This window comes from Phaenicophaeus curvirostris, chromosome 2, assembly GCF_032191515.1.
Source record: "Phaenicophaeus curvirostris isolate KB17595 chromosome 2, BPBGC_Pcur_1.0, whole genome shotgun sequence".
NCBI classification, from domain to species: Eukaryota; Metazoa; Chordata; class Aves; order Cuculiformes; family Cuculidae; genus Phaenicophaeus; species Phaenicophaeus curvirostris.
The window spans coordinates 5897329-6041507 of NC_091393.1; the positions used below are offsets into that span (position 1 = coordinate 5897329).

The 144179-nt window shown below is 38.2% G+C and overlaps 1 protein-coding gene across 2 annotated transcripts; it reads right to left on the reverse strand.

Annotated features, from left to right (window-relative positions):
• Positions 1-2273: 2273 nt before the first annotated feature.
• On the reverse strand, positions 2274-98300 carry FUT9 (fucosyltransferase 9). 2 transcript variants are annotated; one of them, XM_069851174.1, is made up of 3 exons: positions 98191-98300; positions 27307-27456; positions 2274-5511 (listed from the first exon to the last, which is right to left on the reverse strand). In XM_069851174.1, the coding sequence occupies exons 2-3, from the start codon at positions 27347-27349 to the stop codon at positions 4424-4426; spliced, it is 1131 nt and encodes a 376-aa protein (XP_069707275.1). In that variant the 5' UTR covers positions 27350-27456; positions 98191-98300; the 3' UTR covers positions 2274-4423. The 2 variants fall into 2 exon arrangements, with proteins under 2 accessions (XP_069707275.1, XP_069707274.1); XM_069851173.1 differs by lacking the exon at positions 98191-98300 and adding an exon at positions 33343-33582.
• Positions 98301-144179: the final 45879 nt, after the last annotated feature.

Here is a 144179-nt window from a genome sequence, read left to right on the forward strand (position 1 = left end):
AGGTATATTGGATAGACACTAAGTCATAATTAGCACAAATAGTTTTCAGTGTAGAGTAGCCAGTCTACTCGCAGGATGGACACAAACGATGCAAATGAGGCCACATTTGCAGAGGCAAATCAGGTAACTGTCATAGTTCTCAAAGGAAATGAAAATACTGTTTGAAGTCCCAGTGCATTAAAGCATTTAAGATGCTCTTCAACTTAAGCACCTGCTTGAGTCTCATGGTCATAAGCATGTGCTTATGGTATTTCTTAAATAAAGTCCGCAAAGTACTGTTGCATGAGGACAAGATTTACTTCAAAATCAAAAAAGAAAAGAAAATTATAAGGATTCTTGAAGCCAGTTAAGAAATTATCTTACTGACAGAATTCTCTCTTCCCCCCTAATATTTTTTTTATTTAATAAAACAGATAACACAAGGCCAACAGGAGTCCCATTCTTGAATAATCAGCAACAATTATTGGTTCTTTAAATGAAGTTTGCTTGATTAGAGATGGAAGAAAATTACATGCCTTTTTTTTTAAAAAAAAAGCCCAGTTTGAGAAACAAACATGACTAGCTAAAAACAGTAAGTCACTGTTTACTGCTCTCAGTAGTGCCAGTTTCTCATACCTTGTTAAGCCTGCATGAACTCTACAAAACCTCATACTCATGCTCTCTCAGTCCACCTTAATTTTATTTGATATGTTCCTTAAAGGACAAATATGTTACTGGATGTGTCTTGCACAATCTGCAAGCCTTGCTTCGGCTGCTTGTTCATTGTGAAGTACAACCATCTCAGAGGGCAAGAGGTATTCAAAGAAACTGGCAACCGTGACTCACTAAGGAATGGCGACATACTGTGCAAGAGCTGCTGCAGTCATTGAGAGTCTGTGAAATGAAAGGAAAACTCTGCTTTACAAGGATCAGAGCCAGTTTTGTCTGATGTCTGTTCACATTCGATGGGGTATCAATGCATCTGCAGTTTGTATTTTATCTGTTTTGGGTCTTATTTTCCACACTGAGAAAGGCAGCAATCTTGATAGCTCAGTGCACAACAGAGAGCCTAAAATCATCCAAAAGAAGCCATTGTAAAGAAAGAATAATGATTGTTCTCTGTCTTTAATGACTGCCAACTTAACTTGTGACAAGTGCATATGCAAGATTATTGTGGGCTAGCAAATAAAATAAACTGAATGCCTGAAATAAAATTGTTTAGAAAAATAGTAAAAATTGGTGTGATTTCTCATCTTTCATTTCTCTTTTCTTGTACAGCTTTCTTCTTTTGGCAGGGCTACTAAGTAATAAAAGAGCACGTTGTTCCCTATTTTAACTAATTCCATGTAATTTACTTTTCTGTAATTAATTGGTTTTGCCTATTCTCCTCCACATTGATTTACTACTTGAGTCTAACACTAACTGTTCATGTAGGATGGCTGACTGAAGAAGCACAGACATCACAATACTTAATATTGTATATAGACAGAAATCTGTCTTCTGTGAGTTAGGTATGTAGGTCCAGGAAGACTGCTTTTATGCATGCATGCAGTCCAGATATTTTACATCTATTGCTTCACATCATTTACCACATAGGCTCAACACTTCTGAAGATGTTTCATCGTGTGTCAGCAGACCTCTTTATATCCAGAACTGCTTAAGGCTTGATACCTGTAGATCACTTTGAAATTTTCATAAAATGGCTGGTTCACTTATGTTCCAGACCACTCTCCTCAAGAATGTCAGTGAGGCGTTAGTGTCATGTCTCTTCTTTAGGATTTGGTCATGAGCCTTGGTCATTTCAATCTGGATTAGATTTCTTTCCTGTTTTATTAATATTTGAAAAAAAAATCTAGCAATACATCCTGAATGCAAAGTATAGAAGCCTTGTGTGGAGTTTCTTTGAAGAAAAGTTCTATCAAAAGACTTTCACATTTCTTCAAGTTCAGAGCAAGATTAGCCATGCTGACTGGATTCAGTGTTCATGGAGGTAATGACATTACTTGCAGGCTTAAAATTTAGCATATATTTCAAAACTTTCCTGTGTATATCTGAGGTAACATGTCATATATCTTATTATTGTGCTTACTAATTATTAGTATAAGAAATTATTAGCTGAATCTTGATACCAAGAAACCAGTCTGATTTGATGTAAGCCCTTGTAGCGCACAGAGCAACTCACGCTATTTGAAATGAGGAATGAAATAAAGGAGTGTGCATGTTCTCCAAGGGGTGAATGCACTTCCACTGAGATCAGTGCAAAGAACTTCCAAATTGTACCATCGAAGGAATCAGATTATTTAGTCCAAATAGTGGCATAAGCAGTGACTGAGAATTTCATAGTCCTCCTGAAAAGAAAGGTACAATGTCCTACAGGACAGAACATAGGCAAAAGCCACTTCCCTTCAAAATGACTGAAATACTACTCACATTACATCCATATCAGCACTTTGTTTTTAGAAGACTGGCCTTCATTTTATAGCATTAATTTGCAAGGTAAGCTCATCTGGTTTCATACTGGAATGCTGGTGAGTTTTAGAGGTTCATAGTATACTGCAAACTAGTTTTTAAAGATAGTAATAAATAGTATAGATAAATATCTGGATCAGAAAAAAACGCTTTTGAAGCCATAAGGCTTCAAGCACAAGTGATTCTATAACCTTTCCATGGAGTTTCTTGTTTTAGAAATGTAGCATTATTCTTACAGCTTTCTGTGTTTCTATTCCAGCCAGGGGTAAAAAAAGTGTCTGACAAATCATCTTATCTTTTGCTAAGGGTTTATCTTTGTTTATCCTTTATTCCCTTACTCCAGCAATGCTGTTGTCTGTAAGTTTAATTTTAAGTACTTCGTCAACTGCTTTGCCTGATCAAGTCTCATGCACTACATAAGCTGGAGGTTGTCAAGTTATTTTTTTTTTCAAGTAGAAGATGTGATTTGTAATATTTTGACCTGAAAAAAATAAGCCTATTGGCTTTCACTTGATACCAAAACATATCCATCATTTATGTCATTAACCAACCTTGTACATATGCATATATATATAGCAATCAGGTATTTAAGCCTTAGCTGTAAAAAAAAAATAAAATCAAATCACACATATTAAAGGCAGACATTTTAAACAATCATGACAATCATCACATTTTGTACTTGATATCAGAGTAAATTTAATACTTAGGAACTTATTTATATATTCAAATTTTGATAGCAACTCCTGATCTTAAAGAGTGCATTTGTTTATATTTGTCACATAAAATATTTTCAAAACCCAAAACTCATAAGCTTAATGAGTTGAATGGTTGACTATGTCAGCCTGATAACTTAGTTACTGAATGTCAGTATATTTATTTCAGAAAATAAACCATTTGGTCATTTTTTTTGCACATTCATAAACCATAACAGCAAGCCATTCAGCTATAATTAAAATTGAAATTGGGGACAAATCCACAATTATTCAAGAAATTATATGAGAGAAATTGCTAAAATATCTCAACAATCTATTTCTAAAAATCTATAATATAGGACGAAATCACTGCATGAAGCTGATGTGATTGAATGCCTATGTTAAAATCCATTTATCTTTGTATCAGTGTAACACCACTTACAGCCCTGGTCCAGGTAAACAATACTTGAGACATAATGAGACTTAAGGACATGCTATATTTAAATACGCTCAAAAATGAGATGAATCTGGGCTTTGGTCACTAAGGTTGTTCAACTTCTCTGTATCTGACTTCTTTATTCTTCAGAAGGTAAGAAGAGATATATTCCTAAAGTAATGTAGTGGAACTATTTGTCAGGAAACATCTTTTTAGAAACAAAATCTGTCTACTAGTCTAATAGATTTTAAAACTATATTTCTAGGTTCATCACCCTTAAAAAGGGGTGCAATTCATCACACAGGAATAATGATAGGTATGGAACTTTACTGTGTTCTTAAAATGTAAGATGAACCATAAAAAACTTGACTGTCTTTTGAAATATTACACACATTTTAGATGGGAATAGCAAATTATGTTTTTAAAATTTTCTCTAGCTTTTAAAAGTTGTGTCCACGTTTTCCAGATAGGTTAAACAGCAAATGTAATGTTAAAAATAATAGTAAAAACCTGTTAAAAATTACTAATTTAAGTGTAAGACTGGGACATATTTCACAGAAAATGTGGAAAATCTTGTTTAAAAATTATAGTAAACAATCAAATACTTTTCAGTGCACATAATTAGTATGTACATTATAATTTAAAACTGAGTATTGATGAATGCTGCTTATCTTTTAAAATCTCTTACAAAATATAAATAAGATATCCAAGACAGGACAGCTGATAAACCATGACATAAAGATCTGTTTTCTTTCTTTTTTCATCTCTTTTCCTCTCCTCACCCTTGGCTGGAAGTTTCTTCTGGCTTCTTCAAAAAAGTTTGTGCATGTGCACACACGCACACAAATTAATTCCAAAACCATTTTTCTAAATTTCCAATGGACTTGTATTCCTGGTGTCTTTTCACATGATCACAAGCAAGACATGCATGTGATTCCCAGAATCTAGGAAGATGCACTGAGAAATCCTTCTTCCAGTTGAAATAACTAAGGTACATCTTGTTATTTTTGTCAAGCATCAGAAGATATTCTGCCAGCTCTCTAGGGGAGAGAAAATCTTCCACATGTATGAAAGAGTCTGCTGGAATGTAATTCTCATAGTTTTCTCTGGAAGGGCCCAGTACAACAGGGACTGATCCGGCCAGAAGAGCATTGTAAAGTTTCTCAGTAATGTAATCTTTGTGGATTGAATTTTCAAAGGAAAGGTAGAATTTGCAAGTGGAAATAGTTGGAATCAAGTTTTTATCATTCACATAGTCTCCAAAGGCTTGTCCATAGGTATGGATTTCAATGTATTTGCTAAGCTCGTTGTAATACTTGACTCGAGCGTGCTCAGGGTTCCAATTGCTTACAACCCAACAGACCAAGTTTTCCTTACTCGGCACTTCAAATGTAAAGGAACTTGTACCAACCATCAAGAAGCCATAAGGCACCTGAATATCCGAATCACGCCGATAAGTTAGGGTCAGGTTAAAGAGGTGTTCAATGCCACTCTTTTGAGGAGTATGAGTTGGAGACTCCAAGTTCATCCAAATCCACTTCTGGAATGGTGGTCTGGCTTGCTGAGGTAAATTAGTCAGATCCCAGCTAATATCCCTGTGATGAATGAGAACAGCGTGGGATTTGTTATATAGTGAGCGGTCAATAGTCAGATGGCACCCGTGGATATTGAACATGGTTTGGCAGGATGTTAGATCAAATGTCTGACCAAATGGCCAGACCCAGATCAAGATAGTAGTCTCATTAAGATTATCAGTTTTGGAAGAAAAGAAGCTCTTCATTTTCAAAACTGAACTGGCTGATTCTATAGGACCAGAGATCCAGCTATTTGTTGGTTTGATATAAATAAGTATAAATGCCATGAAACAACCAAGGACAATGAAGATAATAAAAAATGGCCGGAAAATTCCTTTAGATGTCGATGTCATAATTTGTTCTGAGAAAAGAGAAGGGAAGAGAAAGAGAAAAAACAACATCAGATATTAAATTATATACATATATCCTGTTAAAACAATTAGACATCAGACATAAAACTGGATAGAACCTCAGTATCGCTGACCTGTAACCTCAGAAATTTCCTCTAAGTGGAGAGAGTATGGGTTGTTGTATGTTATTCATTGTTATTAATGACAAAGTGACAATATTTCTCCTCTTCACATTAAAAGCTAGTTGACATCAATTAAAAGCAGGATTTAATGCATCTCATGCTTGATATAAATCAATATATATCTTTAGAAGCTTAGAACTTAGTCAAAGAATTTGAGGGACATGTAAAACAGACAAAATTATCCTTTGATTATGTCTGTGTAAGGGATAACGTGCTGCATATTTGGTATATTCATATTTGCCTGCATATGAGTATATAGGTTTTGAGGAATGAAAAAGGAAGGGACTGGAACTTTGTAATTAATAAGACTATTTGAAAACTAGTTCATGTTTGATGGCTACACGGGGATGAACATTCATGTCTTCTCCACAGGAGTCCTAAAATAGCTAGGGAAGGAAAGCAGCAAGATTCTCTGTCCCCAAATGCAGCCTTGGACACTTCACATATAAAGAAAAAGGAGTAAAACAATGTCCTTTGATTGTTTTTATGCCATAGTGCTGTGTTATAAATTAGGAATAGTAGAGATATGCTGCATCTTTGTGAGGTACCATTTTTACCATGGGGAAAAATGGGTGCAGAATCAATATAGTCTCCCTTGTACTCCTTCTGGTTGTCTCTTTCCAAAAGAAGTGATAAATACCTTTCCAGAACATCTCTTCCACGTGGTTCTTGTGAAACTTAGCAAAGTTAGGGACTGCTTGTTGCTAATCTTTGCTCCTGAATGTAGCCCTATCGGTGCTCTATACATAAAAACTGCTAACAATGTAAAGAGTGCTATGACATAAAAGGAAAAAGGATTGGAAGTTAGTTACCAAAAAGAAGCATTCTGAATGTGCTGGCATACTGTAGAAAGGTAACTTTGCAGTGCTTTTCAATGACTATAAAATTTGTCTGGCTTTCTTTTACTGCATATTTATCAATTATTTAGGTTTCTAAATTTTGTTACTTTTGCTAGCTAGCTCCACAAAGAAATTTATAAAAATCCTACCCCTAAATACATGCTTGAAATATAGAATATAAATAAATAAATAAATAATTCAAAGCCACAGAGAGTAAAAAGATAATTTCAAGACTTTTAAGGCAGTTTCATAGCTTATCTTCTCTAACCTGTAAAAAAGGGGCTGTATGAGTGTAGCACTTACGATAAAAATGGTTTCACATTCATTGTTGAGAAAATTAAAAAGAAGGGAATGCTATGCTTAGCTTTACTCTAACATTACTCTAATATTAAATCTTGAGGAAAAAGGCATTTGCCAAAATGTCTTCCGTTTTGGGAAGGCAGATGGTCTTTATAGTTTCACTTATTGTGGTGGGTTAACCTTGACTGATTGTCAGGCACTCACCCAGCCACTCTCTCACTCCCCCTCCTCAGCAGGATCAGAGGAGAAAATAAGATGAACATCTCATGGGTTGAGATAAGGACAAGAAGATCACTCACCAATTACTGTCTCAGGAAAAATAGACTCACCTTGGGAAAATGAATACAATTCATTGCCAATAAAAATCAATTTTGATAGCAGAGATAAAAGTCAAAATAATACCTCTCCCTTCCAACTTATTCCCAGACTCAGCTTCTTCACTCATTCTCAACTCCTCTACCACCTCTCTGCCCCTAATCAGTGGAGGAGGATGGGGAATGGAGGTTTGCTGTCAGTCCAAAAGGATTCCTCTCAGTCTGTCTTTCCTCCTCATAGTTTTCACTTGCTCCAAGATGAGTTCTTCCCATGGGATATAGCCCATTCAGGAAAAGAACCTCTGTTCCTGCATGGGCTCTCCATGAGCTGCAGTTCCTTTACGGCATAGCCCTCTGCTCTGTCATGGGGTCTTCCCTGGGCTCCAGTACCTGCAGCAACGCCTCCCATGCTCCTTCTTTGATCTTGGCGCTCACAGGGTTGTTTCTCACACCTTTTTTTCCTCATTCTTTACTGCTCATGCCTTCTTTTTAAATACACTTTGTCGGAGGTGCCACTATCTTGACTGTAGGGCTCAGCTGTGCCTTCCGGCAGGGTAGGTTGGAGCTGGCTGGAATCTGCTGTGTTCCCATGGGGCAGCCTCAGCCTCTCCTCACAAGGCTGCCCTGCAGTCCCCACTGCCGGCACCTGGCCATGGACACCCAATATAGTCATACAAGACGTAGTGGTACATTGAGTCTGATTCTTTCATCTCTGCCCCTTTCTTTTGGACATAGTTTAGCAGATCCTCTCTGCTTTCAGCAAAACAAACATGAAGGGAGAAAAGGGGAGGAACTGTAGTGTCCATGACTCTTCCACTTATCCTCACCAGTTTAAATTCCTCTGAAAGAAATCTGTGGATTTACAGCAACATCACACTGGCTCTTTTTTTAGCCTATGTTGATTTTTGCTTCAAAATATGTCTAAAGGTGCAGTTATGACCCACAAGAGCACAAGGCTGTTCCCTGCCTTACTATAGTGAAAGTCAGAATGAGATCTCTGAGGAGGAAGGGATTTAAGTTGAGCAGCTCTAGGAGACGAAGCTTAACGAAAAGACAAAAGCCTGAGCTGATCTTCGTGTAACTCTGTTCAATTCTCTGCTGTTGAAACCAACACAGAGAATAAGTATAGATTTTCACTGAACAGATAACATGAGCTGAGTGAACAATAGGTTGGGAAAGGTGTCTATTCACAGAGACTGTTCATTTTCTAGGGATTGAAATGGATGAGAAATCAGAAAAGGACTTTAACATTGTGCTTTGTAACTTAGCCTTCAGTTAAAGCCCTTTGACACAAGCCTCTGATAGGGATTATTTTACACTGAGCTCTTCTGCTAACTAATAGAAACCCTGCATCATCACATGGCAGTTCTTGCTACATAGGAAATGACCAGATATTATGTATTCTATTCTCTGCTTGAAATTCTAGTGTGTCCACAGTGTTGCATTTGTATAGGAATCTTTTGAATAGTAGTGCCAATATGAAGATAGTTGCTGTCTGTCTGTGCTACCCAGAGTATCAATATGAACATCTTACACCACTAAACAGGTGAATTTAGCTATTTTATCCCTTCCAGATCTGTTTTGCATTGCTCTGCTGCCCCGTGGACTCATTTGCTTCCTGCTGATCTAAGACCATTGTTCTTAGATTTTGCCTTTCACCAGAACGCTAGCTTAAAGTCACAATAGTAATTTTTAGTTTTCCACCCTTTGGAGTCAGAAAACTATTCATTTGGCAGACTCATACATCCATTAGACATATTAGGCATCATTAGCATGCATTACTTTGAAGCTACTGCTAGCTGGATAGCAGAAAAGGGTTGTAAAAGCGAGACCCATTAAAACCTGGAATGACAAGCTTGCAAAGAAGCAAAAGATTTGAGCAGACTCCTAAAAATACCACTTACCTATACCCCAAGTTGCTGGACAGGATTTTGTCATGGAATTCTACTTTTCTATTCCATTTTGTGCCATCTCCAGTAATAACTATTAAGACATGCCCTGGGAACAGGAGTAATTTTTCAGTATGAAGTGCTGACACTTCAGATGCAATAATTCTGTTTCATAAAGCAGATTGAGGAACCTATGGAATGAACCAGCAAACTCTGCCTTCATGGCTTCTGGGACTGAGCACTACACACAGACTTCACTATACTTCAGTACACTGAAGACGTCATAAGCGTCTGTTGACAAACACTACCCTCTTGAGAAGTAGCTTGACCCTACTCCTAATAAGTACAGGATGCTTTTTTTGTCAACTAAAATTAATGTGATATTTTTTTTCACAATATTCTCAAAAATGTAGAGTTTTTCCCATATTTTATTTCCTTCCTCCCCTTTGTGCCCAAGGTAACCATCGGTCTCCTGCTGTGATTTTCACTATAAAGGTGAGCTAAGGAGCCATTTGTTACCAGACATCCAGCCAAGTAACCTTAGCTCACCCTTCCTCTTTCACGGTTTTTCCTTCCACCATAGAATAACAAATTTCCCTTTTGCAGATCCCCTCCCCCATCAATCCCTGGCATGCCAAACTCTGAAAAGAAAACTTTGTCAAAGAAATGTGTTTACTAAGATTTTTGCCAACTGGAATAATTTGGTACTTTTGATAGTTTTGTTGCAAAGTACATTTCAGAGTGTTGTGGCAAAGCAAGTGTTTTCTAGATGCTTTTTTCCCAAGCTGAAAGTATAATATTTCATCAGTACAAGACTGTTTTTCTCAGTACAAAACTTCGGAAGGCTCCTTTTTAAGTGCAAAGCTTGGCATTACATCATCAAGCAACTCCATTTAGCAGCAATACAAACAGGGCGATAGAAACAGGGTGCCGGTAACGTTAACCCCAAGTACACCAGGCAAGGCTTGTAAAAATATATCTATTTTATGAATGCATCATGCCCTCTAAGAAATAAAACAGAATTTTATGGAAACTATTTTATCTTTGTGTCATTAAAACAGTGACTTCTCGATCACTCAAGAAGGGATAGACACACTTTTTTTTTCTGGTTATGCAGCACTGCAGGAGGGAGAAAATGTAACCTTTTGGGTCAATAATACCAATGTCTGTTTCCCTGGTATATTTTTACACCAGTTTCTCTGGTATGCCCTCAAGGTTTTGCCAGTAGCCCAAAATATATCATTACTTGCAGAGGTATAACTTTTCATACTACTCTGGTACTGGGGTTTTCCAAAGGCAAAAGATAATATTTTAAAATTAAGCTGGAACAAAGATTTTTTAAATAGAGGGAAAAAAAAATCACTTGTTACTTTCCTCTTTTTAGAATTCTTAAGTGTTCAGGGCTACTTCTTATCTTCATCATCAGTTGGTCTCAGGATAACTCAAGAAATACTTAACAACCTCAAGATAGCCTCTGGGGATCACTTGTGGGGTCAGATTGGACATTTCTAGCACAGAGGATTTATCAAGATTGAGGAGCAGAAGGACACAGAGGTTAGCAGACGTGTCAGAGGTAGGCCTGTTTAGAAGCAGACACCTAGCTTGGTAGATACTCCAGGATTATTAAAAGGACAGTCAATGCAGTGGGAACTGACAGGAATCACAAGCAGACAACTGTTATTGTAAGTAAGAAGGGTCATTTGAAATTGCTCACCCTGCCCTATGGCATGTTTCACCAGCACTGGCCATGGCATATCTTCATTCATACTAAAAGCTGTGTTTTCTTAGACCACACTTGCAATTAGATGGAGCCTGTTCGCCTGCAGTATTAAAAGAAAACCGATTGCCTCAGGGTAGTTTGCACTTGACTACTACTTATCTCCAAGCCACCATTGTATGGATGTGCCCCAAACTGCTTTTGCTCTAGTTCTCTGAAACTGAAGAATGCTTCTTCTTACTGAAATTTACTCTCGCAACTCCCAGTTATGCCTCCTCGGATGCAGTTGAGATGGTGATTTTTTTTCCCCCACTATCCACACATGGGCTTACTTCTATGCCTTTCCACGCCTGTCCCACAGATTTCTGAAAGCAGCCCGGTATGAAAAGGCTCAGCAGAGCTGCATGCAGTTATAAAGGCTGGAAATGAATGAATTGCTAATCTCAGACTGCGTATTTCTATTCTATTTGCAACATTCTTTTTCTTCCCCTCTCCACCTCCTTTGTTTTCAGATTATTTGTTCAGTTCCTCAGATTCCAGTTTTGTGTATTTGAACTTTCAGAACGGTATAGAATAATTTTATTCAGCAGTAGAAATTTTTATTTTGAACGGTTTTAGAAAAATCATCTATGAGGACCCCAAGGACTGGTAGCCATTAAGACTGATTGCTTAGGGGTGGTGCTGAACTTGTCACTAGAGACTGTTAAGAACAGGTTAAACAGGCATCACTCAGCAATGAGAGACCAGATTCTGCCCCCAGGTCCTGGGGCTGGGCTAGATAACCTCACCTGACTCCTTTCAGCCTTGTGCTTGGTGATAATGTTAAACACAGATTCTTGTAAAATGCGCCTAATAAAAACATAAGTTGGCAGTCTAAAACTGCAAAGAATTGCTGAAAAAATCAAGAAAGAAGTCCCCCATCTTGAACCTGTCTTGCAAACTATGAAATAGCCATATCGTATAGGGTGAAATTTCGAAGAAAATCAAAAGATTGTGTGTACAACAACAAAGTCCCTGGTTTCAAAGGCAGAACATAAAACTTCCTGTCAACTGCTAGCTGGGGTACTGCTGCTTTTTTTTCAGAATCTCTGAATATTGTCCCCTCAGGCCTTGCTGAGGAAAACCCTATTCTCAGCCTTTTCCCAATTGCTGTGCAACACACAGCGTGCTGCTATGGCTCAGCAGCCTCCAGCCTTCTCCTGTTCTTGTCATCTATCCTCCCTTACCCACAGCAGTCACACACTGTCACTTTCCAGCTGCTTAGGCAACAGCTCAGTGGTTCCTTTCTGTGATTCGGCTGTACAGCAAAAGGCATTAGCCAGGGATGCAGAATCTTTCAGAATAGGAGGGAAATGGCTATAGCATTGCTACTCAATCTGGACTGACCCAAACTCTACTCCCACTGCCACATATGAAAAAAAGAAGTAGAATTACCCCAAAATCCTGCCTGCAGGGAGCTTTTTCCATACAATCTGGCATTAGCATGTCATGGTTTAATCCCAGCCAGCAACTAAGCACCACACAGCCACTCGCTAACTCCCTCTCAATGGGGTAGAGGAGAGAATCGGAAGGGTGAAAGTGGGAAAGCTCGTGGGTTGAAATAAAGACAGTTAAATGAGTAAAGCAAAAGCTGCGCACAACAGCTAAAAAAAACAAGGAATTCATTCGCTGCTTCCCACTGGCAGGCAGCTGTTAAGTCATCTCCAGGAAAGCAGGGCTCCATTGTGCATAATGGTTACGTGGGAAAACAAAATGCCATAACTCCAAATGCCCCCCTGCCATTCCTTCTTCTTCCTCTAGCTTTCGGTTCGAGCTGGATATCAGGAAAGAGTTTTTCATGGAAAGGGTCACTGGGCACTAGAACAGGCTGCCCAGGGGGGTGGTTGGGTCACCTTCCCTGGAGGTGTTTAGAGGACGGGGGGATGAGGTGCTGAAGGACACGGTTTAGTGATTCATAGGAATGGTTGAACTCAATGATCCAGTGGGTCTTTTCCAACCTAGTGTTGCTGTGATTCTGTGATGTGTTAGTGGCAGATTGCAGTGGTTGGACTCAATGATTCAAGAGGTAATATCCATTTAGTGAGTTGGGGTCAGCTGTTCCAGCTGTGTCCCCTCCCACCTTCTTATGCATTTCCCACCCACTGTTGGAGTGAGAAACAGAAAAGGCCTTGACTCTGTGCAAGCACTGCTCAGTAGTAATGAAAACATCCCTGTATTACCACTGTTTTAAACAAAAATCCAAAACATAGCCCCATACTAGCCCAAACGAGCACAAGTGTCAGGACTTCCCACTTCAAGTGTCAGGATGCTCCACTTCACACTGCAGCTGTATCTCATTCTAAATATAAGCTTTTCGATTTGTCTCAGAGGCAACATGAATACACTCAATTCCCTCCTTGGCACAACTGGAAATTACATGCATGCAAAGCTTTTAGAAACCTCATCAACATTGCAAGCCTTGGTAACATACAGAGACAGGACCTTTTATACCCCAAGTTCCACACTGACTTATCTACATTGCAGCTAGTTTATGACTGAGAGCATTCTCTGAAATGGGTGCTGGCTTTCCATACTGTGCTGGCTACAGAAAAGATTCTTCACTACAGCAGCTTAGGAGCAAACATTATCTGCCATGCCAGGAAAGTGCTTTTTATCTTCCTGAAGATAAAGTTCATTCTAGCTATACAGCACAAGCCAGTTCACACTTCTGAAAAGGCTCTGCACCAAATGAAGCTCATCAAAGAAATGCTCCTCCAGAAGCAAGTGGTCTCTTTTTCCCTTCCTTCCATGTGTTTTGGAGATAGCAAACTGCTGTTCTCTCTGATACTGCCAGAACTGCAGAAAGGGCTCTTCAGTAACTTTGTGGCTTGCTTGTAAAACTGCAGCTGACCAGATGAAATATTAATAATATACCTGAACAAGCTATGTGTTTGTGGTGGCCATCAGTCCACCAGAAAGCCCTAGTTAACTCACAGGAGCTGTGAAAATTGTGTGACCTAAGAGGAGAGATGGGGCATAAAATATCAGAACAATAATAATGGGTTTTGCTATGCATGTGTGCTAAATTCCATGTCCCAGAATCACAGTTGGTTGTGGCTAATTCCCTAGTATACAGTACCCTAGTAGAGTGGAAAAACAACTCTTCCTGTAAAACAGAAAATCAGAATAAGTGAACACTTACTGCAGGGGATGTTAGTTCAGTGGAAAAGCAAGACTTTTGGAGCCCTAAGCACCAGCTGTATGTGTAGATATGATCAGAGGCTGTGTGCAGTAGTTACACTGCTGAATCTCGCTGCATAGGCAAGCTCAAAAATTTTAGCCGGGATTTAATGCTGCTTTTTTTGCAGATGTAAGTGTATAGATCTTGAGGATTCTGCCAGTGGCAGCATAACTCCTGAGACAGCTCTGTAGCCTAGAAAGAAAGCCTGAGAGGCCTCTAAAAATACCATAAAATCCTCATAATCTGATCTCTACTTAACATTACACTTCTCTGCCTACCTAGCACCTTTTCCTTGGGAAACTCATTATGCCTCTGTGTTTGGGATCTGTACTATGTAGCTGTTTTTTTAGGATGCAGGTCAATGTTCGTGCTTTAAGTTGCAGTCTTAACTGCTACAGATACTAGTTGCCAGAGAGACAACAACTGCCCTAGAGAGAAAAGGGAGCAACTGAAGTGTTCAAATGTGCTGTAGTCTGCTCAGTGGCAGAAAGGGAAAATGGCATTTACCAAAACAGTCAGAAGGAATGTGGAGAGGACAGGCGATGATTTAAAGGCCTTTTATTACTTTTTTTTTTTTTTTGGAAACATACTCATATTCTTTGAAGATCAGGAACATAAGACCTTTTTTTCCCCTTCTTTTTTCCTCTAACAGAATGGAAGGATGGACATTGACTTTAGAAATACAGCCAACCAAATTGCATTTCTTGACTATTCTGAATGAAGAATATGAAGTAACTAGGTATTTCTCAAGAGGTCTAATGATGGCCAAGAGTCCTCATTCAGGTTCTGCTACCTGCTCTCTACATGGCTTGAGCTGAGCTCCTTTCATAAAAGGTCACCAGTTACTCAGAACTTCAGGTCAGAGTCTGTTTATAGGGAATACAAATCCTGGATGCTACAAGATGCTGAGTACCAAAAATGATGCTTGTTTTCCATCTGGGAAAACTGCAATTCATGTAAGCTATGTAATGCAGAGCACTTGTGATTTTAAGGACATCGGCATGAAATTAATGGACAATTGGAGAAAAGGAACAGTAGCATGAATCATTTTCCCATTGCACAGAAAGAGTTACGTTTTCAAGGTGACTTGTCTTGGCAATGCTAAATGCTTCAAAGAGAGAGGCTGGTAGGCGTAAGATAGAAGGTGATTATCAAACAGGATTTTCTTTTTCTTGCTGCAGCAAACCAATTAGTATGTCACTATAATGATTATCCAAGTATGGACATTGAAAAGAGGAACACAAGACTTTTAAGAGTCCAGTCCAAGTGGCTTCTTATTCATGCACAGAAATAAAGAGCAAGATTTACACAAAGTAAATTCAGAACAATGAATAACAATGTTTTAAGAAGTTTAAACATGTGCACACATAAACAGAAACAAAAACACAATCCCCCAAACCCTAAACCATTAAATAACAAGAATGAAAGCGTATTTTAAATAGAATACATATGTTAGATGGTATATGTTAAAAAACTAGCAAAAATAACAAACTCTAAGCCTCTCAAACTGCACACATCTCTGAGAAAAAAAAAAACTGCAGTTGAGAGAAAGTAATGGTTAATTTCTTGGAGTGCCTCTTTGTGTGTAATACAAAAGGAAGAGCAGAGAGCTGGAACTACTAGTACAAGGAGCTGAGAAATACAAAGCTTAACCAAAAGTCACTGAAAAGACCTTTTCTGTAGAAAAATAAAAAAAGAAATCCTTCAGTCAAGAAATAGCAAATACATAATAGGAATGGGTTGAAGGAAAAATAACCTGAAAAAATCTTTCAGGAGTTGCAAACGTCTGCGTGTTCTAAGATGTTTTCTTGTTACTACTTACTCTCCAGCTTAACATACCCACTGGTGCCTCTGAGAGCAACTCTTAAGGTTAGAGTATGGGAATGAAAAATATTCTGCATAAGCTGTTGACAGTACAATGCACAAAGCAGATGAATAGTTGGTGCAGAGATCATACTTCATTTGAAAAGACTCAAGCTACCTGCTGTTTCTTAGCTTATTGTGTTCCTTGTACGCTTGTTTAAAAGAGAAGTTAAATATTTGCAGTGTAAGTTAAAGTAGTTCATTCTGATGCTCAGTTACTGGATTCTACTGTAATACGCTGTTGTACTCTTAATAGAGCAAAAATTCCATAATGAATTAGTAACATTTTTACCACTAAAGTAACAAGTTAATGTAAAATTCTTTGCTCTATCTTAGAAATACAATTTGCCAAGCAATCTTTTTTCCATCTTAAGGTTTGCAGCCTGTAGTCTTTCTCTAGTACAACCCTACTGTACAAAAAAAGATATATTTAAACAGGGGAAAGAAATTTTTTTTTCATTTGCTTCTACTACACGAGGAAGACGCTATGTAGCCACCTTACTCAGAAAGACACTTTCTAAAGAAAGTCAGTAGAGATAGCTAGGAGGAAGTACGAAGAGAAAGAGAGAGCAAGGGAAATAAATTGGAAAAGAGGAAAAAAAAGAGCTATGTATGAGGTCAGCAGCACTTTATTTAATCTGTATTCCTCTCCTTTAAGGACACTGGTGTAAAGAAAAATGATGGCAGGCAGTTGCCCTTGCAAACAGCTTGAGAATCTCTGCGGTTAACACAGCTCAGCAAAGCTACCTAGGACTAATTTGGTGCCAAGAACGATGAGGGACCTAAACCCCTGGTTGATTAGGCTACCCCAATTCCTAAGGAGCTCAAAACCAGAAGCAGGCACTACCAGCAATGCTCAGGGGAAATGCCTGTATCTAGCTCTGAAACTGCCACCCTAAAAATCTCTGTTCATTTTTCTCTAAATGCTAGTCATATTTAAACTCTCTCTGGCCCTTTGCCTTTCAGGATCCTCTGCAGTTACTAGCCTGGTGCCAGCACATCCCCAGAAGGAGCTCATTCTTCACCGGGAAGGGCTATTAAAAATCGATAAACTATCTATTCCCCTAACTCTCAGCCCTGAGGATGCAGATGTGCTTAGAAGAGCAGACTCCATCTTAAATGCAGTGGTAGCAGCAATTTTTCGTTTGTCTGATTTTAAAGAAACAGGCACAGGATGAAGTTCCTTTATGCAGCAATTGAAGTTAAATATTACCTATCAAATAGGAATTGTACTTCACCCTGAAGTGATTCAGACCTAGATATTTCTTTTTCCTTAAAGATTACCTAGCTCCTAGGTGGAAATGGCTGTTGCCTTTAAAATATTTGAAGAATATTTAAAATATTAGAGGCAAAGAATCATTTTCTCCTTATTGGTGCCCTAGCTGCTAATGGAGATACCAGTATTTTCCCTTGACCTCTTTCTCTCTCCTCCTTATTGAGTCCCTAATGATTTATGCAGCCTCGGCATATCTTGGGAGCCTCTTTTATGGCTTTTGCTGTGTGTCTCCATCCCTAGGTGCCTAACTAATTACCTGCATAGGGTAGGTGGTCTGGGCACCTTAACAAGGCTTTTGGGCTAATGGCTAGCAATGCTAATACTTGGTGTACAAGATGATTTTTGAGTGCAGCCTTTGCTCTATATGAGCAGCTGCAGTCAGATGTCACAAAAAACAAAGATGAAAATACCACCAAGTCTCCTTCCCAGCCAAACTAAATAGGATTTCTGCTAGAATACATATATATATCATAAGTTACCATAAAGGGAATGAAATAAAAAGCAATAATAATAATATTAGGTAAACGTGATCTTACTGACCAGCATATTGTTACGATGAAGGACAGAACAGTTTTGCCAGGGCAATTAGAGCCTGGTGGTGTGTAACAAGCCTCATATATGGGGCAGAGAACAAATTGGTAAAAGGCTTCCTGACTATTCTATCATTTTAACTTAGATTTAATTGAGTTGCATATAATCTGTATTAATTTAAATGTAAATAACTTTCTCACTATTTTTCAACACCTATAGCATGAGACATTTGCTCTCCTTTAATAAAACACTCTAAAAACTACAAATTAAAAGTATCATTAAAAGGACCATTACTAAGGCAGCAAAATAAAGTGCTGCTTTAGTAATAACAATAATTCCACTTTGAAATCTCTTCCCTTAAAGGATCTTTTAGGTTCTAATCACAACACAATCAGAAATCTATTACTGAAACTGCTTTATGAGGAGTAAAGGAGAGGTGGAAATGAAGTCCCAGAATGATAGTGTAATTTCCACAATATCATAAAGATTTTAACAGATATTTGACAATGACGATGTCAATTTACATCAAAACAGTTGAGTCTGTGGGATAGAATTATTTTCCTTCAAACACCTGCAGAAACTAGTCATACCATGTTTACTCAGATAAGATATCTCTGGCAGGTATCTGTTTCAAGTCTCTGAAAACACATCTAATCATCTTGATTGTAGTAAGTTAGTAAAGGGAAATGGAAGATTTAATCAGATTCAAGTCAATAACCCCTTGACCTGTACAAGAAGAAAAAACACAACCCTTTTTTTCAGAACTATAGTCAAAACTCTTTCAGCAAGGCTGGATTTGCTGAAAGAGAAGAAATATCAAAGACAAAATCTTGTTCTCAGGAACACTGGAAAACATTCTGTTAATTTTAGTGTAGTTAGAGTTTTGTTCTTTCAGCTGATTGCAGAAACATGTAAGTGAGAAAAAAGAGCTCAAAAGCAATTCCTTTGTGGTTAAAGTTAACTTATGATGAAAAAACTAAGGCAACTTAGGAGACAGCAAGACACATATAAGTCATTGCTCAGGGAATCTAAATGCTGGTACGAGTAACAAATAACAAAATCTCTCCCTTATACACACATATACACAGACACACACAATCTATAAATTTAGGAAAGATTTAACAACCTATTGAAAGTGCTTCTCAGCTTTCATATGTGCAACATTTTATACATAAATAAATATTCACATATATGCATATACATATACAAATACACACTATTTATGTGGTATTTATAAGCTACTGAATTTCTTAAATTTCCTAAAGTCTCTCCTACCAGTTCTGCTTTATATTTCTTTGTATCTATACCCTTACATACTTCACACGCACGATCATGAATATATAGGAAACTACTGCCCAGCCTGCTGGATGTGGGAAGGGGCTGTGGTCCTAATGAGATGCACTCTACTGCTTTGGATTCTGACAGCCAGCAGGAGCAGAAGGCAATGGAGTGACTACTACTGCCATGCTGGCAAATAGGAAGGAGAGAAACAGCACTGAATTCACTGAGGCACTGAATCAGTCAGGGGTGGATGGGAAGAGGAGGTGGAAAGTGAAGACAGGGGTTACTATTACATGAGAAATAAAATCTTTTTCTTTCTCATATACCTTAACCCTTTTATCAGAGAGGACATAAAAGAGCATTGCTCTCAAACTGTTCTTTCAGCAAGAAGCACAGCAGCAGGCTGAAAGTTGCAATCCTGAAGATTATTTACAGCTTGAGATGCATGAGATGTCTGTATATATATGTATGGAGATGGGACATCTGCCTCTGGACATCTGGAAAAACTCTGGCAAGGAAGAGAAGGCAGTTGCTTATACTAGGATGCTGATGAAATATGTCATGGGGGAATGGGGTGGATTTACTCAAGAGTCTTTCTTAATAAGCAAACAAGCATGTTTATTGACATAGTTGATATGAATACAAAGCTTTAAAGATAAAAGATTCTTAAAATCCAATTTACTTTTCATTTACATGCTGTCCCTTTTTTTTGCATTTTCTGTGTCAGCAGTGATTACCAGCTTAATTTTTATTACCAGTTTCTTTCAAGTTTTCTGTGCTTTTAGGTTTTGAGTCATGAATATGACAAATATGATAATTGTTTGCAACCAGCTCTTTCTAGAAATGGTTGGACTCGATGATCCGATGGGTCTTTTACAACCTGATTCTATGATTCTAAATTTAACTGCCAATTCAAAGATCTAGGGTTTATGTATATGTTCTTAAAAGAAAAAAATTTTTCTAATGACATTTTAGAAAAAACTCATTCAAAGTGTTTTTCTATATATCTTCTGTTTATTTTTGAGTTAATTCTGTCCAGGTTCTTATGTCATACCTTAGCATCTGGTTTTGTTATTTATTGTTCTGAAATTATACTATGCAATGCCAAAAGGGAATATTAAAATGTAAGTAAAATACATGGGTGTTTATTCTATTTAAACTCTTCTGTGCTCATAAAGTTCTTGATTTGCTCTCTTCTGCATGTGAGAATTAGAGGAGGATGACCTGAGTGTGCATATCCAATTTGTTTTCTTAATGCTGCTAAGAGTAGCTGCCTGGCTGGGAAAATGTACCTATGGCTTGTCTGTAGGAATAGGCTCTTACTGATCTGCTCCTGTTGTGGGACCTTCAGCAATAGAGAGGGTTTCTTCTGCAGAGTAGTGTTCATACTGCAGACTGATTTACCACTACAGAAAGTTTGGCCAAGTCAGAACAACGCAGGCATTCTATGAATACATATGAAGACAAGAGTCAGTCTTTGGTGTTCATTATAGGTTAGTCAGCAGGTGGCATCTAATGTGTGCTTACATAATAGAAAAATATACCATATATAATATATGTATCAACTGAATGTATTTTACCTCCTTTAAACAACTAGAACAAAAATATAATTTGTTTCAAATGGTTAGAGGCTAGAAATTCTCATTAAAAACCAGAGGCTAAAAACCTAGCTGTAAGTCATTTCTACCTTATGTCAATCTCTTCAAGCACACATTTGCACTTATTTTATTTCTTGGACAGTGAAGGAGTGGCAGAGAATATATAGTTGCTGGTGGCCACTGGCAGTGGAGAGGAAAATATAGGCAGTATGTTATGAAGTAGATGGCCCCTTATAAAGCATAAGAACCATCTCAGGCTGCTATAGACTGGCTGTTTTGGAAGCCCCGTTGCTGAACACGGGTAGGGTTCATGTTGCAGGACCCCAGAGTTTCCAGCCCTCACCTTATTTTGGAGCTGAATATCCTCATGTATATCGTGGAGCAGTTTTGAAACAAAGACTAATGACTTCTAGGAAAAGATTATTGTTTGTGCTTTTATTTTTAAGAATCTCTTTAAGAAATGAACCATCAGACAGTGAGGGGAAGCAGTCAGGGAAATAATTTCAGAAATGTAATATGGGTCCAAACTAGGTGACTAATGCAGACAATGACCACAGCAACAAAGCCACAAGTATAATTAACTATGCTTGATGATTTTTTGTAATCTCAACAGTAAAATATCCGAAGACCTGGTATGTTTGTCAAAGGAACAGAAATAGCCTGACATATTAGCTGTATGCCTAATACATTAGCATAGTTAGTGTATCTGAGAGTTCTTTCTATGCATGTGTGAAATTCCTACTGAGCTCCCAATGACATCTGTTATTAGCAATTGACATGACAGATAAGGAGAAAGACTATGTTTAAAGATCAGAGAAGGAGTACTTTCAAAAAATGAGTTATTTTGGATTTTTAGAGGTGTAACTACACGCAGAAAACTTATTCTGGACTCCAAATAATGTAGTATTAACTGGAAAATATATTTAAAAAATTTCTTACAGTTTAAAGGAAGTCTTTCTGATTTAAGCTGTTTTTTTGAATGCCAAGCAAGCATTTTTTCAATGTCCATGGTGTAAGCATTTAAATGGAAAGCAAAAGATCACTTAACAGAACTTGTGTGCAATTGACAGATATTGGAATTTGACTGCGCTTCTGTGTTATTTAAGATGATAAGAAATGAAATGTGTACATCTGGAAAAGCTGGTTTTGGATGGATGACCTTCACTTGCTGATGAAAGTAAAATGAAATAAATTACATTTCAGCCTCTCTGAAACCGGTGTATAATGCAAAACTGAATTCTAAGAATTTCAGTAGGAGACTTCTAATAGGTTCTCAAAGATTTTTACTTTTTTTTTCTCTAAGTAGAGAATAAAATATGATAACCTCCCAGTAGACTTCTGGAAAGATATTTTAAATTGTCATTTTGGGCAAGGAAGCAAGACAGAGTTTTGCAGAGCCAATTTGTTTATAGTATGATTGCTTTAGCTAGATTTATTTTTCCACTGGGATTTTTACATCACTGGTTTTTATCTGCCACATATAGGGGAAATTACATAAAAGAGATAATGATTAGGCAGATGTGGCACAGTGTTCAGGTTTGGAATACCTTGATTTACAAAACCTAAGAACAACAGAAATATTTCCACTGCTTTTGGTTGAAATTCAGAGGAAAGTTTTCATATTTATTTTAAAAATTCCTGCAGTGTATAAGCTTTTGTTCTCTGCTACGTGAGGACAAACTCAGATTTACTGGACAGTAACTACAAACTTCTCTGGAAATAACTTTTTCTTTTTCATTGGACAAGGTGAATTAAGTGCTCTTTGTTTCCTATTCTCTCTCCTTACATCGATTCTTAAATTATTTTGGATTCTCATGCATTGGGTATATAATTATGCTTTCATCTATGAAGGTTCAAGGGCACTTGATCACAAAATGTTTAATATATGGGTTTTTTGTCTGTCACCAGTTTGTCAAAGCAAAAACTTATCTGAAGAATGTCAGATTTGTTAACATTTTCTCAGGGATTTTTTTTTTTTGTCAGATTTTGAATAACTTTTCAAGGAAGCCCACAGCTGCTTTAATACCCATGGAACTCACTAGGGAGGGTTTGAAAGATTTCAGTTCTGCCCTGCCGAAAAAAAGAGAATATTTTCAACATCACAAAAATTTGCAGAGGATGAGAAATCATTCCAGCTACCAATTTATGATACCCTTAATGGCCGGAAGATTTCTCATGCTCTTTCAAGCCTAGAGGACAGGTACATGCTGTCACATGCTGACAGGATGGGGTATGACAACAGTATCACATCTTTCTCCTGAGCTGTACAACTGAATTACCTTTTAAAGGAAAATGAACAAGGGTGGAAGAAATACCTCTCACCTCAATGCAGACATAGTCTGAGTGATTAGTAGATTGCAGCAGGAGACAATCCAGCAATCGTTGCTTTAATAGCAAGCACCCAGATAAGTACCATGCTTCCTAACTGCCCCTAAACTTTTATAAAAGGGTACCTTGAAGGATCTCCCTCAAAGAGCTTACACCTGTAGTGTGCACACGTGCAATGCTTCTGAGCTACCTTATGAAAAGTTCAGTCCCATGCTGGTCCTATACTAGTCACCTCTATGAATGGATGCCACTGGTGAAAGCCTCATGGCCTCAGTCTCAGACACTGTTAGAAGCGGCTGAGAGAGCTGGTGTTGTTTAGCCTTGAGAAGAGGAGGCTGAGGGGAGACCTTATTGCTCTTTACAACTACCTGAAAGGAGGTTGTAGAGAGGAGGGAGCTGGCCTCTTCTCCCAAGTGACAGGGGACAGGACGAGGGTCAATGGCCTCAAGCTCCGCCAGGAGAGGTTCAGACTAGATACCAGAAAGAAATTTTTCACAGAAAGAGTCATTGGGCACAGGAACAGGCTGCCCAGGGAGGTGGTGGAGTCACCATCCCTGGAGGTGTTTAAAAGACGGGTAGACAAGGTGTTCAGGGACATGGTTTCTTGGTTGCCATGCATTTTTATTTCTGGTACTCTGCTCCTCTGAGAGAAGGGCAAGATTATCAGTTCTCAGACAACTAGTGCTAGATAAGGGACTGGTAGCCTTAGGACTTCAAGTGTGTTCAGGACAGACAGGACCTCCAGATTTGCCCAGTGTAAAGGCTGCAGAATAGTGGCAATTTCTTGACAGTGTTATAAAGTAAATTGTTTGTTAAAGACATTTTATATTATATACACGTTCTACTGTGTCATTTAAAATTGGTTCAGAATTGAGGAACCATGGCTTTACTGTTTTATTTGCCATGCAGAATTAATTTCCATACCTACAAGTGTATACTTGACTAAGGGTGGTACAGTTACTTTCACGGAGACGTGGTACAGCATGCATTACATCCCTCATGTTTCCTGTAGACTTCTCTCTTAATCTTATGTGCATTTCACACCAGCCTCACTCTGCTCATCATTCATTACTAAAATCATTCCTCGTTCCCCAGCAGACACTCTGAATTAAAAACATCTGCAGGATACAGATCACTGATGCTTTCAGGTGAAGCCTTCTTCCAATTAATGAGCATGAATTAAAATCCCATTAATTTGGTTATAACGCTGGTGTTTTGCATACATTTGCTGTACCTATGATTTCAGGCTTCACGTAGATTTCTGTGTTAATGCCTCATTTGAATGAAGAGGCTTTATGTTCTTCCAACTGTGTTCAGCTCTGTCTGCTTTCAACTCCAGTTCCCTCCCTGTCCTGCTTCTTGGGCCTTCTGGAAAGCTCTGGATGCAGGTGGCGATGCTGCAGCCAAATGATCCTGCTCTGAACCACTGAGACACTTTTCCCATGTTCCTTGGTATGCTGGTTCCAGAGCCCTGCCTGATATCCTGCTGACACAGGTCCTGCTCCAATGATTAGTGGGGCTCCATACTGGGCCTCACTTCTAGTATGGTTTTACGTTACTAATTGGGAATCACTGTTCTTGATGTTCCCCTCATGGTTGACCACAGTATAAATACGACCACTAAACAGTATAAATATGAGCAAGAAGCTATCAAGATGTCTATACTCCAAACAAGTCATGCTGTAATGCCATAAAAAGCAGCATAGTAAACAAAGCCACAGAATGATATAGAGAATAACTAATACCAAACTATACAGCACACTAAAATCATTCCTGCTGTAGCTGCTGAGGTGAAAAATCATATAGATATAGCAAAAAAAGGGAAGCTTGGTAAATAAATGATACATTGAAGGCAATTCCTAGCCCTCTGTCTTTTGTCTTTAATGGAAAAGCCTCCTGAGCAAAATAATTCCAATTGGAGAGTTGAGGAAGGGTAATAGAAGGACTTTCTTCAAGAGGAAAAAGGATACAGGCACGTATCTCACAAATTTGGGCTTTCCTGGTCTTCAGTCACTGGCACTTTGCCTTTTCATTTACAGCTTTGAAAACTGTTGTTACTCCTTGAATTATAAGCCCCACTTTCTCCATCATAATGGTGGCAGATGTTTGCTACCTTGAATCTTAAGTCTGAAAGTATATACTCCATTCCATAGTTATAGTCCATTGTAAATATAGAGTATGAAACCCAGCATTTGAATAGCATTCCCACAGCTCGACTAACACTCTGTCACTGTCATTTTAGCATCCTAATTACATCAACATTGTCCTTTGTGACTCATACTGCAGATTTCCAATCAAAATGTCTCTGAAGAGGGAACTAGCATTACAGCAATCAAGAAGTAGAACAACATCTCTAAATAATATCAGCTTGTTCAACATCCCAACTGCACTGTAGAAGATAGATCTGAACAGCTAAACATGGCAGGAAAGTACACATCGCTGTGAACTGCTCTGGCTTACATAGCTATTGTGGAGCAATTCATTATGGATAAGAACCTCACCCCTGGAATCGCATAACATTGAATGAAGGTAAAGAAACAGCAAAAAAAATAATTTATGCCTGTTAGTATTTTCCCTGAATGCTTGCATACATGCATATGAATTCACACCAAATAAAATTCCCACAACACAGACTTAAATTACATGTTTTCACCAGTAGGTTTTTATTCAAGTTGCATGGTAAGCCTAAACCCAGGAAGCCTTAGATTTCTGGGTAGCCCAGCACTGTGAGTCCATGGCTTCCATTTTCTCAAGGAATTACATTTCTAGGAATCACAGTTGTAGAGCAAAGTTTAAAAAAGTAACCTTGTGTACCCCAAAAACTAAGACAAAAAACCACAGTAGTAGTTACAACAAAACTTATTGTGGGACTGTGGGAAAGCAGCTCTTGAATTTCACTGTTTAGTACTTCCAATATGGTTTGCAGAACTCACTTATTGTTTTCTCAAGGCAGAGAACTTTTAATGTGCAAGGTTTGAAATAGTCTCAAAGAAATGCTCTTTTCATAATTTTTTAAATTTTTTTTTCTTTTAATGCCACATGGATCCAAAATATGACTGCAGATTACTTTGTGTCTGAAGGAAAATTATGCTGAATGCACTTGTCTGCAATACTTCTTATGAACTGCTTTAGCATCTGAGTAGGCCTACGGTATTTGTATATCAGAATTTTTTTGAGATGTGAAATGGATATGGTCTGAACTGCTCTGACTCTTTTACTTTTACAGGATGACCGCTAAAATTTAGAGAAATTTTCCATTGATTAGATGTTCCCATGCTGTTTTACTGCATGTGAGGGATATGCTTGTTAGCACGTGCTGTAAACTATTTTCTGCACAGATGTTTTTTTATTTATATTTTTGTTTATTGTTTTTGTTTTTCTACTAAAACGATCCATGAACTTTAGTATTGGAGAGTCCCTTCCTCTGTTGAGTACTCCACGACCTGGACACCTGTAAAACAAAGGCTCCTGCTTAGGCTTATCTCTTGCCTGAAAATGGTATGTCACTGCTGTCTGCACAGAGTTGCCACTTGGTAAAGAAAACAATGCCTGTGGTTTGCCTGCATCTCCTGGAAACTCCAGTCCCTGCCCTCACTTCTAAAACATGAAGAAAGATGAAGAAGGGATTTATTTCATGGCAGTGCAAAAATACATAGAATTTTTATTCTACTAGGGAAAGATATGCTGAAACAAAAAGAAACGTTTTGGAGCTACCTACACTGCAAATAGCTAAAAGCCTCTCTTTTCTTGTTTTGTTCAAAAAATAAGAAGTCAGGAAGCTTACAGAGGTCTTAGATCTGGTATCTGTTCTTGGGCTAGAACTTCATTCTCATCCATCACAGCTGCCTATTAAGGACATTGATCTGCAGCAAGTCTTTCCAAATGCACATGTACTTCCCATTCCCATTCTAGTCTCTTCCATAGATTTTCCTCTGATTCTCAGTCTTCATACTCAGTCAAGGTATTAGATTTTAACATTGCTCATAAAAGATTGCAGACTATTATAGCATAATTTTGGAAATATCAGTATCTCTAAGGCATAGTTAGACAGAGTTGTAGCCTGTAAACAAGCCTCTTTTTTTCAGAATAACTGTGGAAAGCATAGTGACTGGGCTGGTATTAAATTTTACTATGAATGAAAGATTTATCTTATATAAATAAAATCTCCCTCTAGACCAACAGGGAGAGGTTTATCTCAGTGTAAACTCATTTACAGATTTAAAATATCATTTCATCTATTTACACAGACAAGCACACTTTAGACTGCCATAAAAGAGAAGCTATGATGGCAGTTTTGACAGAGAGTGGAAATGCAAGCGACCTGTTAGGAGGATACTCAAACTTCCAGTGTGAATGACATTGTACCTGGTTTGCTTGAGTAGTGGGACAGGTGACAGTGACACTGGCAAATCAAATCTCATGCCTGATTTAATTTCCTCAAACATAAAATGGAGTTAAAGAGACTCACCTTCTTTGTACAGTATTTTGAAAGTATGTACAGAAATTATCATGTAATTAGGACTGGCTCCCTTGTACTGACTGCATCCTCTGTTAGGTGAGCAATTGGGATCTGCGATGGCTTTGGGCTTGCAAATTGGCACAGATGAGATCCAGCAGACTGGAAAAACAAAAAGTGAAAAGTGATCTATCAAATTACTTCCTAATATCAGTGTCATGTCAAGTGCACAAAGTAGGTTGTACTGATTGCAGAGGGAACTCTGATTTGTAGCACTGGCAGGTCTGTATCATCAGATTACAACCTTGGTGTGTTTACCCTCTAAATAATTCCTAACAAGGACTTCATGAGAGCTGGCTGTACCGATGCCCTCAAACACAGCCCAGAGCAGAGCTGGCTCGCTTCTTGGGTATGGACAGAACAGTAATGCAGCATAGATCTTATACTTATCTACAACATAGCCATTATGGCAGTCCGTATGAATCGTAGTTACCATTTTTATTAATTTATGTAGAAGGGCAACGAGGTCAGAACTTTGCTCACAGAAGGCATGTACAGGTAATCCTGCAATGCACAGCACTTGTGTGTAAAGACTTTGCCATCTGAAAGATTGCCATCCACTTCCTTTGACAGACACCAACCTTTTGAGGTTAGTAAAACACAACCTCTATTCTAGTATGACTTGAATGCCTGGAATAGGCTGTTCTTAGTTTTGAGATGATATAAAGAAGAGAAAGATGGAACTGATGGATGCATAGGAAGAACAGAGTAGGTAAATACAGTCTGAGATGATACCTTTACACCTATAATTTTTGCATTTCCTCTCCCTTTGTATATCATATGTTTCGAGACAATCTGTCTCTGTTCATCCAGACATTAGGAAGAATTTCTTCACCATGAGAGTGGTGAGAGACTGGAACAGGTTGCCAAGGGAAGCTGTGGATGCCCCATCCCAGAGATGTTTAAGGCCAGGTTGGATGGGGCCTTGGGTAACCTGATCTAATGGGATGTCCCTGCCCGTGGCAGGGGATTTGGAACTAGATGATCTTTAAGGTCCCTTCCAATGCAACTATTCTATGATTCTATGATCTGTTCATTACTTTCAGTGATGTTTCAACTGCTTTTTAGCTGACATGGATCTGAAAAAAAAGATGCCGAGAAAAAAAACTAGACTGTGGCACATACACATTAGTTAAAAAGCACAGAAATGTACTTATGGAGACCTGTCCCTTGTTAACTCCTGTTGCTTTTGTATTGTGCCATTGTGGGATTTTGCAATTAAGACACAATAACAAAAAAACTATTTTGGAAAAGGTTATCAAGTTTCCCACTCTGATGGGCTCTACTATCCCCAAGGCAAAAGTTACCCCTACTTCCTTCCTTAGCTCTCTTTTCTCAGCTACTTTGGATTATTTCCTCGAACTCTTCCAAATCCAAGCCATTCTTTTATGACATAAAAATTATAATCCATTTTTCTGTATCGTAACTTAGAAAATGTCCATTGCAAATCTGTAAGATTATGCTCTTTGTAAACTCACAATCACAGAATCACAGGATGGTAGGGTTTGGAAGGGAACTCTGGAGATCATCTAGTTCAACTCCCTCTGCTAAAGCAGGTTCACCTATATCAGGTTGCAGAAGAACATGTTAGGGTGGGTTTTGAGAATCCTGGAGAAAGAGATTCCACAGCCTCTCTGGGCTTAAAGCTGTTAGCCCTTATTGTATCACTACACTCCCTGATAAGGAGCCTGTCCCCTTTAAGTACTAGAAAACTACTATAAGGTTTCCCTTAAGCATCACCTTTCTCACAAGCCCTTCCTTATTTGTGAGAATCAAGGTGCAGCATAGCACCTCTCCTCATTGGCTCTTCTATGACTTTGAGAAGGAAGAGTTATCATCAATGTATTCCAGGAACCTCCTGGATTGCTTGTTGTCTGCTGTGTTGTCCCTCCAACAGCTATCAAGGTGGCTGAAGTCTCCCATGAGGACCAGGGCTTGTAAATGCAAGGCTGCAGGTCTATAGAGCACCTCATCCGCTTGCTCTGCCTGTTTGGGTGGCCTGTAGCAGACCCCCAGTATAATGGCACCTGTCCCTGCCCTCCTTTTAATCCTGACCCACAGGCTCTTGGTAGGCTCTTCATCCATTTCCAGGTGGAACTCCATGTTGGTCACTGAGATGGAGGGCAACACACCCACTCCCATCTCCCTTGCCTGTTGCCTTTATCCCTCCATCCCAACACTGCAGTCACAGGATCCACCTCACCATGTCTCTGTAATGCCAGTGAGATCATAACCCTGCAAGTGTGTGCACAGCTCTAACTCCTCTTGTTTATTTCCCAAGCTAATTGTCTTTACATAGACACTTAAATCTGGCCCCCAGTGAAGCTGACTTACTGCCTGGAAATCCTTTGTGCTGCTCTTCAGGGTCTCTCCTGCTGACCTGTGTTCTTTCTCCAGGGCCCAGGCATCTATTGCTGGCACTGGTATCAAACTGGTAGGAGTGGGATGGATTGAGGTTCCCCTCACTTGGCAACTTTAGTTTACAGCCCTTTTCACCAGCTTGGCAAGACTATGACCAGGGAAGTTCTTCCCCTTCTCTTTCAGATGAACTCCATCTGCTCCTAGTAGACCAAGTCTCTCAAAGCGAGTCCCATGGACTAAGTAGCCAAATCCCTAGCTGCGGTACAAGGACTGTAGCTATTTGTTGATTTGCCAGACTTGATCGGCCCTTTCATACTCCATCCCTTTGACCAGGAAGACTGAAAAAATCACCTTAGCTCCAGAGGCCCTTATGCTGTTTCCAGGGCTCTGTAATCCCTCTTGATACCTGTCAGACTGCTCCTGGTTATATCACCTGTGCCCATGTGAAACAATGGCAGCAGAAAGAAGTCAATGGGTTGCACTAGGTTTGGTAGCCTCTTGGAGACAATCCTGATATGAGCCCCTGGTAGGCAGCACAACTCTATGAAGAGTGGGTCAGATTGGCAAATGGGTGCCTCCATGCCTCTCAGAAAGGGTCAGCAAGTGCCTCCATTCCTTTCTGCAGACACTTATGCATAAAAATAGCTCTTTAAATCTTCTTACAGAGTATCTTATAAGTGTTTTGAATAGCATTTTGTAACTGTTTTACACAGAGTATAAGCAAATCACTCAATGTTACACTAGAAATTGAATAAACATAAGGAATTTTAAAGGAACTTCTCTACACAGAAGAATTATTATTTCTTACTATTTGCATCTCATAATGACGGTCCCATTAAAGTGTTTAATTTAATGCATACTAATGGTTTTAAGAGCAGGTATAATTTAACATATGGCTATACATCTTGGCTTTCTCATATAATCCTTTCCCGTATGATAAAAATACAGAATTTAGCTAGCAGAATATGTAGCACAATTCTGCAAAATGCTGAATTAAAAGAGTAAGCTCAGTAAAATACATTAGTGTCCTATTTGCAGAAATGCTAAGGGCTTACTTTTCAAAAGCACCTGTCATCCCTATGCTAAAGAAATCCATTGCTGTTTTCGAAGCATCGCTACTTTCAAAACTAACCTAGGCATTTTAATAGAGACATTGGTCTCCTAAAAGTTAAGTGTCTGTTCTAAGCTTGTTGCATATACTAGTTCTCATATTAAAGGAGAGAGAGAGACATCTCAGTAAGTAATTCAGCTCATCATAAAATAGCTGTCTGGGAGGGAGAGTAGATGCTTATTTCTTATTTCCCCTTGGGATGTAGAGTCATCAATCCTCTTTTGAAGTCAAGCGGATGAAGCAAGGTCAGCCCTTTCTGGGTTGGCAGGTTGGAGATATAAAGAGCAGCTGTCTGTAACACTGTTCTGGAAGACAGGAGAGTCAAATCCAAATCCCTTCTGTGTTTGATTTCTTTTCCTGTCTTCTAGGACAAATGACTAAAGACTAAGCTGAAAGGAGGCATTTGAAATACAAGTCTTTCTGCATCCCAAGTGAAACTTACATACATGAATATTGCAGCAGAACTTGAACATGACCAAAACGCTGTGGCTGTTGATGCAACACCTCCATCTGTGATGCACCCCAGAATACAGCAGCTTCATGTGAGACCCTGCAAAAAGTGTAAATCTCTGCTTTAAAACTTTATAGAAAACATATTTTAACCACTCCTTGTGACATTGTAGTTGAGGGCTTCCAGCTACATATCAAGTAAATGCTTCTCTCTCCACACTGACTCATGTGATGCTCAGGCATGCTTAAAAAATGCCAGCAGGGTGTGAGTAAGCAGGTAGCACAGGGAGAACCCGCATTGATTTGAGGTTCCTAGTAGGGTAATAGAATGCGCCACAGCTCAGTCACAGTAGAAAGCTGCATGGTTTCCTCAGAGTTTAGGAGCCAATATGTGGACTTCTATGTTGAAGACTTCATTGACTAAAAACTTAGATGCACAGGTCTCCAGACATGGGTAGCCTAAAAATTCAGCTAATGTGCCAGGGGGATTTTTAAAGTTTCTGGGTATTGTCCAATGATTAATATTCATACATTCACATTTTGCCCTCTCCATTGCTTGTATTTGCCTTTGAAAGTGAGATTCTAGAAATCATTATATAAGATGATTTTAAAAACTACTCCGCCATTTCTCTAGAAAAATGCAGGTTTTGTTGGCTCAAACAGTGCCTTAATTTTCATAAGAACAGGTTTGCTTAAAATGTCATGGAGAAGAAATAAAGAAGAAGGAGGATATAAATGCTAATCTTTTAGGGCTTTGATCTGTTTGAAAACAGAATGCAATTAAACCCCCATATTTGCTAATCTTTCTCTTAATATAGTTGCTGTGGGTGTTATCAGCTGTTTATACCACGAAAACATCAAGAAACAGTGTGATTATGTTCAGATTTGTGTTTAGATTTTTTGCCATCATAATCCTATGAAAAAAATGCTTGAATGTATTTAAAATTAAAATCAGTAAATAGTTTTCAAAAGACAGAAGGTAATTTACTTGACTACTTAAATATATTTCTGAATTATACTATACAGAAGATGTATCGTGAGTGAGATATATAGCTGAAAAATACTGTTCTGTGTCTAAAGAACCAAACTTGGAATCAGGAGACGTTGATTCCATGTTCACATCTTCAGTAGACTTACTGTGTGACCTTAACCAACGTATTTAATTATTTTCTTCCACAGTTTATCTAAAAAGGAAATAATGAGTTAACTTGCTGAGAGGTTGTGGGGATTAATTATTTAATATTCATATCTTCAGATAGAACAGAGATAGAATTGAAGAGTATGATGAATGATTAACATAATTTTGCTATTAAAAACCTCTGAGATTATAGCCTGGCTATTTTACTGTACAAAAATTTTCACCTTTATAGTACTGCATATGGCAACAATCCTGCCTGAAAAGTATTGATCAACAAATGTAAAGTCCTTTTCTTGGCTCTTAAATCTAATTAATGCTCAGAGTACTCTCAGAAATAGCAGGGAACAATGATGTGCAAGTCTACCTTCATCTCTCTCACCTGCTAGTCCTACAGAAGAATAAATAAAGGGTATCTTCCAGATAATGTCTATTACCACAGCCTCATGGTTTTAAAAATCTTAAACCAATACAGAGCACCTTGACTTAATATGCAGGTCCTGGAGACTGAAAAAAACCGAGAATGCTTTCTGCTTCTGGTCAGAGCTGAAAAGTATGTTCACAGGTAACAGACAAGATTTGTTTTGAACGCGATGGGCTCCTGAAGCACAGATCCGGCCTGCTCAGTGGCTGAACCTGGCTGTCTCAGCTAGTATATGCAGCAGACCTCTCAAGCAGTAGTTAAAAGAAAAATGCTGCATATACGCCCCAGAGGTGTGCCAAATGCTCTGTAATGGGTGCTGATAAACTGTTCAGAGAAATTACAGGGTAATATTCATGATGTACAAGTACTGCCATTTTGAATCAACAAATAATTGCTAACAAATATCTTTAAAAAAATCCTCTAGGTATTTTCAGTATCCAGAGGCAAATACTCTTCTTAAATAAAGCATTTTTTTGTTGCTATTGGCAGTACTACATGAATTATTACTTTGAATGGGGATGTGTTGACAAAGTTCTTCAACTTCTTTAAATATCTGATGCAGCTGAGTGAGTTGAACTTCCCATCTGATTTAACTGTCAACATAAACTAGAAGAAGGTGGCATGTATCCTTTCTGGTATTCAAAGGAATGAGGTGTTGAATAGATGATTTCTATCCTTGTGGCTGTATCCTAAGATGGGTCCTGCATACCAATGTTTGCTCCCGATCACAGTCAGGGTACGAAGCAAAGCTCATAGCTCATAGCTCAGTTGTGGTATCTCTCTACAAATATGCAAGGAAAAGTGATTTTAACTGTAGAGCTCAGGCACAGCTTGAAGAGCAAAGAGCAAACATTTTGGAGAAAAAAAAAGAGAAAGTAAAATTCCGTTCTTTCCTAGTAAGGCACAAGTTTAGAATAGACAACAGAGAAATGCAATGAATTTGTCTACGCTGTTCTTATATTTCAGGATGATGCCACTGAAAAGGGAGCATATCAATCTCATAGCTTAATATGAAGTTTTTACGAATACTTTTGATTCATGTCTTCGTGAACAAAGAGGTCCCCTGTGAAAGGAAGATTAATTGCATGAGCCTTGGGAGAACGTCCACTGTGATTTTTAACCCTGGGGTGATAGTAATTAATTAGCCTATGATCTTGCAATGGTGTTATAAGCAAAGATTATGGTTTCTGAAAGAAGCAATCTGAATGGGTTCCTGAGGCTTGACTAAACTGTCTAAATCACTTTACTTATTTCCTCACTTTCAGTGAACTCTGAGTGTGGCAATATTCACACACTTAATTTTAAATACCCTAACACATAAAATTGCCATATAGGAAAGATCTTCCACCTCTGGCTTGAATCTCTCCTGACAGCATTATCTTTGTTTCTGAGTAGCCCTAGATTTATAGCCCTTGCTATAAACAAACATTAATACCCCCAGCTGCCCTGGGAAGCTTATATTTTTTTGATCTTGATGAGCAAATGAAAGTCCTGCTAGTTATAAAATGTAAAAAAGGAGTAAAAGGAGGACAATATGAACTTCTTGAGAACAATATCCCAGATGTGATGATGACAATTCAAACAATTCACTCTGGGGTGAAGATCTTTTTGTCCAGTAAAGAGAAAAAAGAATATACACGTTCATGCAGAAAAGACTAATATCATTAGAAAAAGCATTTTCCTTAGCAAAAAATCTAGTGTTATCATACAAAACATGTAACAAAAAATAAAATTAGTGGATTAGGACGCTTTCCTATGTATGTTTAATCTGCATAGATGTATTGTCATGTGTGGTATGTATGAAATGCGATGACGTCAGAAATGTTCTAAAGCTTATCTACGGACTTAAATTGGACTGATTAATCTGAACTGGTGTAAAAAGGATGCAGGGGAATGTATATATGCCTTCTGCATATACAAGCGTTCTCTACCTTCTTTCACATTAAGGATTTAAATGACAGTGTCACCAGCTAGGATGTTGCAGATTACAAGGAGCTCTTTATAAATCAACTGCCAACACCAACCCAGAATCTAAATTCCATCATGAAAACAGGCTATTGCAAACATGAAGTGAAAAAAATCCCAGAAAATAAAATCTGTCCACGATAAACACAGATCCAAATACAGTTTATGAAAGTGGTGAGATAAAGAAAATGTTAGAATAAAAAATTTAGGAAAGTAGGGATCAAAGATTACTATTTACTTACTTGGTTAAAATGATAATTTCATTTTTGTCATCTAAAACGGTATTAGTAACATCCAAACCTATAAATAAGTCTTACTGTTATGAAGATAACCAATGTCTTTCAGGATAGAATCATAATCTCTTTTATCAAGCTCAAAGCGAATTAAACATTCGTCACTGTGAGCCTTCTTAAATTCACAAAAAATAACATAGCGAGGAAAAAATTATGATTGCATACTATTGAATGACAGCTTTGGACATTGCACCCACTGACCATGACAAGTGAAAATGACAGATCTGAACTGCGTAACAGACAAAGCCCAAATGTATTGAGTAAACTAAGGATGTAAAGTAAAAAAAACCCGAACCATTATTTTTGTCTTACAGGTCAAAAAATTGGGGATGCCCTTAGTAGGACAAGATGCTTGTACCTCAGACCAGTATGATTATATTTTTAACACATCAATTACATTTACAGCCCTGGATATACACTTGCAATCTATCAGATTAATCTAATTAAGTAAGTGTCAGATGTGATTTGAAGCAACAGAAGGAAAACATGCAATTAGAATACTAAAAAGGCACAACATGTTTAGCCCTTTTTTGCATGTCCTTCTGTCCAACTCTCCCATGTGTTTTTCACACCTCTTTGATCCAAACTCCAGGAAAAACAACCAAACATGAGAAATATTAGGTGTTTTATTATGTAGACTCATAACATTTTTTCCCCCTTTTCTAGCCATTTTGAACCATTATATATTTCAGTCATAGTTTAGGTCTTTTAAAATTTAAACAAAAGAGTTTCTTCTTTGGTGAAATTTGCAATGTTAAAAAAAGTTGATTTTTTAATGCTTCATACGCATTAAAATATTTCACTTGGTTGACTGCCATTGACTATCTCAGAAAATGCCACAGTATAGTTCTTGATTAGCCTCTGGTTTCCTCTGGATTATACCAAGTTCTTCTTCAACACTGAGGAGGTCAAAGCTTTTTGAATATTCACAGCTTGCTACTGTGTAGGGCAAGGATTTCAACTGAGTGTTATAGCTTGTGTTTGAACTGTTTGGTCTGCTAAGGATACAGTTAACCCTGTGCCAAATACACAGCACGTTTTGGAGGACAGATCCAGGAGATAACCGTCATGCTGCATGTTCTTATCTTTAAGCAGTTGAAAAAAACTTGGGTTAGAGCATTTATTAGATATGTACTTAAAAGGCCAAATTGTACTCTGGGAAAGTATACTAACTTAAAATGAAATTAACAGCTACTTGCTACAGTGAGATTTCCCAGTGAGTTACTCTCCTGGATACCCCAAGCAGTTTCTTACAGGAAATAATGAAAATAGATAGCAGTACAAAACCTTTCAATTCGCTAAGCTTGCTGGCTGCCCCCTCTCCTCCAAGGGACTTTTCTCACAGTGTCTCTGCATACACCCTCAGGGAAATGAAAAAGTGAGTGTGTGTCTTTTGTTCTCTATTGCTCCATCTCATATGGCATCAGGTCCCGGTCACATTCTCATGAGCTCTCAGTCTGATCTCATCTAGGAATTGTGCTTATTAACTCAGCTGAAACAACTGTTTACGAAGATATCTCTAGTACAATGTACATAGTACAGAGTCAAGGTCAGGTTGCTTAACTTACATATTTTTTCAGATGTTTTTGACTTTCTTACTGCAAATGTGAGACTGGGGACTGGACCAGCAAGCTCGATGCTCAGAGATCAAAAATGGAGTAATTAAAGATAAGTTTCTTCAGCTCCATCTGTGAAACCGGGTTTTCAGACTGGGCTTTTAAGATCTTTTGTTGCTGTTTTAAAGACTTCTTTTGTGTTTTTTTTTGCTTTTTGTGGTTGGTTTTTTTCCTGAAAATGCTAGCTAATATACAGAGAAAAAATATTAGAAGGCATTACATTATCTGATAAATACTAAAATGCATGTAAATAGTGGTTGTACTATAAAACATACGTGGAAAAGAGTGTGGTTAAGACTGCAAATGAAAGTTGACATTTACTGATAGCTCTGATCTATGCTATTATATATCACCACAAATATTGTCACCTTTTTTTTTTCTCCCTAATACTACACAGAGAAGATTTAGATCACCTGGAAACTTCAAATAATTTTTGGGTACTATATATTTTATTATAAATGCTATCAGTTCAGTGTTGTCTTCTTATGCAACAGATGATGAAGACAGCCTACTCCATAAGTGAGTTGATTTGGGTCATGAGCGTGGCTCAGACTTTGCATGAGCACAAAGCCCTCTCCTCTCCTGTATGGGTTTGGCTGGCTGACATACCACCTAGTTTCTGTTTCTAAAATATTATAGAAATAATTTATCTTTTGGTAGGTTCCTGGATAACCCCATCAGAAAAGAAATTTATTCTATTTGCATTATGAACATTCACACGCAAAAAAACTCATCACAGGGAGCATTTTGACTGAGCCAAGATGCAACAAATGATTGCTGCAAAAGATAAGAAGAAAGAATAAAGACAAAGATAGCGGAAATAAGATCATGTATTTAAGCATGCATGTCCAAATTGCTTTAGAAAGCTTAAAATAGACTTATATTAGCCATCTTGCTTGCTAGTGAATTCATATCAGAGTACTCTTTTTTTCTTTTTTTTAACTTTTAAACATTTTTTTTTAGTTTTCATTCCAAATAGTATGTCTTTAAATGTTAAAGGGAAGATCAACTTTAGGAATCTTTTGCAACATTAAGAGCTACCTAGAATGAACTTGAAAGATGTTTGCCACAGTAGCACCAAGGTGAATTAGGATGGATGTGTTCCAAGGTGATACACAATAGCAAAACCACAAAGGCTGACTTTGATGTGAAACAGGACAAGGAGATAGAGCTTCACAACAGAGGCAAGCCTGCTGTAATAACTAACATGACTATTTTGGCAGCTGTATTTTATATGAGCGGAAGTGTGCAGTGAAGAGACTGATTAAAAACCCAAAAGAGCAGATAAGGGTTTTAGCAGCAATAGCAGGAAAACACAGTGTAAACTGTTTTGGAGGAACAAGTGGTTGTAGATGGCCTTAATATGCCAACAAAGGCAATGGAAAAGGAGGAACTGAAAAATTCCTGTAGAAAGTTAATAGGTCACTGTTTTTTATACTATTTGGATTGTCTGAACACTCTGCAAGTGCTGCCTCATGGAAATCTGGTCTAATGGTGAGAAGATGTGGGCCACCTGGGTAAGAGAAATTGCTGTGGCCACACACTAAGTAAATGTTTTCGCCACTGGTCCTGACTTTATTCCTTGTATTTCCAGAGGACTTTAGTATTGTTCTATTTAGCAAATATTTCCCAGTATGGTCTTAATTCTCCAAAGATTGATTTGTCTTTCCTCAGTGGTTGCTGCATCCCCTGAATGATGCTATTTTTATAAATCTAATTGCATTATTTATTAGTCAAGTGCTTTTTGAGTAGAAAATTAACTTTGCATATAGCCTCAGGTATTAGAACTTGCGAAGATACTGTTTTGGCTGCCATGGAGGCCAGCACTGTCTTCTCTTTTCCCTTCTACTGTGTGGCCACCCCAATGAAGGTGCTCTCATCTTGACCTCACCTTTAATGAAGGGACTTTCTCTACAGGATATGTCCTCTTTGAGCATAGGTGAGGAGGAAGCTTTATCACAAGTATTTATACCCAACAAGTAGAAGTTAAAAGGAAAGTATTGCCCGTGCCAGAGATGGTGTTTGTATGAATTATGTCTCAATAATTGCACTGCTCCTGAGTTATATCATTTCCTTACCCATTTTCCCATCAGTTTTTTCATTCAGTTTTCTCCATCAAATCACAGGTGCATTATCTAAATGCAAAATCGTCCTAAAATTACCCTAGCATACTACAATCTTTCCCCAAACTGAGTTCCCATCCCAGATTACATTTCACAAATCAGCTTTCCATCCTGCAACTAGTCACTTCTCTTCACTTTAAACATTAATCTCTGAGGTGAAATCATCTTAAACACTTTTTGAAATAAATCCTGCACAGGAATTAAGCCTAATATCTTTTGCTCTGAACTCATATACATCTTCTATGCATTTCTGCAGGCAGCAGTGTGGTTAAATTTTCTGGTTCTTCTCAGTAGAACTATGCTTTTTCTTTCTGCAGTATATTAACTATAATCCAACTCTTGTGGCAATATTTTTTTCTAATGAAAGGGAAAACTGGAGAATGACAGAATATGGTGCTCAATGTCACTTGTCCTAAGAACTAGAAAAGGGTTCAGGCAACTACAATTTAATGGTGCAATGCTTAAAACTTACACACTTGGAGCCAAGTGTAACTTTGCATTGAAAATTGCACTGTGCTGCTGAGAAGTGGAGCACTTGGAGTGGGGTTTGCAATATTAATTCAGATGTCCTTGTTCCCTTGAATGAACGAGACATCCGGAAGTCTCCAACAGGAATTTGCACCCATCAGCAGGTGAAGCACTTCGAAGCTTAAACCAGCCCAGAGGAGGCCAAATCTACAACACCATTTCTGTCACAAGTAGGCGTCTACTTATAGGTAGTCACGTCTCTTAAACTAGAATACAGTCCCTGAAGTGTAGCTACTGTACTTGGCTACCAAATTGGATGTTGACTGAACTTTGTTTCCTGCAACGGAAAAGACAAACAACTGCTTGAGCACAACCCTCAGTTGTAATGAGTAGCCTCAGAAGAACGTCCAAACCAACCAACAGTAAATCATTGTAGAAAGATCATGAGATAACTTTTCTTTTTTTATGCCCTGTCATAGCTTGTCAGACAAGAATGTGAAACACACAGAATCAGTTTAAAACCTTAGACTGAAAGCCCTGCATCTTGCATACATTTGGAACTTCAGCCTCAGGTAGTTTCTCTTTCAGCATGCTTAAGCTGATTGACAGCCAACTCACATTTTCCATTAGAAAACTGAAAGCACCATTTCCACCACAAGATCTTCCCTATTACTTTTAAAAGATCAAATAAATTCCTTTACATTATTATCTGAAATGGCATTCCTTTGCATTTATTATCTGCTGCTTATCTTAATTCGACTTTTTACTGGGCAGTTTTCTTCTTCTTTGTCCAAATTTATTTTGATACTACTGTTTTTCCCTCCTTTTTTTCAGCCTAGAAATGACCTTTTTGCTGTTTCTTTTAGTCTGCAATATATTTCTTCTTATGATCTTTCATATCCTCATGGGTGAACGAGACGCTGAAGGGCATGGTTTAGTATTTGATAGGAATGGTTGGAGTTGATGATCCAGTGGGTCTCTTCCAACCTGGTGATTCTCTGATTCTCTGATTCTCTATTCAACTAGTTATGATGTAGATCTACCCAGCTCATGAAAAAACCTGATTAAACAATTATTTCTTAATTGACTTCAAAACACAGAATAATTTTAATTGTTTGCAAAGTAAGCCAAATATTGTGCATAAATGAATCACTAGAATCACTCTGTGAAACTAAGACACATGCACATCTTTCTTCAAGCCTACATATAAGTACTAAAATTTTTGGCATCTTCATATAAACAAAATGAGCACCAGCTTACACAGCTGTAATATGGACATTTTCATTGTAGCTTGTCTATATGATTTGTTAAAAAATATGTAGTTTCCTTCCAGAAGTTCTACTTGAATGAAGAATTCATGATTAGTTCCCAAATGATGGCTTATAAGAATATTGACGCCAGCACAAGTGTTTGTATCCTGCGTCCTTTGAAGAGACTGCAGCTACACGTAGGTAAATTTGACAGGTAACAGAATAGGCTTAATAAAAATCAACAGCAGATTTTTTTTTATATAAGTATTGCACGATCTGGTTATTTACTAACAGGCTGGCAACTACCCAAGGCTCCAGGACCTTAGAGAGAAAGACTACTCTACACATACACTGAAGACAGGCTGAGATTTATAGAAAACATTGTTTTAGAATTTGGAAACTCTCATCTTGGGGATATATAGCAACATAGTATTTCTGCTAAATTTCTGCAGTACTGCACACTACAAGCCTGACCTGTGTTGTCCCTAGAATTTTCATTTCTATGTATTAGGGCAAACTATATACCTCACAGCCATTCCCTGCTCACGGTTTGCAGGGACATGTGGCACGCATGAGTTGGCAGTATTAGCACAAAATAAGTGACTTTTTGCTGCACTTTTTTCTCATCCACTTAAGAAGATTAAATGATGTAGCACAGATTTTATATGCAGAAGATATTTGTTTTGCAAAGAATTATAAAATGTTTAAATCCATTTGTATGTAACTTTTCTCTCAAGTGAAATGCTCTTAATGTTGCAAATTGGGGAGTTCCAACCAGCTCACTTTGTTTTTCTGTTAAAGTATCCTTGCAATAGAAGTGATTTATGCCACCAAAAGAATGAAATAACTAATGCAGTCTTCAGCATTTATCCAAACAAAATAGTTGCATTGCAAGTAACATCTTTTTCTTTGTATATGCACAAGAATTTGACTATTCTACCACTATGAAAACTGACAAAGAATCCTTTTCCTACCTGACAATATTGCACTACCAATGAAGACAGTATTGCTCTATAGGAGAATCCAGATTCAAATACATGAATGGAATGGGTAAGTGAGATTGTCTATAACTAAAAAAAACCTAAAAAACCAAAGTGTTCCTTAATCTTTTAGGAAAAGAAGTACATTGGTATTTCACTATAACCTGGAAGTAGAGGATGGGAAAGGGAATAATGAGAAAAAAAACCCCAAAATTAACATTAAAGAAAAATTGTTTGTTTGTAAATAATATAAATTCACTTTTAAAATTACGAAAGCACAAAGGCAACAGTTACAAGAACTAGTAGTAAAGATCTCTGTGACTGTGCTTTGCAATTCTACCTATAAGCAGCACTGCTCTGTGTGTGCCAAACTTTTCAGAGACAGCATGTTTAGTTTTAAATGAAGGAATGAAATAATTTTTAAAAAATTATCTTAGTTTATATGTTTTAAATCTTCAGTATTCATGATAAACTACTAAGCTGCAAATTAATAACCTAAAGTGTTCTGTGGTTGCATGAAATACTGGTTTGGACCTTTTGTAGTCTTACCAATCCAGTCTCTATCTTCATAAACAAATATTATCATCTAATATCTTTTGCCAGAAGTTAAGAAAACAATGCCAAAACCAAAACAAACCCCAAAGTCTAATTTCACTCACACCAATGTGTATTTTCACACAGACATGAATGATAAAATTATTTGGCTTTGCTACTAAACCCATCCTATCTATTACTTTTAAGCTAATGAGAATTGATCAGATGGATTCAGGCAACTTCAGAGATGATCAGAATCATAGAATCATAGAATAGTTTGGGTTGGAAGGGACCTTAAGGATCATCCAGTTTCAACCCATCTGACATGGGCAGGGACACCTTGCACTTGTTCAGGCTGCCCAAGACCCCATCCAGCCTGGCCTTGAACACGCCCAAGGATGGGGCAGCCACAGCTTCCATGCACGACCTGGGCCAGTGCGTCACCACTCTCAGAGTGAAGAAAAATGAATGAAGACTATGACAACCATAGTTCTTTATAAGAAAACTCTCTTTTTCTGAAAGCAGAGATGTTAATTTTTCTCAGTGATCCAGATCACACAGTAGTAAACAGTTTGCCTGAATTAAAATATTTTTGCATTAATTTCTATGGAATGAAAATTTATCAAAAAGGTCAAAAGCCATGTTCTGGTGAACACGTCTTATGTGGAAGGACAGAAGGAAGGGTGATGGTCTCTTAACTACCATAATCCTTTTTTGTGATTTCAAACTTTTTTTTTCTTTATCTTTAACAAATAAAATGCGCTGAGAATTACATGGACTTCAGATTAACATGTGATTTCCACTGCTTTCTCTAAAACTTGTTAAAAAGTGACACTGTGGCCTTTCACATGAAGCTTTAATAATAGGCACATTCGGGCTGCAGTACTAGGGAGGTGTGTGCACCCGCTTGCCATTTGGCATTGCACAGAGGCCCATTGATTTTAGTATGTCAAGATAAGCCTCTGAACACACCTTTGCAGGATCAAAGCTTATCTGCTTTATATTTCAAACAATAATACTATGACATGCCTAGGTCAAAATCCTCTTCTATTTCAACAATCTGTTTCTGTAGTTGATTTTGTTAAATAGCCTGTTTTATATCCTTCTGCATATAGTCAAATTTGTAGTTCAAATTCATATTTATTTAGTGATCTATTAAAAAAGTTTTTGCTGTGTTACTAGTTTTGGCAGAAAAATCCCACAGAATAAGTAAAGCAGGTCAAAATTTTTGCAGGCAAAATAAACCCAAACCAACAAGTCAGGTAGCAATAAAGAAAACTTATTTAAAGACACAAGCATAAGAAATCTTAGAATGAAATTGGAAAGACAGAAACAAAATAGTTTTCCCCCAGATTAAGTGCCTACGAATTGCACAATGCAAAGATTGGCCAGCTATTTCAATTTAGAGCATAACATAGCTATTTTTCAAAGCCTTGAAATAGCTCCATAACCAGACATAAAAAAAGTAATGGAGTAATGCACAGTGAAAAAGTTTCCTTGTTTCCACCTAACAGCTTCCGAAAGTACAGGCAACCCAATGAGACTTTTGTGCCTTATATTTTAAAACACTTCCAGGAATCTTACATGACTGTCTCATCTCAGAAGACTTTTCTTCTTTTTATTTATGATAAAAATAATTCACTTTGTGAATTCCTTTCATACCAGTTTGCTAGGTGGAAAAGTCAATGTCTTTAAAACTGATTTTCTAATTTGGGAGCTTTGCTTTGTAGATACAAAGGAGAGTAGTCGGACTTTATGTCAGGCACCCATGAATCAATTGACCAGGCCTATCTATGGTGGAGATTAAACTGGTGAATATTTAGAAACAGAAATACAGAAATGAGCTTTGTTGGCTGGCATAGAATCTAATTACTTAGAAACTTCCAAGAAATCTCCAGTTTAGAAAACTACTATAATAATCTCAGGTGAATTAATCTTGCCTCTTTTTTTATTCCATTCAGCTTTCAACTTGTTTATTCGCTTGGAGAATATTATGTGTAAGAGAGACAGTCTTTTCTGTTAGAGGACAGAGTAACCTGTAGAATTTGGGAGAAAACCTGTAGGGAAAGTCCTTTTCTATCTGCACAGGTCTGGCATGTCACATTCTCAGGTTAAATAGGCTTTTAGAGAAGTTAGCATCTACACTGTTGAGCGCATATGAACTGAAAGACCTAACACAGAAAAATCCAGTTCAAATGACTGAAATTTTACGAAGTAACAAGGAACTGTAAAAAGCATCTTTTATCTGAATAAATGAAGTATTAGCTCTGCCAATGCCAATAACATGGCCTTAGGGTTTGGAAGTTTACTTTTAAGCACTGTTTCACCTCTTTTTCACCTTCAGAAGATATTGTCAAAATTTCTGGGTGGTGGCACTGATTGCTTTAGATTTATCCAAGATTTCTTCTGGAGCGAGTGAAGTACTTGGCATTTTTTCTTAGATCCTGCCTCCTGGTTCTGATGATCTATGGACTCTTCCAGATGGTGAATAATCTTCATAAGGTGAGACAATAAATCATAATCAGAGAAAAAACACTGCAGTCTGAGGCTGAATGGGAGCAGTGTGGTTTCTTGTGCCTAATCATCTTTCAGCTATGCTCCATATACGGGAACTACCACAACATACTTATCCTACTGTTGCCATGCATTATCTTCCCAGCACTGAAATTTGCAGCACTTCTTTTTTCCCCCAGCTGCTCTACTGTCTACCAATTAAATATAACTAAAGACAATTACTTTATAATTTGTCTGTGCAACCGGGCTGTCTTACCATTTGCTTCAAACTGTGCGTAATAATCTCTATTATCAAATACAATATGGAGTAAAATTCATGGTGGTGCAAAGGAATTTAGTTTTGCAACTACTATTGACATTAATAGAAGTCACACAGCTTGATACTTTTGAAGCTTGCTGGAATTTAAGTGTTAAAATATTCCAAAAACTCCTCAGGAAATTCAACTCTGTCAAGTCAAAACCTGTTTCTCCTGTACCAGTTTTGGCCAAAAAGCCTTCATCTGTCTTTCATGTTAATAGTAACTTTTGAATAGTAACTTTTGAACCTTTTCCTGGAGAAGAAGGACCTGGGGGTGTTGGTTGACAGCCAACTGAACCTGAGCCAGCAGTGTGCCCAGATGGCCAAGAAGGCCAATGGCATCTTGGCTTGTATCAGAAACAGTGTGACCAGCAGGTCCAGGGAGTTGATTCTCCCTCTGTACTTGGCCCTGGTGAGACCACTCCTCGAATCCTGTGTTCAGTTCTGGGCCCCTCACCACAAGAAGGATGTTGAGGCGCTGGAGCGAGTCCAGAGAAGAGTGATGAAGCTGGTGAGGGGCTGGAGAACAAGTCCTAGGAGGAGCGGCTGAGGGAGCTGGGATTGTTTAGCCTGGAGAAGAGGAGGCTGAGGGGAGACCTCATTGCTCTCTGTAACTACCTAAAAGGAAGTTGTGGAGAGGAGGGAGCTGGCCTCTTCTCCCAAGTGACAGGGGACAGGACAAGAGGGAATGGCCTCAAGCTGCACCAGAGGAGGTTCAGGCTGGACATCAGAAAAAGATTTTTCATGGAAAGGGTCACTGGGCACTGGCAGAGGCTGCCCAGGGAGGTGATTGAGTCACATTCCCTGGAAGTATTTAAAAGATGGGTGGATGAGGTGCTGAGTGGCATGGTTTAGTGTTTGATAGGAATGGTTGGACTCGATTATCCAGTGGGTTTTTTCCAACCTAGTGATTCTGTGATTCTGTGAATAACTGATCTTTGACTTTCCTCAATCACTGAGCACTTTTCAATGTTTATGCTGAGTGACTCAGAGGTCCTTTGGGAAAAATACCATGTAATAATATAATTAAAGATTTAATATGTACATTCACATGAGGGCAGACTGAAGACTGGCAAACAGCCTCGATTCTGGCATTTCCTAGCTCACAGTGCTTAGGGTTTCCAACCCAAGTAACATTCTCTAATGTATTTTTTATGGGAGAAGAACTGTTTTATGTGAGTGAACATTTGTAAGAAATGTGATTCAAATAAGGAAAGGAAAAGTCTGAACTAAACTCAAGTACTGCACAACCTCCCAAGGAAGATCATTTCCTTGTGCCTCACATAGACTAAGAGACTTTTTCTACTTTACTCTCAAAATGCATTGACTTGACATTATTGTGTTACTTTGTATCTTTTTCTTGCCTCTAAGGCAACTTGTCTACTTTTCATTGTAGCATGTAATTATTATTCCTCCCAGGTATGTTTACCTATGACTATCTAGATGTCCAGCTTGTAGATTAAAGGAGTGACTTGATTGAATTTCCAAGTTAGTCTACAGAAGATTAGCATTTGGACTTTGGTAGTTTAAAACCAGGGCAATAGCAACTTTAGAAGGACTGTTATAGGCTGTTAATCAGCTGTGCTAGTTTTCAGTAGCTGAGAGCCTGTTTGGTGCAACTGGCTGCATTTTGAAGTAAAACATATACTCCTAAGACTATCTATGGAAGCTAGATAATAAGAATCATATAATCTCCCATTTCTCTTCCAGTTCCATTATTGGATCTATCCTGCCTTGAGGGAACGGAGATCTTTTCTGATAAGGTACCCTTCCTCAGTTCTCATTGTTCATCCTAGCAGCTTGGCGGACATTGACTGAGTATGAGTTCATTAGCTGTGAACATACATAAACAGGCTGGGATTTTTTGACTGCTACCATTCTGAAATTACATTTGAGTCTTCAAATGACTTACTAAAATTACATGGCAAAATAGAAGCACACAGGCAATTGCACATACGAACCCAAGCTACTGGGTCATAAAAAGATGACATATTTACCATAATTTTAACATGATGTGAAACAAGCAGCAGATATTACTCTTAGTAAGCAAAGCTCCATTCTTTCCTTAGTATCTGAACCTGTAGATTTCTAAAGCAACCACGCCATAATAAAGACAATGGTGCCTGCCATCTGTTCTGTTTTATGAAAATTATTTGTTGCCCTTGTAATCCTGGAAAATTTCCAGCAAATGTTCCAGCATATTTGAGCATAGAAATAATCAAGCATGAGGCATATGACCATTATTTTGTTTGATGTGCTATAAAGCATGAAGCAGCAAAGAAACACAAAGGAGAAGATAAAAATTGTGCACCAAGCAGAAGGAGACAAATATTAATAGAGATAAAAGAATTTTGGCATGGTTATCTGTTTTCACTGAAAAGTAATAATTCTATGAATTGAAAAAAGCAATGTTAAAGTGACTTCAAAACCTTTAAAGCTGGAAAGTACGGTGTTGGTGAACCGCTGATCAACTGCACAGAGGTCCCTCGTGGCTTTAGGAGAAACTCTACTGCCCGAGTGGAACTCTGATGACTGAGGTGTGACAAAAATGACAAGGTACTTATATCATGTGTAAAATGGATGGCAGCAAACAGCTCTAAAAAAGGATATTGAAGGAATACATGGATGGCACTTTAATCTAGGAAGAAATTATTGTAAAATCATTGGGTTTGGAAGAAGATTGACAACAGGTTAACAAATAAAATTTCTATCTCATTTTGTGAGTCACTGTATAAATTTTAGCTTTCCTGTGTTCACTGAGTGTTTGAGATTGTCTAGTCCTCACCATGAACTAATGAGGTGCTCTCACCATCATCTGTTCAGGTGCAAGAGAAACAATTTCATACTTTCCAATTAAATATCTTCTAGGAATATAAAAAAGAAAAAAAAGAACCAGGTGCAAGTAGATCTAGATTATTCTGTCCAATAGAGTCAGGTTAAGGGGAATGGTGTTTTGAATGAAACAGACAACAACTGGTTCTGGTTTCTATTCAGAGATCAGTACAGACTTCCTCTTTGATCATGTGGAAGACCTAAATGAGCCTAGATAGTCTGACAGAAGTTGAACATCTATAGATGCCAAAGACCCTTTTAATCTTTTTTATTTGGCCTTTTATACTTTGTCTGTTTGTTTATTTGTTTGGTTTTAGTTTGATTTCCTCAAAATTTTAATTGGAACTCTGTCAAAAGACAAGAAAGAAATTTGAAAATGCCAACAAATCCTTAAAACTTGGATGGAAAGAAGTCTCAGGTTTCTTTTTAATTTTGTTTGAGTCTTGTGAGTTATCCTTAGATGTTTTGTTAGTGGTTCTAGAATCTGGAATCAAGTTAATGCAAGATACAGGTTAGATAGGTCATGCAAAGTCAATGCTGCTACCTCAGTTTTTCATGTTTACTCTTGCAGTGTTCTCCTGAATTGCTGTTAACACGTTTGACCGGACAAAATCCAAATTATTTTTTATCTTGAAAAGATAAAAACAAAGTTGTGGTCCATGGTGAAGACAATGCAAGCTGCCAGAATTTTGAGGGTTACTAGGGTACTAAGAATACATGATCCAGTTCAGGATTTCTTTAGAAGTTTTGGGGTTTTGTAGTTAAAGCCTCTTTTCATGTTAAGATATTCATAAACAAACTAAAATAGAATCATATGTAATGAAGGGGTGCTTTGGAAGATGCACCATAAAAAAGAAATAAAAGAGACAATACCTCTCTGGACTACTCAGGGGAGGACATAGTCCCAAACATGAAGGTTTCAGAGGATACTGATGAAAACAGAGCAGGACCATGAAATGGAAGCAAAGAGATAAAAAGTCCTGGAGGAATTGATTTATGAGAAAGATCAAAAGTTAAAACAAATCTATAGCTAGGCAGTGACTAAGGATAAAATAGAGCAATAGAAGTAGGCTTCTTTTATAGCCATGCAGGGAAATGTTACTGGATTAATATGGAGGCTTGGGGGAATGGCAGCCCTGTGAATTAATTTCACGATGATGAGCTGGTAGAAGAGTTGAGTAGGCTGACTAACATTAGAAAAACAATGTGAGAAAAAAAAAAGGTAGTGATTGCATACGGATGACAGAGAAAACAGGACTAGACTTTTAATTTTGAATTCAGTAGTATATTAATGTTAAAATGGAGCTGAGAGAAAGAATTACTAGTGTGGTCTCCTATGGTGGCTGGACTCAGCCTACATCACTTTCCTTTTTTCAGTGATCACATCTATCACACTGAGTGAGGAAAACAGAAGGATCATGTATGACCATGATGCTAAGTTTCTTGTAAGGCAGGAAAAATACAAAACCTTCATTCAGCCTAAATTCAGTGCATGGGGCTGTGGAAGGAATTGAACCTTGCTCACTGTTGTTAGTGCCTAATTCTCCAAATCCATCTGCTGTAATCATTTGTCATATGAGGGCAGATGAAATATTTCTCTGGTGACCATAGATACACTGCTATCCACCTAGAAAAGAAACCTTTTGTTGACATGAAATGAAATACTGTAGGGCTTTTCTGGTTGTGTGAGTTGATGGAAAGGTCTTGATACTGGGGTCCAAAAGGGCACTCCTGAGTTTATGGATTATAGAGTTTGGCAGGTACATAGAGGAAAAAAGCCAGGATAAGGTGTTCATTTTTTCTCTCTTTTGGATGACATGAAACTCTGTGGATACTCCAGTGAGTTAAAAACACAGCATGTGTATGAACGGACATGCCTGCCAATGACAAGCCTGGCTCCAAAATTTCTGGCACTGACAAACTAATAATTGGCGTTTAGCACATCATGGAAGAGAGAAGATGTATTATCTGGAGATTCAAACAGATTCAAGATATTCCCTGTCATGCCTTCAACTAGAAAATCTTTCAAAGATACCTGTCTGAAGATGACAAAAATGTTTCTTTCTGAGGGATGTTTTGGTAAGATATTTCTTTTTCCTTGAGGAAAAAGTAAGTGTTAGCTAATAGGCACGGCTGCAATCCAAAGGGGCTTAAACTGTCTGGAGGAATGGGCCAGGAGGAAGATTTCTAAACTCAACAACAAATGCCAAGTCCCGCACCTGGGAAGAAGATGCCTTGCAATGATATAGATTGATGACTGTCTGATTGAGGAACAGCTTTATGGAAAAGGACCTGGGGTCTTGGCGGACAGCAAGCTGAACATGAGCCATCAGTGTGTTTCTGCAGGAGAGAAGGTCAGCAGCATCTGTGACTGGATGGGAGAATAGAGGTGATCAAGGGAAGATATTATACCCCACTTTTTAGCACTCAGATGACATCTAGATTCTGTGGCTAGTTTTTGGGTCCTCCAGCATAAGATAAACTGATAAACTGGAGACAGTTCAGTGAAGGACCATCAAGATGATCAGAGGGCTAGAGCACTTCATCTGTGAGGAGCAGCTGAGGGATTGGTGGGTTTTGAGCGTGGAGCAGAGGTTGCTTCGGGAGCACTTAGCAACTCCCTAGATACAAGAGGAGGTCATTGAGAAGGCTAAGATATGATCCTCTCTAGTGGCACATGGTGAGAAAAAAAGAGACAATGGGCATAATATGAAAAGACAGGTTCACACTAGATGGAGTAAGGCAATGGAGTAAGGTGTTCAGAGATGCAGTATAGTCTCTGTCCTTGGAGATTTTCAAGACCCAGCTGGACACAACTCTGAGCAAGCTGGCTTGACCTCAGATCTGAGACTGCTTTGAGCAAGAGTAGACTAGAATTGTTGAGAGATCCACCCTACTTGAATTCTAGTATTCTTACCCAATAAATATCAAGGAAACATATAAAGCACATGTAGGATTAGGTGAGAATATTTGTGGTAAAACCAGAAGACAGTGTCAAGGCTGACTCCTGTAGTCTGCATTCAGGTGAAATTGTCAGCTCTGTTGGGTTATCTTGCATGGTATAGGCAAGTGGAATTTAGGGAAGGATTTAAACAAGGGTAGTACATTGAACTGAAATCAGAGAGGACTGTAGCTAATGATTTTAGTAGAGCACTAGATTAAATACCCAAATATGCTGAAATCTATAACAGCTTACTTAAATAGTTTCAGTAGGACTTCAATTCAACCTTTTTCAAATGAACAAGCTAATTTACACTTACAGTTACACTGACTTAAGTGCTTGCTTTTCCACATTTTTGCATATGCCAAAAGGAGTACGTTCACTAATATCCAATAATAGTAGCAACTAAAATACAACGGTTCAGTGTGCAATCAAGGGAAAATGAGCTGCACAAGGAACTGAAATTACTCTTTTCAGATTTACCTGCATGACTTATAAAATCTCTGAAAACCAAATCAAAAGTTCTTACTAGAAAGAAAAAAAAAGTATATTTTTTAATGGATTGCACCCCAGAACAAGAGTCACTCTATTAATTCTATGTATTATTTAATCAAGCAATACGGAACTCTTGTTATGCTATCATGTCATTTTAAAAAGCAAGTTAATCATGCTCAAGTGACTTACAATACACTTTCCCCAGGCTTCATTTTGAATCTAATTTATTTAATCCAACAAGCATAGCAATGCAGAAGGCAAGGTAGTCTTTTCTAGTTTAAGTAAAGATGTAGTGAGGAAGAAACTAAGGAATTTAATTTTTGCTTGATTTGCCATCCACAAAATTATTTTAAATAGAAGGACATAAATTTTATCCTGTAATTGCCTTTGTCAAGGTTGCCAATTTTGTGCCTAGGCTTTGTAAACAAAAAATGCTGAATTTTTTTTCCTGGTTATCTTCTCTACCACCAAAGATATTATATTTGAAATGAAAGGTACCCATGGTACATCTGGAAAATCTACATTAAAAATCTGTGCACAGCATCTATATTAGCATACATTATTGTTATAACAAAGGTACAATAAAAGCAAATTTGTTATGAACTGGATGAACTCAATGTAAAAGTGGATGTAACACATACCAGAAAGAAATACTGCCCATTCCAGGTACACTGTGTAGGACATATGGGTCTGAAGTTTCACAACAGGAATGTAATTTGGTTTTAAAAATGAATGAAATGATTTGGTGTGGGATAACATAACATAAACAGAAAGCTTTTTAAGCATGAAATTCTCAGAATAATGAGGTTACAGCTCAGAATGGAGAGTCACAGCATATCTCCACAGAAACCTTTGTGAACAATTGCCTGCAGAGTAGACTTTAATAAAATATTCTATTTGCCTTTTGTTTTTAAGGCCCGTAATGGCCACCTTTTTTTATTCCTTAATATTCTATTAATATCTCTACAGAGGAGGAAGATGAGACACCAATGTGTGCCATCATGTGCAACTTATCACAGACTCTAAACAGTTTCTTTGCATTCCAGTGCTTGTGTACAGGTTTTTATATTCTGCCAAGAGCTACAGCTTATGTCATGGTCTGAAATACCTCAGTTTCACTTCCTTTCTATGTGTTTCTTCCCTTATTAAGCATAATATAGACTTCTGTCAATACAGAGGAGGAAGGGACAGGACCTGTCCTGCTGACTAAAAAAGATTCTGAAGAGTCATCCCACTGGTAGTCCACATTAACAAAAAGCAGGCAAGGAAGAAAAGACACTTCTGTTGTGTGACTCAACACACATTTTCCTAAAAGCAAAATTACCTCTTAAAATTGTATTCCTGACACATCTTGATGCGCATGTAGGCACAGACACGTTAATTAGAATTTTCTGATTCCAAAGGGGAAATACTTCCATGAGATGAAGCAGTGCTTCAAAAGCATGTTTACATTTTGAGTTGGGTCCTTCAAGTCAGGTGCTAACATTCACAGTGTTCTCTAAAATGCTATGATAGATGTCTTAATTTGTAAGATCGTATGCCATTTCCCAGATAAAATGCTATTATATATTCAACTCTGAACAGATCTTACAATTATGTGATTTATTTTTCTTAGCTACATTTTTTCAGTTTTTAAGCTGGTGCTACATTTCATAATTCTAAATACATTTTACATTGAACCACATTTTTTAACATTTATATTGAACAAGTTTTTATGTGACCTTCCCTGTGTCCTGATGCCTGTTTTGATAATTGTCTCTGTGTAGATTTATTACACCATTAGCCAACAATGTTTGTGTTTTGCAGATAAATCCCTATTTGACCTCTAATCTATTTGCATACTATTTCATAAGTATGGTATAGCTCAAAGCCTGAGCATAAATCAGAATCATAGAATAGTTAGGGTTGGAAGAGACCTTAAAGATCATCTAGTTCCAACCCTCCTGCCAAGGGCAGGGACATCCCATTAGATCAGGTTACTCAAGGCCCCATCAAGCCTGGTCTTGAACACCTCCAGGGATGGGGCATCCACAATCTCCCTTGGCAACCTGTTCCAGTGTCCCACCACTCTCATGGTGAAGAAATTCTTCCTAATGTCTAGTCTAAATATGCCCTTCTTCAGTTTATATCCATTACCCCTAACACTATCACCACAAGCCTTTATGAATAGTCCTCCAGCTTCCTTGTAGTCTCCTTTCAGGTACTGGAAGGTTACTATAAGATCTTCTCGGAGCCTTCTCTTCTCCAAGCTGAAGAAGCCCAACTGTCTCAACCTATCTGCAGAGGGAAGGTTCTCCAGCCCTCTGATCATCTTTGTAGCCCTCCTCTGGACCCATTCCAACAGTTCCATATCCTTCTTATGCTGAGGTTTCCAGAGCTGGACACAGGACTCCAGATGAGGTCTCACAAGAGAGGAATTGAGGGGCAGAATCATCTCCCTCAACCTGGGGGCCATGCTTCTTTTGATGCAGCCCAGGATACGGGTAGCCTTCTGGGTTGCGAGTGCACACTGTGAGCTCATGTCGACCTTCTCATTGACCATCACCCCCAAGTCCTTTTCTGCAGGGCAGCTCTCAATCATGTCACTCCCCATCATGAACTGAAATTGGGGATTGCCCTGACTCAGGTGCAGGACTTTACACTTGGCCTTGTTGAACCTAATTAGGTTCAAGGACAGGATATCATTTCATTTTCAGGTTTTAGGAGAAAGTTATAGCAAGAATAATGACTGCTGGAGAAGACACAGTTGCAATTTGTTTCTAAATTCATTGTGCTCTGTAGTTAAAATGTGCTACCATATAAATACTTTACTATAGGTCTATATGGTGACTCCAGCTGTGATTTACTTAGAGACTGATTATTGAGTTTTTTCACAGAAATGGTTTACTGGGCACAGAGTAAAATGCAGTCTCCAAGAACATGTACAGGTGACTGCCTATAGGGTGGAGAAGAAACAGTGCCCAAGATAATGCTTGATTTGAGCAATGTTACTTAAAGGCAAAGCATTACAAAACCCACTAATCCTGTAATGCAATACTTCTATGCCCAAGTAACTTCAGCATTTTTTTTGGTGCAAGGCTATGGAATATTTGCAATTGCAATATTTTGTTTCAAGTAATTTAATTTCATTTTATATGTTAATTTTCCAGAGAAAATAATCTAAAAAAGTATTCAAAGAAGGGACTTCATCCAGGGCTGTGCTAATTCCTGAAAAAATAAACAGCAAAAGGACACAGTCGTATGTTCCTTCAGGTCAGGAGCTTGAATCTCTGAACATAAACATGCATCTTCATACACATCAGGATTCTTCAACGGTCTTTGCTTTGCTGCTAATGAAGTTGTTCGCTGCTCAGTGAATTCCAGATGCAGAGCCAATGCCTGGTCCCTGTCCCACCCCTTCTGAGCTGTGAGTATGAAGGTACAAAGTGTAAGTCTAACTTATGTGCCTGCCTAAAAACTTTAGTTCAAGCAAGGAGGTTCGATTAATTGAAACAACATTGTTAAAGAATTTAAGAATACATTTGCATTAGTTCAAGAGCTCCAAAATTCTATTTCCTGTTTAACTCAGGTTCTGGGCCATAACACATCACAGGGACTGAGCAATTTACTGAGCACTTAATTATTGAGTGCAAATTTTCTCAGCTGTCTAGGTAATGAGTTTAGCAAAAACAAGCAAAGGAACAACCAGAAAGAGGTTCAACATAGGCTGAGTTTTATGAAATTAATATCAGTACCTTTGCCAATTTGCATGTGGGTAATACTTTCTATATTGCTTTTACAATTCCAGCTGGAAAAGATATATTTCTTTTTCACTTCTAAATTTTGTTGCTATGCACCATTGATCCAATGCTGCATTTTAACTCCACTCTGCTCCAAGCTCAATGCTCTGATGTTTCATCTTCAGTTCATATCTATATTCTTTATTTGCTTCACATCTATATTCTTTACTTATCTGGGCTATACATTCATAAGTGCAACAGTCTGCAGAAATGACCTTCAAAGCTCTAAAGCACTTTCACATGGAACAGGAATTACTGTTCCAGAGGAATGTCTTAGGCTCATCTCTGGATTGTTCTCACTATGCTACATCCCGTGTGATCACTCACAATTTTGTTAAGTTGGTGTAAAAAAAGTACGACATCAGAACCATGTTGGTCTCTCTCTGTTCTGGAATTACTTTGCACGGGTAAACCTGTACATTGGTAGATGTGAGAGAGGGAAGAGAAGGTAGAGAATAAGAGCTCCTCAGTATGGACAGAGTTTAATTTTGGATCATAAGTGAATTTCTTTAAATGATCCAAATAGAATATGAGCCTAAGCTAAATGACTACTAAATTCTCTTTCTTGGATGAAATTTCAGAAACCAATTCCATTTTGCTTACAATACAAAATGCATGTTTCTAATTTGGTAGAAATAAGGTGCCTTTACAATGCGGATTACTGGAAATTATTTTAGACTTCTTGTCATAGAGGCTCACTTAGCAAAGTTCAAACAGCCTTGCTATTTTCATTCTGAATCAGGAGAAAGAGTCTTGAACAGTGAAAGGGGCGGGCAGAGAGGGAAGCGCATTAGTTGTACACGCCGAAGGGTAACCAACATAGAAAGAAACCACTCACCTTTTAAAATTAAATCTTACTGTGTGCTCTTTACAATATTCTGTCTCCAGGACTGCTCTCTTTGCCATTCCTAAGTTCTCTTCCAGTGCAGAGACAATAGTTATTAGTCTAACTGATCCATATTAATTTACATCATATTTCAGAGAATCAGAATAACCAGGTTGGAAGACACCCACTGGATCATCAAGTCCAACCATTCCTATCAAATAATAAACCATGCCACTCATCACCTCGCCCACTCGCGCCTTAAACACCTCCAGGGAAGGTGAATCAACCACCTCCCTGGGCAGCCTCTGCCAGTGCCCAATGACCCTTTCTGTGAAAAATTTTTTCCTAATGTCCAGCCTAAATCTCCCCTGGTGGAGCTTGAGGCCATGCCCTCTCATCCTGTCCCCTGTCACTTAGAAGAAGAGGCCAGCACCCTCCTCTCTACAACCTCCTTTCAGGTAGTTATAGAGAGCAATGAGGTCACCCCTCAGCCTCCTCTTCTCAAGGCTAAACAACCCCAGCTCTCTCAGCCGCTCCTCATAAGGCCTGTTCTCCAGCCCCCTCACCAGCTTTGTTGCTCTTCTCTGGACTCTCTCCAGAGCCTCAACATCCTTCTTGTGGTGAGGGGCCCAGAACTGAACACAGGATTCGAGGAGCGGTCTCACCAGTGCCGAGCACAGAGGGAGAATAACCTCCCTGGACCTGCTGGTCACACTGTTTCTGATACAAGCCAAGATGTCATTGGCCTTCTTGGCCACCTGGGCACACTGCTGGCTCATGCTCAGTCGGCTGTCAACCAACACCCCCAGGTCCCTCTCCTCCAGGCAGCTTTCTAGACAGACTTCTCCTAGTCTGTAACACTGCATAGGGTTGTTGTGCCCCAAGTGCAGGACCCGGCATTTGGCCTTGTTAAACCTCATGCCATTGGACTCTGCCCAGTGGTCCAGCCTGTTCAGATCCCTTTGCAGAGCCTCCCTACCCTCCAGCAGATCGACACTTCCACCCAGCTTAGTGTCGTCCGCAAACTTGCTAAGGGTGCCCTCGATGCCTTCATCCAGGTCATTGATAAAGACATTGAACAGGGCTGGACCCAGCACTGAGCCCTGGGGAACCCCACTTGTCACTGGCCTCCAGCTGGATTTCACACCATTTACCACCACTCTCTGGGCTTGGCCATCCAACCAGTTTTCCACCCAGGAGAGTGTGCGCCTGTCCAGGCCAGAGGCTGACAGTTTCCGAAGCAGAACGCTGTGATTAACTGTGTCAAAGGCTTTACTGAAGTCCAGGAAGATACATCCACAGCCTTTCCCTCATCCAGCAGCTGAGTCACTTTGTCATAGAAGGCGATCAGGCTAGTTTGGCAAGACCTGCCTTTTGTGACCCCGTGTTGACTGGACCTGATCACCCGGTTCTCTTGCATGTGCTTCATGATAGCACTCAAGATCACCTGCTCCATGACTTTCCCTGGCACTGAGGTCAGACTGACAGGCCTGTAGTTCCCTGGGTCCTCCCTGCGACCCTTCTTGTAGATGGGCACAACATCAGGCAGCCTCCAGTCCAGTGGGACTTCCCCAGTCTTCCAGGACTGTTGGAAGATGATGGAAAGGGGTTTGGCCAGCACATCCGCCAGCTCCTTCAATACCCTTGGATGAATCCCATCCGGCCCCATAGACTTGTGAGTGTCTAGTTGGGCAAGCAAGGCTCTGACCACCTCCTCTTGGATCATGGGAGCCTTATTTTGCTCCTCTAGCTCCTGGGTTTGTACACAGAGGGAACAACTTTCTTTACAATTAAAGACTGAGGCAAAGAAGGCATTAAGTACCTCAGCCTTTTCCTCATCCCCTGTCACTGTTGTTCCTTCTGCGTCCAATAGGGACTGTATGGTCTCCCTAGTCCTCCTTTTATTATTTATATATTTATAAAAGGATTTTTTGTTATCTTTCACAGACTTTGCCAATCTGATTTCTAGTTGAGCCTTAGCCATTCTGATTTTTTCTCTACACAATCTTTCTCAATTCATGACATATATTTTGACAAATAAGGTTTTTATTCAAATAATCCATATCAACATATAATTACCAATCACACCTTTCTCCTGGAATATTACTGATAGATTTCAAATAAACTGGCCACCTGAGAAATAAATATAATTTCAGCTCTAAATAAATATAATATAAGCTCTATTTCTGTAAAACTTTGAAATTGATACTTCTCAGGCAGTAGAACACTATTTGTATGAATATGATGTGAATTAAGTTACTGCCATGAGTGATGTGCTAAAATGCATTATTTATTATTTCATAAATCTCACTGAAATCTTGGTCCTGTCCTGATATGTAACTCGAATTCTCCTCATTTTCCCCCAATTACTAACTGACACAGTGTACAGAATTGCTCTCAGGAGAGTCTAAGGTAAAACTTCATTTGCTTCAGTAGTGCAGGGTAAATTCTAGCAGTAGTCTAAAAAGATAAATTTGTCTAAGAACATCAATTTATAAGTGGTCTCTTTTCTGCTGTAGAAACATTCTCTGTTAATGCATGTACTGATAAAGGACATGCATATAAAATTGAGGTACGTGTACTGGTAAGCATATTATTTGAATATAAAAGTGGGGTTTAAATGTGAAGTAGTAGGCTGTATCCATAGTTCTCTGTTTCTGGGTATTTACTTGGGTTCTTGGGTGTATTTACTTGGGTCCCTGGGTCCAACAGGCCTTGGGTCCTGTGTGACTATAAGTTTCATGATCTTTGGATGTGGAAGTATCAGAGCTAAAGCTGATGAAGTTCTATTTCTATTCTAGCTATGCTATGCCTCACTACTCCTGGCAAACTGTACCTATTTACCAGGATGCCTAAATACACTACTTTTATCTATGAAGATACTTCCAAGGGACAAAGATTTCAGGTTGGCCAAAGGAGGCAATGTATAACCTAGTACCATGTTTGGCAGTGTTGGGTAAGCTTATGACTATAATTTCACTAAAACAGGCCTTAAACTAGGGCACAGCAGAGTTGCAACAACTTTGAAAGCTGACTTCTGACTGCTTGCGTATGTATAAATGGTCAATCATAAAACAGCTTATATATGGAATACCCAATTTAAGTCATTCAAGAAAGACCGCCAGTGACAATGAATCTATTGTCAGGTGTATAAAAGAAAAACTAGGCCAGAGCCTGAGGATGGCTTATGCCTATATGGCTATGCACAAACCTATTTCTCCTGAAACGGGACAAATTTGTCAATATGGTCAGCTGAAATGATTCTGAGAATTTTGCCAGAAACTATGCTTTGGTATTTCTTAGCATCAGATGGATAAAGTCAAGCCTGGGAATGCGCTAAAAACTAAGAAGTACAAGATGATGCTAGTGTCTTGCTTATTTTACCAGTGTTGATGTAGCCCTAGTGTTATGCATTCCAGCCTTCCCTTAATTTTCAAGGCTATTTTTAGAATTTCAGCAAAATGTAAATACTCCCTCTAAACAGAAAAGGACATGAGAAGATCAGCTCAAGACAGTACAGTCACTTTCTGAATCCCTGAGTACAAAGGTACTGGTAGCAGAGCATATGAAGTGGGAGAGAAGAGGAGCAGAGGTGTACATTTTGACCAAAGTGAGGGCAATATGGAGAAAGGCCCTAGCACAGTTTTTAACGACTATTAGGGAGAAATCCGTTGCAAATCATCAAACGTCTATTTGACTCACCTTTTTCCTCTATTACGTGGTCTTAGTATGATGTTTTCTATATCTCTAGGTATTTTACTTTTCCAGTTCAGAGTGCTAATTACACGGGAATTAGCTTGGCTAAACTGTTGCCACCACTCTGATGCTTCCTGTTCTGGAGCTTGCTTGCTGGGGATGGGACCCTCTATAAGATGCAGCAGTTAGCTGCAGGCATAACCTTCCTAGTATCAGTTAAATACCACTATGACACAGAGGGCTACCCTGTAATGCTATATGCTTTATAGTTATGCATATGTTGTTTTCTTCTTTGAGTACTAGCGTCTTCATAACCAAATGCTCAGGACTGAAAGCACCGTTTTATCATTTCAGCTGAGGCTACTGCTCGTGCTTACAGTGAGACAATCTGTTCTGATTGGTCTTTTAGGTACCACATTTAGCTGTATGACCACATCAGAAGCAGTTTTTTAAAAATGAGTATCATATTATAAAATATTCAAATTATTGACCACACACGTATTTTGATTGCACAGCTTTCTGTGTGATCTATTTCTTTTCTACTATGAAATCTCATGTAGGATGACGTCCTCTTTAGATAACTTTTTCTTCTAAGATGAATTTATGATGAACTTTTCTACACATTTAACAGATTTTGCAAGGTCCAGGTTTTAAATTTCTCTTTTGATAGCAACAGCTATGAATATCTTCTTTTTCCCAAATCATTATTAAAGATGATAAGTAACGTTACAACTAACAACAGAATTTTTAGGAACTATTTGATAATTCATCAGTTGATGCACTTTTGCTTATTCCTTGAATTTAGTCCTTCAGAATTAGAACTATATGAGTTTATATTCCATCAGGACAAAGACAACATTTTTATACAGATTTTCATGCACTTGTTCTATTTTTTTTGCAATATATGTTGTGGAAATAAAAACATTTTAAAATAAAATGAAGGCAAAAACCATTCCACCCAGCTTTTCATGGAGCTCTATGAAATCTTTCGGTGTGAGACCAGACAGAGAAGCTACATCTTACTTTGCCAGTGTAATGTCATGTCACTCTATGTAGATAGTAACAGCATAGATGTAATTTGTAACCCCTATAAGATCTGCCAAAACATATGTTGAGAATCATTTAATCTACACATCATTGATACAATGCTACAGAATAAGATTGTGGCATTGTACCTGTACTTCTATAAATCATATCTGAATTGTCAGCTCATTTAAGACTGACATGATTTTGGTGTGATTGTCAAATCTGTAAATCTTTTAATTTTAAAAGAATTCACATGCATGTACAAGATCCTTTCATACAGCTGCTTGAGAATTTTTTTTTTTATGAAGTACAGGACATGATGATACCAATGCAGAGGGTAGATTTGAATTAAGATTGGGCCAGGAAGAGTCTTCCCCATCCAGCAACATGTTGTCACAGAGACAAAAGATATTTCTTCCATTCTCCTTTTTCCATTCCCTTGCAATTATATATATATATATAAAATTTTAAAAAATCCATCTTCCACTAGCATCTTGTAACAGTGCTCTGCAATCAGCAGAAGAAACTGATATGCTTCATGAAAACAAAATTAAGGATTCTACAAGCAGCATTCAGATTTTTTAAACTTGCATTTTCCTTAAACACCATGTAATACGTTGTTCTGATGAGAAGAATTGTTTTGGAGTAAATGTCTCAAAGGAAGCTCCGTCATTTCTCACTACACAGCCTACTGTATGTAGAATAGCTGAAGAAGATGAAGAAGACAGGAGAATTTATTAGTATTCTAGTGACCTTTTAGACAGACTGTATGGATGTCTTGAAGGCTAATATACAGCTAAATTAATTCAGATGGCACGTGATATACAAGGTCAGACTGTAGTCTTTCCAGATATTTTTTGTCTGAACAAAATACTAATTCTTAATTTCATTCATTAAAGAAAACAGCACTTCTCTGTGTTCCAAAACATGCAAAATATTTAGAAAAGCAAAGGATAATGATTATCAGAAGCACTTCAATTGCAACCTCAAACAAAAGTAATAAGAAAATGTTTCATTTGTTTCTTGAAGAAACTATTGGCATTGTGTGGAGTGCAAAAGAGATCATACTGAACTCATGGCTGGGAAATGTGTTGAGCTCTGTCATTCAACCACAAATCATTTTCTTCCATTATTTCATCCATCTTTTGCGTAAATCATACATAAATCCAAAGTCATTAGTGATGCATTAGTGCAATCACAAACTACAGGAAGGAAAAGTACCAATAGTTTATATATATTCAAATGCCAGCCTTTTTTGAGCACTTGTGTCTATTTCCATGAAATGAAATGATATCTTATCTGAATCCATTATATTCTATGTAGAAGAGTGAAACCAATTAAATACTGAATTTGAATCTAGAGGTAGAAGGCACAGGATCGGTAGATATATCTACATTTTGCCTTATGAGTATTGGAAGCCTCCATAGGCTGGTATTGACTGAATAGGGCTATCAGGTCATAGAGTGATCTCTTCTTTTTTACTATAGGTAATCATTATTTTTTTCCACAGCTGCGGTCCTGTAACAGTCATTGATCACTTCATAGATTTTAAGTCCAGAAGAGAACACTACAGTCACTTAGTCTGATCTGTGATGTGACACAGGCAGTAAGACCTCACCCAATAACGTGTACATGAAGTCCAATAATTTATGGTTGAATGCAGTACACCTTTTAGAAAGCAACCAATATTGATTTCAAAATGTATGATGGACAGCAAATCTACTACTTTCCTTCATAGATTGACCCATGTTTTTTTTCCTCTTTCTGACAGCAATGTATCTCACATTTCCATTCTGAATGCACCTATCTACAAAGTGTTTTTTGTTGCAGTTATAAATAACATGGCATCCATTCGTCCTCTCCCACTGCATACTCCTATTACATTATTATGTTATAGGTCAGATTTTTTACTTTCCACCAATAGATTACTTCCTCAAATGTTTCCTTGTGAGGAAGGCTTTAAGCCCATGATTCATTCTTTTGAGTAACATAGCCAAAAGTGAGGTTTTTCAGCCTACTCCTTGGAATTGTGAACTGCAGATCATAGATTTATAGAGGCAATATAAGCTTTTGAGTCCTGACTGGTACTTAGATTTATATGCACAAATAATTAAGTATTTGTTCTAATGATCTTATGAAGATAATTGTGGACTGTGCAAATGTTTGTATTAATATGGAAACAACACTTGCAAACTAGCAAAAGGGATAGAATTCATAGATAGCTGAGTATGAAGAAAACAAGCTATATTTGAGTTATATAGTCCAAAGAGCTTTCCTTACCAAATTGAACTATCCAAGAGGCTGTGGAAACAGAGATTCCCAGAAGGGAAGAAGTTAGAGACTACCAAAATATGTAATATTTTCTGGATCATAACACCTACCGCATTGGGACTACCAATATCATTCTGATTGCAGTTTTTCTTCATCTGTATGTAACTTTGTTAGAAATGCAAAATATATCTTTTATATTATATATATATAATATTTTATTTAGTATTCTCTTTTAAAATTTGGGGGGTGGTGGGGGTGGTGTATTATTAAATGCTAGAAAACAGGTCTAAGCTTGAAATGTTCTTAGCAACCACTCAGATAAATTAGTGGATACTTTTCTATCCTTATACTTTCCTGAAATGTATTGTAGAGATCTTATTTCACAACGGTGAATAAATTCTCTGCTCTAGGTTTGGAAATTGGTTTCTAGATTTTGAACAGTCTTTTTAAGAGTAAATACTTCTCTCTTCTTTCAGAACAATCTGACTCAAGCTACTGTTCTCAAGCAACTCAAAACCAAATGAGAGATGCTGGATTTCTTGATTCTTGTAATGGAATAACCTAGTTTCCACAAAAAACAATGGAGGTTTTATTAGTTGTTCTAGTAGGATAAAAAATGTCAAATTTGAAAAAAAATTCTAACCATAACTAATCAGCTTCTTTGTCTCTGCTAGATCTGCCAAGTTGAGCTGTACTGAGGAGTCAACCTAGAACTGGCAGGACACCTGGTAATGCAGTTGCCATCCAGTTTGACAAGCCTTTCTTTTCAGAAAGCAATGTCACACTTTTATCACTCAAAACCATCCTAAAATGAAAGAACAACTTTAGTATTTGTTTAATCTTATTTTAACAGTATAAAAGCATCCACTGTAAGCAGTAATCCTTGTAAAGTTCTAGAGTCGATGGAAGGAGATGGTAAATTCTGTGTGATTTAACTTGATCATAGAATGTTTTGGGTTGGAAGGGACCTTAAAGGCTATCTAGTTCTAACCCCTGCCATGGGCAGGGACACTAGATGAGGCTGCTCAAGGCCCCTTCCAGCCTGGCCTTAAACAATTCCAGGGAGCAGGCAGGCATCCACAACTGTCATCTTCTACAGTAGAGTGAATGGAATTTTAGAATCATAGAATCATAGAATAACCAGGTTGGAAAAGACCCATTGGATCATTGAGTCCAGCCATTCCTATCAAACACTAAACCATGCCCCTCAGCAACTCCTCCACACATCCCTTAAACACCTCCAGGGAAGGTGGCTCAACTACCTCCCTGGGCAGCCTGTGCCAGTGCCCAATGACCCTTTCTGTGAAGAATTTTTTCCTAACGTCTAGCCTAAACCTCCCCTGGCGGAGCTTGAGGCCATTCCCTCTTGTCCTGTCCCCTGTCACTTAGAAGAAGAGGCCAGCACCCTCCTCTCTACAACCTCCTTTCAGGTAGTTGTAGAGAGCAATGAGGTCACCCCTCAGCCTCCTCTTCTGCAGGCTAAACAACCCCAGCTCTCTCAGCCGCTCCTCATAAGGCCTGTTCTCCAGCCCCCTCACCAGCTTTGTTGCTTTTGGACAAGGGGAGAGCAGTGGATGTCATTAGCATGGGTTACTAGCATTAGTAAGGCTTTCGACTGTTTCGCATGGTGTTATTGTACTTAAGTCAGGACGTTATGTTCTGTTTGGGTGGAAAATTGTATGGATAGGAAGATGACTGGAGGGTTAGACTCAGAGGACAGCATTTAATACGTCATACCCTATTTGGCCAGTAACAATTAAGCATCACAGGGGTCTAAATGAGGATCTGTCCTCCTTAACATTTGTATCTGTCACCTGAAGGAGGTGATGGGGTGTACTCTCATTGAGTTTGCAGACAGCACTTTGAGGTGTAGCTTTGTGGAAAAGGACCTCGGGATCCTGGAAAGCAGAAAGACAAACTTGAGACAGCAGTGTGCCCTGGCAGCAAAGGCCAGTAGTATCAGAAGCTGTATTAACAGGAGCTTGGCCAGGAGAACAAGGGAAGTGATTACTTTCCTTTTCTCAATATTAAACTGGCAACATCTAGATAGTGTCCATTTTTGAGGCTCTTCCTTCTTCGCTCATCTCCTAGCTTCCCAGTTCAGGAAATGTATCAATAGCTTGGAAAGAGGCCAGCAGAGGCCACCAAGATGCTCATTTTGCTGGAGAACTTGTCCTGTGAGGGGAGGCTGAGGGAGCTCAGCTGGAGAAGAGACAGCTTTGTGGGGACTGAACAGCAGACCACTAATTGCTATGAGCAGGTCATTGAGACATGGAGCTAGTGTCTTCAAAGTGGTGAACAGTGGAAGGATGAGAGACAACAGGCATAGGTTGAAGAGAGGTTCAGACTAGATATAAGGACAGTGCTTTCTGCTGAGAACAGCCAGACAGTGGAATGGGTCTCAACCGTATAATAGTGACCAAATGTGTTTGCCATTGGAGAAGCCATTTTCTGTGGATTCCTGTTGTAGGTCTTCATATATTTTCCTCTTTCACCCACATGTTCACATGTACACTAACAACGCAGCTGCAGTATCAGCACTTCCTCCAAATTTCTGAACTGTATTTATGCCTATTTTACTAACCTCAATGGGCAGGAAGATACTTTAACTCCTTGTTTATGGATGAGGACATAAGACCCAGAATGACTTTGCTCTCCTGGTTTTTAGGCTACTTCTATAGACATTGGACTATCCTTCATCTTTATCAGACAGTCTTCTTTGAAAGTTATCATCCAACGTAACAGTCAAATCAAATGAAGAAGTCAAGGATCAAGGTGCTGCAGATCATACTTTATTCAAACTGTGCCATTTTCTCCCATATCTTATATGCTAGCTTTGAAGCAGTACCTGGCTTCAGGTCTGATGCTCTTACAGGTGCTTCTCACTAGCATTTGGCTTTTAGTTCTTTACAACTATGACCTATTAATTAATTAATAGAAAAGTGGTTAAATTACAAATGCAATATCAAGAAAGACAAATGTCTTAAGTGAGAACAAAATGAAGAATAGTTTCAAGGAATATATTGTCTGGAGTACAGATGTGCAATGATGAGATCAACACAATAAGGGGAACTGGTGTATGAAAGGAAACCAGACAGACAAGGATAAATTATGAGTTTTTATTTCTTAGATAAGGATTTTCCTATCTCTAGTATAATGTAGGATAAATAGCTAGAAGATGGAAACAGCCTTGAAAATCTCTATAAAGAGACTAGCAGGAGGAGGCAGGAGCAGACACACAGCTTGCCTGTTGTTTACACTGAAATGAGTAGAGGGAGCCTGGAGATCTGCAGGTGCCTATAAAAAATATGAAAATTCTTAAGAAAAAGTATGGGAACTTATCATAGGAATAGAAAAAAAGTTACATATGTCTTAAGCCTCTTATCTCCATTCTTTCCATTCAACAATTAATAAATTAGTAAATTTAATTTGTAAATAGTCAGTGAACCTTTCATTTACATGATTCTAGTATACATACATTAATGAATGAACAGAACTTTGAAGAATTCTGTCCTTTCTTGTTTTTAACCTCCCAGTCATGCCATCTGGTCCTGTGCGATGGCTGTTTAAATCGTTCATTTCCTTTTTAAGCTGACCTTGGGTTGACTTCTTCACATTCCACATAACTGATTAAATTTAGTGGTAATTATTTTCAGATATTCTAACATACACTCACTCCTTTTTCATGTACTTGCCAGAAATCTAATTTTAAAATAAATTTGCACGTATAACATTTTGCTATTTGCTTTGAATCTATAACTATACTCACACCACTGTGCAGGCACCTTCAGTACGTTCATAATGAGTGTAAAGATCTGCCTGTAAATGTATTCACAAAGGTAATTTTAGCATCATATTTCATATGTATAGGTAATGGTCAAACAAGGACAAACTCACCTTCTTTAAAATTAGGCCTGTAGTAATACATATGTTCCAGTAGATTACTGTCTCAAGTAATGTGTAAAACTACATCGAGTCATCTATTCTATGCTGGAAATTTTTTGAATCTTTGACATATGCTGAGGCAATCCCAGTTCAGTAGGCCTGTTGAATTACTGAACAAAATTCAAATGGCATGTAGGCATTTTGTCTCAATAACTTGATTTTGTATTGTCATTTATATTCAGAAGTTATTATAAATTAATTAAAAGACCAACTGAAACCCCTCAGGTAATTTTCAAACACAAGGAGAACCTCTCTTGTAGTGATACTGCTGTCCCTGTCAGTCTGCAAAGACATTTTAATCAGACACATTAATTTTACTCCACTAAAATGAAAGGGGAAAATATATGATTATGGTCTGTGCCTGCTGTCAGTAATGCATAAATCTACTAGCATAAGTAGAATGCACAGGGTGTAAGTCAATGGCAGAAAACCAGTGCATTATTTTACCTGAAGTATAGCAGCTTATAACAAAGTAAAACTACTTTCTCTGTAGGTTGTCAGATGTAAGAACACCAAGATGCAAAAGGATTTAAGACATTTGACAATTGATATACGTATGTACTACAACACCAAACAATTTCCAGTGACTGTAGTGGGATTCCATTAAAGATGACACCACATAAGCAAATGTTAGGAAAAGTAGAAAACTGTGACAGATTGGATTCACTTTTGGCAAAATGCAACATGCTTCACCTTTCACCACTGACTGATCTAAAGAAGGAGTTGTGACAGAGCTGACTTCCCTCTAATGCAGGCTGAAAATCCCATGCGAGGGGGTATGGACTGATGAGAAATAGATAAATGTTCCATATAAGCGAAATAAATAAGCAAACAAATGAACAAAAACAAATACAAAATAAAAACATCTAGAGAAACAATACCTATTACAGAACCTAGTTCCTGCAAACCTGCTGTTTTCAGCACAAATAAACTTTACCATTATGTCAGAAAATGTAATTCTGTAACGGCACAGTTACAGACCACAGTGTCTATCTGTAACCACTGATGAATTTTCAATATCATAGTTTTGACTACTGTGTACCTGAGACCATCAGTTTGCCTTGGTGTGAGAAAGGAACTCAGGATAGTAAGCGGATTATTTGTTCTCTCCAGTTCATATGATTGAAGAACTAACCTGTGTTTACGAAAAATTGATGCTCACCATACCTATTGTACTGTCTAATTAACATGAGGTATAAAACACCTGTGTAACGGCCTGGAGCCTCAGGCCATCACTTAATACTCCCCAGGCCAGCTGAAGAATAATTAAGCATCATGGACAAGTACTGTTTATAAACTACAGACCGCAAGTAATTGACTGTAAATATGAACTTTGAACCAGAGTTGGAAGCTTCACCTGTGTAATGGCAAGTATTTTTAAGAACTTTCTGCTGAGCACAGAAGTAACTTCTGGCTCCCTTCAGTTCAGCTGCCAACAACCATCCTCTGTTCCTAGGTGGACTGTGTCTGTGCGCTGCAGTAGTTAACTACTCCTGCCTCAGTCTCTACGGAAATGGAAATAAAACTGAGATGGTACTAAAAGGTTGCTAGGAAACAGCCAGATGATGATGATGACAGCATACTAGCCTCTCTTCTTCAGGGTATTTCTCCTCTGTATGTCAATCAAGATTGCCTTTGATGATTTTCCAACTCCAAGTTTTGCTAAGGAATTATATTAAAAAAAAGATCAGGAATGCTTTTTGTACCTGCACTTAGTAAGACAAGATTTTGTTGCCTTCCTCAACTGTACATGGAACTACTCCTAAAATTCATTCAAACTCAGGCTGATACAGAATGCAGTAGATCGTCTTAAAAGTTATATAGTACATTTATTATACTTTATATATCTCTTACAGCATACTCACAATGAATATTTAAGCGTCTTCCAGTAGCGCATTAAGCAATGTGACTAATGCTTGGTACATGTTTATTCTTTCACTCCTCTCCCTAGGGGAAACTGTGTCTACTGTGCTGTATTTTGTTTTACAACATATAATGCTTGTCTGACTGTTTGTCTAAATGTTTATGTTACAGAAAGAAAGGTTAAGAAAATCCAATTTGCACTTGGGAAAGCAGGTTGCACTAAAACTTGTGTTGCTCCTTGCCTCCTGCAGAAGTCAATTTCTTGGTCTCAGAGTAGCCCCAGAAAAAGCACCGTTTTCTACTGAATACAATTTACCACCCTTGCAAATGTTTCCCTTTGCCAGTAAAACAAAATCGTCAATCACTGTTTCCACTCTGGGACTTAAGTTTGGACACCCTGGGCCCTGGCCACTAAAAAGACTCAGTAAACTTTGAAACCAATCCAGTAGCTGATGAGACTGGAAATAACACTCCATAAACCACAGCGGCTGCTTGTCAGCTGGGAGAGTTAAAAATTCCCCACAGCCCACCATTTCCCTACCAGGAAGACTGTTTCTCTTGCCACACAACATTTCTGTGACCTGCAAAGGCACTGCAACCAAGAATGATTTTAGTCAATAGTAGGATTCTGCTGGGAGTAATGCTTATTTGTGCAGGAAGCTTCTGAATGTAAAAAATATAAAGACTGCCAGCATCTAGATCTCCCTAGAAAGATCAGATCCCTGGAGAAAATAATAGCTGGGGAGGAAAAGGAAGGATTTGTGGTCCTATTTGTTTTGATGTTTTGTTAAAGCAGAAAATCTTTGAAAGAAAGTAACATTCCCTAAATGATCGGTTTTGCCAGTTTTCCAATAAAATGTACAATTATTTAATAATTGATTTAATAATGTAATAATAATGTAATAAATATGTATGTTTGTCCCAGTTCAAAAAACAATAAATTTTTTTTTTCTTGTTTATGTCAGGCAAAATTTATATTTCAGGAAATAAAAGTCTCTCAGGTAAAGTTACGCACAGAAATGTTTTGAAATCTGGTACAGATTTTGAGCTCTTCTGTTCAGGTAAAATCTGTTTAGTCAGGAAAAGGATGTGACAAGCCTTACTATGATAATGTGAAGAGAGCTGGTTCTTTTTTTAGGAAAGAACACTAACAAAGGTGAAAGTGGGAGGGCTTGTGATTACTTTTTATAAATGTATCAGAGTAAAAATGGGAAATAAAAGAAATACTCAAACTGAAGGATGACAGACAGTGATAATTTAGCTAATGAATTCCACTAAGTATCTACTATAGCCTTAATTCAAGCAGAAAAACTTTTATTTTTCTGTTAAGTGAGGTACCACGCTTCTTCTCAGCTCAGCTGGAAATTGGGTTATAACTTCAGAACGAGTCATGACCTCTTGCTGTAAAAAAGGTCTTGCATGGACTCAGTCAAATACTATTAATTATAATATATTTTGTGTTATTTAATTTATTAATATAAACGTGTTATTATTCCTGTGTATGTGTCATTCTTTTCTCCTACACTTTGTTCACCATTATAATGAGATTTTGTCTTTCTGGAAGAGGCTACAAATATATGTTATTCACTCTGAAGATTAAAATGGATGCCACAATCAAGTACTATGAAGGTATTTTCAAATCAAATGGAAACCATATAGAATGATACAGCCATGATAGGCTATAAATAACAAACTCCTGTGAATTCATGCAGAGTGCAAACCCCTAGAATGACGTTAACTGTGTAAAGTAGTAAAATAAACCAACAGGCATACTCTTATTTTTCTATGGTATCCAGTTTTCACACATTTTAATGGCAATGTGGCTATCATGCATATGATTATATTCATGATTACATGTGGTAACCATTGATATAATTAAGATCTTAGTGAAACTGCTTCATCAACTGATGTCTCAATTTAAAACCTTCACACAAACTAAATGGTAGAATTATTGTCAAGAGTTATAACAATGGGGACTAAATCTGTAACTGCTGCCTGTAAAAAGTTAATAAAAACCAGTCATCACCACTGTCACTATACATGTTGACAGTATTCTAATTTAGTATTGGCTCTGCAAAAAATCCTATGGTGTGTATGAGCTTCAATTTCAATAAGAAAATGTGTGAAAACAATTTTAGCTTTCTGGCTACCAGCTAGCCATCTCTTCTTTGGGTTCAGCTTCATGAAAGCATTGCTGTTCCTTGTATGTTCTTCAAAGTGCTACAGAAAGTGATTTATTGCTGCAGCCCAGAAATGGAGCCAGACCCATGTTCTCTGCTTCAGAAATCATGTTAACACTACTAACCCTTGTGAGGATGTGATCAGTCATCACCGGACTAGGATTCACTATAATTTCTAGTGTGGGATTTACCAGAATTTGATGACCTGGAAAAAATGGAAAAAGTAATGATAGATGGAAATAGGTAGAGAATACCATCAGTGTCAGAGTCGTTAGAAGAAACATGAAAATGCATGAAAGCTACATGATGTGAAATAGAGAGAGGACGAACTGACAGATAAGAAAGACAGAGCCAAATTAATTGATTAATTTAATGGAAAAAAATGGGATGGAAGGAGAAGACGAATTCCAGAAAGTTGGAACTAAGTAAAGTTAGTGCTAGATTAAAAATGAGATATAGTTGGAAGAAGTTGTTGTTGAGTTCAGTGTGGACTGATGAAATACACATAATTGATGAAATTAAAATCCTGAAAAAAAGTTTAAATTAGAGTGTATGAATCATTTAAGTTTGCTTTGTGTAACGATGGAGGAATATTATGGGGAGGAAGTAACCTTGAATATGAATTTGGAAAGAGAAAGGAGATCTGTTCTATATGAGAAGCCAACTCAGGCCTAAATCTGAAATAACATGAGAGAAAACAGAATTATCTACAAACTATTGTTCCGTACTGTGCTGCTTTGGTATTGTTATTATTATTTTTGGAAAAAGGCAAATGGATGAAATAATGGTTCATTTATAACTGCCAGTTTTGGATGCAGGGCCTTGTAAAAGCCATACAAAGTCAAATACATTGAAGGATCTCTAGAGCTTGGAAAGATAGGAAGCAGAGCAAGTATTGAGCTTCTAAATATCACCATTAAACAGGAAATACATTTGCAACTAGATCACCTAAATTTATGTACCAATTGCAAGCAGCATTTACACACTTAAATGGCTTTCATCGAAGGCTCAACCATCTCTTTTTGTGCTCCCATTTACACAGGCAATTGCTGTTATTAGGCAAGTAGTACAGATTCATCTGTCAGAATACTCATCTCACAAAACTTAGAAGGAGAAAAAATTTCTTGGGAAATGGTAGACGTTTTACATTCAGTCTCAGACAACAGGCTCTGCAGGTTTTGAAGAGTACATACCCTCTTATGTCACACATCTGCCAAAGAATTTGGGATCTTCTAAAAATGAAATCTTCCTTGAAATGCGAGGGAGCTACATTACTTTTTCCTTGTCTCTCCAGCAGCAAAGCATGACCATCAACAACGTTCTGCTGGAGAAGACATTAAAAATTGGGCAATAAAGATGTCAATTTTTGTGTTAACTTTTGTTGATCTTATGCTATAATCAAACAGGTCTACCATTTATGCACTTAAAATATATGCTAATCACAAAAAGTTTGGTAATATAGTACAGAGATATTAATGAATGGGAAAATATCTTCTAAGATTTTCTGTAAGATGTGATTACTTCCACTGAATTTGGGATGACTTGTGAAGCACGGAAAAGGAAAAAGTCAGGGCATTTTGAAGAGGATGACAATTTGTTGAAGAAAACAGTTTATATAGTCTTTTTACATTTATCAGTTTAACTTTGCAAACATATTGGTTTATTTGAAGAGCTTATTTTCACAAAAAGATGATATACAACAGTGTTTCCATCTGTTTAAAGACTGAAAGCAATTGTAATATGGGTCAAAGATGCTGTACTCAGCTTATGCTGTACTTTGTAGCAAAAAGTGTATGCTATAATACTACTAGAATAAGCTAAAGCAAAAACCCACTATGTGTTAATTTGAAAAAAAAAAAAGATGCAACATATTGTAAGCACTTTAAAAGCAATAATAAAAGCTAAGAAGTGGAAATCAAGGCTGATGTCATTCGAAATATCCACAAGGTGGGATGCAGGAAAAGTTAAATTTCTCAGTAGTGCAGTCAGTGCTTTGATCAGATCTAGCAAATCAATCATTATCAACCACTCAGTGTATCTGGGAAATGATTATATACCATGGAACGTAAAAAGTTTTTTTCCAAACACAGAAGGTATTTAAAAAATTGGGATTTTGTTGATTTTCCCAAGTTGTTCAACTCATTTATGATGGTTTCATACTTTGTCTTTGTCTTTGAAAAGAGCAACCATAGTGGGACTTCTCTGAGGGACTCCATTGGTTTTCTGGCCACTCGTGAAAACAAAATATTTCTTTGGTAGTAGTAGATAAGAGAGAAATCAGCTGTCTGGACAATTTTCCCTGCTCATTCTCTTCCCAATACTAGCTTGACTTCTTCCCTTCTTCATTGCCAACAGGTTTTCAATCACTTTTCCATGTCATGCATCCTTCTGTGTTACATTTCCTATTGTATCATGATCTTTAATGTATAAATATATTACAATCCAAGAGAAGGTGGAGGCAACAGAAAGAAACAGCCCAGGCAGTAACACAACAAAACAAGACAAAGCCAGCTGTTCTTGCTGACTTCATCATGTAGAAAGCCACAGAGGAATAAGAAGTGGGAAGGCTTAATTAGGAATAGTGAGTTTCGTGTTGTCCATATATGTGACTTTCCATTACATCCCAAATCCTTTCTTTTATCATTCCCTACTAAATACTTCTTCAACAATTCAGTCTCTTCTTGCTGCAAAAAGCTCTTATCACCAGCAGAGGAATCTCTACCTCCTTGATGATATAGACTCAAATTCCATTTTGGTGCCCATTGCCCCCTGAAATGCTCTTTAACCTTGTCCTTCTAGTCTGGGCATCACACAGGATTTCAATATTTGGAAGAACAGAACTTTGCCAGGCCTGCTCATGGAAAGGGATAAAACCATGTCTTAGAATGAGATAAATATTATCAGTCACTTGACAGCCACTTCTATCTACCCTAACCACAAACCCCCATTCCCAGGAGACAAGTTTTACATTAATCATCCTATGTTACGCAGCCATTGTGGCCTTTGAAAGGTTGTTTCTGACAAGTTTCACCCTGCCTCTGTGATGAATAGCTCTTATTGTTTTTGCCTCCTACACCTGTTTCTAGGCACAAAAAACAATATTTAACCTTCGGGGTATGTCATAGATTCAGCTATTATTCTCTGTTAATGAGACACTGTTAGCATTTATAGGAATGCCCCTTTTTATTGGGTTTGAATATCTTTGCTTAAGCATGCTTTATGAAGCAATTATTGAGTTTGAGTTCTCTGCAAACTAACCATAATTCAGTTTCTCTCCTCTCTGTGCTTGCATAAAATACTATTAGTGGCTTCCTTAGGTAAACATAAAAATGTGTAAGACGTATTATATCATTAGCTGGTATATATATAAAAAAGGAAATGTTTCTGTAGAGCAACTGGTTTTGATTATGCCTGCTTTTCCCACACATTTTTCAATCTATTTCCAGCTCTTCTCTCATAGGCACAAGGGATTCTGCACTTATAATAGCTTCTTCCCTATTTTCAAAGGAAATAAAACTGATAACATCCTTTTCTATTAAGCAAGCACTAAATTCAGTATGCTGACAAGATGTTAGTTTTTTTGAAGTTTTCTCATTTCCTTTTTCAAATGCTATCTCATTGTAGATAATTTGCCTTGTGTGCATGTGTTTACAGTTTTAAACCCAGACAGCAATTGTGTTGTCACTTGTTTCCCCAGTTTAAAATATTTATAAATTAATCCATTAATACTCTAAACATTAATTTATATATTTTCACATGGGATTATTATACACTTAGGTTTATTAATTTATATTTAATATATATTTAATATATATTTAATTCTTCAAAGTAACACCAAGTCATTCAATTATGTTCTTAAATGTAGATTTTCTTGTTTTGGAAGAAAGCCAGTTTCCCACTCTTTGCTCTCTCCCTCACTGCCCCTGTCCACTAATTCCAGTGGTCATGAAAAGAGTTTTTATTTCATGACAGTTTCAACATTGAGTGCTCCTCTCTTGCTAAAAAAGTCAAGCATTTCTTACTAAAAATTAAACTGACATTTTTATCATACTGCTGATTCTGCTGAGTGAGAAAGACCTGAGACAAAGAGAGCTTGTGTAAGGGAACTATTCACAGGAGGCACTTCACTTCTTGGGAATGGGAAAAGCTTTACCTAGTGACAACTAAGGGCAGCAAAACAGAACAAAACTGAATGCAGTGACAGTGCCTCGGATTTCCCAAGCTGAAAGACAGAGTGATCAGTTACAGACTCCAACATTGACCCTTTAAAGTCAGGAGATAATGAAGCTGAATATCAAACAATAAAAGAAGGCAAGTCAGGCTAGATGGCGTGATATTTCCTTTTCTTGGTTTTTAGTATTTAGACAATTTAAAAAGATACAGGAAAAGGAAGATTGAAAATGTCATAAGTGCAAAGAGATATTAAACGAATGGTTTCCTGCTAGTAAGCCCATCAGCAAGACTCAGATTAGGATGAAAAATTTTGAGTCTTTGCATTTCTAAATCAAGACTTAGAAATTACTATTCTGCCTAATTCAGTTTCCAGAGTCCCTGTCCTATAGTTAGACACTGTTGCAACAAGCTAATGGATAAAATCTGACAGGGCTGAACGTTTCCTTTGTTCAGAGATTTCCCTTCCATGCCCCTTTCTTCAGCCAGTCTAACATTTTCCTAGTGCTCATGACCAGGACACAAGAATTACAACTCTATCAGCCACCTCATGTCTGATAATGAACCCTAAACTGAAACAGAAACAGATTCCAACAGGTTTCCTAGGTTCTCTAGAGAGAGACGCATCTCTTCCTCTTACTTAACTTTAACTTTGCAATTGAAGTTCTACTCACTGTTATGTTGGCAAAATGAAACAAACAAACAAAACCTGCACATTTTTGTGTAGTGTAATACTTCAGTAACAGTTTAGCATTGAATCTGAAAATTTGGTTAATTACTCTAATAAAGTAAGTGATGTCTTTGCTTTCAGAAGTTTATCAAATTAATTTTGGATTTATTAAGTATGATTTCTTTAAATTTGTTTGAATATACAGGATTTCTCAGATTTTCCAGAACAGAGAACTACGTTGAGTCCTGTGATGGGATCCCTGAATTTGGAAGGCTCTTCTAGCCTCAGGACTAGGCTCCATGCACTGTGGATCCCCATAGAGGTTTGGTGTGAAATTTTTAGCTCGTCAAACTGTACATGCAAAGAAAACAGCCTTCACTTTAAACTCTCATTGGTCATTATCAATAGACACGGAAAATGGGCATCTAACTGGAAATTTTATCTGGTCCCATTGCCTGACAGTGCCCTTGTTTACCCAGAAAATAACAACCTACTTTTATCATAAAACAGATTTTTTTTTTTCACATTGAAAAAAAGGAACAAGTGATTGATATACGAGGTAACTAGCAAACATTCATTGTTTAATATTTAAAATCAGTGTAATTTCATGCATATCTTGAGGTAACAAATGAGACTATCTTGCAGGTTATGAAATGCTTCTCAGAAGTGAGAAGAGCAGAGAAAAACTGAATTTCTTTCTTAGAATGTGGTAATCTGGGTGAATCTGCCATAAGTGACATGGACATGGACATGACTAGTTTTGCTGCCAGTCACATCATATTTTTTTTTTCTTCCCTTACACAAAGTTAAGGTCAGTATTTTCAAATATTTAATATGTGACTACCCTCAGAAGGAGATTTTTGGCCAGAATTTAGTGGAAATTTGCAGATGTATATCTCAGAAATGAGGTTGTATAGCTAGGTATGTAACATTTATCTCTTCGTAAATCATTTGTCCCTTAAAATTTATGCTGACAGATGGATTTTTTAATACATCTACTTTCCTTTCCTACTAATTTAAAAGTCAATTTCTATTTCTCTAACTAGAAACACATTTAGAAATTATTTCGGCAATTTAGCCATTGAGTTTTCAACAATATATCTGCAGTGGCTGTCAGAATCTTCAATATTTTTTACTCTCTCTTTGCTAAGTATAAAACACTTCTATTTATTTTTTCTGCCTTTGGTTGTTTTCTTTAAGACCCTGCTCTGGATGACTATTCTCACTTAGTTACATGCTGCCATTATTTCTTGTTTGTAAAAAAATGTTTTTATCCCTACATCTTATCACAACATTGAAAGTTCATTAAATGAACCCCTTTGAATGATGAGTTAACTATAATTTCTTGCTGATAAAAATCTCTAATCACAGAGACACAAATTCTCTGGGACATAGATTTATCATCCACTAACCAAGTTTCTCTCAACCTTCTTAAAAAAGCAGATAAACCAAACCAAACATTCATCAGGCTGGGTTCGCAGGGAAATGCTACCTTCTTGAGAAAATGACACAGCAGGCATTTTCATAGTCATTCAACTACAGTAAATTTTAGGACTCGAAGTTAAACTACAGAACTGAAAAGTCACCTCTTATTCATATCTTAAACTTGTCTTTATTTGCAACATATTTCATTCCTTGCAAAAAAAACCCAAGCAAGAGCCCCTCACAAATCCTTTTCAGGACAGATGAAGAGTTAGAACACTTTTATTCTTTTCATCACTGAACTTCTATTTGCTTTTATTCTATATCAGTCAGTGGAGTTTAAAGGTCTTGGAAAACAGTCTGTGTGAAGAGCAGCATAAACTACTTCCATTCAAAAAGAATTCTATCAGAAACTGGATTTTTAAATGTCACTGTTTGTATAAATGAGAAAGTTCTAAAGTTAGAGATAAAAAATGGATTCTTAATCATTAGTGTAATAATTTTACACACAGCTTACATTTAATATCACAGCAAGAGCTTTTTATACTGCTTCCAAAAATATATGCTAAACTGAGTTTAATTACTTTATTAAATAAATAAAAATTATTGTTCCTGTGAAGAGACTGTAAGAACCAAAGCCAAAATAAATTTGAAATGCTGATAAAAAATGCTGACCATGTCCATGCAATTTTCTAAAATTAGCACTAAAGATCTAATTATATGCACGCAGAAGGCTACATTATTTAAAGTAAATATATGTGTATTCACCATAATTGTTTCATTTAGCACTAACTACACATCTATAGGAAGAAAAATTACTTTTTTTATCCAGTAGATACATCTCTACATAGTCATAAAAATTATCTTAATTTTCAAGGACTGAAATTTATCGCTTTTACCAAGGTTTGGCAAGTTCTGAAGAATGGACTGATAACTATACTATGGTTATAATGCACAGAAATCAAATCTCACTGAATGCAACCGTTATTTTAAACAGTGTGTAACAAAGATTACAAATGCCAGTTGTGGAATATTTTGGCTAGGAATTTAGGGATGGGGTTTCTTTTGGTTTTGGGAAAAAATACATTTCCTTAATTAGAAAATAGTTTAGAAAGTAATTTTATTCAACAAGTGTAAACAGTGGTGGTCAGGATTTCTGGGAGGACAGGTGTTGCAGGGGCCTTTTTACTCCTTTTGCAAACAGGCATATACACCAAAGTTGGCACTGTAGTCCCCATGAAGAAGCAGATCTATTATCCCAGACCTTTCAAGACAAATTTGGAAGCCTGGCATGGTGTGAGAGAAGGACAGTGAGTTTAAAACTTCTCCCTTCATCTCTGCAGTGAGTTTCTCATGACAACTCCCCAGCTGATGGGTGACTGCCAAGAAGCCCCAGAAGGCACCCGAAGGATCTGTGCTTACTGCTGTTGGCTGCTGTGACACAGCATTACCAGCTTCAAAGCAGCAGGGAGTAGCAAATCTTCAGGACATCAAGGATTGTTCCTTTTTCTGGATACTTCAACACATCTGTGATGCTCCAACCTTCCACAAGGCAGCTGGGTCACACAGAGCAATGGGAATGATGCTGTGAAGGTATTTCCTAGAAGGCTGGCACTTATTCTTTGTGTGTGCAATGCTCCCTAAATGGAAGGCTACTACACTGAAATAACAGGAAGAGTATGAAGTAAAATACATTTCCTTTGAGACTATTTGCCAATGTCCAGAGCCAAATGATGCTAGCTGCCAACCACAACTAGCGTTCAAGAAAATAAAATCTTCAAAATACATATCAAAACTGAATATCCTCTCAATTAATCTGAAGTCTGGTCTCCAGCATCAGCCTTCTGAATCTCATCAAGTGCCATCTGACAAGAACTGGCCCACAAAAGGCTGGTAACCCCATGCTTAAAATTCTTCAAGGGTTTTCTCAATATTGTACCAGAAGTAAAAGGGTAAAAACCATCTAAAAATCTGTATTTATCTGTATAGTCAGTTGATGATCCTTCAATAGATATCATAGGACAAGAGCACAGTGATCCTTGAGTAATACAGAGGATACACCACTGGGCTAGAAACAATTTCATGTATCTCATACTGCCATGAAATCACTGATTTTAACAGTGTTTAGAATACCATTGTCCAGAATGTAGCATGGAAATAAAATTCAAAATGGAAATTATTATTGCTTGTGGGTATAGCCATTAAAAAATGAAAATGCAATTAATTTATAAAAATATGAAGTAGATAACATATTTACTCTGTTGCAACATAATGCTGATAATAAATTAAGAATATACTGATGCTTATGGAGGGACAAGTTCCTAAACCAGTAGAAAACACATAAAGCTAAAACTCAGATACAACGCATTGTGATTAATGTTTTTTTATACCTTTTTTTTATAGGCAAAACTCAAACAAGAATATCTCCCTTGAAAGTGGGAAAACAATAGACACAGAAGATATTAAACAATACCTTCTCTGTCCATATGGAGGGACCAGAATGAATGTTGGCATTAAAGGTCTTTTCCAACTGAAACCATCTTGTGATTCAGTGACTTGAGTATTTTCCAAGTGAAAGTGATAGTAAGAGGAACAATTTCCAGTAGGTTGCATGTGCTCATGTGCAGACCTTTAGCCCTTCATAATGCTTTTTTAGCTCTTGAAACTGCTGTACAAAAGTGTACATCTCTAGCATTTTGCCCTTCCAAATTTTTGGTAAAGTTGAGCACCAAGTGATTCAGATCCCTTTCTCCTATTGCATTTTTAAATTATAATTTAAAACTGCACCCATTATGCTGATTAAAAGTTTCAGCAACTTCTGCAAAAGCAAAAGAAATAAACCCCAGATGAAAATACATGACCACCTGGGAACATACAGTGGAATAAGTACAATGTATGAAGCAGTAATATACAAAGAGCAAGACCTAATGAGCAATTAAAATATGCAGAAAATCAAAAGCTTAGTGTACAGCATTATGAATGTCAGAAAAAGCAGATGTTCTGGGAAATCTGCAGCTCATGGCATCAAATCATAATGAGTCAGCATTACCGACTCCCCACACCCTATCCCATAACAGAAATATGCATAGACTAGGCAAAGTTTCAAATATAAGTCTTTACTTCAGATATGAAGCAAGAAAGGGAGCAGTTAAGGGGAGTACTACTTTGCAAAAGACTATAATTATAGCATTAGAGGCTACTATGCTGATTACTCACCCTGATTTACATTCTTACTGGTGAGTAGTTACACTGATGTCGATAGTACTCCCTGCCTAAGCATACAATCATCAAAGCATGGGAGGTAAATTAGAATTAAAGATTAAATAAATTAAGATTCACCAAGGTTAAAATAGTTCAAGTTATATCTAAAAAAGATAATTTCTTAACAGCTAGCCCAAGAAGATTTTTCTATGTAGAAGTGGTATGTTTTTATTCCTACTGGCCTTGTTTCTTTTAATCACAAGAAGTAAAATGTCTATAAGCCAAAAAAGATGCCTTTACTTCTGCACAACTCCAGGGCCCATAAGCAGTAGGAAAATTATTCAGTGAATTTCTAAGAGTAAACAGAATGTAAAGATATCGATGCTATAAAAAATATTTTAGTCACTTTTTTTGGTGTGTGTTGTTACATTTAACCCCAAAGTCCAGTCAGGCACTTGCTTATATATGAAAGAACTGAAGTCAATTGTCTGCTCGAAGAAGACAGAACTGGATCTCAAACCTAATGCTATTGCTGTTCTGACAGTTCATGGGAAGGGGCAATACTGATTCCCTTTCAGTGCATCAGATCCCAACTCACCTCCGCTGAGAATAACAGTGATACAATTAGTTGACTTCTACGTTCAATCGGATTAGGATTTCCTTGCACGTAGATTTAATAAACTCCAAAACTAGAAAGACTTTTAGATGAAATAATATGCAGCAACCCTCGTGAAAAAGAGTAGTGAACCAAAATGGGGAAAAATATCCATTCTGATGTAAAAGATATTTCCTTTGGCAAAGACAAACTTCATTCTACCTAGCCAAAATACTTCCTCTTACAAAACAGTATATAGCATTAATATTTCAGGGTCTAATTTAAATGACATCCATTCAGATGGCAAAATGATAATGACTGCACAGAAGGTCAGGCTTTCAGTGAAGATTGCAGTTTTATCCTCTACAGCCTTGAAGTTCTAAAAAAGTATTGATATATCATGAAGAGTTTCAGAAAATATTCTTTGGAATAGGACTGTGAACATTTATTGACATATTTAAGTTGTGTATACTTTTATTTCAGCTGTAATTAATGGTCTACTAGCCTTCAGCTTGTTTTCGTTCACAGAAATTAATGAAAAAAAATTTCTGTAATTAAATTAAGTTGCATTATGACTACTACTCAAAAATATGAGTATCAGGATGTCCTCACTTTTTTCCTGATTGGCATATACCTTAATAAGGATGTACATACATATACAGATGGCAGCACAAAACAAATGATTGTAATGATTCTCAGGAGAGCATATATTCTGTAGCAGAAAATGGCTTGTACAAGATGTCTTCAAGTTTGCTGAATTTTTGCAAGATTTGTTCAAGACCAAGTAAGAAATTGGAAGAAAGCAGTACACTGAAAAAAACTTGCCATATATATAGACTGTTCTATTTGCTACAAACAAATTTCATATAAATTGAGATATTCTGACAGTGAATTAAGCTAGTTTCAGTAGTGTTGCTTAACTCAGTGTACAATGCCACATGAACACATCTGTGCTGCTCCAAGACAAACAACGGCTTCTGTGCTGCCAGCACAAATGTCTCTGTACCATACTCCCTTGCTTTCCCAACAGCAAGGGTAGTACAGCAAGCTCATCTAGCTCCTTTTCTGCTCTCTACACAGAGCCCAAGTCAACCACAGTTGATGACATTGGAAAGCAAAGGTCTTACACAAATATAATTTGTGATCTTAGATAATAGTCATATTTTTTAAAAAAGTTAGGCATATTCTCCATGGCACTCACTGAAGCTCCATTGTAGTCCTATATAGACTCCCTCCTATACAGAGGGAGGGACTTTTAAGAGAAAGATCCAGAAAGCACAGTGAATTGCTCTCTGGAGATATCTTTCTCTCTCCTAAGTAAAGAGGAGGCCTTGAAAGTTAGCTTATTTTTTCATAGCTAAAGTTAGGCAAGAAGAAAAACACCCGTGAGCACCTTTTGAACCTCTCCAGTCTCACAATTTTGGGTTGATTATAAGAGTACAAGAAGGATCATGACCCTGAGTGATAAAATATGGCTAAAGGAGATGGAAAAATATGGAAAATGATGAGACATAAAGGTGCAGATTATTAATGACAAAAAACAGAGAGGAAAATACATAAATTAAAATACATTGCCATGTCTGTACTTAAACCTAAAATTTTTGGAGGCTTCATACCGAAGGGTACGTTGTCTTTTAAATTAGTTAAATACTTCACAATTAGAGGTATATCTGTAGCTCCACTCACTAACTTTAAAGAAAACTCAGAGATTTCAAAATGCAAAAATTTAAAGTTGGCTTTCCCAGGCATTTTAATGTGCAACTGACTGGTAGCTGAGGATCTGACTCTAACAGGAAACAATGACCATTCTAGCATATCTATGCTTCAGAAAGAAAAGCTAGTCTTTCCAGAACTCAAAAATAGACATAAACTCAAGAATAATTTGTAAGATTAAGATATTGTGGAATAGTCACCATACTGCCATAACAAATCGAAGTCAAAATTATCTATGAAAGAGTTGCAGGCTATTTACCCAAAAGGAATTGTACATGCAACTAGGAAACTACTTATTATAATTAGAAAAAATAATCTTTTCCAACTAGTTACAATGCAGATACAATTTTTGTATGAGAACACTATTCTTTCGCAGGGGTGGAAAAGACTTTCGAGATCATCAAGCCCAACCATACCTATCCACTACTAAATCATATCCCTAAGCACTTCATCTACATGTGTTTTAAGTACCTCCAGGGACAGTAACTCAACCACCTCCCTGAGCCCCCCATTCCAGCGCCTGATAACCCTTTCAGTGAAGAAAGTTTTCCTAATGTCTAATTTGAAACTCCCCTGGTGCAATGTGAGGCCATTCCCTCTTGTCCTATCACCTGTCACTTAGGAGAATGGACCAACACACACCTCACAACAACCTCCTTTCAGGTAGTTGTAGAGAGTGATAAGGTCTCCCCACAGCCTCCTTTTCTCTAGGCTAAACAACCCTAGTTCCCTCAGCCACTCCTCATAAGACTTGCTCTCCAGACCCTTCACCAGCTTTGTTGCTCTTCTCTGGATGCACTCCAAGACCTCAAAGTCCTTCTTGCCTTGAGTGGCCTAAAACTGAACGCAGTACTCAAAGTGCAGACTCACCAATGCTGAGTATAGGGGCACTTACCTTGTCCTGATGGCCACAGAGTTTCTGATACAGGCCAAGATGTCATTGGCCTTCTTGACCACCTGGGCACACTGCTGGCTCATGTTCAGCCGGCTGTTGACCAACATCCCCACATCCTTCTCTGTCAGGCAGCTTTCCAGCCACTCTTCACCTAGTCTGTAGTGCTGCATGGGGTTGTTGTGTCCCAAGTGCAGGACTCCACACTTGGCCTTGTTAAACCTCATGCCATTGGTCTCAGCACATCGACCCAGCCTGTTCGGATCCTTTCACAGAGCCTTCCTACCCTCAAGGAGATTGACACTTCCTCCCAGCTTAGTGTCATCTACAAACTTACTAAGGGTACCTTCAATCCCTTCATCCAGGTCATTGATAAAGATACCGAACAAAACTGGACCCGGCACTCAGCCCTGCGGAACGTCACTTGTGACCGGCCTCCAACTAGATTTAGTTCCATTTACCACAATTATTTGGGCCTGGCCATCCAGACAGTTTTTTTGTTGGGTTCAAGGAAGGCATTATAGGTTAATAGGGAAATATAGCCTATTGCCTGCCTACCACCAACAGATTTGCAGCTATTGACAGAATAATTATCTCAGAAACATTAATGTTCTTGTCAACTTACTCCTCCTTCAGAAAGGTTCCAGTCTAAACAGGGAATAATACATTTCAAAGGTTTGTTCTCTCCTATTATCCGTACCAGAGAAGACTTACCGCAAACATTAGGGTTTTCACTGAAATCATATCTGCGATTTGATAATGCCTCAAAGAGCACTAGGAAGTATGAATGCCTAATTAAACTTGAATAAATGAGGGTTTTAAGGACTTCAGAAAACCTTTTTTAATGCTACAGAAATCTATGTAAGGGTTTGTTTTGTAAAATAAGATGTAAAATCTAGATTAGATTAAGTTATCACTTTAGTACATGCTTTCAAGGATACAGGAGTAAAATATGATAAAGGTCTCTGTCATGAAGACTTTAAAGAAATTGAACAGAGAGAGTGACAAATAACTGGTAAAGCAAAGGACTTTTTGAGTAAATAATTTGTCAAATTGTATCTATAGGAAAGTGATAGATACTTACATTCATCTGAAACCTAATTCCCTTAATTAACACATTCTTCTAATCCCTTGGACATTAACTTATTTTACACCTTCGCAACAGACTTGAGTACCTTCTAAAACAAATGGAGTCAAAGTGGTGAAGTAGTGTGGGAAAGCTATATTATCGCTGACTACACTATATCTATTATGTGAATGGAGAGAGATCTTCAGTTTCCCTAAGTGGCTACCAAGCAATTTCTATAAAACATTAGATTTGCTGAAGGTTTGTATTATTAGTACCTCTCTGTATTTCTAAAAGCTCCTAAGCCTTACTTTAACACTCTAAAATGGAATATAAAGATAATTCTGTCAAGGGATTAAGTTGTCACTTTGGACAATGCTAAGTTCAGCATTCAGGCACCACTAACACTTCCCAGCCCTCATGCAACTGCATCCCAGTGAGTCCAAGCTTGAGGTGCTTATGTGCCAGGTCCCTCAAGCCCTGACACTATCAAGGTTCTAAAGTGCAAATTCACTCGCAAGAGACAGCAGTCTCACCCCGCAGAGAGCACCAATACATTTTCTGAGACATGCTTCTCAGACCAAATGCATGGCGGGGGAGGAAGGGTGCAGGAAGTACGGCTTTCTGGAACTGGAGTAAATGAAATTCTTTCCCGGGAGACAGGCAACCCCACTTCATCTAATCTATAGTGAGTATTATATTTGAGACTTTCTGTCTCCCAGGAGGTTCCCATTAACCAGAAAGTACTTGTTCTTTGGCAGGACGTTTTCATTTTCCCCTCTTGGAACCGTTCAGTTTGCTTTTAAATATTTATTCAGCCAAATAGCAAGCAATCGACTCCACAAACCACTCTTCTGTGAAGAAAGGGGGTCAGGTTTGTGTTCCTTCTCCATTAGCTATTTAATCAATTATCCAAATTGGCAAAATTACAAGAGGAGATAGTCACTCACTTCATCCCAAAATAACCATTCAGTCAGAAGTTAAGGCACACTTCTGACCTGAAAGTGCTTGTGAGTGAAATTTTTCTCTAACTCAGAAGTGTGAGTGTGTTTTTAAAAGGTCCTCCACCTAAATGGTAAGTGATCTAATTACTGGCTATTTGGGCATTAATTAGGAATATATTCTAGTTATTTTGGAGTAAAGGCAGATCTAGAATATATGTTTACTTTCAAGGGACAGTAGACACTTCCCCCGTGCTGAAAGTGCATTCAAGGTCTAAGCTGTACAACCATTACTATCCTGCCATATTTCCTTGAAGCCATCCCTCCTTCTGATTTCTGATTTCTTTGCATCCCACGCTGACTCATCTATCATGTGCTTTACATGGGAAGCCTAATTCAGGACAGAGAACAAGTCTTTACAAAGCACTTGGTGGTTAGACGTTGCAACGCTTGACAGTTGCATCCAAAAAGAAGTTTGGGAGCTAAAAGGCAGAGAAATTCAGTAGTTCACTTTTGGTCTTGTCCCTACATTAGATGAAGCATCCATATTGAAGTGTTTATGAGCTGGACACCATCTCCAAGGAAGACGAGCACTAGATACTGAGTAGTGGGCAACCTGCACACAGAGCAGAGAGCTGTGTAAAGTCACGACACCGAACAGGTAGTTTTATACAGAGGGGAATGCTAATCACATAGTCAGTTTTACATTTCACCCAGCCAGAAGTTAAAGCACCCTGCCTGGAATTTAAATGATGTACATCTACCCATCCAGGCTTCAATCATGTTAGCAAAGCAGATATTTATTTATTTATTTTATTTTTAGAAACAGAATGGAAGACAAAAAGAAATGGAATAAAGCTTTTCTTTCAAAATAAAAAGAAATGAGTTGTGCTGATGCTCCTCTAATAACACTGTGACTAGATTTGTTATCAAAAATGTTGGCAGTCTCTGTTCATTTCCGCTAATTCCCTGCTCTGGCCATGGAACTGCAACCTGCTGCTCCCAGAGATTGTTCTGAGATAAAATGTTGGCTGCACCTGTAGGAACCATGTCACTACATAGTCAGAATGCAGGAATTAAACATTTATTTGCCCACACAGAAGAGTCAAATGACTCCTCAGCCTAGTGCCTGACAGAACTGCCCAAGGAATGGGTATCTAGTTGCAGTACTTTTTCCATGAACTGGCATGATGAAAGATTTACCATCCCTGAACATGTTCAGTCTTCAGAAGACTGAAGGTTCTCCTGGGGACATACACAAATAAAAACTGTAAGACTAAAAACTCAGGAATGGGCAACTCAAGGGCAACATCGTGGTGGAGTTTGCTGTTCAGAGCCTAAGAGACTGCCATTTGACTCAGAGAAGTACTGTGGGTTTGCAGTGAATCCCAGTTGCCTACCTTGGCTTGGTTTGTAAGGTGTGCATGAAATTGGAAGCTCTGCTTATAGTACTATGACTTACAATGGGGAGAAATGGATCTGAACTAATTAGTCCTTTGAATAGCCTCAAACTACAAGCAGTACAATAACATTTGGTCCAAGACAACAAACTAAACTTAGTCCATGGTAAAACACGGTGATTACATACCTTAAATATAGGAACATCAGCACCAGCTGCTTTGATCTACTGGTCTGCTCTTATCACGCTGAATTGCTTGCTAATACAGACAAATACATTCAAGTCATATTTCTGCTGCCTAAAACCCTTAATGTATTTAGCTGTAAGTCTCTGTGTGGATTTTGCCCTCAATCATCACAGATAATTGTGAAAACTTTGAATTCCCTCTTTTTTTTTTTCCTGAGGCAAATAAAATAACTTCAATAATCAAGTAAGAAGTGATAATTTGGGAAATGAAGCAAAGGAAAAGATGAACATCAGGAATTGAAATAAAATACATCTGAGGAATAAAAGAAACAAAGGCAGAAATAAAGTGTTCCAGAAGTTATGGAACAATCAGTAGTAACTAAGAGGGAATAGACTAGAAAGGAGAACAAGTGGTACTGAAGCAGAAGGAAAATACTACTTTGAAGCAATATTTTGTAGAAAGCTTTAAAAAATATACATACCAGTAGATAACAGATTACTATCTAGACTGATCAGTGACTACTCTCTCAAGTCTATACCAGCCTTTTCCCATAGCTGCTGAAACAGCCCTTGCTTATCATGTATTATTGGAAATCTGTGCTAAAACGCTTTTGTACTGTACGAGGAGGCACTGCTAGAGCTGGGGACTAGAAACCCAGTGCTGTGGCTTCCATATCTAGCTGTGCATCTCTGACCTTCAGAGAGGCATAATTCTGAAATAATTTTTTCTTCTTATCTGAAAACTACAGGTAATCCATACCCATTACATGGCACTAAGCACTTACAAAAATGGGGCACAAAAATCAAAATGACTTCTTCTCTAACAAACCAGTGAAAGGAACAAATATTATCTGCATAGTAATGTGAGCAAAAAGAATTAAAAATTAGACCAATGCAAGAAGGTTCAGTAAAAGAGATAAATTCACAAATACACCACAGAAAAGTACTCTGGGGTAAGGGGATTTCAGGGAGGATTTTAACCAGCTAAGGTGCCTGTAAAGCTCAGCTGCTCATGTGGACCAGGAAGAACAGGAGTAGATACATATGTATGTGTGTATATATATATGTGTGTTTGTATGTAAATTCCTACACGAGTGTGTGTGTGTGTATATATATACTTAAAAAATTATATGATTAAGACATAGCGATAAATTCAGAAGATTAGACTATTGCCTTTATGTACCTTAATATAGAAAGCAGGGTTTTTTCTTAATACAGAAGTACAGGTTTTCCCAGTAACATCCAATGGGATATTACATTCTTTCTTATATATCTAGACGTGCAAAAAATTATTGCAGAGAAGAATTAAAGAAAATTTGATGGCTATAAATCAAAACATCTTTTGGAATTGTGCAAATTTCAAGAAAAAATTGTTTTGAAAGTGTGAAAAAGGTATATGTTTCAAGTTTCTGTTCTGAAAAAAATTTACACTGCTATGTTTTTTTAATTCATCATACAAAATAACAAATTTTTTTTGTTTTATCATAATCAGTCTTCTAAATTTATCTCCAACTAGATTGTCCTAAAAGCATAATTAATGAATGGAAAAAATCTGAGTCTGTAGAAATGTTCAACTTACAGTTTCATTCTAAACAGAAAAAAAATGGCAAAACCGTAAAATTTCCCATGAACAGAACTATATTTTCATATGGCTGAGGGCTTCATTACTAACTGTCCAACAGTTTAATAACATTTTTTCCTGTTCAAATTAGCTGTTAAGGGAAACAGAATTGGTTCCTAGGAACACTGTACATAACATGGTCACAAAATCATTGTTTGGGAAAGTGAGTTGTCTCTACATCTAGACTGTTTTGCCTCATAGCAATATTGAGAGGAATGGAGTGATGTGAAAGCTAACTAAATTTAGGCCTATTTGAAAGTGTCAAGATGGCATGGGATAAAGAAACTTACTTTAATAACAGGTAGTCTCCACGTTTAAGTTGTACTTCTAACACTGTCTCCGCATTTTGAAATCATATCTTATAAATGTGAAAAAAAACAGTGTCTGCTGGTGTCTTCTTTGGTTGCCCACTGCTGTACGCTACAGGTTTTAGTCAACTACTTCTTTTACTGAATTGAGTTGACTCATTGACACTGTAGTTTCGATGTACACACACATCTCAAATATTTTCCTATTTATCTAATTGACTGCATGAAATTACATTACTCCCACAATTATGATGGATATTATCAACTGGGTAAAAATTTCCAGCCCCAAGTTTCATAGCAGTGCGGCTGTGTTTTATTTCAACCTGTAATAAATTTGCAATTCCTTCTCACCACTTGACATGTAAGGCTTAAATTTCTCTTGTCTGGACTAAAAACTAGATGCAATTATTGCTGTTAAAATTTTTGTTTGTTATGTTTGCTTTAACAATACAAATGCTTTCATCAGCTTGCATTCGCCTGCCCTAGAATACTTGAGCCAACTATACCCAAGAATACTCTTCACCTCAATGAGGCCCTAAGTAAACACACTGTACCTAGTTATGTGCATTCTAGCAATTAAAAAAATATTTAAAATTTTATTTTGAAATCTTCTCATTCCTTTTTCCTTAAATATCCCTTATTTAGAATCTCAAATATTATTACTTTGCTGCAAGCAGGCACGCAGGCCAGTGCTGCAGGTCCTGCAGACGTGTTGATGTGTAGGGAAAAAAAGTGCAGGAAGGCCCAGAAGAGCATCCAGGCAGAGAGAGGCCAAGTAAAGGGGAATTTTGTCTGTATCTTCCAGGAAGCTTTGCTGAGAAGGCAGCTGGTCGTTCCTTTGCTTCCCACATGTGCCGCACAGCAAGGGTGGCTGGCAAGCAGCTGTAGGGGAGGTGTGGAGACCATCCAGGAAGTGAAGTTTGATTCCTTCCCTGAGCTTCTCACTTGCAAGTCTAGTATCAGTGCTAATATTTAATATAAGACATCAATTATCTCTTAGCATAGGTGGTTGAGGCAATTGTTGTTTGGAGTAAGCACAGTCACTTAAAACTCTCCTAATTGTTGCAAGTTATAGGATTAGCAAGTTTTTATGCTCCAAAACAGCATTTTTAGACAGTATTGCATTTTCTTTATCCATTAGTTGCTTAAAAAAGTCTTTTAAGTCTGGTAGTTGCAGGAATCTAATTAGCATTTGTGTCAGAGCAAGCTTACTGCGGTATACTTAAACATTGGCCTTTAAACTATGGGTATTTAGAACTGCTGAATAATAGTCTTAAGTAGTTAGTTTGTGAGAATGTTGTATTGCCAGCTTAAATAAATTGTAAAATTGGTATAGTCTAGGTTGATAGCCACAGCTGTTTAGCTGATAAATTGTGTTCCAAACATAACAATATAGGCAATAATAATAACTTGATTGCTTTCTAAGCGTAGTTAGATACCCTCCCATTTAATTTAAATACACAATTCAGCAGTAGACACCATAAAATATTTCTCATTTCAAATTCTTAATTTCAAAAGTTCATGATTTTCCATTTCTCAAATTAAATTAGAGATCTTCTACTACTGACCCATACTAATACCTCTTCTAATTTCAAAGCATGAATTATTTACAGTGAAAAATAATTTTAATGGAGAATTCCAAATCCAGTTCTAACATCACCCTTTCCCTCTAACCCAAGACTTCCACTATTTTGCCAAAGAATAGTAAAGACTCAGTTCCTACAAAGTCACAGTGCTTGCCATGTTAGTAACTTGACATACACTGTCAGTCAATTTTTCAAGTCTTCAAGTGGAAAACACAAATTCATAAAGCTCTGGATCTATGCAAACAATTTCAGGATTGATATCTTCTTTCTGCATAACCTTAATTTTAAGGAAAGTCTTTCTTCTTCTGTAGTTTAAGCCACTAAAGAGACTTCACTGAAATGCTATTCTGCCGAAGCACACAGTTCCACTGAAATCACAATGCTCCATGAAATCAAATTAATTTTGCTGAAGTATTGGTTTGAAATAAAAACCTTAAAAAAAGAAATGTTCAATTGATTCTGATATGTTTGGATGTGAATTATAATATTTAACATTTTTTTATATTTCATTCTATCCAAAACAATTTAGGGAGAAACTTTGTTGTTGGAGGACTTCTAAATTTGTGTCTTTCACTTCAAAAGGAGAAATTTGTAATTTCAAAAACCTGTGAAACGTAACCCTGATAATTAGACAAAACTGGTTTTTTTGCTGTATGAGCCTGCCTCACCCTGTGGTGTCTGGCATGGTCTACTCAGCACCTGCAAGCATCTGTCCTTGGTTAGTAATCTCCTCTGGGTACTGCTGTAGGTACCTGACTTCCTAAGTTGTGGTGAGTCATCTGAATCATAGAATCATAGAATAACCAGGTTGGAAGAGACCCACTGGATCATCGAGTCCAACCATTCCTATCAAACACTAAACCATGTCCCTTAGCACCTCGTCCACCCGTGCCTTAAACACCTCCAGGGAAGGTGACTCAACCACCTCCCTGGGCAGCCTGTTCCAGTGCCCAATGACCCTTTCTGTGAAAAATTTCTGTGAAGAAAATCTTTGAACATACAGGGAGTTAATGCTGCTCAATTATTTAGAAACTATTTAAAAATACTTTGAACTCCTACCCAGTGCCATCATCTGAGGTAAAAAAAAAAAAATGGCTGAAAAAACCTTCAGGAGGAACTGTGGGGAAATGCAGAGACAAAATGTAAACAAGATGCTTACTGACCAGTTTACTGTAAGTATGGGCAGTTTTCAGTGTAAGTAGTTTAAACCTTCAACTTGAATCATAGTTCATATCAGTAGGAAAGGCACCATGTATTAAATGACTATTTAATCACGGACTATGTTCACGCTTTTTAGTTATTTTCTTAAATTATATTTGAGCATCACTCACTCTTAACCAGTAAAGCACATGAATCAACAAATATATGCATTACACAAAATGCAATACCATGATCACAAAGAAGTCTGCATCTGTTATTTGTTCAGATTTTTAATTTGTGCATTTTAATATGAAACAATATTATTAACATTTTAATGTTAGCTAGATGCTTTGAGATGGAAGTTAATTTACAATTAAAGTCCAGAAAATACATTCTAGGATTGTTTTATTAGGTAAATTAATCAATAATAAAGGTGCTAGACAAGTACAAAATTCAAAAGATACATCCCATGTTTAAGAAAACCCCACACTCATTTCCTAAAGAAAAAAATAATTTTCAAGGAAGTATATGTTTTACGTCATCGTCTTCTTTGAAGTTTAGACCTTATAGATCTCTGTCTCTCAGCTGGATTATCACTTAAATATTCATTTTCTATGTTCAGTAGCTTTACCTACATAGCAGGTTTAGCTTGTAGTATAAAACAATTGCAATAGTTATTTTTTTTAATAAAAAATAAGCCTCTATACATAAAAATCCATTATAATTAATAGGTTCTTTTTGTTATTTATCAGTTTTCTGACATTTTATACTGCTAAGTAGCAGACATTAGGGGATAAAATCCAACACTGCAAACATCAGTACTGGAATTTTAAATTTAATTTTAAATTTAATTTAGCCAGGCATGCGAATGCGCAGTTAAATCACTGTCCACAGTCAGATGAAAAATGCAGCATTATGTGGCAATGAAATATGAACAAGTATGAGTCTGCTTGCTCATGGATTAAATATGTATTCCAGAATCAAATATCTCACAACATGGAATTAGCGTTCTGTCTACAAAATTTAAAAAAAAGAAATTGTGAAGGGTTTTTTTAAAAAAAAAAAAGAAAAATATTTGTGTGTAATTAATTGATTTCTCTATGCTCTTGTTTGTGAAATGTAAGCACGTATTTCCAGTAAGATATCCTTGAAGGACTAAATGTCTTGAGGGACTGGTAATCACATTTTTGGAGCCTTTCACCTCTCATTCACTGATTCAAATACAGCCAACATGCAGTAGTGACGGAAAATCATTGCAATTTGAAAGCCGGTTTGTGGCCTGTGTGAAATGAACTAGTTATTTCACTCCATTTCTTAGAGGATCTTGAAGACACACTCGGCACTCTCAAAAGCACTGGTTCTAATAATACTGAGCTGCTTGCAAGATCTGGCCAGGTCCCCATGGAGCCACAACCGGGGCTGGTTTCTTTGAGGATGGCAGAGGCTGAGGCTAACAAATAAAATCCCATTCCAGGCAAATTTCCTCAGTACCTTGACCACTAGGAGCAAAGAGGTCCTCAGCTGCTTGGAAGATCTCATTTTCTCCATGTTGAGTACCCAGCCAAGTTATTCTGAAATAGGAGCTCAGTGTGAGGCCACCACATTGCACTGCTGCTTTCTATGCTCCACAAATGCTGGGTACAGTTCCATTTTCCATCTCTAACAATCTCGTGGTTTTCATTAACATTAAATGTACTTAATTGAGGAGGAAAACCAGTAGAAAGGCATCCCAGAAATGACTGTTTTCTGTGGGCAAAAGTGCATTAGTCTCTTTTTTTACAGAGGTACATGCTTAGTTAAGAACAGCTAATAAATTGTCCTTTGCCAAGATCATACCTACCATATTCTTGAAAATCTATCTGACAATAGCTTTTCTCATCAGCTACAAATCACCTCAGTTCTATGCTTCCCAGTGGAGGCCTTTATGATTTTGCTTCCTTTGCATTAGGGGCTTTTCTTCACAAGAGGTATTTCTCTTTTTAAGAAAATATACATAAAATATGTTGTATTTGCAGCTTCCCCAGAAGAAAGAAAAAAAATTTTGTCTTCATTAACCACCAAATGTAAAGTGGGGAAATTAAAACATTTGGATGTCATGTCAGCTACATACACTGTCTTCTGTGATGTCACATTTGATTTGGGGTTTTTTATGACTTTGACAGCATCATATTAAAAATCTGATTGCACAATGACAGTACAGGCTTTGAATTATTCAGCTTATGAGTGCACTCTTACAGGAAGACTATTCAGTATTTTTCACCATTTCTGAAAAACTGACTTTTAAAAAAATGTAAAAGGAAAGGGAAATGATTGCTAATAACTAGTTAATAAGCTTGGCAAAGGTAACCTCATTTTAATAGAATATCACACAAATTAAAATCAGATTAAATATAACACACAACATATTTCAAAAGTCACTTGAAACATAATTCTCAGGGCGATATTTTGGCCCCAGTGAAGCTGATGGCAAGAATCCAAGTCAGTTTTGGTGGAGCCAAGACTTCCTCCTAACCGAAGAAAACTCATACATTTCCAATCTAGTTTTAGTAACTATCTGTCAGAATGCTTGTGGTACTTAACTTCATTATCTTTACCCATCCTTTCTCTTAGAATAAGCTTCAGTCATTAATGCTACTGAAGTCAGTGGTGCTTTGTCCATTCAACTCCCATAAGGGAGTCAGACCCTTAAAACTGGACCCTGTTGGGTAATTTTTGCAATAGTCTTTCAGAGTTCATACTGTGTATTTTTCTACAACAACTCAGTCCTGCCAGCTTTCTTCTTTGTTCCGTGTTACCTCTGTTTGACGTTAAATAAGTGCAATCTGTTGGTTTGTTTCTGTCAAATAACTTCAGCTATAATGCTTTTCAGAGTGACCAAATTTGCCTTTTCTTCACTACAGTTTAAGGCTATTTTTAAATCACTAAGGATATTTTTAAATCACTAAAGTTGGAAACATCTGCTCTCCAGCTTGATTAAATTCAGCTAGTCCTTTCACACCAGAAACATAAAACAAATAATATCATTTTAAGAGACATGTTTTTCCCACCACCTAAAATGAAATTTTAGAGATATCAGTTATGAAAATAACATCCAAAGTTAAACAATTTTTTCAGAGAACATGATTATTATTTAACTAGTTGGGCCCAATAAAACTACCCATAGCTTTACATACAGTGTTCATTTTCACAAGAATTATTTCAGCTGAGCTGTCTGGGCAGGTAAGAACCATAGGCTTGTGTACAGCTTGGAAGGGTAAAGCATGGAATATTCCATACAAGACACTAAATTAATCCTTCCAGCTATGGCAATGGAGAAAAATACAAATGATCTTTCATGTCCTGGTTCCTCAAAAAGGTTTAGCAGAGATGTCTTTGATTCTGCTCACAGCAGTGCCTGGGGAGAATCTAATACTGATTTAGCTAGGTTCAGAATCATGACCGCAGTTATACCAAGAAACATGCTTGTATTCCCTCAGACATATCTGAGATTTATTCAAGACTTCCGTTTGTCATTAAATATATTTATTTTGCTGTTCTTCGTCTCTCTTCTAACATCTCTCTATTCCAATTCAAAAGTGACAAGAGTGCCTCTTTTCACTCTAAGCAATGGAAATTAGTTACGGATCAATTACACTACAATATTTTGGTTCACCTCTTTAACCTGAACCTAGTCTGTTTCAACATGTGAATCATCTTGGGACAGCATTTTTTCATTATTAAATGAACAGTTGCACACTGGTCTTTGCTTTCCTACTGATAAGCAAAACTTATTTCAAAATATACAATTGGAAACAAGGTATCACAATTCAGTAACATTTTATCCTGCAGTATCAATATCAGTCTGCAAATATACTGCTGGAAATAAAGATGTGGAAGCTTCCAGGACAAAATCCATCTATCCTTATCATTTACTGCTGAATCTCTATTCAGGCAAACTCCAGTTGAAGACAACAAACAGTACCTGAGCAAATGCAGGATAGAACTACAGAATAATATACCCCTCTACCTACCCATGTTTTTAACATCCATTCTTATCAATGGCTTCACACTTTAAAGACTCTCCAAATACCACTACTGACTAAAATCAGAATCGGAGCATTTTCCTTACAATTATTTGTGGTTTGATTGAGAGCAAGCTGACCATTACAGGCAAGAGAGAAACTTGTTTCCATAATAACCTTCAAATTTTATTGTTTCAGACTGCCACCAGCTGTGGCAGTTAAGATGTGATGAAGCCTTTCTGATGAGTTTCACACTGATTCCTCTCTGTACTGCAAGAAGAAAAGTCATTATCCTGTAAATTGTATAGAAAAGATAAATCTACAGAATTAGTAGCTTTCACTTTCCACAAATTTTGTGTGTGCAAGTGAAACACATGAAAAAAAAAAGCAATGAAAACACAAGACTCCAACAAAATTTAACAAAAAGCAGGAATTGTGGAAAAAATACGACATTTTTCCCTAGCCTCCTTTAGTCTTAAGTGTTATCACAGCACCAGCTTCTGGAGAAGGGAGTGAAGATTTAGTGTGAATCTTATATTAGTACTTGTTGGCTATTGGGCAAAGAGAAAAGGGTTGCTTTTTTCTTCAATTTTTTTTTTTTTTTAATAAAGGCAGATTGCAGGTCTTTAACGTTACTCGGAGCCAGAGATGCTACATGAAAGGAGAGAGAAGCGCTGCTGCCATAACAACCCTTTGACGGGGAACTTTGGGATACAGACAGTTACTACTCTACCTACAACCAACCTTGTGCATTATGACACGTAAAACCCAGAAAACGCCAGAGCATCCCATCATTCGCACTCTGGGCAGCAAAAGCGAAACGAACGGGAGACTTGTTCTCCCCACAGCCCCCAGCTTTATTTAATTATTTTTTTTTTTTTGAGGAGGGGCGTCATGAAAGTCCATTTGAGCTCCGAGTCCTCCCCGCAGCCGCTCTCCATCCCCCGCGGGAAGGGCCGAGCTCCAGCGGGCCCCGGGATGGGGACTGAGACCCTCCTCCATCCCTCTCCCAGGGGGATGACTGCGGGGTAGCGGCCAGCTCTTCCCAGACGGGTCCACCCCACCTTCAAAACGCCTTTTCCCAAAGTTAAGGCGCTGCCCCCTTGCTCCGAGCCGCTCCCCCGGGAGCAAGAAAGCTCAAGGGGCTCCCGGCTCCCGTGGGCAGAGCGGGGCTGTCGGGGTGTCCGTGTGCGAGACCCGCGTGGGAACGGGGAGCAGCCCCTGCCCCGAGGGGCCGCGGGGACACCCCTGCCTGCCTCCCCCGACCCCGCAAGGGCATCCCTGCTGTGTACGCCCCAGCCCCCCTGCAGGGACACCCCTGCTGTCCCCCCCTCCCCCCCCGCGGGGACACCCCCGCCGCTCCCCGGGGCTCCCCCGGGCTGGGAGCTGCCGTTCCCACGGGAGCGCGGTGCGGTCCCCGCCGTCCCCCCGGGGCAGCTCCGGTGCGGCAGGCGGGAGGGAGGGAGGGAGGGAGGGAAGAAGGGAGGCGATGCACGGCAGGTGCCTTTTTTTGGGGCCGGGGAGGCAGGGCCCGGCGACTCACCCGTCCGAGGCGGGGGCTGCGGGTGTCGCGGCCGCGGCGCTGCCCCCGGGGCGCGGGGGGCTGCGGGGCAGGAGGAGCAGCGGGGAGCGGCGGGGCCCGGGCTGCTCCTGGGCGCGCTCTCGCTGCCCATCCCCGGCGCTGCCGCCGCCGCCGCCGCCGGAGGAGGATGCGAAGGAACGGCGGCCCCGGGCACGCGCGGAGGGAAGGGGAGGGGGGCGGGGGGGGGGGGGGGGAGCGGAGCGGGGGCGCGCGGCGGAGCGGGAGCGGTCGGGCAGCGCGGGCGCCCGCAGCCCCTCAGTCCCTCGGCCCTTTTCCCCTCCCAGCTCTCGTTTTAATCATCCCATCCTTCCTCCATCCCTCGTCCTCCCGCTCCTCCACTCCTCCATCTTTCCATCCCCCCGTTATCTCTCCTTCCCTCCCTCCTGACGCCCCCCGGGGCCGCGCTGCTGCCCCACCGGGAGAGGCCACCTGCTCCTCTGAAGGGCAGGAGATGCCCAGCATCCCTCCCTCGCTCCCCACAACCCGCAGGGAAAAAGCGCCTGTCCTGCTTTTCCCTCTTCTCTCTCCTCTTTTATTTATTTTTTTTTTTTTTTTAACAAAACCGTGCTGCTCTAGGGAAAAAAAAAAGGCGGTAAACAAGAGGAAAACCTCTAGAGGATGATAATAGTTGACTGTACGAGAATTAAACCATATGTGGGAATAGTTCTGAAAGCAGTCCCAAACCTAAAGGACTTCCCAGATGTTTATTTAGGATCAAGAGTAATTATTTTAACATTAGAAATAAAAGAAAAAAACAGTTCAAAGTGCGTTGTGTAAACCGGAGACCCCTAAATCAAGTATGTCAAATAAACAAGCACACTGAAAGCTGGCTTTCAATTCTTTACCCTTGCTTTGAACTCTCCCTGCATTATATAATGTTGATGGAGTGCTGCGGGTACATTTGGGGAAAAGACAGAGTGATGATGAGAACACAGCATTATTTATTAGAGTACGATAGTAGCCTTACCTGCCAGGTAGTTGTTTCAGAGGTTCATCTGTGCATTTCTAGTCGGCTCTTCAAGTATTTACTAGATGCTCAATGCAGACATATGATTCCCGGGTGTCAGTGTCTCTGTCCTAGGCGTTTCTGAATGGCTTGTGGATTATTAACTTACCATGCTTTTCTGCTCTGCCTTGTACCAGGAGCTCTGCAGGTATCAGCAGCTCCCACTTGTGAAACCAGGGAAGGGAGAGATTGGGTAGGTTTCCACGTAGCTCCACATTTCAAACTGCTGATTTGCTGTAAGCGCTACAGCCACTTAGAGAATCGGTCTGATCTCATAACAAGTTTATTCCAAAAGACAGGCCTGACACAAAGTTTGCTAAAACGAATACAAATATTTCTTTGTCCATAGTGGGAGTTGGTTCAAACCACTGTGAGCTCACTGTTGGCCTGAAGGTGTTTCTGAGTGCCACTGTTCTAGGAAAAGCTAGTAAGGACTCCTTGGGGAAAGGAAAAATTACTAAGATGTGCACCTTTTTCATAAAGTTGTTGAGAGAAGTTCAGGGACCTGATTCTGCTTTTGGCAAAAACATGTACTAAAAGGCAGGGTACAGCTTTAGAGGCTGTAGTTTAGAGGATGGTGAGTTAGAGGATGTCTTCTTATCTCCATAGGCTCAACCAATCCACCAAATACAGTAGGCAAGGGGAGGCAAAGAAAGGACATTGCAAAATTATTAGGTCAAATTTGGGGCATCTGTAAAGCCAGTAGGAACAAGAACTCAAATGTTCCATTTTGAGCCGTCACTGCTTACAAGAAAGTTCTCAGCAAACGTCTTTCAGTGTTTTTCTCTTTTCTGGTCTCAGTCCTGGTATTAGATTTGAGCAACTCTTCAACTTGTAGATTTCTGTTATTTCCACTGTACTTGTTCCCCCCACCCCCTTCCTGCCTTCTCCAGCAGGGGCTCTAGGCTATTGAGAGAGACAGAAGTCAGGGAATGGAAAAGGAACCTGGCAGTGGGAATGGTGTAGGCTCTGCATAGATAAAGACATCTTAAACAAGAGCTTATCTCGTGTGATCATCACAGAAATTGGCTTATATTTTTTAATATCGCTACTACAGGGCTTTAGTCTGGGGCTTTAGTGTATTTAATGCAGTTTATTTTTGTTCGGGTTTTTTATTTTTTTTTGGTTGGTTTTTATTTGGTCTCTCCCTTCTCTTGTTATGTAGCTGCTGATGAACAGCTCCAGTAAAGACAACCAAGACTGGTAGTTATAGTGATTCCTAAGAAATGGGAGACTGAGGGTAAACACTTTTTCTCTGATATTCAGAATAGGAAATGAACTGTTGAGGTCCTGTTTGTTCTCAGATGTATGACTTCATCTCTCTTAGTTCTGAGTAAAACTTTTGTCTGCATCAATGGAAGCACGCATATGCCCACAGAAAATTTTTCCTTCACCAAAATGATTTTTTTGAAAATAAATCAATTTTTCAAGAAAATTACAGGGCTCACTTCAGATTCTCACATGCTTTTTATGTATATGTACATGGATCTATATTTGTGTACAAGGATTTATCAAGATTTTTCTTGTTTTAAACTGCAGGAGCATTTTGTTCATGAAGAATGCAAACATTAGCCATTACATTTCAGAGCCATTGAGGTGAACTGGTAAATTCTTAGATATGAGGTTGCATCTCTTATATAAAACTCATGTGTGAGAGGGCTAAACATTTTTTTTCTCATTGGAGAGAAAATGCAAGCCTTTTGTGATTACACCATTGTCACAAATATTGCATTTGCAAAAGCTGGCTGCTGAGCTTGCTACCTTAGACTCAAAACATATGTGGGCTGTTTTCTGAAGATTCCAAAATATTTTCAGAAGGCACAGTTTGATAAAAGGTTTAATCTGCATATTAGGAAATATTTGGACGTTAATAGACATTTTAAAAGTAAAAAAAAGTAGAGACTATTTTTTTTTACAGCAGGATGTTGTAAAGGTCAAAAGAAACAGAAAAAAAATTAAAAATTAAACTGAAAGGCAACAACCTCTCCCCCCTCAGATAGCTCCCCGACCCCAAAAGTGGATATCTATCAAAATCATGTAAAAACCCCTAAGGATTTATTTTTTACCTAACATGGTTTGAACATTTCTGTCAGGTATGCTTCTAAAGTAGGAATGTTTAGGCACTTAATAAAATCTGACATGCGGTACTGAGTTGTGTGCTGTGCTACTGATGATGTTTCCATAAAGTTAGTCCCACCAGCATCTGCAGAGGCAGGACTTCTCTTTTCATCTCCATTCATTTGGGAGGATCCAGAACCCGCTCTCATGGGAATCCTGTGTGCATTTTCCTATTTGTAATTGATTGTTGGCTTGGGGGTTAACTGCATCATTTAAAAATCCATCATCCTTTGGTTTACTGTTCTTGACGTTCATTAGTTATGGCTTGCCTTAAACTTGGCCCTGATTCTACAGCTGGATTGACTAATGCTAGTACCTGGTGCTGTGCAATCAGCCTTAATGACCTTGATGAGCGCAGTGGCCCGTTGCAGTTTGCAGGGTTGTAGGATGAGGAGTAGGATCCTAGATTCAGACAGGAATTCTGTGGTAGAGTGAGAGCTGAACTCAGGCTGAGGCTTTGGATATGATTAAGACTAAAAATAACACAAAATATTACTAATATCTGAATCTGTTAAAAGTACTGTGTGTTCTCAGTTTATACTTTACAGCAGGTTGAACTCATTTAACTCTGATATCTGAGTGGTTTAAGTCTCCATTCTTAGGCACATTTATAGCACCTGCTAATACCTCTATTTTAAAGAAAATAAAATAAATCACTTACTAAAATATCTTCTATACTGGAATATAGAAATCCAAACATATAGATGCTGGTATAATTTACTCCTATTTTGACCAAATGTAAAAGGGACAAATAATTGAACTGGGGAGGTTTCATATGGAAGAAGACAACTCTCAGCAACAAATTCTGTGCATCAGAGCATTCTCTGCAGAACAACTCTCTGCAGGACAACTGTACGCAGCCAACTCTCTGTGGGAATATCTCTGTGAAGAGAGTTAGGGTTAGCATTAAGGTTAGGGTTTGGGGCTCCCTGAGAAGAGTTGTCCCGTGAAATGCTGGCTGAAGAGAGTAGTTCTAGACCCATTTAGTAGTCTTACAGAGTCTCATAATATGCAGTAAATCTTTACTGTTCTACTCTCCAAGGAGAGTTTTGAGTAAATAATAATGACTTTGGCCTCTTGGATAAACAAAGATAGATGTACTGAGAAAAATCTAATTATGGATTCTCCTGCCTTAGCTCCTATCTTATACACCAGCATTATATCATTGACACTTCATATGTATAGTCTGGCAGTGTTGTACTAAAATGAAACTTAATGCAGGAAAAAAGAAACATAAATACATCAACAGATTCATTTCTCTATTAATTCAGTATTAAATCTGGTGATTTTAGAAACAAAGAATGTATCAATTTCTTTGAACATTAGGTAGTATTACCAAGTCAATACAGCTACGCTGCAAGCTCTAATCTGTTCTGTGTACCATCAACAGAATTGTTCACTAAGGGCTGTATCTTCACAAGGAGTGATTTAAAGTTTTTCCTACAGTAGTTTAGAGTAGCAGCAATTCTGTCATAGTAAGAAAATCTTAATCTTGTGGAAACAAGATATTGCATGCTTTATCTGATTTACTCTGAGTTAAACAATCTAAACAGCTAAAAGATCTGGGTTTTTTTGTTTTTAATTCTTTGTTTGTTTGCTTTAAATGCAAGTGGTCCTATAAAAGGAGCTCTGGAAGACATTTCCTTATCAGTGACTCACAAAACTATGCAGTAGAAGTCTACTATGTAGGCAGGCACAGCTTAATTTCAGATTGATACATTCTGCAGAATATTCTAAGTGTTATTGAGTGCATTACTGGAAAAAAAAATCTGAGGTCCCAGTTTTTCTGGCATTTTTACTGCTAACACTGAGAAGATTAGAAATAGTCTTTTCATGTTAAAGGCCAGCAAGGTTGGACAGAGCCTACAGTTAGAAAAATTGACAAGTTTTCTGTTTGAAATGTGTTTCTGTATAGACGAGATTGAGCTAATAGAGGCAAGTGAAGCATTGAACTCCATAGTAACCCTTTCTACAGTGTCCTTGCAGAGACATATATAGCTTTAGAAGTCTTTTCACCCATGTAAGAGTCACACTCTGAGTGGTTTTCCTCAGTATACATTACAACTCTTAAAGATTAATTATAGGTTATAGATCTGTTTCTTTGTTTTGACCTCTTCTCTAACATTCCTGGTTTCATTCATTTGTCTCTAAGGACCATAAGCTGGTTGGAGTCAGAAACCATCTTTTTATACTCACATTTTACAGTACGTAGGACAGCAGTCATGTTCCACCAGTATGGTTCCAAATAGCAGCTAGTAATAGTGATAACATATCATCTCCAAATCCTGTATTCACATACATTAGACAGCTAGGAGATGCAGAAAAATATACAATAAAGTAGGAAGCAGCCATGAAAAGTTTGTGCATGCAGACAAGCGAAAATTGGTAGCTCACAGAGGGATTTGAGGAGCTGCCTTTGTGCTGACTGTAGGAGATACAGTGAAAAGAAAAATTTGGTGATTTGGAAACTTCTACCTCAAGACTGTATGCAGTGAAAGGTTGTCATTCCAATTAATGATAAGTTAGCGTTCAAATCTTCTCTGCAAATTTGCAGAGCAAGTCGGACTATATTTTGATTTGTTTATGCTGGGTGATGTTAAAAGCACAGGATAATTCCGGATCATTCTGGATCATTCCAGATCATTCCTATGCTTAATGAACCATTGAAGAAACAATAGTCACAAAATCCACTTGCATTTAACAGATGGAAACTTCTAAGAAAGTACATTTGGAAAAGTTTCAGGTTTTTGCATACTGAAGATAAGCAACGTTCCTTTGTAGGTAGGAGTTATTCTTTCCTTTTGCTATCTAGCACCAATATTTGTTGTTTGCATCCTATCATTTGGAAAGTCGTTCAATGTTGAATTAAAGATTTAGTTACATTAAATTTGTCACTTCCATTGGTAAGATGCACCAATGATTAATTACTCTCCTTGATAATATTTGTTTCTTCTTCCTAATGTGTACTTTTCTGTCTCCACCTTATCCAGAAATTGAATCTTGTTATGCTGATGTCTGTCAGATTAAAGCGTCCCAAATATCAGAAGTCTACTCCTCAGGGTCTTTACGAACTATAATGAAGTTGCCTTTTAAACTTCTGCTTGATACACTATGTAGGTTGTGAATCAGAATAGCAGGCCTGATAATGAGTCTCTCCAACCACTCTGGCTCATAAAATGGTGTGACATTTGGAAGAATTTCTTAAGGATGTCTGCATATTTTTTTTTAATAACACTTTAATTGTAATCACACATTCTTAAAAAAAAAAGAAGAAAAAAAAGAAAAGGAAAAGAAAAGAAAACTAAAAACACAGATCCCATCCCTCAAAATTCTCTTCAGAGGCCCGATTCTCCTGACTGGCTATATCTGGAGCTGTGTTTTGTCTACATTATTCAAACACTGCACTATGGGGTAGATCTGTAAATGATCAGATGCTATGATGTTTCAGTAGCTTTCTCACTCTTGTTTCTGAATGCTTCAAAGCCTTTAGTTCAATGCATCCTCCTGTCAGCTCTTTGACACAAAATGCTAGTATTTTCCTTTTTAAACAAAAGGAACTGAGGCACAGAGTGACTTAGAAAAATGCTGTCAAAAACATCGGTTCATTTAGGCTGCCAAATTTCAGATACTCAGACACAGATTTTTTTTAAACCTTAAAAGTACAGGCAGGGAAATTAGTCCAAGGAGATCATTAGCCTAAGGAGGTACTAACATCTTCTCATGGGTGTTAGGCATGTATCTTCTCAGTTTCTTTTGAAAATCCCTGTAGACATATTTTGCAATTTTTGGTACCTAAGTATATTTAAAAATATACTTGGAAGCCTTATTTTCCAAATATTTAGAATTGCTATAGCACTTTGTATATCCAGAACACAACTCAAATATACTTCACTTGCAGATGTGAGCACTCAACACTTTTGTAAGTCCCCATATGTCTTGGGTTGAATATTTACAAGAATTCTTTCTTCTTACTTATCTTTTGCTCAAGAACTCGTTTTTTCTTCTGTCACTGCATACAATTCTTTACTTTTCCCCTTTACTTAAGCAGTTCGGTTACTTCAATACTCAGCTTCTCAAGTCCTTTACCAGGAGGACAGTGATGTTGTTGATTTCTTCCTCCTGAACTGTGTATAAATTTAGTGCTGTTTTGACTTTCTAACAAAGCCTTCATTGACTTGCATTTTCAAATAACTTCTGAATTTATTCTCTATGGTGTGCATTACGTATGTCAGATACTCGTTTCCTTGTTCTCTTGGTGACTCTTAAAATGACTTTCATTGACCTCCAGGAGATGCATTCCTTTAATGCTCAGAGGCTGATAATGTGCAAGCTGTATACAGCCTTGAAGCCTCTGGGCTTGGGCCCACGCTTCCATGACCCCTGCTAGCACCCTGCATTTGTTTTACGCTGTGCTGTGTTGTTATTCTGGACTCATAGATAATTCATTCTACGCAGATTAACTACCAGAATAGTTGCCTGATAATGAGTATCTATTACTTACAGGAAATATATCAACATTACAACAACAGTAGGTGCTGCACACAAAATTATACAAAGCTAAGCAAGGCTAAAATAAATTAGGTTATATCTACCTGGTCATTAGGCAACTGTGGTTTCAACTAAGCAAGCTGAAACAAACCTTGGGACTGACAAAGGCAAGACCAGACAGAGAGAGTATGAACAGCCTCATTGTTAGTCCTTGCAGTTATTAAAAATCCTGCAGCCTATTACTAGCCACAGTGATGCTACTTTTGCTTGGCTATGGGGACACACTAGTTACCTCATTTGGGAATCTAAAATTAGATGAAGTGAATCTAGCACAGCATGCTGTAGGTAATGCTATAGGAGGCTCCTGGACTTCATTGAAGATAACTTCTTAGTCCAGCTGATAGAGACTGCCACCCAAGGAGATGCAATACCGGACCTTATGGTCACCAATACAAATGAACTCATCAGTGATATCAGGATTGGAGGCAGCCTGGGCTGCAGTGGTCATGCACTGGTGGAGTTCAAGGTCGAGAGGAATATGGGACAGGTAAAGAGTATAGTCAGGACACTAAATTTCAGGAAAGAAGACCTCCAGCTCTTCAAGGAATTACTCAGTAGGACCCCCTGGGACATGGTCCTCCGAGGCAAAGTAGTGGAATAGAGCTGGAAAATGTTCAAGGATGCTTTCCATAAAGCGCAAGAGTACTCAGTCCTGATATGTAGAAAATCAGGAAGGGAAGGGAAAAGACTAGTGTGGCTGAGTCAAGACCCGCTGGTCAAACTAAAGAAGAAAAGAGAACTGCACAGGCAGTGCAAGCAGGGACAGGTTACCTGGGATGTGTATAGGGACACTGCCTGGTTGTGTAAGTATGAAATCAAGAAGGCTAAGGCTCAGCTGGAGCTGAACTTGGCAAGGGAAGTAAAGACTAACAAGAAGGGCTTCTAAGGTACATCAATCAAAAGAGGAAGGTCAAAGAGAACATACCCCCACTGACGGCTGGAAGTGGTGATCATGTATCAAGAGACGACGAGAAGGCTGAGGTACTAATAAAATTTTGCCTCAGTCTTCACTGATAACCTCTCTCCTCACCCCTCCTGGGTCATGGGACAGCAAGATGGTGACCAGGGGGGTAAGTCCTCTCCCGTTGTAGAGGAGGATCAGGTTCGTGACCACCTGAGGAACATAAACATATGTAAGTCTATGGGACCTAATGAGATGCATCCCAGAGTCCTGAGAGAACTGGCAGATGTGGTTGCCAAGCCACTTTCCATGATATTTGAAAAGTCATGGCGATCAGGAGAAGTCCCTGGTGACTGGAAGAAGGATAATGTTGTGCCCATTTTTAAAAAAGAGGAGAAAAGATGACCCTGGGAACTACCGACCTGTCAGCCTCACCTCTGTGCCTGGGAAGATCATAGAACAGATCCTTCTAGAAGCTCTGCTAAAGCACATAGAGGACATGGAAGTGATTAATGGCAGCCAGCATGGCTTCACCAGGGGCAAATCCTGTATGACCACCTTAGTGGCTTTCTATGATGGGACACAGGTAAACTGACACGTTATCTATCCAGACTTCTGTAAGGCCTTTGACACAGTCCCCCACAACATCCTCCTCTCTAAATTGGAGAGATATGGATTTGATGGGTGGAGGGTTTGGTGGATAAGGAACTGGTTGGAAGGTCATATTCAGGAGTAGTGGTCAATGGCTCAGAGTCCAGATGGAGATCCATGACTAGTGGTGTCCCTCAGGGGTCCATACTGAGACTGGTGCTCTTTAATATCATCATCAATGATATTGTCAGTGAGATTGAGTGCACCCTCAACAAGTCTGCAGATGATACCAAGCTGAGTGGCGTAGTTGCCACTCCAGAAGGATGGAATGTCATCCAGAGGGACCTGGACAGGCTGGATAAGTGGGCCTGTGAGAACCTCATGAAGTTCAACAGGGCCATGTGCAAGCTCCTACACCTGGGCTGGAGCAATCTCCAATTTCAGTACACCATAGGTGATGATGTTATTGAGAGCTGCCCTGCAGAGCAGGTCTTGGGGGTGATGCTGAGAGGAGTGTCTTTGTTAGGTATCTTGCGGGGGAGTGTGTAAGCCATGTCAGTACATTTGGATGGTTCCCTGTTTGTTCTGGTGTGCACAGACTCTGACTCCACATTTGCATATGGACCACAATAATAGTGTGTAATAGCAATAGTGACCTCTGCCAGCACTGTAAAATTTTAGAAGAGGCAAGTCAAGCAACATATGCAGTGCCCTGGGGTGTTGCCTCTACCTTGCACACTATGACCTGGTAGATCTGCAGTGTCCATGTTTCCAAGTTGTAGGTCTTGACCAGGCCATATATGGAATGGAGTAGTTTTCTTTTTTGATGTTCACCTCCAGTACACTGAGGGTACTCCAGAACCAGAAAATGTCTGTATTTGGGAGATAAGGCCATGAGGATGCTGATGGAGCATTTTGATAAAGCAGTTTCGCTGCAGCCAAAGAAAGACATCTGAAAACACCATCTAGATCATTGGACTTCCAGCCAAACCATTAAGCAAGAGAGTAAACTCAAACCACATAGAATCAGATTCTAGGTTCAAACTTACACCAGTACCTCCTCTTAAAGTCACTGCCAGCAACCTATCTACATCCAGAGGCAGAAAGTGGTCTTTAGAAGTAATTAAATGACTCTTGATTATTGCCATAAGTGGATTAGTGTGGTGAATTGATGCAGCCTGCGGGAAACCACTCAGTAGGCACCACAAAGCACTCTGCAAAATGCTTATCTATTGCGAATCTTGCGAGCCTGCAAGAATCCTGAGGCTTAAACAATCCCTAACAAATCGTTGTGCTGCGATCAAACACTTGCCAGCTGATGGCATTGACTCTACACCGTCTTATGCTGTAACAGCATACAATGCATGTAATGTATGCTGCTTTTGAGTAATAAATGGATATTGCAGAAGGTACATGAGAATGGTAGAAAGTACTTACTTTTGACACTTTCCACTTGAAAAACAGAAGGCCATTTTTAAAGACATACGACTGTAAAATAATATTTTGGTATACGTGGTAGTAAGAAAGCATGATTTAAAGTAAGCAGTGATTATAGATAAATTATTGTATTTTAATTGCTTATGAATAGGTTGTGAAACTAAGTCCAGATTTGGAAGTCTGAGACAACAATTCAGCATGCATCTCTTAAGCCTGCTCATAGGAGTGGCTGGAGGCACATCTTTGAAATTTCTTGGGTTTTTTTGAGGATTATAAATAACATTTTCTTCTCTTCATGTAATGTATTTAAACAGAAAAAAATATTCATACCATAAATGAAACCTTAATGAAAATAGCCTAGGTTCCTGGCTGATGAACACAAAAGAATACTTTCTGGCATCTTTAAGAAATGCAAGCTGGTGGTTTTGTCAAAGAAAGAAGGCTGTTACCTACATTCATCTAACATTATCTGTTCTTTGTGAGCTCTCCTTTGGATCTTCTGCTCATTATATTCTTTTCCATTGCCAATCAAATCCCTTTACTCAATAGAAGATAATTATTTTGTCACAGAACAACGATGCATTAGATGAAGGTGTGCCTTATTTAGAACTACATTATTTCCTGTTCAAACAATTCAGGTCTGCTCTACTCTGCTTAACAGCCAAACCATGAGGCATTTCTGATACAAAATACTATCAGGCTTAATTTTTTTCAAGTTTGTCTAAATTTTGATGTTCTGTCCTCAGCATTTTCTAGTAGCTGGTTGGATGTCCCTAAGCTTAAGAGTATAGCCATGCAAATGACTTCTTCCTTGGTTTGAAATCATAGAATCATAGAACCATAGAACCATAGAATAGTTCGGATTGGAAGGGACCTTAAAGATCATCTAGTTCCAAACCGCTTGCCATGGGCAGGAACACCTCCCACTAGATCAGGCGGCCCAAGGCCCCATCCAACCTGACCTTGAACACCTCCAGGGATGGAGTATCCACAACTTCCCTTGACAACCTCTGCCAGTGCCTCATCACTCTCATGGTGAAGAAATTCTTCCTTATGTCAAGCCTAAATCCGCCCCTCTCCTGTTCATACCCATTCCCCTCATCCTATCACCACAAATAACTGCAAATATGTTCCACAGCAGGTTTCGAGATACCATTGCCAATTATGACCAAAAGCCAAGGATGGTGTTGGGAGAGACTGGCACTTCTACTGACCAGGGAGACCAAAACTTATTTTGAGACTGTAATTTAGTTGCTAAACCACTCCCTGAAGGAGTTAATTTGGGATAGATGGCCCTGTGCCTTATATCAATTATTTTCCTTCTATATTGGATTATTCATGCTGGACTGAAACTAGAGTGACAGAGGAGTCATTCAATAGGAGTTTCCTTCTATTCTGATACAAACTGTTGATGTGGGAGGTTGCACAGGGGTGCAATATGGTGGTTTAGAATTGAGCCTTAAGCTTAGGTAACAGAGGTCAACAGTTTCTTTAACGCAACAAAGTTTTGTTAGGCTTTTGATACACCACTTATTCTCAGCTTATTGGAACAAATTCTAGGAGGGAGTCAAATGACCTCAGATATTTTCTATGAGAGTTATTTTTGATCCTTTGGATATGTGACCTCACATCAGTTCAACAGCTTAAATTCTCCTCTGAAATGGATCTCAAGACTATCTTTTTTTTGTGACAAAGGGCCTATCCACTGTATATTCTGAAAGACACTGAAGTGCTGATACAAAATGCACTCTATTGTTAGTTCAGATTCAGCTACTATATGTATTGTATATATATTTTCAATATGATTTTTGATGCATTTCAGGCTTCTTTTTGCTATGTTACTGTACCATGTACTAAGGTTAAGGTTCCCTCCTTTATTTTTTGTAGGATATATATTGAGTTTCAAGATGACACTTAACCTTACTACTTAGTTATTGATAAGTGAAAAATCAGTCTTAAAGGTTCATCTTATAGCCCATTGTGTGGGTCAATATTTTAGAATATGTTTTAGACATTGAATTGGTTACAAACTATCGTCTAAGACAATGAAAGATTTCTACTAGTTGCAGTGGTTTTGGAGTATGTCCAAAGCTATACTGAGTGGAATTACTAGGAAAACACTTTAAGCTTCCAGAATTAACCTATTTTAAGACCTCACTGATCACAGAATCACAAAATCACTAGGTTGGAAAAGACCTATGAGATCATCAAGCCCAAACATGCCCACCCACCACAGATTCATATCCCTAAACACTTCATCTATCCATCTTTTAAATATCTCCAGTGATGGTGACTCAACCACCTCCCTGACTAGACTCTGCCAGTGCCTTTTAGCACTTTTGATGAAGAAATTTTTCCTGATGTCCCACCTAAACCCCCCTGGTGCAACGTGAGGCCAATACTCGCCTCTCTAGAACCTCTATTCAGATAATTGTAGACAGTGATAAGGCCTCCTCTCAGCCTTGTCTTCTTTAGGTCAAACAACCCCAGTTCCCTCAGTCATTCCTGATAAGACTTGTTCTCCAGCCCCTTCACTGGCTTTGTTGCTCCTCTCTGGACACACTCCAGGACCTCAATGTCTTTCTTGTAATGAGGGTCCTAAAACTGAACATGGTATTTAAGATGCAGCCTTACCAATGCTGAGTACAGGGGCACTTTCCTGGTCCTTCTGGCCACATCATTTCTGATACAAGCCAAGACGCTATTGGCCTTCTTGGCCACTGCTGACTTCTATTCAGGTGGCTGTTGACCAACACACATCCAGGTCCTTCTCTGCCAGACAGCTTTCCAGACACTCGTCCCCAAGCCTGTAACGCTACATGGGATAGTTGTGCCCCAAGTGCAGGACTTTGCGCTTGGCCTTGTTGAACCTCATACCATTGGGCTCAGCCCATTAGTCCAGCCTGTTCAGATCCCTTTGCAGAGCCTCCCTACCCTCCAGGAGATCGACACTTCCTCCCAGTTTAGTGTCGTCTGCAAACTTACTAAGGGTGCACTTGATGCCTTCATCCAGGTCATTGATAAAGACATTGAACAGGGCTGGACCCAGCAGTGAACCCTGGGGAATACCACTTGTCACTGGCTTCCAGCTGGATTTAACTCCCTTTACTACCACTCTTCAGGCCTGGCCATCCAGCTGTTCTTTTACCCAATTTAGGGTATGCCTGTCCAGGCCAGTGGCAGCCAGTTTTTGAAGCAGAATAAAGTTAGAAACAGTGTCAAAGGCTTTCCTGAAGACCTAGTACACTATATCCATGGAGTTTCCCTTTACCATTAGGCAGTCCACCTTGTCACAGGAGATCAGATTAGTTTGGCAGGACCTGTCTTTCATAAACCCATGCTGACTGGTCCTGATCTCTCAGTTGTCTTCTGTGTGTTGTGTGATAACACTCAAGATGACCTGCTTCATGACCTTCCCCAGCACCAAATTTTGTAATTCAGAACACTACTGCCCTTACTGTTTCTTAACCTTCCAATGAGTAGCGACATGGAGACTTAGTTTGCTCCATATTTTCTTTGGTTTTTCTTTGTATTTGAAAAAGAGTTTATTCAAGCTTGAAATTCTCAAGTCAAAACTGGATGTCTTCTCGTTCAGCTACAAGCTAAAGGATTGCATAATTCTAAATTGCCCTATAGGGAAGAATAATTCTGTTCGTTGCAGGAACTGCTACATGAAATTGTTGGCCTGCATTAGGCAGCAGGTCAGACTAGATGAGCTTAGTGATCCCTAGTGGCCCTAAAATATGAGTCTGTAGCTTGCTTCTAGTTTCTACTTAAGTCCTTATCACCATTATTTTGAGTAATTTATAATTCTCAGCATTAGTTCCATCAGTGTGAAATTACTGCCTGAAATTCTATTTTAAAGAGGATTTTTTCCCCACTTAATGATAATCTCAGGGGCCTGGACTTCCCAGGACACTGGGAATTTTGGCTCAGTGCAGCAGAAAGCCAAAGTGCCTCTTCAGTTCTACTTAGCAGCATCCTCAGCCACAAGTTAGATAAGTACATTTTCCACACAGTGATTAGAGAAATACTGTGATGACTGGAAGGTACCTCAGAACAGGATTCACAAAACCCACTGTACAGAATTTATAATGCAGTTCACAGAATCACATAATCCAACCATTGCTATCAATGACTAAACCATGCCCCTCAGCACCTCATCCACCTGTCTTTTAAATACTTCCAGGGAAGGTGACTCAACCACTTCCCTGGGCAGCCTGTTCCAGTGCCCAATGAACCTTTCCATGAAAAATTTCTTTGCTGATGTCCAGCCTGAACCTCCCCTGGCAGAGCTTGAAGCCATTCCCTCTTGTCCTGTCCCCTGTCACTTGGGAGAAGAGGCCAGCACCCTCCTCTCTACAACCTCCTTTCAGGTAGTTGTAGAGAGCAATAAGACCTCCCCTCAGCCTCATTTTCTCAAGGCTAAACAACCCCAGCTCTCTCAGCCGTTCCTCGTTCCTCATAAGACTTGTTCTCCAGCCCCTTCACCAGCTTTGTCGAAGTTAGGAGGAGTTACTAAAGTGAGGAACTTGGCTTAAAGCCCTCTTCTTTGTGAGATCCAGATGCCTAAATCCAAGCTAGGCAGACACACCTTTGTGCACTCATTAACTCTTTCCTGTATTTAGGTACTGAACTCAGTAACCTTTTGTAAAGGAATAAACCACTCATAGAGCAAGTGGAAGTTTGAGTCCCCCATTTGTCACCCCATTTTTGTTATCAAGCTATAGGATATGATGTGATGTACTAATATGAGTCTCTGGAGCAATTGTATCATTCTAATTTATATAAATCCTTTAAATATTTATTCCAAGTCAGTTCTCAAATTTGTGATCTACTAATTCATGCACACTGTGCCTGGCTCAAGGCCAGTGTAAAGTGAATATGTTTACTCTTGGGTGGCCAGGGATATCTCCTCCTGTGAGTTTATGCCACGCGGTTGGAGCATATGCTCTAGATCAGAACCCCACAGCTAAGGAAGAGTAAAGGTACTTGTGTGTCCCACTGCATTTTAGGCACAAAACTGACACAGAACTCTTCTTTGTGGAGAAGAATAAAGTAATTAAGTGCCATAGAGGTTTTGCTGAAAAAAAAGAGCGTCTTTAAGTGACTCTCATGATGAAATTGCCAGTTTTGAAATTAAGTGCCTGAAGGAGCGGCTTTTTGACCAAAATCACTGTTCTTGAATCTTGATTTCCTCCCTCCCTCCCCAATTCTCTTATAAGCTCAGCATTTAAAACCTGAAATAAACACTGTTCCTGTATCATCTCTGTTCTCAGGGCCAGAGAGCTGCAGGTACAAAGAGGTATTGTGCTAGAGATAAATCCCAGACACATCCTTCCACAGGACAGAAGTAAGAGAAAAGGCTCTGGAGCTGCATGTAGAGAAATAATTCCTGTGTCTCATTATTGGAGATAAAACATGCTCTTTTTCCTTAGAGGCCAGTTTGAAACATTGGCTGGCAGAACAAAAAACATCCTGCTGCTGGTGCAACCAGCCATGACTTTTGAAAATGTTTACTGATGCTAGCAGAGGGCTGAGTCCCTCTCACTTAAGAACAGATATAATTCTGACTGCTAATATACACGTATTTTAAAAATAGGATAGTATATCTGTGACCTCTGATTCTTTGAGAACACACTAAACTCTGGTCCGGCAAGTAGAGTTTATTGGCTTATTCCAATTTTTCTGGCACTGGTCCTGGGAACTCCATTACAGAATGTAGAGTACTAAAAAGTATAAACTTGAAAACTTTTCTGCCTTGGTTCCCAGGCAGAAAATGAAATTCTACATCCTAGACTGACACAGGAAAATATTACAAGGAATAAAAGAAAAGTTTAAGAACTTACTCTTTCTTTGACAAAATTACAAGAAACACTGGCCATGCTTTCAGTCAGCCTGTACTAGCACTACTTTGTTGCTATGACTGGCAGCAGTGAAAACAGACTGACTTTCAGCAATGGAGGCTCTGACCCATCAGGTTTCCTTTTAATCAGAATTCTGACGGTTGCAAATATAAATGACATATTTACTGTATAATGAGGGTATGTATATACATATGTGTGTGTATCTGATGAACAGAAAAATGAAAATCTTTCAAGGATCAATTATTTCTAAACTAAACAGAATATGCTTCGAGCTCCTTTTCTGGCACAGACATCCGTCAAACAATAACGGGGCATCTGTTGAATAGACATGCACATGCAATATGAACAGGCTTAATTTTTATTTGTTGCTCATAAAAGTTGTTGCCACAGTTTTATATATTCCATTTTGTAGAAACATTTAAGTTAATAAATGAATAAAGTACAGTTGCAATGAATAAATGCCAATAAAGATTGTGATTAAATACAAAGCTACACAGTAGGAATTTCAGTAGATTGAAGCTGTAGTCACATCTACTCAAAAGGGTGCTAACAGTATGCTTCAGACTCCCTGCTGTCGTTTTGAAACAACAAGCATGCCTGTTGTTCAGATGCTTCCCAAAGCAAATAACTTCATAGGCAGAACTTCTTCCTGAAGGAAATTCAGGTATTAATCCTTCATGTTACCATAGATCTCTGCTGTGTGGTAGTTATTGATTTAATGTACATATTCTTTTTATTTTTAATGTCATAGTAATTATTTGAATAGTTTTTTCATTACTGGTATTTTACTAGTTTACAGGGGAAAAGTTTTGATGCATTAATAAAGAACGCATGTAGAAGGGATGGCTTTCATAATCTGTTTTCATAATCTATTGGGCATTACATTGATTTTGACTACAGACTTACTCAGTACAACAATGGGGACTGGTCCTAGTCCTAAATTTATGGCAGAAATTGTCACCTATATTGTTGCTGAAACACCATGTTTTTTAGGAAAATATATCATGACTTTTTTAGAATAAAAATATTTAACAATCTATATGTTTTTGTCATATTTTTATTTAATTCTTCCAAGAATAATTCTAGGTACACTTTGCTACTTAAAAATTCTTTGATGTGTTAGCTATCAGTTGATTTCAGTGTTTAATATATATCACAAAATATTCACAAATGAATCCTACCTGACTGATGCCTCTAGCAAGCACCCTAGTTCTCTTCATGCAGGGGAAGAAACAGGCTGGACCATACTACAGCAATAGATAGGCCCTCTGAGCTCATACAGGAAAAGATTAATCATGTCTCCTTGTTGTGTTAATATACTTCTAAATCTTATGTCCGATTTGGCAATTACATGCTAGTTTGACTTTAAGATGCTGGTCTTCAGTCATTTTAATCAGCTGCTGCCATATGCTCAAAGAGAAAAGTCTGATAAGTGTTGGCAAATACTTAATAAAGTAGTGTAGCTCAGCCAGCCAGTCACAAGACAATGTACTATGCAAGAGTAAACTGGGTGAGTGGAACCCACATGGTTTAGCTTACTTCAACAAATTCTTTGCATGTTCTCATTGCTTCTGCTTACATGCCTCAATGGTCAACTCTAATGTTTTTGTGTTAAATACCCTATGAACCCTTTCCCATCAGTTGAGTCAACTACATGACAATTCATCTGTTCTTTGCAGGTATTATGGGATGTTATTCGAAACATAAAGAAAAGCAATTAATTTTCTCAGCTCATGGTAAGTGTACTTCTGTCAGAGCATAACTCAGGGACCTTCACAATACAGTATTTCTAGGTAGTCAGAATTTCAGTTAACACAGGTTTAAATAACTTCTAGAAGCAGATTAGAGGTTAGTATTTGTTGATACGAAATGTAGTAGTACTGACTGGCAAAAGCCTCATTTAACTCTTTAGTGAAGGAATCATCAAGTGGGCAGGACAGCAAATGCCAGGGTGTATTTGCTAAGTGGCACATTTATCTCACCTGAAAAGCGTAGCTGAGAAAAAAAAGAGTGGTCATTAAAAATAGTTTCCTCCTTTCAACGGTGACTGTAAAAAGAAATTCTAATAAATCCATAACCCAAGTGCTCAAAGTGCAAAAGATGCTGTTCTCCAAAAAAAAGTTTACAATTTGAAAAACTGTTCTTGCTACCAGGGAAGTCACAGGATTCCATGTTTTTTCAACCACCAAATCCTAAGAATTATTTTTTTTGCAAACACAAATAAAATTTTTTTCCTTAAAACTTTTATCTCTAATAACTGAAATGTTACTATTATACGGAAAGGTTTGCACAATTTGCAGCAGTACAACATATACCTCCTTTTGGTATGACAGCATAAAAAGTTTAGTATTGCTGCATAGTTATTAATATTAAGGTCTTTTAAAGCCTCAGATGAGGATAAGGACAAAACCTTTTTGATGTCAACAGAATAAATGCTACTGGAGCACTTTCGAACTTTAGTTTCATCTTGATATTGTTTTAATTAGTTAAGAAGGATCTGGCCATATCTGTTGTGCTACAGCACATGGTTCTTTGTGTAAAAAAAATATCTCTCCATGTGCATCTGATGTAAAACAGCAGAAGACTTCCCAGACAAGAAACTAATGAGTGTGGACCAGAGGAAAGAGAATTACAAGCCTAGATCCTGACACTTGCACCTAAGACTTCTCAAGGGAGCTACTCGGTAGTATGTACAGGGCTGTGTCTCTCCAGAGCAACTCACTCTGCACAATCATAAGAAGTGGTAATGTTTGCAGAACCAGTATGTGGGATGGAAAAGCACCTGGACAGATGCTGAACTAACAGAAGATACAGCCATGTACATAGGAATTCCTTTCCTGAAATCCAAATTTAAAGTTGTTGCATTTATTTTTAATGTCACTGGAAATTGACAGTCTGTGTGTGCCAGCTGGAATTTGGTATGAAATAAAGCTCTGGAGACACTGTTAATTCAACAGGAAAACTGAAAGGAAAAAGGTCCCACTAGTACTGGAGGAGTGACTCCTATAAAATCTTATGAATGCAGGTCAGAAATATCTCTGTGTTATTGAAAGCCATCAGTAAAATAAATAAATAAATAAATAAGTTGTGTACACGATTATTTCACCTAGTCCTTTTTGTATAAATACAAGGATTACTAGAGTTTCACATTTGGATTTCGTATGCACTATATAACAACAGTAACATGCAGTGGAAACAACATGAGTCTGAGGTTTTTTAAGGCCTCATAAATGAAAGTCAAAAATGTGGCACTGAAGCAAAAACTTTAGGAAGGCAATGAAATATTCAGTACTGAAAAATAGATGAGGAATACTAGTAAAGCAGGACAGCATGTGAGAAACTAGTGCAGGGTAAAAAGAGAGTTGGTCTACAGTCAGGTAAACATTTAAGCTCAAGGACAGTGGAAACTGTGAAAAGAAATTGCCTTTATCCTTCAGGAACGAGCTATGAGGGGTGTGAAGAAAGAAGCTGTATATTACATCTAGACCGTTCACAACACAGCCTGTTTCCTCTATGTGTTTATTCCAAGTTTGAATATTAATTGCTTCTAATAGGAGTAAAAGCCCAGAAGACCAATTTGATACAGCTCAATTAGTTTATTGATCAAAGCTATGAGACCACAGCCAATCAAAGTCATAACATATGTGTTGCTAACATCTGCTGAGCTGTTCCAGAGGTTTGGGTGAACCAAAGAATATTCTTCTCGTGCTGAAAAAAAAAAAAAAATCATGTTTTTCTCCTTATGTGGCAAATTGCACGGAAAAAAAAATAACATCCTTTGGATACTTATCAAAAAATGAGAGTGTTTTCTGCAAATGTACACAACTGTAAAGATACACTGTGCACAATTTAAAGATACATTGATATTTTAACATTTGTACTTTTTTATTTGATTTTGACCTTACAAAGCCCTCCTACAAATTTTTGTGCTGGGGCTGGGGAATCATCAGAGTGTAGTGCACAATTTACTCACAACAGTAGAAAGGTCTTTATCAATCAATATTTAAAAATAGCTTATCTAACAAAATATGCTATTTTGGACTAGTAAATGTGCAGGTTAGGTGTAGATATCTTTCTGGTAACTTTTGCATTTTTCAGTTTTAGTAAAGTATCATTTTCCCCTTCAGCATTATTGACAAGGTTGTACACCAGTTTAATGGTTAAAGTTTTCCAGCATTTTCTGGGCTAGGACTCTTGCTAGTGGCTGAAAGTATTGGCAAACTTTAAACATTCATGTTCATGTTATAGGTAGCCTGGTTTGAATGTTTCTTTATTTAGGGTATTTTCAGCTGAATTAATTTGGAAATTTTCAGAGCACATGACTAATATTATTTTGCAATTTATAAAATCCTTCTTAGAGGTAGCTCATTATTTTAGGTCTCTGCTACATAACAAGCACTTTACATTTGGCAAGGTGATTTCTGGAGTAATAAGAATATGTTTTTTTTACTGATCTCATGTAAACTTCTCTAAATTTGAATAAGCTATAAACTTTTGAAATGTTATGAAGTTAATTGTATAGGACTTGCAAGAAACTCATTGTTTCTGTCCTTGGAAGATACTCAGACTTCAATCTGCTCCTTATTTGTCTCCTGAGCTATGGCCTTGCCCCTTCCATGCTGCATAGGCCAGCCTGGGGACCTAGATGTTTAGGAGGATATTCTGGTTCAGGAGGATATTCCTATGCCTGTTGTTGCTCCTGTCTTTTCAGCAGAACTGTGGCTCCAGTCTGTGTAGCTAAGTTCCCATATTACAGTTAGCTCTAAGTAATGAGGCAGAAATGTAGGAAATGTGTTTAGCTGACTGGAAGCAATGTAGGTGGGAAGGGATAGGAAAGATAAATAAAAATGGAATGGAGAAGCTTAAAGAAGGAGCAGGAAAGACAGAGGCAGAAGCAGTGGAGAGGAATAAGGACAAGCTAAAGAGAAGATGAGTTGAGCTCAAAACCACTTTCCTTTAGAGACAGAGCTGTTCTTTGATCACAATGCTGGATATTCCTTCTCCATGTAAAAAATTGCTACTGCACTGCACGCTACATGTTTCTTTCCCTCTCTGCATAGTGACCCATATAAAACAGAAAAACCTTCTGCAGCTACTGCCTAATCGTTTCTTTTAAGTGTTAGAGTGCACTGTGCTGCATATTTGAATCCCTGCTTGATCCTATGATGACGATACTCAGAGTGCTTCAGAAGACTCTTTGAATAAAATATACACAGATTTCCACCTTATTTCTGTCATTGTTCAGCTTTTGAGAAACTCTCATTTGGAATTTTAATATTTTTAGCAGAGATTTTTTTTGTCAGAATGTGCGTATATCTGTGCAACTACCTGCATTCTCTTTGAAATTGGCCTTAGCTATTTTTTCCAAACAGATGGATTTTAGACTCTTATGTCGATTAAACTAATTCTGTGTGCTTTTAATTTTTTTTCCCAGCAGAGCACCTTAAAAAAGATGCTTTTCACTGACTTATTTTGTGATTGAAATATTCTTTGTTAGTATGCCTGGTTACTTTCCATTGCATTCAGTTCTAACAAACGTAACCTCCCAAATTTATAGTTTCTCTGCTGGGCTGCTTTCAGGTTCTTTGGTGATTGCACAAACAGCAGCCCTACTGTACCAGTTAGATACATGCTTGCTGAGGATCTGGCACTGAAGAGAGATAATTGTGTTTAATTTCAGCTTATGAAAGTCTATTGTAAAAACTGGAATATAATCAAGTCACAATTAACAAAGCAATTGGCTAGATTTCTGCCATTAAAAAAGCAATAATGAGGCATCACATGGAGATCCATCATTAATGAACTCATACATACAGTAGAGATCAGTACTTTGTAAATTACTTGTAAAATATGAAAAATTTCACTTATGGAAAAGCCATACAGATCACTTTTTAAAACCAATACTTTAAAATTCAAAAAAACCAAAGGAAAACATAAGATTTCTTTATACTAGATCATGTTAGTTAACAGGATATTTCAGTATCCAGGGTAACTTCAAGGGTGGAATAGACAAATGTTAAAGGTAGTGTGATTTAGAGAACATTATAATACTGTGGTATGCATCCCTTCTGTATTATTAAAAAGAGGGTTACTATTTGTAGTGACATAGTGATAGACAAGGAAGAAAGAATGGTAGAATGTCAGTAATGCTAGAGACAGAGGATGTCATTCAATTATCCATCTAAGGCCTATGGGATTGTTTTTTCCCTGTTTTGTTGTTGATGTCTGGTCCCTCCAGCTGTTCTTTTACAACTTGTCTCACTGTAGCACTTTTAGATATTTTTCTGCATGCCTCTCCTAGGGATCAAGAGTCTCAGAACAATCATAATCCCTGGCATAATGCAGGAGCTTCAGAATGAGGACAGAATTGTTGCATACAAATTTGTATGGCTGGTAAGCCTGTACGGCATCCATCTACCACCCTGTGCTTTTCCAGGATGGCACCATATATCTCACACTAACCATGTTAAAGAGGCTTTGTCAGCAGTAAAGTTAAAAATATTTTCCCCATGATTTTTAAAGGTGCATATTAATCTGAATCACAAATCTTTTTAAGAAAAGTAGATTAAATGGACGAACTAGGGAACAAAACCCCCTCAATTTCTCAGCAGTTTTTAGCAGCAAAACATGAGGTATGACTTCTGAAGCAACAATGATACAGCCAAGTTTCTATAATGTTGCACGATTTCCTTCCCCAGTATACATCAGAGAACAGGCTCCTCCTTTTTAGCCAGTGTCAAGTGGTGGCAGCATTTTGTAATACTTGAAATTTTTCTGTTGGCTCATTGAGGTCTCAGATAGGGAACTTCTGGAAAGAGAGGGAGGAAGTCTTCTAGTATCAAAATCTACAAGTCTCCATGAAAATTGCAGAAAGGTGCTGAGGTGAATTAGAGTACATTAACTTCACTGCCACCTGCTGGGATGCAGTCATTTTTATTGCTTTGGTTTTCTTGACTGATAATGTTTAATAGCTACAAGTAGTTCATTGAGTTCTATCCTGTTCATGCTCAGGTAATTTTTCCTGGCTGGACAGAAAGTTTACTGGCCTCCACATTTGTTCAGATACATTCTTTTTCCTTGAAAAAAAAGACACTATATCATTTTCAGATCCAAATCCTGTATTTGCCCATTATCTTGACTTTTTATTTCTCACTGATTCATTCAGTCTAGCAGTTTTATTTTTGAGCATGTTTATATGCATTTGTCTTGCTTTATTTGATACATATTATTCTTATATGATGCTTTTAATGAACCGATAATCCATTATATGTATTTTCCTTGCTTAGACTGTGTGGAAAACCTAATGTATATTTTTCACGTTCCACTTGGTTTTCTGTTTTCCCTTAAATTCCTTCATATCTTTTCTCTGCTCATTTTTTTTTTTCTGCAGGTCATAGTTATTATAATTTCTCTATACAAAGCAGTCTTTTGGCACCTTATGGAAAACAATGTATTGAATTCTACATAAGAAGGACATATGTCTTTCCTAATAGTCCCTGAATGCTACAATATAATTAACTACTATAGCATATCATACTATGAGGAGAAATAACTTCTGTGTCAATGGCATCTTGTGAAAGTACTAACTTGCTTTATAGTGGAAAAATATAGACTCCATTGTCAAAGGACAAAGCAAAAGTTGATGATACCAGGATACACAAGGAACCTTGAGAAAAATGCAGTATTCATACTGTCTAGAGTCTGAAGTCACATCCAAGTTTGGCATAGTAGTTTCAAAACTACTCTCCTATATCTCCAGCCCTAATCATTGCATCTCACCAGTAATGGGAAGCTCTGCCAGCATGCCCCGGTGGAGCCCAGTGCAATGGGTAACGAGTCCTAAACAAGCTTCCTCAGAGACTGCAATGGAATTGCCATGTTTGTAATACTGAAGACTTGGGTCTATTGATCCCAGGCAGAACATATTCTAGCCCATCTGTATTGCTTTTAGTACCTGCTTTACCCACAAACGTGGTTTAAGGAAGATCATAATCAGAAAGAGTGAAAAAGAACAACAAAGGGAAGATTTTTGTGGCTGAATATATGCCCCAATGAGTGCTGCAGTACTATGACAGAAGATGTCTGCTGAGGATCTGCCATCATCTAGTGATTACTATGGTTTTCATCTTCAATGACAACAAGATTCCCCATATCTTTAAATGGAAGCAATTAAATCTCAGGTGTGATTGGTACAAACAACAACTTGCAAGCATGCTATCATCATATCACCCTGCTGTTCTCTCACTTATTTTAGTACATCATTCTTCTTAAGGAAAAACTATTCATTTTACTATTGATCATATCTGAACTCAGATATTCAAGGTGGAATGGTTATGTTTATAGAGGTTATTATTTATTTTCTTATTAATGAGATTCTGTACCGTGGCAAGATCTATGACATAACTGAAAACAAGAAGAGATTATTCCTGTGATTTGGTTAAGTTATCGTATTTTTTCCTATTATTCAGGGAAATCTACATATACGAACATACCATTTTCCTAGTAAATACTTTAATACTCTATCTGTGAACCACTGACTCTCAGACTTACAAATAAACATAACTTAATCAGAGGAAATCATGGTGGTTTTACACTTGGAATACTAAAGAAACATTTAGAGTGTTTAAGGGCTCATATATGAGCATATTTTAAAGTTACATAAGTTATTTCAGAATTTGAAGATTATTTTGTACTATGCTGTTAAAGACAGAAGTCTAATATTTCCTGCTTGCTCACAGCTTTGGGGACAGCAAGGGCAATCTTTCCTACATTCCTCTAGGTGACTAGCATATAAACCGGATAAATCAAGTCACACTACAATTTATGCTGGTAGAGTGGCCTAAAGAAAGAAGATTGAAAATAGATACTTCCTAAAAATATTATCAATCTGAAATGTACTCATTTCCAAAATCACTTCCACAATTCCTGAATCTCTATAAATTTCTAAGATTTAGCATTCTTTTCTTCCTGTTCTACATAAAATCAAGTTGGTATGGAATTACACGGCTACCTAAAATTGCACTAGTGTTAACAAGGATGGGAATATTTCATGCTAAAGGGCAATCTTGTGCCTCAGAGACCTGGGGCCAATTACACTGAACAATCATAGCTTACTGTGATTTCAACAGGAATCAAAATCACTGAGCATTTTATGGGATCAGGCTCTTTGCTGATAATTTACACAGTCTACAAGTGCTGTTTCGTATTTTCTCTTCCACTGGATCTTCAGTTTGAATTTGGGAGACAGGTTGGCTCCAAATTAATTTAAAATGGTTTCAAGAAATGCAAGGAGGATCATTTGCTCTGGCTGTTCAGAAAGAGAAAGCACAAGAAGTTTCACTCGAATACCTTTAATATGGGCTTCTTGCCAGGATTTTATATTTGTCAAGAAACCTAACTTTCAATAATGTGGATGGGAAACACCTGAAATACTCCTTGAATGCAACAGAAACCAGCTATGAAGTGAAATCCAGCTGGAGACCAGTCACAAGTGCTGTTCCCTAGGGTTCAGTGCTGGTTCAGTTCTGTTCAATATCTTTATCAATGATCTGGATGGAAGGGATTGAGTGCACCCTCAGTAAATTTGCAGATCACACTAAGCTGGGTGGAAGTGTCAATCTGCTGGAGGATGGGAAGTCTCTACAGAGGGCTATGGACAGGTTGGATCGATAAGCTGTAACCAGTGGTATGAGGTTCAACAAGACCAAGTTCTGGGTCCTGCACCTGGGTCAAACAACCCCATGCAGAGCTACAGGCTTTGGGACAAGTGGCTGGAAAGCTGACTGGCAGAGAAGGAACTGATGGTGTTGGTCAACAGCTGGCTGAATATGAGTCACCAGTGTGCACAGGTGGCTAAGAAGGCCAATGGCATTCTGGCCTGTATCAGAAATGGTGTGACCAGCAGGACCAGGGAAAATGATTGTACCCCTGGACTCAGCACTGGTGAGGCCACACCTCAAATACTGTGTTCTGTTTTGGACCCCTCACTGCAAGAAGGGCATTGAGGTCCTGGAGTGTGTCCAGAGAAGGGTGACAAAGCTGGTGAGGGGGCTGAAGAACAAGTCTTATAAGAAGCAGATGAGGGAACTGGGATTGTTTAGCCTGGAGAAAAGGAGGCTAAGGGAAGACCTTATCACTGTCTGCAACTACCTGAAAGGAGATTGTAACTAGTTGAGCGTTAGTCTCTTCTCCCAAGTTAAAGGTGATAGAACGAAAGGAAATGACCTCAAGTGGCACCAGGGGAGGTTCAGATTAGACATTAGGAAAAATTTTCTCACCAAAACAGTAATCAGGCACTGGAGCAGTCTGCTCAGGGAGGTTGTTGAATCACATTCCCTGGAGGTGTTTAAAAGACAGGTAGATTAAATTCTTATGGATATGGTTTAGTTGTGGACAGGTGTAGTTGTACGCGTTGATCTCAGAGGTCTTTTCACCCAAACAATTCTATGATTCTATGAATCTATGATTCTATGAGCATCCTTTGCTTATAGATATCCCGGCTTCTTGGACATAGGTACCCTAATACATGACTGAGAGCTCTAGAGTTACCACAGCATCCATGAGAATAAAATAAGTTAAACTTCTCGTATTTTAAATAAATGCTGGTGACATTGTATGCTGAATGTTAGTAACGATCTTTGCTGAATGCTAGTCACATTTCCCCATCTGTTTGCCGTTTGCTCTAAAAACTGGTCTGCTTTCGCAGCAGAAACCTCAGTGGGCTACCAAAGATCAGGTTCAGGCCTGAACTGTGACACTTAGCAGGTTTTGCATTAATCCCTTGCATGTGCTTGGTATTCTTCTCAGGCTACAGTCTATGTACTTTTAATATGTGCTTGGAAACACTACTTAGGTTTACAACAGAGTGGGTAACTGTGGCTTCAGGCTGGTTTCTTTTTTTAAATTGTAAATTCGGTTGTCTTTTGGATAATGGAAATGACAACTACAAATATGTGTTTTTGCAGGCTGGGGCTAAGGCATACTGACTCCATAGTTTTTGTTTACTCTTAATATATTCATCTTTGCTGAACTGGAGAAGTTTAAAGTCTGAAAATAAAACCAAAAATATAATAAAAAAATAGAGATTTGCAAAAAAAAAAAGGCAATTTGCTCTTTTTGATTTGGTGGCTAAAGGAAAATCCCTGAGCTCTTCCCAAGTCAGATGGAACACTTGGCATTCCCAATAAGAAAAACAAGGCATACTAGAGCTTGTCAAATGGACACTGAACTTGAAGCTGGAGTGCATGGTCTGGAGTCATCTGAGCAACTTATTCTTGCAGCTTTGTACCTGTAACCAAGTCATCTAAGTAATCACAACATCTTACATAGCATCACATTTCCAGCCCTTATGTACATGCCCAGAGGAATTTGTGTGGGACAGATAAGATTACTGCTTCTCATTTCTTTTAAAGGTCTTCTTATACAGCTATGCCTCCTTTCCAGCAGCGTAGCTAATTAAGAAGAATATCTGTTTTTTAGCTCTTGCAATTTGCAGCCTATGATTTTGGTGTGAACAGCAATTGATAGGAGAGTGGAATAATGAGACAGTCTGCACACTTCAGCAGCAGAAACACACCCTGTACAGCTATGCAAAGTTCTTTCCAGGAACGGAGCTGCATTGAGCCCTAATATGACTCAGAACCCTAATTAAAACACTGCTGCCAGCAGCAGTTTGAAATGTAGTTGCTTTGACTTAAAAATACTTACTGTTGAAAGGTGTTGATTACAGTTTTACTAACAAGGGAGGATGATGCCAAGTAATTTGCTGACCATTCTTAAAAGTAAGTATGAGAGGGACTCAGTGCTGCAATGAGATGACCCAATGCTGGGTGCAAAAAGCAGCTTCCTATGATCACTTTGTGGGTTGATCCTTGGGACTTAATCACATTCTCAAGTAAAGGAAGACCTTCAACATAATGAAGCAGGTTGATTTTTTATTTTTTTTTCCTTTTTCTACCTGGCAGTTTGCTTCAGTTTTACAGTGTTTTTCAATTAGTCTAGTTCTACTTACGACTGATCTTTTATAAATAAATTGGTGTGTAAAAAAGCTGAAGAAATTTTTCTAACCCATTGAATGCACTGAAGGCCCTGTTCTGGGTGGAAGCTGCAAAAGAAGCAGTGATGTTATACAGTAATAATTACTCCATTTCTACCAGCCTATCAGCCAATTTGGAAGACCTTTGAACACCTCTATCTGCTATTGGTCGATGAGAAGCTCAGCATGACCCAGCAATGTGTGCTTGCAGCCCAGAAGGCCGACCGTATCCTGAGCTGCATCTAAAGAAGCGTGGCCAGCAGGTAGAGGGAGGTGATTCTGCCCCTCTATTCCTCTCTTGTGAGACCTCATCTGGAGTATTGTGTCCAATTCTGGAATCCTCAACATAAGATGGATATGGAACTGTTGGAACAGATCCAGAAAAAGGCTACAAAGATGATCAGAGGGCTGTAGCACCTTCCCTATCGGGACAGGCTGAGAGAGTTGGGCTTGTTCAGACTGGAGAAGAGAAGGCTCTGAGGAGATCTTATAGCGACCTTCCAGTACCTGAAAGAAGTCTACAGGAAAGCTGGAGAGGGTCTGTTCATAAAGGTTTGTGGTGATAGGACAAGGGGGAATGAATATAAACTGGATAAGGGCATATTTAGACTAGACATTAGAAAGAATTTCTTCACCATGAGAGTGGTGAGACACTGGCACAGGTTTCCCAGGGAAGTTGTGGCTGCCTCAACCCTGGAGGTGTTCAAGGTCAGGCTGGATGGGGCCTTGGGCAGCCTGATCTAGTGGGATGTCCCTGCCCATGGCAAGGGTGTTGGAACTAGATGATCTTTAAGGTCCCTTCAAACCCTAACTAATCTATGATTCTATTTGGTCGAGATGTTATTTGACTGAGGTCATGAACTCTTTCATCCAGAGTGTCTTCTCTTCTGCATTGCCTGACCAAAAGAACAAAAACCACTAGAAATCCTGTCTCCAGGCAGAGGTAGCAGCTGAATAACACCTGTGTTTGACCTCTTGGTGGACTCTAAATATTTCTAAGTGTTCTGGTTGGTAAGTTTTCAAGAAAGTTCACACTGCCAAACCTCATTGCAAATATTTAACATTTCATTGCATATTCATGAAACACTAAATATATTTTAGGTCCTGATGCTTCATTAACAAAACAAGAAAACAAGCTGCATAATTCAGAAAATATTTAAAATAAATCCATCAAGGTATTTTACATAGGGTTTTGGTTTTTTTCCTTACTCATTTTTCTTAAAATAATCTCTTCTCATGTTTGCATATTATTGTATTTTTTTACTATTTTCCATATTTTTGACTTGTTTTGAATTTCTGAGTGAATTTCTTCTGTCTGGGAAGAAACAAATTAAAAATCATCGGTTAAAAATATGTTGAGAACTCTGAGCTTATTTGCTATCATTACCAGTATAAAAGTTATTTTTTCTCACAAGAATTGATAGCAGTCTGAAAATTTGACTTTCCTTTATATTCCTTGAAAAGAGGGGTTTCAATTAAAAAAATGTCAAACTGCCATTTTTTCCTCTCTCAGTCAAAGTCCCAGGAGCTCAGAGGATTTGACTCTTCTATCTGTTAACACAGGAACTGCCGTCCTTCTTCTCTGTAGGTAATGAGTTCCTTTTTCTCCACTCACTCAGGATGAAATCAATGAGCTACCCGTTTAAGTATGACCAAATATATCAGCTCACACTGAAGAAACTGAACACCTTTTTTCAGAATGATTTAACTGTTTTTTTATTCATTCCTCTCCTCTTGACTCAAGGCAGTATACGTGTGTAGAGTACAGAGTACAAAGTAGGAAGTCTTCAGTGCTAATCATATGGTGTGAGAAATAGTGCAGATTATTTTCCTTACTAATATAGGCTTCTGTGTAGCGTTGTGTGGGCTATAGAGTATTTATTTCATACTAGATCTCTGCCTATATCTTCAAGAATTTGCTGCCAAATTCTTCTTTTGGTGCCAATGTAGCCAAACAGTCATCACAGAATATTAATATAAGACCATGGTCAATAAGTATACTTCAACACATTGCACTAGGCACAGAAATCTTCCGTGTGAAGGATAAAACTTAGTGATTGGTCTGAGACTTTGGATTTCCTCCTCAGGAATTATCAGCAGTCACCTATGTCATCATCTTTTAATCAAAATGGAAAAACTAAAACAACTATTACAAATACATACCACAGAACAGCAATACACGCCACAGAACAAAGGATGAAACAGAAAAGGAAAATGTCGCTAAAGCCTGACACATCTCTGAACACGATTCTCAACCTGCAAAAACACTTAGGTAATGAACAAAAAACACATGACAGATGTATAATACACTGAGTATTTTAGTAATCACAAGATGACTATGAGTCACTGATGTGATGTGGTCATGAAAATAAGAGAACTGAAGTTGCAAGATACAGCAGGTCAGATATTTCCAGGAGAGGTAAGACACCAACAAAGACAGCATTAGGTCTCCTTAGACATAGCATACACAATTCCGGTCCCCATTTTTAACAAAGATTTTATTTTAAATTAAGGAAGCCATAGCAACTCACTGTGACATAATCAGAGAATTTAATTTATTTCTTGCAAAAGGAAAATTAGAAAAATTTGGATAATTTAGATGTGCAAAATGCTACCGGATATGACTGCTCTTTACAAGTACATAAGGAGGTCAGCCACAAACTTAGGGAAGGTAAGAGCATTTTAAGCTATGCTAGCACAAGACAAATGTGTCAAAAATGTTCAAGCAACCAATTTGTGGTAGAATCTAGGAGCAAGTCTCTAAACTTCAGAGCAGCGAGTTTCTGAAACACCTTTTTATGATTGAAAAAGGAGAAGCAAGAAGAATAATTAGTTTTAAAATGGATATATTTAAGAAAGGGATTGCCTGACAAAATGATGACTGAACTTGGTGACCTGGGCCGATCTAGTTCCATGCCTCTATTTGTAGTCATATTTCTTGACAAAGTAGAAGCAGGCTCTCATATATCACAAAAATGAGTAGAGTGTAAGGCAGCAGAAAAGACAAGGATAGACTATAAATAGATGAACCCATGTTCACTTTCTCTTTTTTCTTTCTGTATTTCTTCTTAAGTATTGTTATTAGTTTTATTGATTTCTTTTTTTTCACACTTCTTTTACTGGTCAGTCTATATATTTTCAAAAGTAACTATTTTAAGGCATTCGGAGACTGAAATGTATCCCTTTTTTTTTCACCATTGCTTGAATTGGCCTGATAGAAAGTACTGCCTCTCCTTATAAACCTCTCTCATACCCTTCACCTATTACTGCCATAAAAGAGCTACTACTCAATAACTCAAGAGCATGATTCGGTTTTCAGGAAACCCAGTCATTTAGGCTATGTCCATGCTAGTGTAACTTGCTGGGTATCTCAGATGTTGTCTGTGGATGGACAGCACCCACATTACTGAAACAAAACAAATGGTCTCTGGACTCTGCTTACTCCAAGTTATGTCTAAGGGATGCTTAGGACTATTATAGTTGGTCTGAGCCAAAACTCTGCCAGGGACTATTTTAATAACTGGACAATACAGAGGATTAATTTCTGATGCCCTGACACATTCCCTTGAACTCCTGAACTCCCGTAATTATGAAGTCGCTAATCCAATGTCTCTGGCAGCACATGCTTTTTGCTTAACTTATCCTCCAAGCAATTGTATTTCATTGCATCTTATAAAACATATAAATCATGTAATGAGAGTTATAGTGAAGAAAAATTACCTTCTTCACAATATGCTTCTCAATATTAAAAAAATGGGTCAGAGGGATATCCTTTTGCCACAGTAAAATTAAAATTCTCTAACAGGGATAAATTTGATGTCAGCAAGAACGTACACCATACTATCCTCTAACAAAAGAAGAGTCATGAAGTTCTGGAAGATCAGTGACTTTTTATGTTGAAATGCACTTATAATTTGACTGAAATACAAATGCTCAATATGAAATGTTTTACAAGGATGTATCTTTATGGTAGGAATTCTCACACTCACAAATGGGATGACAATTTGATCAGGTTGTTTCAAATGAATGGGACCAAACATATCTGTAATTCCAGATCTTAATCAAATTAGCCTTGGATTCTATTGAAAGAAACAAGTTTTCCACTGGGTTTACCTAGAAGAAAGTCCCATTCCTTCAGCAAAGGGCAATGTCATCTCTGTTAATCCTTTCTCTTCACACTTGCTGCTTTTGCAGGTCCTGATTCTTTTCAGGATAGAAATTCAAGTAATTCTACTAAGTGAGGATGAAAACCATTTCACTTGCTCACATCTTTATGTTAGCATCCATGTCATTGATCTTTGTCTAAGACCTGTCATACAGATATCTTGAACAGTGAAGAGTCAGTGACCTAACAGCTGCATGTATAAGCCTAGACCAAGCCCATCAGAGTCTTTTACAGTGGATTAAATGCAACAACTGTACCTCTTCTACATCTCAATGACAGTTTCAAGTTCCTTACCCTGTGTTCTCATCTTGCATCTTTCACATGATGTAACCTCAACTGCTTTTACAAAGTCCAACTTTGCATCAGTCTTCCATTTATCAGCTCCTATTTCTCCAAAAATGCTAATCTATCTACAGCTTTACTACAAAGTTTTGCATTATTCACGTCTGTGGCAGCAGCTATAGCATAACTTATAAATGCAGTAATAATATGTCATGAGATTTCTCAATGTTACATCATTATTGAAATTTCCTTAGACTGATACATTTGATTGTCACCTTTATTATAAACAGTTATTTTAGGTCTTGATTTTTAGGTGTTGTAGGCAAGTAATTGCATGTGAAACACGCAAGTGTAGTCATATGTCTAATTTGCATATGAAATTACTACTGTGGCCTATGAAACCTTCACCTGCAGATGATATACACCAAATGGATAATTGCACATGCAAATGGATGATGATCATTTTCACATTCAGAAACTCAGTGTGCACATCAGTAATTGTAACTGCATTCTTAGCTTGTTTGAAATCAAGGATGTAGTATTTCATAAAGTCCTGAACTTGCAAAAGAAGTTTTTGCAAAGAAGTTATAAGCAACAGATGAATGAAGATGAAACTGGACTCTCTAAAATTAATTAGACTCAGAAAACAGGGGTGGGGGTGTGGGGTGTGTGATGTAGGTAAGTATCAGACAAGAAAGTGAAAGGTAAACATATTAGGAAAGTCATTGCCACATGGTAATCACAAGTGAAACCAAAAATAGCAAGTCTTCTATATGTCAGGTCACTGCAGTGAACAGTCATAGAAACCTCAGTTTAATAGGAAAAAATAAAAAATAATAAGGGAGTTTTGAATAAAAAGCCACAGGAAAAAAAATGACTGGATGTTTAAGTTTCTCTAAGGGAAAAGAATGTACCCTCAGCAAATCTGCTGATAGTACTGAACTGGGAGGAGTGACTGATACAACAGAAGCCTGTGCTGCCATTTAGAGAGACCTGGGCAGGCTAGAAAGTTAGGTGGAGAGGAACCTAATGGAGTTCAACCAAGGCAAGTGTAGACTTCTGTACACTGGGAGGAATAACCCCTCGCACAGGTTAGTGGTTGACTTGCTGGACAGCAGGTCTGCAGGGAAGGACCTGGGAGTCCTCATGGACAGCAAGTTGACAATGAGCCAACAATGTGCCTTCATACCCAAGGAGACCAATGGCATCCTGGGATGCATCAAGAAGAGTGTGGCCAGTAAGTCAAGGGAAGCCTAGTGAGGCCACATCTGGAGTACTGTGTCCAGTTCAAGAAAGCTCCCCAGCTAAAGAAAGACAAAGAACTACTGGAGAGAGTCCAGTGGAGGGCCACAAAGATGATTAGGGGACTGCACTATCTCTCTTACAAGGAAAGACCTGGGTTTGTTTAGCCTGGAAAAGAGAGGACTGACAGGGGATGCTTATAAAAACTAAAGGGTAGGTGTCAAGAGGATGGGGCCAGGCTATTCTCAATGGTATCTAGTGTCAGGACAAGAGGCAATGGGTACAAACTGGTACACAGGAAATTCCACCTCAACATGAGGAGAAACTTCTTCATTGTGAGAGTGATGAAGCACTGGAACAGACTTCTCAGGGAGATTGTGGCATTTCCTGCTCTGGAGATATTCAAAACCCACCTGGACACATTCCTGTGCAAATTGCTGTAGGTGAACCTACTTTAGTGGAGGGGGTGGAATAGATGATCTCTAGAGGTCCTTTCCAACCCCTGCCATTTTGTGATCCTGTGACATTTTTGCGTTTGAAGGCTGGTGCTCATCTACTGGTTGAAACAGCATGTTGAACACGCTCTGCATACAGTGGGAGGCTCTGCATTTTTTTACAGCCAGTTCTTGAATGCTGATGAAGGACTGAGTCTTCTTGTCAGCTGGCAGAGATACCCAATGTCAGCATTTATGCTGGTGAGAAACAGAAAAAAATTACAGACTGCATGAGTCTGTAATTGCACCCTTAGCAAGTTTGTGGACGACACTAAGCTGGGTGGAAGTGTTGATCTGCTGGAGGGTAGGGAGGCTCTGCTAAGGGATCTGAACAGGCTGGACCGCTGGGCAGAGTCCAATGGCATGAGGGTTAACAAGACCAAATGCCGGGTCCTGCACTTGGGGCACAACAACCCTGTGCAGTGCTACAGACTAGGAGAAGTCTGTCTAGAAAGCTGCCTGGAGGAGAGGGACCTGGGCGTGTTGGTTGACAGCGACTGAACATGAGGCAGCAGTGTGCCCAGGTGGCCAAGAAGGCCAATGGCATCTTAGCTTGTATCAGAAACGGTGTGACCAGCAGGTCCAGGGAGGTTATTCTCCCTCTGTACTTGGCACTGGTGAGACCGCTCCTCAAATACTGTGTTCAGTTCTGGACCTCTCACCACAAGAAGGATGTTGAGGCTCTGGAGCGAGTCCAGAGGAAAGCAACAAAGCTGGTGAAGGGGCTGGAGAATGAGTCTTACGAGAAGCGGCTGAGAGAGCTGAGGTTGTTTAGCCTGGAGAAGAGGAGGCTGAGGGGAGACCTCATTGCTCTCTATAACTACCTGAAAGGAGGTTGTAGAGAGGAGGGTGCTGGCCTCTTCTCCCAAGTGACAGGGGACAGGACAAGAGGGAATGGCCTCAAGCTCCACCAGGGGAGATTTAGGCTGGACATTAGGAAAAAATTCTTCACAGAAAGGGTCATTGGGCACTGGCAGAGGCTGCCCAGGGAAGTGGTTGATTCACCTTCCCTGGAGGTGTTTAAGGCACGGGTGGACGATGTGCTGGGGGGCAATGGTTTAGTGTTTGATAGGAATGGTTGGACTCGATGATCAGGTGGGTCTCTTCCAACCCGGTTGTTCTATGATTCTATGATTCTATGATTCTATGATTCTATGAGTTAACTTGATACACCAGTGGATCTTTCATTCTTCTGTAAGAATTACAGCAAATCTTAAGACAATGCTGTATGAGGAGAAGTGGATTTTATTTTAAGATATCTGTAATTCAAGACATCTGAATACTGATTAGCTTTTTTTAATATATTGCAGTATGCTTTTAAGACGATGGGGAAAACATTAAAAAAATGGAGAAGTCTCAATCAACAAACCAACCCCACCACCCAGACTGCATTAACTGCAGAAGAGCTCAAATGTTTGTAGATAAGCAAGGTAATGATATTAAACTGATAAAGATCTTATGGTGAAACTGCAAGTAACTGAAGAACTGGAAGGAAAAGCATATGATTCCCTATAAAAGTGGCATTTTAGAATGGGAAAAATATAAGGATATGAAACAAATATATGTTACAGACTACCAATGCTACCCAAGGAATAGACATACTAAAGCTTCAGTTTTAGAAAAAGGATGCTGTGTTAAGAAGTTATATTGAATTTGATTAAATTCTCAGTGAGAGGCTAGACAAGAAGAAAACATTTGAGCACACACCGCACAGCTATTTTTCACTCATCCTCAGAAAAAAGTGCAACTGATGCTCACCTTATGGCAATATTAGCAATAATTTTGTTTTTCTTTTTTATTCTCAATCTGCATAGACAGCTGTATTGGCTCCTGAGGCCAGTTTGGCCAACAGAGTCTGGGCTTCTAAGTCCGAGCAATGTCAGAATTTCTACCTTTGCACAGCTCTTTCTCATGTCAGGAATGAAGTTTGGCAAGACCCAGCATTGCAACACCACAAATGTCATGATTTTAGACAGACATTTTGCTTTCCTTTTCATCTTCACTGCTGGTTGGTTGTTGTGTAATTTCCTGCTCTCAGAGAAATAAAGATGATTTTGTCATGTCAAATCTTTGTGGGGATTTTAGAATCATGAGTGGGAAAAGCTGCTGGCATATCAGCACATTGTGGAGACTGGAACTGTATAGCACTGACAGGTTGTTTAAGTGGAATTAGAGTCATGGAAGTATTAGATTTCCAAACCTAAGCAACTCATAATCCAAAACATCAGGCTTGAAAATTGTGGTTCTCAAATGTCCCACACAAGGTGCTATCTATCGAGAATGGACATAAATGTTTTATGTAAAAATACTCTGATGCCTGAGTCTCAAGCTTCTGGCCATGCTCAAAGTACTTAATTTTCACAGCAGTGGACTTAATTGTCTCCCATTGACAAAATCCACAATACCTGCAGAAGTTCTTTCCCTCAATGTCTGCCAGGTGAGAAGCCTGATTTGGAAGCATTTGCAGAGACAGCATGACTACCAAGTTTAAATAATATGACAAGCATGAGCTGCAGAGGGGGTAGATGTTCTAGCTCCTTTTCGTCCAACACATCAGCTACCTGAACCTGTATAGCGCCTGGATTTTAATTCCCTTTTCTTCTTACCATGAACTCAGAAGAAAACTAACTAGGAGAGGGTAACCTGGCTGGAGCTGGTGGAGGTAGGGTTCATCAATCCTCTTGTTGAATCTATTTCAGGTTTAATACTATGCTATGAAGAGACGAACGTTTTCCACTTGATTTTTATATGTAAAAACTGAAGCATTCGAGAAGTTCAACCTGAAATACTCCTGCTCCCTCAGCAGGTGCCCTAGTCCTTCAGGAGATTATATTTAATTCAGACAGCACTGAAACTTCTCCAAAGACAATGAAGTCAATCTCCTTGCCCCAAAGAGTTGTGAGAATTGAAGATCTTTTCTAGAGGAGAGACAGACAGGAGGGGCTGATGGTTGCCAGCAGCTTCCCTGTGCTTTAACCAGACATGTGCTGTGAGTGGGCATTCCCACATAATTTACCTGGACTTTAAGAGACCAGCAAAGGTGTCAGAGTCGCCCCCGTGCTGGAGGCAACCATCCCAACTCTTATGGGTCTGCTCTGAGGCAGAATTTTAAATGCTACCCAGAGCTCTTCTCAAAGATTTCAGTCATATATTGTCTTGTCCTTTGAACATGATTTTATGAAGGGAGTAATCTCTCATATGACTTTCCCACAACAGTTTTAAAAGTTAAATTAATATGACTATGAATTCTTTTGCTTCTGATGTATAATAGACTTAACTCTTAAAGAACTTCCTTTCACTCCTTTTGTTGAGCCTATGACCTAAGCTTTTTTTTTAAGTGTAAAAACGAACTGTCTTCCAAGGTGAAAGGTTAATGAATAATACACCATAGTAGTAAAACTCCATTACAATTGCACTTGCCCATGATCACGGAAAAAATGCAGAATATAGTTCTAAATGTTGAGTAGGAGGGAAAGATAATTTTAAGGATGTAGAGAGAAATAGGGTTGTGAAAAGAAGGTGCTTTTGTTCCAATTCTCTCTCTAAGCGAAGAGAGATTCAGATTTTTAGCAGGATGACGATGATCTCTGATTGGATACATATGAAGGGGTTTTTTTTCCATTCTGAGCCAGGTACATTCACAGAGTAAGATTTCTAGTAGATGAGACAGAATAAAATGTGAGATAAAAGAATGAAAATTTGAATTGCAAGGGTGAAATGCTTCAGTGATGGAGTCAGATGAAGAATGAGGTGGCTGGATGAATTTTTGAGTGTACTTGTGGACTGAGAAAAAGGAGGGTGTTGTGGAGAGATGAAAGAATGGAAAGACACATAAGGAGAAACTACTGCTTACTTACATTTTGATCTTTGAAGTTAATTATTTCTGTTCTCCATCCTGAAGTGGGCAGAGGAATATTTCTTCCTCTCACTTGTCTGAAAACTTCCTTCAAAGTACTTTCAGTAACACAACCTCAGATTTCTATCTTTCCATTTCAAAATAATGTGATAAACCAACAGGAGACTTGTGGATCTTTTGGGAAGAACTAAGACAAAACTGTGATCCTTTGCTCTCTATATAACTTGTCCATCAGGCATCCCATGAATTAATGAGGGAGAGGCATGGCACTAGAAATTAACGATATGGGTAGTGAGGTACAGGGGTGATGTGTAAATATGGTCATATTTTACACTTTCCAATTTATATTGACTACTACATGAAAGATATAGTAGTTGTAATAAATAAGGGTATCAGAACATGTTCTTAAGGGAAAAATGCCAGGAGCGACATAATAATTCATGTACAAATAAGTCATGCTAGACCCAGATTTTAACTCCTGAAAATCTGACTCTCAGAAAAATCACTTCAAATCTATTCCTGTTGCTGCAAATTTTGCTTTGCTAAAAACTGTAAGTAAAGTTTTTAAAAGACACTGCCTTCTATGATATTTTCAAGTGCAAATAACTGTACTAAGTCAAAATCAATTACTTCAGAGAAGAGAGATAGACTGTTATTCACTGAGGATATTTACAGCTAATTTAAAATTTTCACCTAACTCATTTTTCTCTCCAAAAGTAGTGTTATTCTGTTGGATTTTTCATTTGTATTTCAAAATTGAAAAAATAACGATAAGGGAAGAGACGTGTTTTTTTCTCTCTTAAAGATTGATAAGCTATTTCTCTTCAGAATTACATGGTGAAACACCTTGAAAGATGAAATAAAACCCAAAGCCTAAGCAAAAATAATATGTACTTGAAAAAAACAAGTTTTAAAGAGCTCTGAATGAGTTACAATAAATAAAAACATGTATAAAAGTTTAGCAGTAGTAGATTGCAACCAAACTCTACATGATGATTTAGTGCTTTTTTCTTTAGTCAATTTAAAGAAAACAAATGCAAAAATACTCTTGCCAAGAGTAATTGTTTCAAAGGTGGCTATCAGTACCAACTTACTTTCTAATTTGAGATAAAGAAATTATTTTGTGCTTTCTGCACTTTTAACATTTTCTTCTATTTGCTTTTTTAGATTAAAGAAGTTTGATCTATGTCACCACATAAATCAACAAATATGCATGGGTGCAGATGTAATGCAATGTATATATATTAAACATACACTTTTTAAATAATGCACTCTGAAGACTATTTTGTAACACATTGGTCTGTCAGATTTAAAACAATTTTCTCTACTTTTATGTTAACTATTTGACTACAAGCTAGAAATTTGAAATATGCCTTTAGTTTCTTTTTAAATGCTGTTCTAAAACATAGCTGTCTAATGAAGGTTTGTTTAAAATTGAGGGAACTTTCACTTTCTATTGAACTTTTGCACAAAATTAGTTATCACTTTTCTGTTTTTATCTTGTGCTGTTACATTCATCATATTGTTTACAATAACAGATAATGTCTACGTTGCTTGAGCTGCATTTGTCGTGAGTGTTTCCTCGGTAATGATTACTTACATATTTGCAGGAATTATTTTTCTCACATTCTGTTACAGGAGTATATTTGGCCAATAAAGGTAAAAAGGAAAGCTAAGTATAATGTGATTTCAGCCACATCATATCCTAGCCCTGATGTAGTCACAGAACTGTCCTTTTCACTTTTAAGCAAGATTGAATGAGAAGAAGCAATATGTATAACTCAGTTGCACTAATCCCTTTCTGTAATTTCTTTTCTGGATTTATGAGAGCCTGGGAATGCTGGCAGAGAAGCAGAGGAGGGTTTTCTTATTTTTTTACCAAAACAAGGCAAATCACTTTCCACGCTCCTTGATTCAGCAGAAGAGTATTGATGCATGTATGCAGTCAGAGGAGTGGGAATGATGCTGCTCAGAGAGGCAGCTTCTCCCAGATCTATTTGTTATCAAGAGGTTGAGGGGAAGATGCTGGTGATGGATGTGTCAGAGACCTTACAGCCATGCCAAAAGAACCCATCAGGGCTTATAGTAACTGCTTGGGATGAATGAGGGGTGTTTTGTAGATTTTAGTCATACTGCCTGAAGCTGCATGGATCTAAACTTGAACAGAGCTATAAGCCTATACCAAGGGTTATAGGATGGGCCATAGGTTCACATCCTGGACTCTGTACTGCCTATTTGACTGCATTATACATTCCCTGAAGAAAATACACAGAACTGCATTAAACAAACCAAAATCCCCTTTCTCCAACTTAAAACCAGTTTCACGATGTTTTGGCCATGACTGTGGGTCTATGGTATGGTCATGGTGAAAGTACATATTGAGTTGAAATTTTGCACTCGTATTTATACCAATAAATACAAATTAAATGAAGAATATCAGCTTTGACGTTTTAAGATTACAGTTGGCAGAGAGTTCCCTTGCCCAGGTTAGTCTGAATTACATTAGTGTCCACTATTGTGTAAGGTTCCCATGAGCAAAATACAGATCTATGGCTGTTATTTTATATATATGACCTGTTTAGTCAGTTGAAGGGAACCTGTGGTATTCCATTTTACATTCTACTGTGCCCTGCCACATCTGTTCCTAGATGACTTGAAAAATAAACATTATTTCCTATTACAAATCAAAGATGTTGAACAGTGATAGCAAACTGAAGAAAGAGGTGTAGTATGCTTGAGCAATCATAATAAAGCTGCCTTTCCTGATGGGTAAAACAAATAGTGCAAAACCAGGCCACTGTTCTGCCTTGGCCTCATCCCCACCCCCATCATCAAACCCTGTGATCTTGACATATAAGGATATGAAATAAAATTTATACTTATAGAATATGGATGCAGATCTGGCTGAGAGCCAGCTTATGGTGTAAACAAAACTTAATTTCATGTGTGGTTCACAGTGGGTATTCAGAGAGCAGGTGACAAAAAGGCTACAAACTGCATAAAATAAATATTAATATTGAACAGGTAAGATTATTTTACAGCCTTTAAGTAATCATGCAGTTTTAAAGCTCTATTTGAAGAAACTTCTCCTAGGTTTCTCAGGGCATTTGACAAACAGAACTGATAATGAGTTGTACAAAGAACTGTACTCTCTTCATAAAGAATGAAAGAACGAAGAAAATGACTGAAATAATGAGGCTGAATTGTTAAGAAAAGTTTAAAATAGCATATGATGGGTTTGATTCTGTAGTAAGTTCTCTGTTGGCAGATCCATTCCTACAGTCCAAATATTTTGAGCAATGAGCCACAAGAAATTAAGTCTTCAAATCTTTTTCAAGGTCTGGATTTAAGACCCATTTTTCTCAGTTAATATATGCTTGATCTTGTTCATATTAGTGTATCAATGTGTATTTTAGGTGAAATAAACAGCCACAACTTTCTGAATATTAATTTCAGTTTGCAAAGGTATTTTTAATTGGATGCTTTTGACTTACTTGACTTATTAATTAGTTTATATTCATATATATGTTTTGGAAAGTAAAATTGAAACTTTCTATTACAAATATTTGCATCTAAAGGTGAAATTATTTTAAGTGTCATATAAATATACTCACTTCTTGGTATTTTAAGGAAAAATGAATGTTTTACATATAATTAAGTAGTACCCACAGTTAATGCAGGTATAGATCAAAGATTATGCAGTTATTTTAGTGGGAACAACCAGCTTCTATCTCAGTCAATATGATATTTTCTGATGAGTTTTAGAATAAACTAAACTGAACAGGAACTGAGTTTAAACACTTGTAACATTTTGGTAGCCCCAGAAGCAAGCCGTAGATCTAATTCTCTACCAATGTAAACAAAAAAGAAGTATAATTACAGATTTGTCAGCCTGGTAATGGTCTCAGGCAGAATAATGGAACAGATGATACTGCAATCTTGTTTTGTTTATAAGGGTAATAAAATTGATGGGACACAGTCATCTATAAGGCTTTTTATTTGGTAGCACATGACAAGTTGATTAAGAAATAAAATCAATATGGCACAAACTGAAATGATTAAAACCTGGGCAACTGAAAGGTCTTAAAATATTACTACAAATGAAGAAACATTGTTCTTTAGAAGTATTTGACTATTATATTTAATTTTCTTTTTCAATGCTTCAAAGAAAATACACAATTCTGATAAAGTTGCAGATGAAAAGTGTTGTGAGCATATTACATGATAAAAAGGGAAGTCTTTGTTGCAAGGTGATCAAGACTGTGTGGCAAGGTAGTTGCAGACAAGCAGTTGGATTTACATGTGGTCAAACATAAAGCCATAGGCATAACATGAAAGCATGTTATTTCCTGTAATGGAAGAAAAGTTTTCTGTTCTGACAAGCCTTGACTATAAAGCTCAGGTGGCCATGAACTGTGATATTATTGCTAGGAATTTTAGTATAGGCATAAGGAAGTTATAGCACCTTTGAGTTTTACTGTGAGTGCCATGTTCAGATCCGCTGTTACAGACTTGTGAACAGTTTAGAGGGGTTACATGATAATACTTGGGATTATTTTACTGAGAAATAAACTCATGAAGTGCATAACTGTAGCAAATTAATCTCAATCTAATTAAACTTATCCAGTAATTATGTGATTTTTTTCTCAAGATTAAAAGGTGGCTTGTTTCTATGCTGTTTACATAGAGAGCAGAAGTTTGAAACTAAGAAAATATATTAGCAAGGTCCCAGGGCAAAATACCAAAACAAGAGAAAAATACTAAACCAAAAGATTCTCAGATCAGAAGAAATCTACAGATATTTTTCAAGCAGGAAAATTTGCAAAAGTTAATACTGCATTCTGTACAGCGGGATTATTGAATGGGTTAGACTGCATTCAGGGCACCCCATGGCTTCTCTTCAACAGGAGGTCAGATTGTGTTCACAGAGGATGCTCCCAAATCAATGAATTTATGTAGGAAGGCAGACATTGAATAATGCTGTGGTTTTGGGTTAAGCCACCACAGTGGTGATGCACTGCTGTAAAATACAATATAAGTGCCATAATAAGTCTTTTCTTTTTCCTGACATCCGTCCTCTTTTGGTTGAAAAATTTTTAAGGGTTTATCAGTTTTTGCAGTGTATCTGGGAAACCATCCAAAACCTTGTAAGAATGGATTTTCTTCAATGTGATGGTCTTATAAGGGAAGGAGAGCTTACTAATATGTTCTGCCATCTCCAGCTGCTGACTCTAAAGGCTCATAATTGCATTTGGTCTTATATACTGCATGTAGTCTGGTGGCACATGAAAAGGTAGTGAAGATAAAATCAATGTGGCTGTGTCATACTCTTGTTCTGTGATACCACATGACAGTATGGAACATGTGTTAGCTATATTGTTACACTGACTAATTAAAGTAGCCCAGTATAAGTTGATTTTGAACCATTCTCACTTTATTACTGTTACGTGTTCACAGCGGTCAGAATTATTGGTCATAGGAGTATTGTGACACAAACTAAAAATGAAAATGTGGCTTTAATGGTTTTAGAGGAATTTTGTTGCTTCTTCTGTTCTATGTCATTCACAGCCTTGATTCAAGCTGCTACAATATGAGCGCTCGAGTGCGTGTTTATGTGTGTTTGTGTGCGTGTATGTGCTGGCAGTGGGGAGACTTCTCAGAAAATAAAGATGATATCTGTCCTTTACATCTCAGTTATCAGCAGGTTTCAGAATGGCCCATTCAGGCAGAAACCAATCAGTCCAGGTGAGGAAATACTGATGTTTAGGCTAGATATTTGTTGACTGCCATATCTCCGCAGTAATTTCTACACAATGCCCCACTGACTGTATTCATGAAGCTCTCTATAACTAGGAGTAGTACACAAGAGGTACTCAGCTTTATATGTAGCTTTCAACCTCATTTCTAGTTAGTTAATGTATTTTAGCCCTATTATGATGGCATTATGATTTTCTGATTCCTCTGCAATGACTACTTATTATCTAACACTAAGTACCTTGGGGTTCAGTTTGGAACAGTTTTACAAGATGTATATGAAGGACATTGTAACATGTTTTGTTTCTGAAAAAGCCATGTGTAATTGTAGTCTTACACAAACTTGGGGCTGAATTCTGTCCTAAATGATCTCCTTTGAATTAATTTCAAGCAATATAAGTCAAACAGATTTTGACCTTTATTCAGTTCTGAAAAGGTGTCATGTAAAAATGCACCTTCCTATTCAACAGATCTTCTCCATATTCAGTCACATTTGAATTCAGTGACAAAAAATAAATGTGTTCTACATCCTGCTGATAGAAGCAGGGAGCTGATGTAGATGTGAGAGAGTGATACAGGTTCCCTTCTGACTTACCATCATTAACACAACTGCTGTGTAAGGCCTTGATCTGCCAAAGCCTCCAAATCCACAGCCCCAGTTGACTTCAGCTGGAGAAAAATGGATGGAGATCTATGAAACACAATCCTCCCTATTTGTATTAAAAGGCAAAATACTATTGAGACTCTGAATGTAAATGAAGAAGGATTTTCTCTAAAATAGAATTCTATTGGTAGAAACCCAGCTACCAATAGAAATGACAGTTTAGAAATAAACGTTTGAGTTTCATTTTGAATGTCAAAGGTGAAAAATCATTAGCCAGAGGAAAAAAGGCAATCTGTTTAGTTGTAAACAGAGTCAGTTTGATCCAAAGTTATTGAGCAAATGGAAGCTGCTTCTGTTGCAAATAAATAGCATTACAGATATTCTATTTCTGTTTATGTGATAGGGTGAAATTCTATCCCCCAGAGCCATGTTTAGACTTTTGTCTTCACAGTGCAGGACTAAGAATTTTTGGAGTGCATTGGCTGTATTGTACAGCTGTGTAGACACCGAAACCTCTGAGAACATTTTTTCTTAACTTTTATTTTTGAGCAGGTGAGACGATCTTATCCAATATACACAACGGCTAAGTGTTTGGGAGAATTGTAGATCTTACTGAAAGTCATTATACCATTGATTACTGATGTCAAGGAACTCCTTACTCTGAGAAATCTGATCTTTACTCTGATTACACACTGCTAGAAGAATATAGTTAATCATTGAATCTTTAATCCTAATGTTTAAGGCTTTAATTTAGGTATTGTACAAACACAGATGGGTAAGAAGGCACTTCCCCAGTCATTGAGTCCAGTCTCATGGTATGATAAGCAGACATTTGTGGCAATCTACTTTATAAACTTTAGAAGTGATTACATTTCTGTTTCAACTGCTTGTTTATCAAAACTCTTTATGAACCTTCTGTTTTAAGGCATATTCTTCTGATTTCCAGCCTACTTGTATGCATAATCAATTGACGTATATACACTTCTGTGACAACATTATCTTTTAAACAACTTTACCACTTTAATATTTAATGTTAGGATTTACTTATAGGGATTAGGAATATTCCCTTGCAGCCTTTGTTTGTACTAAAAAAAAAAAAGAGTAAACTCTCCCTTTGAATGATAAGCTTTTCATATTGCCATCTTTGAACTTATTTCAGTTTGAATCTGTCTTTTTCAAATATAGAAGAAAAATTTAAAGTGGTGGGAGGGAGAAAGAGGAATCACAGAATCACAGAATCACTAGATTGGAATAGACCCACTGGATCATTGAGCCCAACCATTCCTATCAATCACTAAACCATGTCCTTCAGCACCTCATCCACCCATCTTTTAAACACCTCCAGGGAAGGTGACCTAACCAAAGGAGGAGGAGGAGTAGAGGTTAATCATTTGCTTTGTATCTGCTGGAAAGACTTTCCTGATTAATTAAAAAAATCATATTTGCATATTTTAGTGTTACACTGTATTAATACTTCAACAGTCATGATTCTTTAGTCATTTCCAATTCTCAACGTATAACAGATATTTTTCTTAACAGTTTTCACATTTATCTCCTTTCCTATTTCTCCATTCTGCAAGATCACCCAGTCCTTTCTGCATGGTATTTTGAAATTTTCTTTTACTAGTGAGCACTCTCAGTCTTATATCATCAGCAACTTCACAGCCCACTCCTACTTAACACCATTAAAACCTAATTGCATCATTAATACTAATTTAAACAAGATCAGCTTCAAGGAAAAGTTCCACTAAGACTCAGATGGGTATAACCTCTTTTAGTGCTACCAATGCCATGACTGCTTTAGCTCATTCCTTAGACATCTTACAATCTCTTGACTCCCAGGCAGTGGAACAGCTCTTTCATCACATTAAACACTTTGTAGATTAACCCTCTTAGATTAAATTGCAGTCCTTTAGCAATCCAAAATAGTGAACATTTTGTATCCTGTGCTTTGTACTCCTGGTGAAAATGCCGATGAAGAGATGCACTATAGCATGCAGTGGTACTTCACAGTCTGCAAGTGCTTCAGTCCTTACATACAAGTTTTTACATTATTA

Coding starts and splice junctions, on each gene's coding strand:
- FUT9 (XM_069851174.1), bottom strand. CDS start 27,349: ATGATAATTTCTGTACATACTTTCAAAATACTGTACAAAGAAG. Junction 5,512..27,306: donor CAAAATACTGTACAAAGAAG/GTGAGTCTCTTT, acceptor CTCTTTTCTCAG/AACAAATTATGACATCGACA.